Source organism: Carassius carassius, chromosome 37 (genome assembly GCF_963082965.1).
Source record: "Carassius carassius chromosome 37, fCarCar2.1, whole genome shotgun sequence".
Classification (NCBI taxonomy): domain Eukaryota; kingdom Metazoa; phylum Chordata; class Actinopteri; order Cypriniformes; family Cyprinidae; genus Carassius; species Carassius carassius.
In genome coordinates, this window is record NC_081791.1 from 11,660,795 (window position 1) to 11,804,973 (window position 144,179).

The 144,179-nt window shown below is 38.0% G+C and overlaps 4 protein-coding genes and 1 long non-coding RNA gene across 11 annotated transcripts; 1 reads left to right on the plus strand and 4 right to left on the minus strand.

Moving 5' to 3' along the window:
* Positions 1-10,247: 10,247 nt before the first annotated feature.
* Positions 10,248-13,867, minus strand: sox18 (SRY-box transcription factor 18). The gene is made up of 2 exons (XM_059527485.1): positions 13,211-13,867; positions 10,248-12,109 (listed from the first exon to the last, which is right to left on the minus strand). Exons 1-2 carry the CDS (start codon positions 13,593-13,595, stop codon positions 11,175-11,177), a joined length of 1,320 nt encoding a protein of 439 aa, XP_059383468.1. The 5' UTR covers positions 13,596-13,867; the 3' UTR covers positions 10,248-11,174.
* Positions 13,868-29,200: 15,333 nt separating this feature from the next.
* On the minus strand, positions 29,201-42,254 carry LOC132118016 (uncharacterized). 2 transcript variants are annotated; one of them, XR_009425874.1, is made up of 3 exons: positions 42,121-42,254; positions 37,656-37,838; positions 29,201-30,095 (listed from the first exon to the last, which is right to left on the minus strand). It is a non-coding gene; the product is annotated as an uncharacterized LOC132118016 (long non-coding RNA). The 2 variants fall into 2 exon arrangements; XR_009425873.1 differs by having other exon boundaries at positions 29,203-30,046.
* On the plus strand, positions 42,194-48,436 carry tcea2 (transcription elongation factor A (SII), 2). The gene is made up of 10 exons (XM_059527486.1): positions 42,194-42,327; positions 42,783-42,845; positions 43,895-44,000; positions 44,377-44,470; positions 45,041-45,177; positions 45,418-45,482; positions 46,177-46,323; positions 46,398-46,544; positions 46,734-46,805; positions 47,765-48,436. Exons 1-10 carry the CDS (start codon positions 42,259-42,261, stop codon positions 47,771-47,773), a joined length of 909 nt encoding a protein of 302 aa, XP_059383469.1. The 5' UTR covers positions 42,194-42,258; the 3' UTR covers positions 47,774-48,436.
* An 11,913-nt stretch (positions 48,437-60,349) lies between these two features.
* On the minus strand, positions 60,350-103,144 carry rgs19 (regulator of G protein signaling 19). 6 transcript variants are annotated; one of them, XM_059527491.1, is made up of 6 exons: positions 102,986-103,119; positions 95,520-95,630; positions 70,972-71,111; positions 65,241-65,324; positions 64,858-65,092; positions 60,350-61,255 (listed from the first exon to the last, which is right to left on the minus strand). In XM_059527491.1, the coding sequence occupies exons 2-6, from the start codon at positions 95,532-95,534 to the stop codon at positions 61,067-61,069; spliced, it is 663 nt and encodes a 220-aa protein (XP_059383474.1). In that variant the 5' UTR covers positions 95,535-95,630; positions 102,986-103,119; the 3' UTR covers positions 60,350-61,066. The 6 variants fall into 6 exon arrangements, with proteins under 6 accessions (XP_059383474.1, XP_059383475.1, XP_059383473.1 ...); XM_059527492.1 differs by lacking the exon at positions 102,986-103,119 and adding an exon at positions 102,011-102,140; XM_059527490.1 differs by lacking the exon at positions 102,986-103,119 and adding an exon at positions 97,580-97,733.
* An 8,779-nt stretch (positions 103,145-111,923) lies between these two features.
* LOC132118666 (protein LKAAEAR1-like) lies at positions 111,924-115,158 on the minus strand. Its single transcript, XM_059528634.1, has 3 exons — positions 114,783-115,158; positions 112,981-113,103; positions 111,924-111,983 (listed from the first exon to the last, which is right to left on the minus strand). Exons 1-3 carry the CDS (start codon positions 115,056-115,058, stop codon positions 111,924-111,926), a joined length of 459 nt encoding a protein of 152 aa, XP_059384617.1. The 5' UTR covers positions 115,059-115,158.
* Between the last annotated feature and the right edge of the window lie 29,021 nt (positions 115,159-144,179).

The following is a 144,179-nucleotide window of genomic DNA, read 5'->3' on the forward strand; positions in this document are numbered from 1 at the left end:
TGATGTGGCCGTCCTCACTTCATAGTCAGCCATCAGAAGCAGATTCAACACCACAGAGACCAAACCTTCCTAACCTCGCTCTCCACATTACCCATGACCAACGGTGTCTCCAAACAAGCCCTGCACGCTCACAACCACTGAAGTCTGCCAGCCAGGAATATGAGACCTGGAAATGGTCTCATATTCATAGCTTGTTTAGCATTTGGAATAGAACAACTGAAAAAAAGGCTTTTCAGACAATTCTAAATGGTGCATATTTTTTCCAGGGGTGAATAAAACCAAATATTTTCTTGTGGGTTAAACCAGAAAATAAATAGAATTTTGATTCTAGCCCTTATGTTTTTAAAATTGGGAACTAAAACACAAATAGCGCTACCTAGTGTCTGACAGATTTGCATGCGTTCACCTGAGTTGGAAGCATCCCTCTAAGTTTGAGATTTCTATGATTTATGGTCTCTGACGCCCAGAAACGTTCAGTTCTTGGACTCTTAAAATAAAACATAAAATAGGAAATGGTATTGTAGAGGTGGATTCATCGTGCAACTGATCATGACTGTGCATCAAGGTCAGCAAGAAGTGTTTTAAACTGGATTAAAAAAAATGATTTTGCCTTTTATTTATTGAAAGTCAGTGTGTTCCAATGTTGTTTGAATCCAAATTTTTCTGAAAATATATGATGTTGCACGGAAGAAAGTCTTACAGGTTTGTAACTACTTGAAGGTGAGTAAATAATAGCACAATGTTCAATTTTGTCCAAACTGTCCCTTTAAGACAAAAAGACAAGAAAAAAAAGGGAATTCAGGAAAGCACTAACCAAAGTTATGTTTGCTCATACAGCTACATTATCATTTAATTGATTTTTAATATGTCTTAAATGACACCATGTAAATGCACACACAAAAACAGTTTAGAGCGCTACACACCCTTTTCTGCCTCAGATGTTTGTCTCTCTTTCTGTCTCTCTCACCGTCTTGCCAAGCTCCTGTTTCTTTGCATCACCATGAGCACTGTTTCCTGTTTTTCATACAAACTCGTAACTGTCTCTGAGGACCAACAAAGGAACCTCAACAACCTCACACACACACACACACACACACACACACACACACACACACACACACACACACACACACACAAACTAACTCCACTGGGAGGTATGTGAGAATAATAGAGATGGGTCTAGAGGGTTTTATTGACGTCTGAATCATTCATAGATGCTGTGTTGTCAAGGCTTTTCTTCAGGTCAGTAAACACCCAGCAAACCAGCACAGCAACTGTACCCATATCACCACATATTAGAACATTCCTATGTGTTCTTACACCCACTGACGTCTCATTTTACAGCAGCAAACAAATATAGAATATAGTATGTATAGCCTACCAGATATGTACAGTATATGACATCTACACCTATCAAATGCCAAATGTATATTTAGTGGAGCGCTATATATTTATATATAAAGGGCCATCGATATGAAAAGACCAGTAACTGTCAGGCTACATGCAATGTAACTACCAATAAAGCCCAGGCTTACTTCAGTTTTGACACAAACACTTAAAGGGTTAGTTCACCTGAGAATTAAAATTTGTTAATCTTACTCACCCTCGAAGCATCCTAGGTGTATGTGACTTTCCTCTTTCAGAATAATCCCATCAAAGTTATATAAAAAATTGTCATTGCTCTTCCAAGCCTTTCAATGGGGGTAAGCGGTGTTTGTTGTCAACTGTTCAGAAGATGTGAAATAAAGTGTGCGCATCTGTAATAAAACGTCCCTCACACGGCTCCGGGGGGTGAATAAAAGCCCCCTGTAGCGAATCCATGCATTTTTGTGAGATAAATATCCAGATTTCAAACGCCATAAATACTTTTTTTCTCACTTATGCTGACTGTGGGGAACCATAATACTGCATTGAAAATTGCAATGCATTGCTTTATCATTATTCACAACTTATGTAGCTTCATGGGACAGTAAAGTGTCTGTTAGATGAGCATGTCAGAATAATTTTTGCCTAGTGTTTTAATTTGAATTTGGACAGTTTTTCTTCCACCTACCATATTCAGGAAGCAGGCATATTCGGATACAGCTCGTATTGTGGCCATAGAGTCAACAGTGCAGTGATCTATATCAATGCTGTTGATGAAAATTTTGTTTACAAAGTAGTGGGAAATACCTCCTTGAGGTATCATTGATGTTGAGTAATACGTGACCAGGAAAAGGAAAAAAAACATCCTCCAACTGGGAAAAAAAATGGAACAGACTGAGAAATAGGAAATGTTGTGCTGAGGGCTAACAGTATAAGCAGCAGCAGTGAACACTTTTGTTAACATCACACATCTGCCATATGTCAAAGACACCTAATGTCTATAAAGTGATTTTCAGATAACCTGTTGACAAATAAGGTTTGAAGTGTTGTGCAATCTTATTCTCATTCCCTCTCTTTGAAACTGTTTTTGAGTGTGAAATTAAAGTGTGTGAAACAGGAAGAAACTGGAATAACAAAGGAGAGGAAACAAGAGTCATCTGCTTTACGAATGAACACACAAACATTTTAACAGGTGACAATGTGCGAATCCACCAGATGCAGTTAAGATGGTCCTTAAATACTACAACAACCGCACTCATGTAAACATGTCAGTGGACAGTGTGTGTGTTTTAAATCACACCTGTGTTTGTCTATTCAACTCTATGTCTTATATTGTCAGTATTTAAGCAATTATTACACAAGCAGGAGTGCAGTTTTAAATGAATATCAACATTCTGATATTCAGTACAACAGCAGTTGTTTGTTTTTTTTCCACAATGTCTATCAACAAAATTAATATGTAAATGTCTCTGGAAAAATTCACCTTTAAATTTCTTGGGAACAGGATCACTGCAGTGCTGCTTCATGCTCACTCCGTTGCTGGCCACAGAGAGAGAGAGTTGCAGAAGAAGAGAGACCAAGAGAGACCATAAAAAAGGAATAGGAAATGTTTGGCTTTCCATCAGAAACTTAAGCTCTTTTTGAAGTGCCGAATAGCACTGGAGTGGGTGGTTTCTTCAGAGACTCACAAGCGACACATAAGCAACATCTTTCCTCATCTTGTTTTCCTGTCTTTTTTAATTTTGGTTGGAACTTTCCAGACATTTTTTTGGGGTAAATTAAGAGTAAATAAGTGGAATATGCTGACTAACTTTTCATGTGAAAATAAAATCAGAAAATAGAATCGGAAAGCAACAATAAGGAATGCTTTATAGAGCTATATAGCTTCAAACTAGGAGTGTGTGTATTGTGTGTAGATATTCAGAGAGCAAGAAAATTAAAGCTAAAGAAGCTTTTCCTGAAAAAAAATGTTTTTTTCTCCCCCATTTTTAGTAGTTCAGACTCGTAACCATCTTGTTTTGTTCCTTTTTTGCTTGAGAGATTGATTATTTCTATGATTACTTTCTTGTTTCTTTATTTTTCATGTTTATTTATTTCTTTAACTTTCAATAAGATGTTTTATGTTTGTTTAATTTATTTGCTAGATTTTTTATTTTATTTTGATTGCTTCTTTCTTTATTTGGGTCATTGTTTTTTAATGGTTGTTTAATTTGTTTGATTGTCTGTGTGTTTGAGTTGTTGTTTCACTGTTGGTTTGATTATTTTTTCTTTGTTTCTTTGACTTTTTCTGTTTGTTTGTTTGTTTTTGTTTGAGTATTTATTTATTTTTATGTTTGTTTCTTTGACTGTTTCATTGTTTGTTTGACTGATTGCAGTTTCTGTCTTCGACTGCTTGTTTTGTTTGTATTTGTTTAACTTTGAGTATTTGTTTCATTTTTTTGTTTTGTTCGATTGCTTAGGTTTTTTTTCTTTTCTTTTAGTATTTGAGTCTTTATTTCATTGTTTGTTTAACTGATTGCAGTTTCTGTCTTCAATAGTTTGATTGGTTCTGTTTTTTGTTTGACTGAGTATTTGTTTCATTGTTTGATTGCTTCTTTCTTTCTTTTCTTCTGTCATCTACCCTCATTTACCCCCCACCCTCCCCCCACATTTGGCTCTTGGCCACTCCCCACACTTGCGGTCTCGCTGTCTTCTTCTCTCCCAGAGAAAACCACTTAATGCAAACAAAAAAGAGTTTTGTCCTCAGTTTGCAGAGTACTGTCACATCGCTACGGAAACAGCCATTTAACACAGTGAAGATAAATCAGTGAGTAAGTGGTAGTGTCTTTACATCACAGAGACTTGAAAAAAACATCACTCATCAAGGGCATAGAGTTGTTTTTTATAATTACATGGATAGCAAATAACAGGCAGGATGAGAAAGGAATAAAATAACATACAGAGCCTGGGTGGATGTTACACAATGGCCGCATGGCACCAGCGGGTTAAGAGACTGTGGGTCCTGGGAAAAGTATATGAGTTTACTGTATGTGTGTGTGTGTGTATGTGTGTGTGTGTGTGTGTGTTTGTGTGTGATTGACTGTGTCTGAGAGAGTCAACAATTGAAATTACCCTGTCAAAGACCAAGTGGAGACACTGCCCTCGAAACCTCCAAGCCAGGGCAGTGACTAGCCCTTTAGTAGTATGTGCTGAGTGTGTGGGTGAGTGTGCACACACACACACACACACACAGACACACACACACGCACACACTCAAACTCCAAGGGCCAAGTCCTGCTTGACTCTGCAGAGACAGAGACTCACAATGATATGTTTGTAAAAGAGAAAATGGAAACCTGAGAAGGGGAATTGTGTGAAAGGAAAAAATAACCTCGAAACAGAAAAACATCAAAAACACCCAAAACAACCCCCAAAAAAGAACGGCACATTTATGAGGGCTGTTTTAGTCTGCTGGCTCACTCCCCGATCTTTAGCAAGGCGTCACTCGGGGTCAGCAGCCCGTCTCACAGACGCTGCACTGTCAATTATGGCACTGTCATGGAAACTGCAGGAGCCATGGAGAAAATGACCCCTAACAACTCAGAGTAGTGCAGTTTGTCCTGGAATAACACAATGCGCTGCTACTTTAACAATTAAATCACACTGTCGACAACTGCCATGTTTAACTGTTATTTCTTACAATAAAATACTATATTCAGAACGTAACATTGAAATGCAAGCTTAGGTCATTTACTCAAATGACAAATGACTGTTTAAACATAACCATATCATGCAAAATTGTGTAATAATCATGTGAGTAGTTGTTTTGTTCACTTCACATGTCTACACTAGGGCCTATATGTGGCACTTCTGTTCATTGTGCGTAGTATTTAAAAATATAATTTTCAATTAAAAAGTAAGTGTAATGAAAAAATGGTTTAGAAACAAATTTCACTTATAAATTGCTAGTAAATTTCACAATTAATTAAATTAAAGAAATGGGAAATATTACATTGAACATTACATTTTGAAGTGGAAAGACTGAAATAGTATTTTTTTGTAAAAATGTGCTACAATAATCTGTTTTAGTTTTCACACTTTGAAAATTGATTTTTACAGTGTGTGTATATTTTAAGCAAGGTCATGTCAAGGTGAAGTAAAAAATTTAACACAAACTCACACACAGTAGTGGTGTTGCATTCCTGAATAGTTCAATGTTTGTGAACAAATCAGTCAAATGAATGATTCAATGACTCATAAAGACTTGAGAATCAATCAGCATTTTAAGTAAATGATTCAATGAATCACTCACAAATACAGTCACTTGTTCTGTTCTAGAATGACTCAGCAATTTTAATAAATCAGTTAAAGGAAGGATTCTATGACTCACAAAGACAGTCACTTGTTTTGTTATACAGAGCCATGCACAAGACCAAAAACTAAATGCCATTGCTGCAAAAAGGAAATTCATAAAATTAAAAATGAATTAAATTCTTTATGAAAATGTATTAATTTGTTTCCTTGTTGCCACAAATTTTTAATTTCCACCACAATATCATACCATGTGTGGGGATCTGTAGTGTTACATGAATAAAGAGTCAACAAAGAATTGCATTCTGTCTGAAGCAGACAAACACAGACATAACAGTGAAAGTCCCAGTACTGTATCCATGCTGTTTGAACACTGTTCATCCAGTCAGCTTTGGCAACCAGACTGTTATATAAAGACATGCAAGTAAAAGTGACAACAAAATAGCAAAAGCACAATAAATCAACAAATAGCAAAAAAGGAAAAACAAAGGGAACATGCTGAGAACCTAAACACTGTGTACATATACTCAAGATTACTGTAATGCAGGCAAAGATAATTATTGTAATTCTAAAGCACAACACTGCTACATTACAGTTATTTTCTGAACCTGTTTACAGTGAAGTTTCAGAATACAGTCATCATTTAATTGCAATAAATGTACTACTTATGTAAAAAAAAAATTCAGTCCTGTTCAGTGCACAAATATTGTGAATCCACTGGAAGTGAATGTATTAGTGCATTAGTAATAAGCTTAAATTTCAATATACAGCTGATGCATAGGAAGTCTTAGCAGGTTGTTCACACTGTAACTATCGGAACCTGTGTTTGAAGCTCAGAGTAGGATGTCATGTGTCCATTTGGTTGGGTCACAGTTACCGTTCTGTCCGGGGTTTGAACCCACAACCCACGGGTCACACAAACCCAAGGCCACCAAACCCCCAGGCCTGTGCACAGCCATGCTCGTAAATTATGCTGACAGTTCAGGAAAGGGAAAGTCAAAGGAGACTTACGTTCCAGTTCATCAGTAAAGATTGGACACAGAAAGTCAGGAAATAACGACCAGCAGCTTTGTGTTTTCCTTGCTGTTCTGGAATAAAATTCCATTTAAAAAGCCACCTACTCACAGGGATCAAGTTGCAGTGATTTAATGTGAAATTTTATGTAGTATCAATGCTAAAAATGTCAAATATAGTTCTTGCTAGTTACAGGGTTTTTTTTTTTTTGATGTCTATATAATTTTAAGGACCTTAATCAACTATTAAGCAAAAATATTTTAAGTTTGCCAGTTGCTTTAGCTTCTTTTAGAACAAAAAACATAAATAAAAATAAATAAAGAAATAAATATAAGTCTGTTATGCTCAAGGCTGCATTTATTCGATCAAAAACAGAATGTTTCCACAGAAATACTAAGCAGAACAACTGTTTTTAACATTGATAATAATAAGAAATGTTTCTTCAGCCTCAAATCAGCATATGAGAATGATTTCTGAAGCATCGTGTGACACTAAAGACTGGAGTAATGATGCTGAAAATACAGCTTTGCTATCACAGGAATAAATAACATCTTAATATTCAAGTAGAAAACAGTTATTTCAAATTGTAATAATTTGTAACACTGTTCTTACTGTGTTTTTGAACAAGTAAAAAGCATCAGCCTTGCTGAGACATAAGAAACAAGGCAGATTTGAGAGACATATTACATCACACATCTACCAGGTGTAAGCAGGGCCAGTGTGTCCCGTAATAGATGTGCGGTTCCTTTACACATTTACGGGTACACGCATGTTTATTCACGCACTCATATGCGCCACGTCCTGCTGCCTACACAGGAAGGGGAGGTAGAGCAACTTCCTGTCCAAGAGGGAAAGAGCAAGGGTATAGCAGGGGGCCACACGTCCTGTTAAGAAGAAGAAGGGAGGAAAGAAACAGAAAATATACAGATGACATCATGCAGTAGGTTTGTTGGACAGGGTTTTGGGGAGAGTCTGTATTTTGGCCTGATGGAAAAGCTGAAGCAAGTGTGTAAAGAAACACACACACACACACACACACACACACGTGCACTCTTCAGCTGCAATAATAAAACACTAACACAGGTCAAGCTCTTTCGTCTTCTTACTTACTGACACATGAAATCACTAACACTCCCATGCATGCAAATGCATAAATCAAACACAGATACAAAACCATGCTACGTGACAAGAGTGACAACTAAAGTTTTGCATAATATGTTGAATATGTGAGTGATATATGGCATGACTGTTCACTATGGTTGCTAGGGATCTCTCTACAGTATTTCACAGAATTGTCTCACACGATTGCGTTCCCAAAAATCAGGTGTCTTCCTCTGAATGCAACATAACATGACAGAATTTGTTATTGCACATATCGTTATGAGCTTCAGTTGTTTCAGTTGCAGTAACTTCTATTTTTATTATTACCATTTTTATTAATTTTTTTTATTTTTTATTAATGATCGTAAAGTGATGACTTAGTTCTCTTTAACACATGGATTGAAATGGAATTTCATTTCCAAAATTATTTATGCAATATTCCATTTTTGGTATAAGTTAAATTCAAAACTTTGAATGGAAACATAGCTTATGATATTCTGTCTCAAGATATGTGAACACAGCGTAAGCCGTGATGTCTGATTTATGATAAAAAGACTCATTAAGGTTTGTTCAAACCATGGAGGATAACTACAATGATAGGGATATAGTTTTACAAATTTTGTCCACAACTATAATGATAATGACATAAAGGAATGATTTCTTTGGAATCACTGATTAATTTTTTCCCCACTAAAACATTGACAGCCAATCAGAATCATTCCTGCTTTAAAAAGCTTGAACATTTACACTGGCAAACAACAGAACAACAGCACATGGTAATATTAATGTTATTGTGTGTTGGTTTGGAGGCTAATAAAAATCTATAGGGGTGTTTGGATTTATTCATGCACGTTAAAATATTGATTATAATCTTATTTACAGCATTATCTCAATAGGCTGTATATTAACTTTGGGAGAAAACTGGTAGTTCTATCTGAAATCAGACATTTGAGCACCCCCATATAGCCAAATTGGTCATAACACCCCTCGGCCTTGAATATTCGACTGTGAAATTAATAGTCAAATCAAGCTCCTCCTATTGAAGCATCGAATCTTTGACTATTTAGGGTCACCCTAATGTTTTAACTATAATCGATACAGCATAAAAATCCTTTCTCTCTTTTTTTCTGTCTGGAGCTCTAAAATTATCAGCACTATGCAGGTACAAAAACATTGTAAGCACAAGTTGTGGCAAAATGTTCAAAGGCATTGAGAATGCTTTGAACCTCTTTATTTTTAGGCCCAATGTCTTTTCATTGAAAACAAACACAGGTCAGTTGACTGATAAGATACAAAGACTTAAGTCGAAACATTGTTTCAAACTTGAGATTCCTGAAGCCTGCAGAGTTGAGTTTTGATTAATCATCCTTTACAAAAAGTGAAGAGATTTACAGTCAGTTTCATTTGGGTAAAAAAAAAAATCACCAGGGGTGCATTTCGTGAAAACACTGCTCATGACTTCATGAAGCCACAGATGGGCAATAAACCGTAAACTGTGAAAGAAATGGCGAAATACCAGCAACAACCACAAATTTAGCTTTCAAGCCTTCTTTCTGTCTTTCACACAAAATAACACGCAGCTCAAAATAAGCGTCGTTTTGCTGACCTGCACATCGGACTTCAGAATTACTGGACCTGCATGATTGGTCAGTGTTGTTCTTTCCATTTAGGGAGCTGGTCAGGGGTGAAAAAAAGCTCCTCTTTCCTGCAACATCCTTTCCCCTGCAACACACACACACACACACACACACACACAAAGATATTCTACAACACACAGATTCCTGCTATCCCAACATCCCCAGTTTCCCCAGGATCTTCCTCTGTTTTGACATTCCTGCTAATTCTTTGGCTAATTAATTGGCGGGATGAAACTTTACCGCACGGCAGCTGACCTGAACCTAACTGAGCTCACTTAACATCTTGGCTAAAGAACCTGTGGTGTGTCATTCAACAGACATCCGAATATAGTCAGCATGATATGAAGGAAAAGAACACATGAAATGTGTATCATTGGATGTAAAGAATAACACACACTAGGCATCCTGCCTGAAATGTTAATGCTTTGGAAAGACTATTTTCCCTCTTGAAACCCACTCTTATATCAATCTTTTTGTTCTCCAGTACTGAGTGAATCAACATGAGGGAGCATTTCTTTAATCTCAGAGCTGCCTTTTTTTGTATAAAGACATAAGAGAAGACAGTTTCAGTTTTGTTCTCCACAGTCGAAAATGTTTTCTTTTTATCCGTGGTTTTAGGGGAAAAAATTGCTTAAAGAGCCAAACTCATTTTGTGGCTGATCAAAAATCTTGGAGGAGGGAATCAGAGAGACAAGACTGGATTACAACTTAAACATTGCGGCCCTGCTCTCGCTCTCTGTTCTCTCAAAAAGGCAACAACAATTGCAGTCACATCACCATTTTACATAAATCAGGCAAATATGCACCTAATGCAAGTGTAAAGATTTTGACAACTCCCCATTATTTAGTGACAACTTTATTTTGCAAAATATGCATCGATACATTTTGCTGTGTAATACATTTTTTTGTATTTTTTTTTTATTAAAACTGTTTTAAGAAGAAGAAAAAAAGAACACATAGAAAAGCACATGCACTCTGTGGTGTGGGAAAGTGTGTTAGTGAAATACTATGTACAATTGTGTGTTTTCAATTTAATTGCTTTGATTTAATAGCTCTGAGACATTTTTTATTGCGAACTCTTTTTATTTGAAGATAATTATTACCAAAAGGGGGAGAGTTATTACCAACTCAACATGTTCCTCAAATGCTAAGAGGATTACAAAATTTCATGTCCACATGAAATGCCCAATTCAAACATATTCAACCACACAGAAGGGAAGAATGCGAGATAAATTAGTCGCCAATGGCTCAAAATACATAAGATGTCATGAAAAAAAAGAGTATTTGAAAGATATTAAGTGCAGTATAAAAGTCTTGAGTGGTTTTCACATACCCAGTGCAAAACATATTTTTATACAACCTTATATAAAATGTCTATAAAAATAGAAATAAACAAAATAAAAAGCAAATAAAAAGACAAATATATATGCATTGCAAAAATATTCACATTCTTGACTTCCACGTCCCAGTACCCTCATTTGAGACCGTAAGCATACAGTAGCTGGATGGAGTCAGCAAAATTATCGGTTAAATCGGCCACAGTCTCAGAAAGTACAGGTTATCAAGACCAGAAATGACTAGTCATACTGTGAAATGTAATTTAGTGAAGTCTATATGCTGAGAACCATCCTGTATAGAGTTCAGTAACCTCCAGTGATTCATGAAACCGAGCAAGATGATTCCCCGCAACTCAAATAAATCAAACAGATCTGAGACTCAAAAAAGCCATATGTGCACCAGACTTCAGGACTGCGTGGAGAAGCGGTTTTATCCCGTAATGCATGCGCTGTAGTAGACGGCGCTGCTGGCGTCGGACAGGGCTGATATCAAAGCGCTGCTCTCCTCGCAAGTGGCGTTCCTACTCAATCGAGTCCTGTTCACACTCAGGTATTGGTCGAACTCAATCCTGTCCACTTCGCCCCAGAACTCGACCGAGGGTCCAAGCGGGTCCACAGCGTCCAGAGAGGGTGGAGCGACCTGAGCGACTGCCGAGGTCTCGGGCGGTGGAGACAGCTGGCCCAGATGAGAGGTGAAGGCGGGCTGGGACTGACTGCTCCCGTATATCTGACCGTAATAGCCTGCAGGTGTGGGAGTGTGAGGAGCCTTGGAGGATTCAGGGAGGCTCATGTTGGGGTAGAGACTGTTAGGGTTCGTGGACTCCACAACCAGGCATTTCTCCTGCAGCGGGAGGCAGGCCAGTGGAGACTTCTGGTTGAGGTGTGGGTGGGAATGCTGGAGGTTATGGGAGTTGTGATGAGGGTGGTGGCCAGTTTGATGGTTTGGATGTTGGTGGTAGTTTATCCACGAACCCAGACCCACATCTTCCTGCATGTGAGGGGGGAAAAACACAGAATCTCCGCCTCCCTCCTCCAACACGTCCAGCGGTGACATCTCCGGCGTTGGCAGGCCAAAACTCTCCAGCTCCGGAGCTCCGGAGTGGTGGAGGTCTCGGAAGTGTCCCAGAGGAGGCAGTAGATGATGGGCATGGCGATGTTGAGAGTAAGCATCTCCTGGTCCCGGGCCGCCAGCGAGGCCTTGGAGGAGCAAACCCGGTTCCACACGTTTCATCTTCTTGGGCTGTTTTTTGCGGCGAGGACGGTATTTGTAGTTCGGGTGATCCTGGAGGTGCTGCAAACGGAGTCGTTCGGCTTCCTCCACAAACGGACGCTTGTCTAGTGTGCTTAGAGCCTTCCAGGATTGACCTAAAAACATCATCCAATCAGTGTTGTTGTTTCAGGATTCATTGTGCTACTTTTTGCGTTATAGCTGTTTTTGCTTTAGTAGCTTATAAATTATTTTTTTATCATACATAGTTTAGTCACTAATCTAATTTAATCCAGAAACAATGCCAGAGTATTGAGACAGATTCCTCTGATTATTTATAAAAAGTATTTAATTTAGCTCTCTGGAATAAATATACAAATATAATCATGCACAAATGATTTTTAAATGAGCTGTCACAATTTTTACATTTGCAGCAGTGATTGCTTTTGGTGAAAACAGATGTAACACAAGCACGGACAAACGTGTGTGTGACATGAGCAAATCATTATGTGTAACTGGTGCGGGGCACATGGGGTTGGGTTGTAGTATTTGAATTATTAATGGGTCAATGGCTTCAGACAATCGGCAGCTTATGTTTCTGCCACAGCCCTGTTATATTTTTTAAAAATAAGGAGATCAAAATGTGTCCCCGAGAAACAGCCAAACACAAATATTGTACAAGATTTACAAAAAAAAAAAATTACATGACTTCCATGTCATGTGTGCCTAAGGCTTGTTTACTAATCAATAATTATGAGCGTCGTTCAAACTTGACATGAATATAAAATTGAGTTTGTAATAATTTTTAATGGCAATGAATCAGCCTGACTTTAGAAGTAGCAGGGTGTGAATAAGCAAAATGAATATCAATTTAACAATAAACTCCAAAAAATGATCATGTTTAAACGATTCGATTTGGAATTAACTTCATTTTATGGTCATTTACTAAAGATTTAAGTGACAATGTGGCCATGTTTGCTTGTCATTTATAAGTAGTATAATTCTATTCCAATTGTTCGTCTAATAACCTCACATTCACAATCTTTTTAAAAGGTAATTATTATTCTTTATTTTTCTTTATTTTTTATTTTTAATTATTTACTATATGTATTAATTAGGCAATTCTGACACATATATTATATATGTTTTATTAGAATTTTCATATTTTAAACCACTAGTTTTCAAACATGCCACATTGCACATGCACTAGATTGACCCCAGTTTAACCTCCGAGTTGTGATGTATAGTGAGTGTCTTACCCAGCATCTTACTGAGCACGGCGTTATGCAGGTCTGGGTTCTGGAGGGCCAGACGTTTGCGCTCATCTTTAGCCCACACCATGAAGGCATTCATCGGCCTCCTGATCCTCGACTCCCCCCCTGATTTTCCATCGCTGGAGCCCAGGGTCAGAGCTCCAGGGCGGGTTGAGTCCGGACTTCCTGTCCTGGCCTCTGCTCCGGTTCGGGACCCCGTCCGTGTTCCAGAGCCGGGCACCGGAGCCAGCTCTGTGGTCCGGCTGCGGTCAAAACCATGTCCCCGGTCAGGGCCCGGAGTGCTGGAGGAGGCACCCCATGTCCCACGCTCCGCAACCTGGCTGGGCTGAGAACTGGCCTCTTGACAGCAACTAGACTCAGATATATTCATTCCAGCAAGACCACCACGGTTAAAGCACGCTGTTGTCTTTGAATAGAAGCAACACCAGGGCGTCTCTTTACTACTTTAAGCTACTTTAAATACAGACTGACCAGTAACCTAAATGAAACGAATTGTAAAAAGAAAGAAAGAGAGTTAGAAAAGGCTGCACCCTTTGCTTCAGAGAATCATAAAATCCCAAAGATGTTAGTGTTTTGTAACTCCTGCCTCCAGACGTTATATAGTTCTTGTGCTGAGTTTGAAAGTTGTAGTGAGTTTTGATGAACCCATGCTGTAAATATATATGTGGCCTGAGCCAATCAGAGCGTCAGCCCGGACAGGAGCGGCGGGAGGGGTAGCCAGTGGGAGTTGTCCTGCCCCCCTTTACAGCCTTCACAGACAGAGAGATGTAATCTGAGATGGCCATTGTTTTAGGCCTGCTGTACACACACTCATATAGGGCACATACACTAAATCATAACACACTTGCGCACACACAGGAACCCTGATTTTACTGGGGGGCCGGGACCACAAAGAAAGCTGTGCACTTGAGTGTTAACAACTTGTAACAATGAGCGCAAATGTAAAGACATGGCAGTCAACACGAAGTGAAGAAAACACATAAACCCAACATACACACTAATGTAACATAACCATTTTAGATGCATTCAACCTTTGCCCAGAATATACGGCAAAGCCTGCTCTCTGGTTTCTTGGTAGCATGAAATAACTATACTTAAAGTGATTTATAGACAGTTTTCACAGCTAAATATTTGTGGTCAACCCATCATTTATTTAAAAATACACTGTAAAAAGTCAAAACATGCAGTTTTTACCCAAAAAAATTAGTTCTACCGTATGTGACCCTTAAAAATTACTTTAAAAAATGACTTTGTGCAACCCAATATAGTCAGGCTGATTTAGTTATATTAAATATTATATTTGACTTGGATATAACCTGATAATTTAGAAGCATTTTTTTTTTCAGTGGAGATTATTTATATAGGGGTCAGAAGTGTAAAGCCTGTTTTATTAAAACTTTGGACATGAAAAGTTCACAAATCTACGGCTAAAAAGTAACTAAAACTTCAGTTTATCCACTTTATTATTTTAGGAGCTGAGGTTTTATACAGTTTCATATACTGTACTTTATATATTTTTTTAATTTGGATTTTTATAAATGTTTATCTTCTATTTCATTTTGTTTTATTTATTTATTTATTTTTATTTTAATTTTTAACTTTTTTTCTGTACTGTGTACACACACACACACGCACACACACACACACACACACACACACACACACACACACACACTCACACACACACACACACACACACACACACACACACACACACACACACACACACACACACACACACACTATTCCAGTCTGGGTTTGTATGCAAACATTAAGTATTTTTATTGCTCATCTAAACATTATTTGTTATAGTCTAATGAGCTGAAATCACGGCCATGCTCTGGTTGAGAGTGGCATTTAATTCATGGCTGTCTGTGAAAAATGCAGCAAAGGAGGCCAGTAATTAAATAGCTGTGATTACAATGAACTTCATACTTCACAACGAGCTTCATTAACTTCATGCGAGTAATATGGAGAATATAAAAAATTGTTTTGTTTGCAAATGAAGTGAAGCAGAAAGTAGGCCAATCTCCATCACTCCATCACTTGTTACAAATATAGAAGAAACTCTGAACATTGGACGGGTCAGGGAGGGCGACCTCTTAATGAGATGAGATGAGATGTCGGCTTGCCTCTCTCCTTTGAGAAGGGTCAAGGTTAACAACAGTTGAACACAATCGTTTAACCTCATCCAACTCAAGAGGATGTGAAAGTTAAGGACCATCACTCTTAAACTATGTCCATGTGCTTAAAACTACACACAAGTGGATGTGTACGAAGTGTAAAGTTGGCTTTTGATTTACCTTAAAAGAATGTGAAGTAACCACATTTAAACATTCTCAAACGTCCTTGTGAAAACCACAAATTAGTCCTGTGGTTTCTCGTCTCCACACCTATGCAATTCATCCAGTCTTAGGCGGCTGCATCCAGCCAATTTCTCCCCCCATTGAGCAGTACATCAATATCCTCGACTCTATGAATAAATGCAAGGCGAGGCATGAGAGTTCAGGCCGCACAGAATTGCAAAGAGGGAAATGGAGTTTTATGTGTATGTGTAAGTGGATTTAACTCCATTAGTACAGTAGGCAGCTCAGGAACAGGCCACAAAAGGCCACGTGAGGCGTTTTATTGTTTAATCTATGAAGACTTGTCATGGTTTTCTGAAATATAATGGTGCTGGCATTTGTCTTTGGGAAAATGAGAGAGCTATTATGCAGAGAGGGTGATGGGTGTAAAAAGGGAAATGTGCAGCTCTAGTTGATCGTAGCGTAAAATTACTTTCAGGCACTAGGGTTTAGAAAAAAGGGGGATGTAGAGCTATGAAAAAGCAAGGTTTGAATACAGATTTTTTTTAACTTACAGTTGAACTTAAATTTTTAGACACTGAGCACAAAGGTCAAATATGTCCATCAAACACATATATACATAGAAAAACAATGGGAAAGCAGCGCAGTGGAATGCCAAAACAAAAAAGAATTTTAAATCTAGAATGAAATGTACGTCTTTTGATTCAAATCTATTTCCTAAATGCATGCTATTGATATTACTGTGAACAGTTTATCCCTACAAATAATAATAATAGTCCCTGCCCAACAGTTTTTCTTTCTTTAATAATCTGTTTCACTCAGATGTACATCACAAGTCAATAGAGATCTGCTACTTCCATGACATCCCACATTTAAAAGTTTGTGAAGAAAATGTAAAAACATTTATTACAATAGTCTTAAATATGTTTTAAGCAAAGTATATTAATGTTTTACTACACCAATTTACTTTATTATTATTGTTTTGTGTTTTTATTTAATTACTTGCCAGAAAACAGTTCATTTTTATTATTTTGTGTTGGGCATACAACATAAAAAATAGATATATATCTAAATTATTTTTTTCTTTTTATTATATATGTTTTATTGCAAATAACGCACACACACACACACACACACACACATACACACATACATACATATATACAACTTGCAATGAAAATAAAAAGCTGAATTATTTTTCTTTTAATAAATATTTTATATTTATTATATATATATATATATATATATATATATTTGTTTTTATGGTTTTACTTTTAGTTAACTATAACAACCCTAAAGTGAAAAGGTTTAACCTTTATATTCACATTGTGAGATACAGCATGGTGTGTTTGTGACAATTTAAATGTATATAAATAGACACTTACACATACGTGCTTCTGCTGCGTCAGTGATTTACTGGCAAATATTGCATGGGCCATGTGGACGGGAAGGTCTCTCCTTGATGGTGAAAGTTGGCTACGTGACAGTGGTCTTCGCCTGGCTGTCTGCTTCACATTCCCCCCTGGACATTCTCACAGTAAATGTGTTTGCGGCCGCCTCACCGCTCCTCCAGTCCACCTCCTGCCGCCCACCACCTCCAGAAACAGGAAGTCAGGGATGTTCCTGCGGGCCGCCGTGACGGGACCTGATAAGATTGAGAGATACCGTGAGAGAGAGAGAGAGAGAGAGAGAGAGAGAGAATGCTGAGGAAGAGAAAGGACAGCTGACCTTTGACCCACCCGACCCCTTGGGTCCTCTTGTGGAGGTGCACGGTTTGGTGTGGCAGATTGCTGGCCTCCTGCCCGCCGCGAGCGACAGCACTCCCACTTCACTGCTGTCTCTGTGAAAGAACGAGAGACAGGCACCACACCTACACCACAGCGGAAATTTGGCCAAGACTCCAGACTGAGCGGCTAGAGGAGGAGAACTTCACAACACTCTCTCATCTTTTATTTCTCTATTTACTGTACGGGGCGAGGACACACACAGACACAATACCACACAGACACGCACACACACAAATACACATGCGCAGGCATTTTGATGAACAAAGACTGTGTGAGTGTGTGTGTGTGTGTGTGTGTGTGTGTGTGTGTGTGTCTGTGTGTGCTTTGATTATTGATGAATATGTTGATATCATTCCAAATGAGTGTATTTAGGAGTGTGTGTGTGTGTGTTGGAGGTGAAGGTTTTATGAAATATTCATGCCTTGTTCTATTTTCTGCTGCTTGATGAAGGGAAGTTTGTGCTGATGGATGGAAGCAACTATGTTTGGGAATCCCCCATGTTAACAATATTCTCACACACATTGAAAACAATTGATAGCCATACAATAACACATCCACACACATTTAGTCCAGCTAGTCAACTGCTGGTCATTTATAAGTTTTTCTTTATTTATTTACTATCGCTAGGACACATTTCTCAATACCTCAGAATTATTATTTTTTTATTCTTCACAAAGTGAGCACAACAGCAGTCTATGTGGGCTAAGCTGTGGATCATTTATCATTGCTTTGGAACAAAATATATTTGATCACATCTTTCACATTACATGAAATCCTTTCTCATTTAGATACAAAACCCACCAAAACATTGTGCCTACAGCTCAGTCTGCTTATTTACATACTCTTTTAAAACTTATGTTCAAAACACAATACAAAACTTAAGACAGGATTTTGCTAAATTTTTTACAGTAATACTGTACTGAAATATATATGAAATGTAAACAATTGGTGTTAATCAGTTGTTAATCTTTACATTTCATTATAACATCTATACAAAATTGGACAATTTAGGAAAAATGTTGAACTATAATGAAAACATGCACTATGTAACATATATAGCAGTGAAACCAGTAGAGAGCTGCCATTCTTTGTTTAATGCCACCTGTTTTTAGGTGCTTTATAAGTAAAGTTACGTGTGACCAAGTATGGTGACCCATACTCAAAATTTGTGCTCTGCATTTAACCCATCCGAGTGAACACACACAGCAGTAAACACACACACACGGAGCAGTGGGCAGCCATATTGCTGCAGCGCCCAGGGAGAAGTTGGGGGTTTGGTGCTTTACTCAATGGTCTCACATCAGTTGTGGTATTGAGGGTGGAAGAGATGGTCATTCACTCCCCCCACCAACAATCCCTGCCGGACCTGAGACTCGAACCCATAACCTTTGGGTTACAAGTCCCAATCTCTAACAATTAGGCCGCAGCTGCTCCCATTAATGAGTGACAGTGAGTGCTGGGTGACAAGTCGTAGTTTTAGTGCACTTTGAATGTGAAATTAAATGCTGTGCCCAGCTGAAGTTGGTAAAGAGAGTTTTGAAAAAGTAACCTGTAAATATATATTGACAAATGGGTGGTAATTTAGCATACATACATTTAGCATTATGGTATTGAGGTGAGGCAAACTTATCACTATTAGAATCACTATTTCCACAATAACATTGAGCAACAAAACTGTTTTCAGCATTGATAATATAAAGAAACGTAAAATGCAAATCAGCATATAAGAGTGATTTCTGAAGGATCATGTGACACTGAAGACAGGAATGATGCCGAAAATTCAGCTTTCAAATAAATAAATAACATTTTACATAAAAAAGTATATATATATATATATAAAAACATTTATTTTAAATTATAATACTATTTTATAGTAATACTGCTTTTACTGTATTTTCGATCAAATAATAAATTCAGTTTGGTGAGCACAAGATATTACTTTCAAAAACATTAGCAACTGTCTGTTGCAGGTTGTTCAGAGGACAGGGCATTCTCATTTTAGAGTGCATCTGATTGGAAAATAATCTACTGTGCAGAATGAGTCATCAATATTTTTGCATGATTTTTTGTGAAAAACTGTTTTCCTCTAAAGTTATTTTGCCAACTTTTAGGAGCATACCAGCATATGCAGATGACATCAATAAACACTCATCAAAAGTGACACACTATTTTATACTATTTTTACACTTGCTGCAGACATCACATCGCATTTCTCTCTCAGTCTGTCTTCCATATCACATTCCTGTCTGATGATCCCATCTGAGTAATCTGAGGACAAAATTGCTGGAGCGCTCAGTTAGGAAGTGACTAAATTAAGCCTTGTCTGTCAGTGTCTCGCTCTTTCCTTCATGTTTAATAATCCCATACGAGTGTCTTACTGAGATTTGAGGTGTGGTGAAGCGTAGGTCACTTTCCCAGGGTAAACCTCTTCTATCTGCAGCCTGCAGCCACGCTCCATCTCCCCGTTACCTTCCTCTGGCCCTCTGACCGGTCATGTTATGATAGTGACTTGGCTTGAGACAAAGGAAGTGAGAGCTATTTATTTAAATAAATCTTTTTTTTTTTTTTCCTGAAGGAACAGATTGAGGAATCAAAGTCATCTCACACAGATAAACAATGCTAGGCTAGCAAGGCTAATTAGCGCCCGAGTTTGGGTCTAAGAATATCCACTCGCTGACAGTGCAGTTGCGGTGCGGGAAAAGGCAGACGGAAGTGCAGTGTATTCAGCTATGTGGCTGTGTCACAGAGACAGAGAGGATGGAAACGGCTTTGGGAGGAAAAACCATAGACATTATGTATGAGATTAAAACCCTAAACTGTGGGTTCAGACCGCACTAAAATGACAAGATATAAGACCCGTTAAATTTTACAGCTACTAAGTTGCAGTATCCGGTCGACCTGGTGTAGGAAAGAACATGCTAAATTGCACCGTAAGATCTCAAATCTATGTTGTGCATGATGAGTCATCCATATTTTTCCTTTTATTATATATTGTAACCTGATCTCATGAGAAAAAGTAACTTATTTTTAAGAGATAATTTCATATGAATTCAGAAGAAGAATTTATTTTGCAGCTATGTTGCTCAGCATGGTGCAAGAAAGAACATACTAAACGGGTTAATTCAACCATTTTAGATCTTGCAAATTTTTGATTATAGTGATATTAATATTTCTACACATTTAATTTATATATTTTGTCTCAGGATGATAGACATCCATTATGTTCTATAAATATCATAATGCAACAATATAAATTGTAAAATGCAAAAAATGTATGTATTTTGTCATGCATTTTTTATTATTTATTTAACAAAACATCCAATGTTCTTCTACTTCTTATTATTTATTTCAAAATACTTTTTATATTCATGACAAATTTGTATTTTTTAAAAAGGAGTAGTGTTAAAGGGATAGTTCACCCAAAAATGAAAATGTTACGCTTATCTGCTTACTCCCAGGGCATCCAAAATGTAGGTCACTTTGTTTCTTCAGTAGAACACAAACAAAGATTTTTAATACAAACCATAGCAGTCTATCAGTCTTATAATCTAAGTGGATGGGAATCACAGCTAAAACATACAATAAAACTTAAAAAACATAGATAAACAAAACCAAATGAAACCCTGCGGCTCGTGACGATACATTGATGTGTAAAGACACACAAAACGATCAGTCTGTGCAAGAAACTGAACAGTATTTATACAGGTTTTTCCCCCTCTGATTCACGCAATGTCTGAACTGTTCGAACATTCCTGAGCACATCCTCCTGACTGCGTTCTCAAGCAGGCGCATGAGGCGTCTTCTTCTTCTTCTTGCTTTATGGCGAATTGAAGACGCAGACACAGAAGTCCATTACCGCCACCTATCTCTCAGGTGGACCATTGACACTCATAATTAAGATTGTAAATAGAGTGTCAATGGTCCACTTGAGAGATAGGTGGCATTAATACACTTAAGTCTGCGATCCGCCATAAAGCAAAAAGAAGAAGCTGCCTCACGCGCTTGCTGCTGAGAACGTGCTCGGGAGAGTTCTAACAGTTTGGAAAGTACGTGAATCAGAGGTAAAAAAAAAAAATGATATAAATACTGTTCAGTTTCTTGCACAGACTGATCATTTGTGTATTTACATATCAGTGTATCATCACTAGCCGCAGGGTTTAATTTAGTTTTGTTTGTGCATGTTTTTTGTTTTTTATTGTATGTTTTAGCTTTGATTCCCATCCACTTCCATTATAAGACTGACAGACTGCAACAGCTTGTGTTTAAATAAAATGGTTTGTGTTCTACTGAAGAAACAAAGTCAAATGCATCTTGGATTCCCTGGGGGTAAGCAGATAAACATCAAATTTTCATTTTTGGGTGAACTATGCCTTTAATATGGTGTTTAAATTCAAAAGCTGTTCAATAAAAACACTATAATGGTATTGTGCACTTGTTACTTTTAAGATAGGTGTAACCTAATGTTATTCAGTCATATTAAAGGGAAAGTTCACCCCAAAATGAAAATGCTTACGTCATCCCGAGCTAGAAAGACACTCTCTGTGTGTACAATAGTTTACAAAAGCTACAGACTACAATTTATAAAGTTTTAAATATGGATATATATATTTTTTTTAATGTAAATGAATTGATTCATTTCAGGAGGCCTTTTTTAACCCCCTGAGCCATGTGGAGCATTTTTATGATGGATGGATATACTTTATTGGACTACTGAATATCATTATAAAGCTTAGAAGAGCCAGGTAATTTTTTTAACATAACTGATTGTATTCATCTTAAAGAAGAAAGTCATTTACACCTAGGATGACTTGATTGTGTGTAAATCATCGGGTAATTTTCATTTTTGGGTGAACCATCCCTTTAAATAATACTTTTTTACTTTAAGCCTCTTTTGGTTTCCTGTAAAGATGAGTGAGTTTCGTGGCTATTTAGATTTCACACTACATCTACATAAGTATAGTTCTCCTACAGCAACACTGATGTTGCTATATCTCCCACTTTGCCTCGTCCTGAAATCAGAGGGAGGTTTGGTTTTTTTCTATGTTATCTTGTTAACCACAAACTTGCAATTAGTATCGTAATAGTGAATATATACACTAAGAATGTGAACCACACCTTTAAATACTTGACAGCTCCTCACCCCATATGACACTGTCTAAACCTATCAATCATTATTTCAAAGAAATTATTACTATTATTATTAAAACAAATCTGGCAAACATTAGGCCACAGTAAAACTGAGTTCAAGCAGGTAGTCAACCCTGGAAGGATAATTCTCCTGATATTTTGTAGGGTTTTATCACAGTATGCTAGTTATGACAGAAATATGAACAATACACTGATTTTTGGAATAAAGAAGAGGGTGGCACAATTTACGATGTAGTCTCACGATAAGACATGGCTTTGCGAGAAATCTTGCAAAGTTTCACGTATTCCTGCACTACACAACAAATAGATCTGGGACTGTTTTGTCTGCTGTGTTTTTCTATCTTTCATTTTTCATTTCATGCTGTAAACTTTTAAAGTAAAACTCCGGAACCAATCTCCCTTTTCCATCTATATGCGCGGGAGGGCAAAAAACGAGGGAGGCTTGTTTAATTCAATAAGACGAGCTGGTGTGCAGATAACCAGCCTGCTTTTGTAATTCCACTGTGGGAGCGTAAATCAGATGTGGTGATTTCTTAGGTCAATGCTATCAGCGCTGGACACACAGGGACTTGGCCCAAACTCATGAGCACAGCGATTACAGATTGCAACAAAGCAGAGCACCACAGCACGTCAGCTGACCTTCTATCAGCAAAAGAGTTTGTGTGGTCAGGCATGACCTGTAGGTCAAAGAAGGGCTCACCCAAACAAACAGGAGGGGAGGGAACAGAGATTTGTTGCACTTTGCTACTCTTTTGACTTCTAGATTTATTTTGGTAACACTTTACAAAGCACGTTACACACATGATGTAAATGAAATTGCTAACAACAACAAAACAAAACAGGTATTGTGTTACAGTACATGTAACATACAGGAGGGAAAATAAAACAGATTTGTGGCACTTTGCGACTGTTTTGACATCTAGATTAATTCTGGCAATACTTGACATTGTACATGTCTATGCTGCACATCACATGTAAATTGAGTTGGTTATAACAGCAATAAAACTAAAAACAGTGTTACAGGTAGTGTGTTACAGTACATATAAAACATATATTGGAAAAGAAAATAGATTTGCTACACTTTGCCAATGTTTTGGCTTCTAGATAAATTTTGGTATCACATTACTCAAAACATGTTATACATATTACATGAATTCAATTACAATAGCAATAATAACACTTATATATATGTAGCAAATATATATATAGTCGTGGCCTAGTCGTTAGAGAGTTTGACTCCTAACCCTAAGGTTGTGGGTTCGAATCTCAGGCCGGCAGTACCACGACTTAGGTGCCCTTGAGCAAGGCACTGAACCCCCAACTGCCCCCCAGGCACCGCAGCATAAATGGCTGCCTACTGCTCAGGGTGTGTGTTCACTGTGTGTGTGCACTTTGGATGGGTTAAATGCAGAGCACAAATTCTGAGTATGGGTCACCATACTTGGCTGAATGTCACATCAAATGTGTTAAAAGGTTAATGCTCTATTTTTTTGGACATTAACATATACCCTAAGGCAAACCCAACCTTAAAACTACCCGACAGAGTTAACAAAAGCAAAAATGATATAAAAACACATTTGCTGATGCAAATATGCACTGATAAAATGGTTTTGTGGTGTAGTAAATACTAAATAAAAACAAATGTAATTTCTACATTAAATAATTTAGATAAGGCAAGAATTAAAAAAAGAATAAATAAAGTAAATTCTATATTAGTACTCAATTTAAGCTTGTAGGAATTAAAGTTGGAACTCATAAATATATTTTACTTGGAACCGTTTGTTATGTTTACAAGTATTCTTTAAGTAAATATCAAAGTTATGATCTCATATTTCCCATCATGCACTGGGGCATTAAACATGTTACATATTCACTGTTTTCGAGTTGTATTTACACTGTTTTATGGTTGCTTTTGATGTTAGGTTTAGTAACATACTTTTTTGTGACATCTGATCTGAAGTTTATTTTCTACTCAAAGTGACCCATTCATACTCATTGTGTATGGTGTACCAAGTATTGAGGTCTCTGTGTTCATTTACTTAAGTAAATCTACTTATTTATTTTTTTCAATGCATTATTATTATGTTACATTACAAGAGTAACATTTACATTTATTTACATTTACTTAATTTAAAATAATTACCAGCACTGCATAAAAAAAGTCAAATGTATTTGAAAGATGGTTTTACTTAATTATATTAATCACATCAGATTTGTAAGTAAAAAATTACTCAGTAAAATTTAGCAAGTTGAGTTAAGTGTACTCTTTCACTATGTTAATTTTACTCATCTTAGTTAAGTAGATTTACTTAATTTCCACATGTTTGAAATTTACTTAAAAAATATTTGTGCAAAAACTGGCAAAATAAAAATTAGCAAGATTGATAGTAAATTCTTCTTATTTTTTTATTTATTTATTTTTCAGTGTGCTATCCTAACTTCTATGTTGTTTTGAGCTGTTCTGTTAAACCATAATTTCATGGGATTTGCACCGGGGCGCTTTACCCTAGAAGTAAAACTACATATCGTGTGAACAAAAAATGACCATGAATTTAAATGTAAAAGATTGTAAAAATACTACAGTAAAAAATGGTTATATGGTTAACGGTAAGTTTCCCTTCTATATATGGTGAAAAACTGTAATCGACATTACATGTAATTTTATGGTAGTATACCATTTTTGAAAGTGGAAAAAGAACATATAATTTGCAGTTAATAACCGTAAAATGACAATCCCAAAATTCTCTGCATTAAAAATTTGAAGTTTTTTTCTTAATTTATTTTGTACATTAGGGATTTATGTTACATCTAATGTTGTTAAAATAATGTTTCATTATTTCAGGTACATGTATGTTATCATGATGGAGTTTAGTGATTGTGCGAATGACACTGTGTATCTTCTATATACAGTAGGTTAATATTTAAAAGCTGCTTGTTATGGGCTTCAGTTTATCATGTGACTATATTAACAATATTCAAATTAATGAAATTACGGTATTTAAATGTAAATTAAAGTTAGAACTGTAAAAACTAAAATGTTGGCAACATATTTTTAAGGTAAAATTTCTGGTGACCACATCTGGCGGGGTTTTTTTTTTTTTTTTTTTTACCATAAATTTAACTTTGGTAGAAAACTCATGCATATGAATTTGTAAATGTAACAGTATTGTTCAAAAGTATCAGTTTTCAAATTTTGAATCATGGTAAAATAATTCTGAAGTAATTACTGTACATAATATTGTGGAAGGAACTCTGCAAAAATGATGTGTCCATAATCAAAACTCCGGTCCTGTAATTTATAATTTGTGTGAAAAGGAATAGAAGTTTTCAGAGTTTTACTGCCTCTAGTATTCATTTAAAATGGAGACTAAAGATAAATGAAAGTCATATTCATTTTTGTATAACATAACATTTTGCTTTCTTTATCGTTTAAGATTCTTTACATGCAATAGTCAGAACTTCCTTGTGGACAGACATAAGATTTTGCATCGTGGGTCAGTTTTCTCTCAGACGATTGTGGGTTTTTCTGTTGGTGTTATTTTGAGTGCTGTTTATCTTTGGGAAGGGTGAGCTTTGATTTAAGTTCTAGGCTTAATGATATTACATTCTGAAGTGAGACATACTAGACTCTGTGACTTCTAGATAATACTTTGTTAGACTATGTGGTGTCCATGCTATATAATTGTCAATCCCCCAAAATGAGAAAGTAGAGCTGCATTTGGCCGCTGGAAACTCTTCATGTGATGCGGCGGCCATCTTCGAGGGGAGAGTCTACAATGTTTGTATGTTTGCCACAAAACGAGGGGAACTATTCTGTGGTTTGCACAGCTATTTGGAAAATGTTAAGTACGTGAGGGAGGGGATTTCTCAACTTGACTTGGGAGTCTGTGGAAATGAGTGATGAATGGTGCTGAGGATTGGTTCCCTGCAAACTCCTTCATCTTATGAGATAATGTTTGTTGTCTGTGCATTAAAAGAATAACTCATGCAGCACTGAATATTCAGTCATCATTTACACATCCTTGTGTTGATTCAGACCTGTATGACTTTCCTATTATTGAGCACGAAAACTGAATTCTGGACTAATGTTCTGGCTCCTCGTTTTAATATAATGAAAGTGAATGAGGCCTTGAGCTGTCAAGCTCCTTAATGACAAAAGAACCAATATAAACTTAGAAAATGTGCCACACAATTCATATAATATATTTGTAGTCTACTGTAGACATTTCATCACTTTGTGTAACGAACAAAACAAAAGTGAGTTAAAAAAAAATCTGTTTAGCTGATTCTTTCAGCAGAACTGACTCAAAGAATCATTCATTCTAAATCAGACATCACTTGATTTTTCGTCACTCAAGCAGTCTAATATTAAGTTGTTATTCCCTAAAAATTTGATTAAAATCTCAACCTACAACTTTGATGAAGCAGAACAGTTCAGATTCTTTGAACAGAACTGATTCAAAAGAGTCATTCACTAGTCATTCCCAATGTCATTCAATTAGACATTACTTGATCACTTTGTGTGATTAACACATAAGTAAACATTTGAGTCAAAGACTGAAAACTTTAATGATTCAGAAATATTGAGCCGATTTATTCTGAATCAGACGACACTTAAAAATTAGATTTATATCTCAAATCTACAACTTTGATTATTCAGAAAAGTTCTGATTCTTTGAACATTACTAATTCAAAAGAGTCATTCACTATGAAGTGATATCTCTTGATCGCGTTGTGCGTTGAATACACTAACATAAAGTTGTTACTCACCAAAAATTGTAGTCAAAACTGACAGCTTTGACGATTCAGAAAAGTTCAGCTGATTCTTTGAACAGAACTGATTCAAAATAGTCTTCACTTGTTTAGATTCTAAAGAGCTGACAGAGAATACTGCAACTATCCTTTTGTGTTCCACATAAGAAAGAAATTCATACAAGTTTAGGCTAACAAATGATGCAAGAATGTTACACCACTATATAGAATGGTGCAATTTTAAGTAACTGTATTTTTGATATGTGTCGACATACACATAACATATGAGCATATTTTAAGCGTGCATTTGTATACTTAGCGCAGATACCTTTGGTTTGGTAATGGGCAAGCCACATGGCTCCAGAGGGGGTAAACAAAGCGTCTCCCCAACAATTCGTTTTAAATATAGACTTTAACTGGCATAACTAACACTCATGCTGTCATGGAGTAGTGTTAACACAATGACACATGCTCATGAAATTAGGCTTTAAATATAGAGAGGGTACCATCACATAAAACTACTGGTCATGCACTGTTTGGGGACTTTGCTGTGCCGGGCAATGGCTAGTTTGTTTGAAAACGAGACCTCAGGGCAAATAATGTCCAAAGAGGCCACACACACACACATATACACACACAGGTCCATGAAAGCATAGAGACACCACACGCTGCTGAGTCAGCAGTCCAGCGCAGCTGGGGAAAACACACTCGCGTAGTACAACTACTGTTACACTCACAAACAAAATACACATGGCCACCACAGACGAGAGCAGAAACTCAAGCCGCTGTAGATGAGCATGTGGCATGTTCACAGAGGCCATTAGACCGTGGGCATGGCCTCTGTCTGTGTGTGTTTATGTGTGAGCCGGACCTGGCGCCTGGCATGCCTGTTCTCTGGAGAGCGAGGCTGCTCTCGGCCCTGAAAGGGTGGTGGAGGAATGGGGGTGTTTCTGGGAATTGTGCTGAACACTGGTATGGCTGTGAATGTGTGTGTGTGTGTGTGTGTTTGAGAGAGTGAGAGAGAGATGGAAAGAGAGGGGTGGAAGCGGATAACATTTGTTTTTCTGGACAATAAGTGCAGATTTATGCTTTGTATTTAATAGCAACTGCGCTGAAGATGTGTCGTGACCAAACACATTTTTGAAGTGTTTTTTCTCTTTTTTTGAGAGAGAGTTGCATCCAAAAAGTAATTTGTACTGTATTAACTTCATTTTATTTTTTTTGAGTGACGAGACATGTAAAAGTAACATTAATATCACAGCATAGACAAAATATCCAGTTTATTGAAGGAAAAGCAGAAACAATATAAATAGAAAATTATTTTACCGATAAGAATCAAGTAATATATTCCAAACATAATGCACCTTATACATATTTTAATAATAATATTAATTTAAAAAAAAATTATTTAATAATCTATTTTGCTCAACAAAGATGCAATCATTACATGAAAAATATCCAGTAAAAGTTATGTTGTGAAATATTACTGTTAAGGGCAACTGTTTTCTATTTTAATATATATATATTAAAATAGAAAAATATAGAAAAATATAAATGTTCCTTTGATGGCAATTTTCAGCATCGTTATTCTAATTTTCAGTGTCACGTGATCCTTCAAAAATGATTCTAATATGATGATTTGCTGCTCAAGAAACATTTACTATTATTATCAAATGTTAAAAACAGTTAATTAACCCTTAATATTTTTGTGAAAAAAGTTAGATTTTTTCCATGATTCAATGATTTTTTTTTTTAATGAAAGTTAAAAGAACAAGTTAGATTTTTACTGTTAATAGATTTTTATTGCTGTCATTTAAAAAAAAAATGCATCCCTGCTGAATAAAAATGTTAATAAATAATCAATTAATTAATAAGTATTAATTCACTTCTGAATATATGTAAGGTTTGCCCTTTTTAGTACTGTCAAATTATTAAATCGCATAAGAAAATAAAAGTTTTTGTTTACATAATATAGGAGTGCATACTGTGTATATTTGTTATGTATATATAATTACAAACACATGCATGTATATATTTGAGACATTATAAACACATACATATATTATGTAAACAAAATCTTTTATTTTGGATGTGATTTATAGCGATTATTCGTTTGGCAACACTAGTCTTTTTGCATGAAAATAAAAATGACAACACTAGACAAACATGCATTTTTAAAACAAGAACTATTAAGTTTTAAAAAAACGGTCATTCCAGTGTAAAAATAAATAAATAAAAAGGAAAATGCTCAAACAAATCACATTCACTCCCTAGTGCTGAAATTACAGTATAGTGCACTTAAAATAAATGAAAAAATAAAAAAAATATGTAAATGCCTGGACTTTTTGGCATTACATGCATGCACCAGCATAAAAACTCGTATACATACATGCACATACAGAGGACCTGGTACATGTTCGTATGACCTTGACACAGCAAAACACAAACACACAAACAAATATGCACTTAAGCATATACTCAGAACCAATTAAGGGCATGGCTTCTATCCAGCCTGAACACACACACATACACACACACACACACTCCCAGGAGGCCATTCAAAAACAATACCATAGTGACATGCCACAAGTCCTGAAACAATGTGTGCAGGCATGCCGAAATATATAACGGCCACACGTCCTCCACTCACTGACGCATCTGTCCGTTACTCACACAACTCTCCCAGAGACTGACTGAATCAAAGTGCAGTGAGATCACGAGATACATCATCCTGAATATTTCACACAGCGCTGAGAGTTCCCATATGCCGAGATTCCTGCGAGCAGGTCTGTTCACTGGTGAATCCAGAAAGGCTGATGGATGAATCTCTATGGTGATGATCAGCAGTGGGTGGAGATGAATACAAAGAATTAGTGCCTTCAGTTAAGAAAAAATAAAACAGCATGGGGCTGGAAGTGGTTCATAAACAATATGAAAACAATTTATAAAGAGATGGATTACAGGTTTATCTTCTCTGTGACCTTTTAAAGAGCTGAACGTGCCATGGCACCAAAAACAAAATTGATATAGAATATGAACTGTGTTTTTAGAAGAACATTAGTGAATTTGGTAACATGTTCTATGAAGCCAATGTGTACAATGCATGATACGCCTGACAATCTACCCTAAAATCACTTGTTTACTACTCGTTACAGCATTTACAATATATTACAATGCTATTAATAATACAAAAAAATGCATTTCTTGTTTGTTAACAAAAGATCAAATTTGAGAGACTTTTGATATATAAGTCACTTGCAGTCTGTGTACTGCAGAATTAACATATAATGCTACTAATATAAATTTTTTTTTTTAGATTTATTTCATAAGATAATCTTAAGGACATCTAAGTGTACTCAAATGTGCTATTTTGGGACACCATGAATACGACGCATTTTTTAAATACAGAGATAGTATGTTAAAAGCACGTTTTAGGTCATTAACAATATGAGTTATTACAAACCATTATAACTAGCACTAGGCCTAGTGTTTTAAAGTTTAGGTTTAATGTTTTAAGTGTTGTTTGTTTTTGTTTTTTGTTTTCAAATGAAATACCACATCAGAACCACTTTGCATGAAAGAATCAACAAATAATTTGATTAATTTGATTACATTCAATTTTGAACATTCAGTCAATTCAAGTCCTCTTTAAAGCTTGAGACATTCAGTCCACATTTATTACCCTTCTGGAGCGGAGGACTTTTGTGCTCCACAGGAGGATGATGTTCTATGAGTTTGGAAAGACATGTTAGGGAATGTAAACGATGCCAGATTTCTACTTTTGAGTGAACTACTGTGTCTCTTTAAAAGAGCAAGATGATGAAGGCAAGGGGACAGCGAGAGTTACAGGCAGCAGGCAGGGATGCTGACACAACTGGAGTCCTAACTTCGCCAGCGCCTCAGCAGAGGAAATGCGCACGCCTCAGGTTTACTGTCCCCCATTCTTCTGCTGTTCCCAGAGGAGAGAGAAGGAGAGAGAGAGAGAGATCAAAAAAGAAAACAGAACAAAACCATCTAAACAAAAAACAAAAAAGCCATGTGTGAGCGCGATGGCAGACCGGCAGCGGGAGGAAACGTTGAATAGGAAGAGCCGTGAGGTGCGTGTGAGAGTGAGAGGGCTGACGGCTTCCCACACAGCGCCCTGCAGCACAGTAACCCTGCTGAGACCGGCCAAAGGGAAGCACTCAATTCCCCTGACGGAGAGGGTCAAGGCTGGGCAGAGAGGAGGGGGGCATCAAATGAGGTGCTGCTCAAATGCTTCGGCGAGGTAGTAGAGGAGGTGTAGCAGCTCGGCTTGAGAGAGAGAAAGTGCTTCAATAGGACTTGTGGAAAGAACGAAGACTGGAGGGGGAATGAGGGCCGTAGAAAGGAGGTGAAAGATTAAACTTAGAGGATGAGGGTAGTTTTGTTACTAAATTAGGGGCAGCAGGGGGTTTTCTGGAGCAGAAGGTGGGATTTGAGGTCTCGGGAGAGAGTGTAAAGGATGATGAAAAGTGTGTTTTTAAAAGTGGAGATTTTTTAATATATATATATCTGGTTGGATGGTGGCAGGAAAACAGAAGGTTAGTGTGCCAGAGCAATTGTGATCGCTGATGTGTGTGTGATGTGTTTAATGGCTTATTGTGTGGCTGCATTATTGTACTTCCTGTTGAAGGCCAAATGCCTGTCGGGAATCCAAAAGGGAAAACGGTGATGTCATGAAAGCATCTCAAGTGTGGTGCTTAGTAAGGGAAGCATCACGGTTACTACTGCTCATACTTGGAGAAAATGTACTGTTGTAAAGTAAAAAGGTGCAGGAAAAACACAACCAAATACATGTGCCATTATAATGAAGCTAAGATGAACCAGTGCAATGCATTTCTTTACAGCACTCATGATTAGTTGAATTTGCAGTCAAATTTTGCTTAAGCTAACCTTTTCACTACTGAATGATAAATGCAGCTGTAACCGTTTAAAGACATTGAAATTCTGTCATCAGTAAGGCTACTTACTCACTGTCATGCTGTTTCAAACTTGCATGACTTTTTTTTTTCTTCTGTGGAGCAAACAAGAAAATATTAGTTCATGTTATAAAAGTCAATGGGACGTATATATATATATATATATATATATATATATATATACACACAAATATAACAAAACTACTGAAACATGCTAAATATGAAAATTGAATTCAAAAGATTTATAAATGTATCACAGTACACATTACTGAAATAACAATAAGACTTGTGAAATTAGTGAAATTAATAAGACTTGCCATGGATAATATATGTCTTCTGAAGCAGCATAATCACTATATATATATATATATATATATATATATATATATATATATATATATATATATATATAATCACTGTTTATTTATTTACCTTGAAATCAAGCCAAAACATTGCACATAAACAGACTTCATAAATATTCCAATACACCTCAAAAGTCACACTGATGTGCAAGAGCCAATGCCATTCGACAATAATTTACATTTGAGGTTATATTGTTAAGGGTTCTAAAATTGTCAACTACTGTAATTATGAATAGTTTTATATTGTCTATTAATGACATATAGCCTACACTCCATTCAAAAGATTGCAGCTGGTACTGGTTTTTGAAAGCCTTGCATTTATATGATAAAAATAAGCCACAATCAGTAATATTGTGAAATATTATTACAATTTTAAATAGGCCTTACTGTTTTCTATTTTGGTATATTATGACACATCTTCAGTGTCACATGATCCTTCAGAACGATCAGAGCAGAACTGTAATATGTGGGCTCTGCAGATCACCGCTGGCCTCAAATGGCTTTCCCAGCACATCAAGAGCAGGCCTGGGGCTGTTCCTGCAGTCCTACAGACACTGTTTTATGTGTTCTGATACATGTGTTAAAAATCAAGAACATGCACTTTCCTTTCAGACAGAGAGGACCCTTGACAGAGAAGAGGAGAATGCTTCTTTGTCTCTAATAAGATCTTGGATGATGTTCAGTCCCCTTCTCCCTGACTTTTTATGTAACTCATCATTCGCTTCGACCAGGCTCACATGTTTTACAGTATCTCGCTGCCTGAGAGTGAAAAACAGCATGAGAAATGACTATAGACATTAAATATGGCATCGACTGTAGTTTGTTATCATATTGAGGACGGCCAGGGAAAGATACATTTGTTACAAAGGTAAAATGAGAACACGATTCAGCAACCAAAGACTTCGCAGAGAAGAAGAAACACAGCAGTAAGCCGAATAAACACAATTAGCTCTCATTTAGGTCAAGCAGATACACTGCATCTAACATTCGCATTCTGATTTCGTCGGTGCGCGAGATATTTGTCCGTGTATCTTGCCAATCTTGCATCATTCACCCTTAATAAACACATACCAACGTGCTTACAGTAACGCTACAGCACATTTACGATTTTTCCAAGCCCTGGGTTTCTTTCCTCAAACTGTTTGCAATGCTACATAGGCTTTTTGACTTGCACAGGACAGGTTGCACTCACTCGATGTGAAATTTCCTCTGTGATTGTAAAGAGGATGTAGGTTTGGGACTAGAGGTGGTTGGTCAGCATCTGATTTCAATTTGAAAGTGCTTATTGACAGAGTGATCTGTTTAAACTCAGCACACATGAGATGTCACAGCTCTTTCCTTCGCTCTCGTTCTCCCACTCAAACACACAGAGCCCTGTTTCCCTGTGCGCTTTCAACAGAGCTAAACAAATACATACGCTTGAAACTATTAAAATCAATCGAGATTACTGGGAGAAGCTTTTAAATACACCGTATATGTGCACAGTTTATTGGATGTACTCTACAAAACACAATTTGATACATTAATTGCATATTTGCTATATTAATGTTCATATATAACTGTCTTTAATTACATTTGGTAGATATAATTAATTATGTATTAGGTGTAAAGTGAGCACCCTTTGTATAACAAAAACACATTAAGGTTATGATGAGATATTTTGGATACTAAAATACATATTACGCATATTTCTATAACAACAAAACCATATCAGTGTTATCAGTTATCATGTTATATGTTATCAATGTGAGGTATTTTTAGATTATTCGTTATTTTTGATATATTAGGCAAACATAAAGATATCAAAATACATCATAACACTGAAATGATTTTGTTGTTATAAGGGTATGGCTAATTAATGCTTTTTAAATAGAGACTCTTATCTGCCAAATATAAATACAGTTATATAGTAACATTAATGAAGCATATTTACAACAAATAAACTGTGAACTTTATTCCAAGCAAGTATTGCTAATCATAATTCATTACTGTACTCATCTGTTAAGCTGTTTTAAGCTTCTTAAAGCAGCTCATAAAAATCCAGAATTGGAAAAATAAAATAAAACTTGTTAAATGTTGTTTACAAATGTATTTATTTATTGTCAAAATCTAAACTGTCAAAATATTGTATTTCTTTCGTCACACTTTATTTTAAGATCCAATTCTTGTTATTTACAAACCAATTAACTATGAATTTTGCCTCAATAAATTCCTAATTTGCTACTTATTAATAATTAATTAGGTTGTTGTTAAGTTTAGGTATTGGTAAGGATTAGGGATGCAGAATATGTACTTTATAAATACTAATAAACAGGCAATATGGTAATAATATGCATGCTAATAAGCAATAGTGAGAACTGGTCCCTATACTAAAGTGTTACCTTTCTTTCTTCTAAATGTTATACAATTTATTTTAAAAAGCTGACAATTAAGAGGAAAATGCCCAAATTGTTAATAAATATTTTCTTAAAAATATTGTACGAAAAAAGTCCTAAAAGGAGTCCAAATTTGTTGTGAAATGTAATGAAAAAGTGCTGAGAAAATTGTCAACATTATAAAAAAATGATGACAATATGATCTATAATTTCTCATTTAAAATTAGTTTGACCCCATGTCTCGTAATGACAGATTAATGGCCGGCAACAGCCTCACACTGATAAGCCGAGTGAAATAAACACACACCTCAATCAATCAGCACATTTCTAAACCACACAAAAAGACCAAAGTAAGAACCAAAGTGGCACCGCCTGTACCCCTCTAAATAGGGAATGTATGGCAGGAACAGGGCATGTTCAAGTGAGCCGGTCGGGCTGCTTTAACCAGGTCCAGTTATAATCAGAGATGACCTCAGCAGGGTGATGAAGACCGCGTTTCCTGCCCAAGAGGCCTGAGCTGCCCATTTCGGGGACTACCACCCCCGCCCCCCCTTTGAACACATTCCCTCAATGCTGAGGTGGAGTTTCCTCAGCTGGAGAACATGCCACTCTGTCACCTTCACTCATGTATGGAGGCTTCAACCCCTGTATGTGCACACACCGTTCAAACGGGCATTATGGGACATTAACGCTCAGAGCTCTGATTCAGCGTGACACTATTGTTTTCACTGTCGCTTGAAATGCTAAAATCTGTATCGATCTGGTTTAAAAATTAATTGCACAACAGTCAGAACAATGTGTGAATGTAATATTTTCTTTACTTGACGAAGAAATAATTTTTGGATACAGCTACATTTTGTGTATCTTTTATCAGAAAGTTACATCTTGAATGCCGCTAAAACCACTAGCTGTGAATCAAACCTTCTTATAAGTATTGAATGAATTTAAATTGATTTACATGTAAAATTTAGCACCATTTTACCCTTATACAGTGGAATGTGTGAGCGGTGGAATATTAGAGAGTGCCTAATTATTATTCTATTATATATATGGGCATTTTATTCCTTTAATGTGAGAGGACAGTGGAGAGCTGACAGGAAAGCATTGAGAGTGCTGACAGAAATTGCTTAATATTTTCCCCAAGTTTTATTCATCATTTAAAAAAAATATTGGGCTGCCCTTAACATGCTTGAAAGGGCAACAGCTCTTTACCAGGTCAAAGATGACCTTAAGACAATGTAAGGGTTAAAACAAATGTCACTTAGTTTGACATTTTGTTGTCTAATGCAATGGCATTAATGCATTTTTATTTGCGGTTTAGGTGGCAAAATACTTTAGAACTTATGTTACAATGACGCCCTCTGCTGATAAAATTCAATGTCTGTTAAACTTAGATCTGTTCACACAACACACAGTAGGTCAAAATACTAATGTCCTCATTTTGCAAAGATCCACAAAGTAAATGTAAATTTATTTATTTTTTCAATTATGATGTTGAGGCAAGCTTAGTGTGCTAAATGTACTGAAGTCAGTTAATGACAACACATGGCATCTGCAGAACTCAAAATAAGATACTTTGAAGAATGCTGTCAAAGCAGACATGTTTGTCATGTATGGACAGCATTTTAATTTTTGGGTGAACTATCCCTTTTATTAGGATGCTACAAATTTACACAACAACCAGAAATCCTGACTAGAGATTTGGAAAATGAGGATCAACCAAGGAACAATAGTCACTGTTTCACTCAAAATGTATCAATATTAATAGTTAGATGATTTAATTATTTTACTAAGTGCAAAATGTGTTTGATTCCAAAACGTTGCCATTTACCAATGTGTTATTCAAAGCACTTTTCAAGATTTTAATGTTTAAATTATTACATTTTAAAATCCAAGTAAATAAATCAAGGACAATTTAGCATTTTGCAAATATAAATTTACTAAAATATGCTTTTTAGTAAGTATTTTATCTACACTTATTGTACACCTGCTGCTGTTTTTCTTTCATTTTGTAATTGCACAGTTCTGTAAACAAATAGTCTAGTGAGCTCTTTACAAATTGACTTTAAGGTGAACTGTAAACATTCGGTTAAGCCAACCATTGTCAAGGTTAAATTTCTGCTGTAGCTATTTTTTTGTTTTTTTTTGGCTGACGTTTTAAAGGGCAGACTCTTAAATTAAACTTGTAAAAAAATTTTTTAAATGAAATGATATTAAAGGGCCCTGAATCTATTACCAAAACAAAATGTCAAAGATGTTTACAAAATGTTTTTACGAAAATGGTCTGGACAAAAAATATTAGTTAGAATTGTTAGAAATACTGTTTCACATCGTTTGACTGCCTTGCTTCTGCTGTTATTCATATTAACTCCAATTCCCATAACACCCTGCTTCAACACAGAATCTATGAAAAGTTCGACTCATTTCAGAGAATCGATTCTTTTGAGCAGTGTGTTCAAAGAACGGCTTCTAAGAAACGATTCAGTGACCTTTGGACGTGACAACGTAAATTTGTCATCAGGTGATCAATGACATCTCGTTGTGTCCTGTAAAACGTCCCAAACCTTTTATGTTAGTCACAGTGTATAAGTCCTTAACATGTGTTTATTGTAATTTCACGTGCCTAGTTCAGTTTGTTGCTAAACGTGCTAAATCTCCTAAACGTGTTTTTTAATGTTGTTAAAACTACCATCCAAATAACTGCTAAACATTTCGAATACAAAATTCATTTGTAACATTACCACTATTAAGGTAACTTACCTCTCGCACTGTCCGTTCATTTTTCTTATGAGTCGGTGAGTTGCTTGAGAACTGCTCTGTGCTCTTACCGATTCAGTCTGATTCGTGAATGAATCTTTCATACCGGAACAGGATCATTTGATTCTGTGAACAGATTCAACCGAAAAGAATGACTCGCTGGAGATTCGAACATCGCTATAGACCCTTTGCACGTGACGTCACGCTCTACTCGCGCGAATTCTGAACGCCATGACGGACGGCGGAAGAGCTATTCTGTAGACGGACGGCAAGCCAAATGAGTTCGTGTTTGAGTTAGTTCTAGTTGTAAAATGGTTATTTCGTGTTGTGCCGTGGGCTGTGCTAATAGACAGGGTAAAGCCAATATATCTTTTTATCGAATACCATTTGATGGGGAGAGAAGGCAGCGATGGGTTGCTGCTATCAGCCGAAAGGACTGGCAGCCCTCCAAGTACTCCAGGATTTGCAGCGAGCATTTTTTACAAGGTAAGGTTCATGTATTTCCCAGTTACGTTTACTTAATTTGTGTAATACCATATCGCCATCCTTGTCCAGATGGAGACCCAGTCAAATTGTCATTTGTAACATGAGTAACCTAAGTTAGCTATGTAATGAGCAAGTGCCAGCTAGTGTGATAGGGCTGTGCAGTCTAACGTTAACGTTACTGCTACCCATTCACAAAGGTAGCTAACGTTAGCTTAATGTCATTATTAATGTAATTTAGGTTGGCTTTTATAAACGTGTTGAAAGATGTTTTTGTAAAATAAACCAGCCCTCAAACTTTTGACTATGCTGTTGTACTTTATAAAAGGATATTAAATGTATGTAGAATTACACACTGGCAAATCTTACTAATAATTCAATTACATTTTATTTATAGTATCACATCATAAGAAATTAAAAGAAAAACATTACAAATGGAGTAGGTCTAGACCACACTATAATTTACAAAGACCCAACAATTCTAGTAATTCACTTCATGAGTCTGTGGACTGTGTTTTGTCTGACAGCAGTCTATCTGGGCATGTATATGTCTTGGCCAATAACTCAGATAAAATGGCTGACCTATAGAAGGCCCAACATTCTGCACTGCTTCTGTAAAAAAGTCAGCATCAGGCAAAATTCTCTGTATAAAAAAATCGGATGTAGACCACACCATGAAGTCACAAAACTTCCGCTTCGTCACAAACAACTGGGCTTGCACCTGGTAGTGGTATTGATGATCTCTGTTAAGTGCATGTGTACCATCTGTGTTCTCAATGCAGAAATGTTTCTTTTCAGTGGCACTGAGGACTCCGGTGTCTTTGGCACAGTGTGGGCATTTGATTTCCAAAATACCATCGCCACAGCAGGAGCAGGACAGCAAGGCATCTGGAGATGCTCCAAGGTAGGGACGGGAGGTATCAATATGGAGACCGGCATCACGAACACTTAGGTCCTGATGATGTTGTGCAGCGTAAGCCTCATATGTCTCTCTGGCTTTTTGTTCATGTTCACATCCCCATCTGAAAATGAGAAAAATAATGTTATTAAAGGAATAGTTCACTTTAAAATGATAATTTTCATATACTCACCCTCATATTGTTTCAAACCTGTATGAATTTCTTTCTTCTGCTGAACAGAAAGGAAGATATTTAGAAGAATGTCAGTAACCAGACAGTTTCTGGGTCCCATTGACTTCCATAGTAGAAAAAAATATACTATGGAAGTCAATGGGATCCAAAAACTGTCTGGTTACTGATAATCTTCTAAATATCTTCCTTTCTGTTCAGCAGAAGAAAGAAATTCATGCAGGTTTGAAACAACATGAGAGTGAGTATATGATGACAGAATTTTCATTTTAAAGTGAACTATTCCTTTAAGTCATCGTAGCTCTTTGAGTGTCCTTTTCATTGGATTTGTTCTCTCATTTCCCTAAGAACTATAAGTACTATAGATGTCAGTACCCAAAATTGGCCTAATCTTAATAGCACATAATATTCTCTTGTATCTCTTGTATTCTCTTGTTTAAAAAGGTGTAAATTAAATATAACAGGAACCATTTAAAAGGAACATTAGGAATAAATAGGCAAAGGACCTACACCATACACCTGGGATTAAAAATAGATAAGGGCACTCAAAGAGATTGAGGGATGTAATCTGTCATCATGTTTGTAATTTAATGTTGATAATTTGTAATACTGACTATAATAAATATTCCAATGATAAATGCATTTCTTTGTCTTGTTTTTGTTTCTTTGATGTTTTTGTGAGCAGGGGCCCTCTACATTAGAACACAACATGTATTGCATACATTTCCATAGTTGAAACATAAGTTCAAAGAACATCTAATTTCTTTACTCACTTACACTATGGTGAAATTAAAAACAGTAACTGTATGTTTATGTCATTATGTCACACATGCCTGGTTGCAACTGTTGAAAATCTGCATAGGTCAGGGTAACAGATCTGCCTAATTAGGGATTTGGAAGGATTTGTAGGGTCTGTCCTTGCAGCTGACTTGAACCTAGATGCGGTCACCCTACCAGCCCTCATGTCAAACCATAGCCTTGACTTTCCCTGTTGTCGTGTCTCTTCCTCAACTTTTACTGCCTACAACATTGTAAATTATAGAAGATGAAATTAATGACATGACACCTTAAAGCACATTTTAGTCATATGAGATTAAGAGGGATGACTATACCTGCTCTGGTGTGACTTCCATATCATTGAATACCGCATCACATTTTTTCTCAAGGTCCGAGGCAGACAGCTTCCGGTTCTGAGCACTGTATAACTCAGTCAGGGGCTGTGGTAGACCCAGAGACACCACTTTTGGTTGAAACTGTTTACAGTAGTGTGGCAATATGCGTAGGATACCACTCTTCTCTGAAGGGTTTGGAGTTGCATTATCCAGAGCCTTGTAGAATTGTTCTATAGCTGCTGCAGACACACCCACTTTTTTCACAGATGGACAACCTGAATGGCTTTGGTTGTTTACACCACAACGCTTTTTGGCAGGATGTGAGAAATCAATTCCTGATCCCTCTTCGTACAAAGCCTTGCCCGCTTTCAAAGGAGGAAGTCCCCACTGTCTGGGCCCATCAGTGCAGCTTTTGTCTTCCAGATGTTTAACAGCAGAGTCTATTGCGTATAGCAGAGCTGTCACGTGGGAGCACACCTCTCCCAGGCCCGCTTTACATGTACAGTGGCCGCACAAGACTGTCCCATCCTTCTTCAAAGATACCCATGGTTGTAGTTGGGTTTCAGACAGTGACTGACTGTGATGCACCTACAATTACAGAAAGTGGCATAAATACATTATTCTTACATGAATGTTATTGTGATGTTATTATTTACTGCTGCAGTGACACCATAAATGCCCCTTGTGAATACATCTTAATCACTGTGATAGTCAAATCTTAACATAGGCTACAGCGAATATAATCACAGATGAGATGATGGCTAGATGTAAAAATTATGTGTGGCTACTGATCACAGACACTCCGTGGTTTACTGGCTATGATGCACCTACAAATACAGAAAGTGGCATAGATACATTATTTTTACATGAATGTTATTGTGATGTTATTGTTTAATGCTGCAGTAACACAATAAATGCACATTGTGAATACTTTGCTGTGATTAACTGGTAGAATCTTAACATAGGCTACTGCGAATATAATCACAGATAAGAAGATGTCTAGATGTTACAATTATATGTGGTTACTACGGATCACAGACACACCGTGATTTACTGTCTGCATGGATTAACGTGTGATCGATAATTAATGACTGCACTTCCCAGAGCTGGGATGCGTCCAGGCATCCATTAAAAAGCCACGGCCGACCATGTACTCTAAAATCATAGGCTACGTGTTATATAAATATTTATCAAGAAATAACAGACTGCATTCTACATTAGAATTCAACTAAGCCATGTAATAATACAAAATAAACCATAGATCGATGTCTTACCTTTGCCATTATGAGGTACCTCCCCCCGCCGTTAGCGTAGCATCGCGTAGCTGTAACCCAGCCAGCTACGAAGAACTGGTAAGCATCCAGACTTTTAAAAGCTTTGAGATCAGCACCAGTGTATGGGGATACCCCGTTTACCACATAGTGGTACAAATCGTGTGGGCCGAAGTCAGGCAGACTCGGCGATTTAACGAGGTCCGTGAAAACCGAGGGATGAAGAAGGTAAGGGTCTGTATCCAAACCTGCTATCTCCAACTTCTCCAAATATCGCTCTTTGTGAGCACCTACCAGATGCCCTACCTCGACCGATAACGGCACTACAACTTCTTCAATAGAAGAAGCCATGAAGTTTAGTGGTAATGTTAACGTTATCTATTTTAATCTGTTTAAAACTATTCAAATTTCCCGGTCGTCTACTACTGCTCAGCCTGCGCGTCCAGTGATTTTGCCGTCCAGCATGGCGTCGTCACGTGGTCGTGGTCACGTGTTTGCAAAGGGTCTATACAACGTTCTAGAGCGGAGAGAAAGGCAGCAGATTCCTCACATACTGCCACTAAAAGAGACACACACAGAGACTGGCGCATTTTCCCCACATAAATGGAGGCACGGCCATCGGGCGCCATCAAACAGCCCTAAACCTGTAAACATGGTGAAGGACCAAGAAGTGGAGCGCATCGCAAAGAAGCTGGACAAAATGGTGCATAAGAAAAACACTGTAAGTGTGATACATTTGCCATAGCTTCTGAAACACAGGTAGGAGAAAGAACTGCTGATTTCGTTCACGCGTTTGTTTCTGTTTGTCTACATTAAACAAGCACGAGATCTAGGTACTGTGTGTTTGTGTGATTATCACCTGTTTCATCCTCATCCGGACAGCCGCGGGGCTCTTATTGGTCGATCAGCATTCAAAATCGGCTTTTACTTTTATGTTTGAAGCGTTTGTGTACTGTGATGAGCTGGCTGCTGGTCGTTCTCCAAATTTCTCCAGCGCAAACAAAAGACTCATTTAAGCCGACACTTCACACCAGTCAGTCCCAGTTTTGTCCCCAAAACACGGCGTTTATGTGCAGACTGGCTGTTTTTCTATGAACCAACCTACTATAGTTGAAGCCAGTGTTTGAGAAGTGGTTGCATAACTGTCCTTCCTCCTCGTTGTGATTTTATCTTCAGGATGGTGCCATTGACCTGCTTCAGGAGCTGAAGAACATGAAGATGTCTTTGGAGACCCTACAGGTATCTCAGCAGGACCTGAGATGGTGTCTGTGGGCAGAGCATGTGCTGCCTTTGATTACATAACCATGGCGTTCTCTTCCAGTCAGGGAATCCCATGCTGCTGTGCTCATTGGCTGTGTTTGGAGCCAGTGGTTCAATGCACTACTGTGTGTACATACAGTACAGTACAGTTATAACTACCTGCTTTACGTGTATGTCATATGACGGCATTAACTGTAGGATTATTGTTATTAGCTGGATCCGTATTGTTTTAGTATCATTTTGAGATACTATTATAGTTTTATTAATATTTCATATTTTAAAATATTTTGTGTTCTGCTTTAGTTTGAGTTAAAGTTTAAGTAATTTTGTTGTTGTTTTTTTGTCTTTTGTATTAGTTTTTTTTTTATTTGTCTGTATAGCTTTCATTATTTTTTTATTTTTTTTTAGTTCAGTTCAACTGAAAATTAGATTTTTGTTAAAAAAAATTGTAAAAATATATTTCTTTCAGTTAATCTTTAGTTTATTTCAGGTAATGAATGTTTTTTACAGTTTCATTTCAGATGTGGTTAACTAATAACCCTGGAATGGATATATCCAATATGGTTGGAGTTAATGTACAGCTAAACAGGCCCTAAATTAGTCCCTGAGGAGAAATTCAGACACAACAGAGCAGTGATACATGGAAGAAATAAGAGTGCTTTAGGGAAAACACACCCCAGAGCTGTGTTTTATAGTCTTTCCAGATCAGTCCCCAATTTATTGTGAATAAAATCTTAAAGGTTATCATACCTAGTGTACTGCAATTAAATAGCTGAAAATCTTAGGCGGACATTTGCTTGTTCTCTTATTCAATATTGATCTTAGCTTTTCTGAGCATTTTATAGCAGAAGAATGATCAGGTAGTCAAAGCATCATCATTCCTTATTTGATAGTTATCTGTAACACTTGTGTCTTATGTATATAATGAGTTATAATGTATCACAAATTGGATGTTGTGATAGTCCAATGATATATTTAATGTAACGAACATGATCTTCCCCTCTGTTTCGTTGCGTGGCGTGCTGCAGTCCACGCGGATCGGGATGTCAGTGAATGCAGTGCGGAAGCAGAGCTCGGATGAGGAGGTGCAGACACTGGCCAAATCTCTCATCAAGGCCTGGAAGAAACTGCTGGGTACTGCATTCCTATTCACACGCACGCTGCTTAAAAAGATGGGTTTTCACTTATTTTAGAGTAAATTACAGGGACTGAGAAGGAGACTGAAGAATTCCGTGCTGTCAAACAATTAATCGCGTCCAATATAAACGTTTTTGTTCACATAGTATATGTGTGTGTACTGTGTATATATTTATTATGTATATATAAATACAAACACATGCATGTATATCTTTAAGAAATTATTTATTTTGGATGCGATTAACTGCGATGAATCGTTTTCACAGCACTACTGCTGTGTTTGCTTTCCAGCTCTTTCTGTCTTATGATAGTAAACGCAATGAGCATGTGTTCTGATATTAATGCTGGATTGTGTGAATATGCTTTTATGCAGATGGTTCTGAGGGTAAATCGGAGGAGAAGAAAAAAGGAGGATCTCCTCTCCAGTCCTCATCTTCTAAAGACTGTCCTGGATCCAGTGACACCAGGTGTGTGGATTCTAACCATTAAAGTTTGCCTCGAAATTAAAATTCATTCTATATGTTTTCTAAATGCATATTATAGATCTAACTGTGAACAACTCCTACATGCATGTTTTATTTAAAAATTATAATAATATAAAAAAATATATTACAGCCTGCATTAAGCTAATATATATATATATATATATATATATATATATATATATATATATATAGCATACTATTTAATTTAAAGATGCCAAATAAAACCTGCTGCAATGACAATAATATTTATTTGACATTATATTTACAAAATTAGGTAACTATTTGAAAATGAGTCATGAAAAAAATAAAAAACATGACGTAAAAAAATAAATAAACTGACTTCTAGATTCTTTAAATTATTCTAGATTATTTTAAATTAAATTCTTTAAACCTATTATAGTATATTTCACAAATATTTAACAATATTGTTTTTTAAAGTTTGAATAAAAAGTAACGTAACACTCTATTTTTTATGTATTTGTGTGTTTACATTACATGTTATTTTAAGCAGTTCTACAAAACACTGACATATTGGTACCTTTTGTTGTCTAGTAACAAGCCGGAGACACCAAAAACTCCCACCACCCCTGTCACCCCCAAATTCACCACCTTCCCACCTGCACCCGTCACGACGGACAGCGTGCGCACTAAATGCAGAGAGCTGCTGGTGGCGGCCCTGCAGACTGATGGTAAAAGCTGAACCAGTTCAACTGGTTATTAATGCTCTGTAAAAGCTAATAGTACAATTTACAAAATAAGTTAATTTCACTCGAATATGAAATAAAGTTCACTGCAATGCACAATTTAAGGGTAATTAAGGGAACTAAAATGTTAAATTAACTGCTGTTAAATGTCTTTTTGAGATGACTATGGGGGAGATTTGTGGATTAAAAATTTGAGCTGATTTATGCTTTGTGTTTTTCTCTCAGGTGATTACCAGACGATCGGGGTAGACTGTGAACACCTGGCAGCACAGATTGAAGATTATATCCTTCTAATTACCAAAAGCTACATTAGCTAGTGTTATGACGGGATGCTCAACACCGGTCTAGATAGAAAACCTGGAGAAAGCTATACAGTAGCATTCTGATTAAGCTTGAATTTGGTTATTTGAAGGTGCAGGACCAAGTATGTGGTTTGAAATCTGCCTATATATGAAATCTATATATATATAATTTTTTTTTTTTTTTTTTTTTTGGAAATCGCAAAGTGCAATTTGGCCCTGAATTGGTACAGTAATAGAAAGTTAAAAAAAAAAAAGCATTAATTTGAAATAGAAATCTTGCAACAATATAAATGTCTTTACTGTCACTTTCGTATCCTTTTGAATACAAGTACTATGGTAGTATATAAAATGTTGGTGATTCATACTTTTGTCAGAATACAGAAATACTTGGAATAGAGAAAGATGTATTTTGCCTGTACATTGTGTAGTTACCACATCGACCAGTAGAGGCCAATAATAATCAGCCAAACCTTCAACTTTGACCTCAAACAAACAGTGCAATGTTTTGATTGTGCCACAGTATTTACACTTTTCATTTACACCTTTTGGTTACGTTTCCATTCGCCATCTTTCTGCAAAAGGAGAAAATATTGTATTCTTTTTTTTATGCATACTTCATCTTGTAGATCTTAATGTAAAATAATGTGTGCTTTCTTGACTGTACTTCATGACACATATCTACCAGGAGTTCAAGTCCACTGACATGAAGTACAAAACCAGACTGAGGAGTCGCATCTCCAACCTCAAGGACCAGAAAAACCCAGATTTACGCCGGAACGTCCTGTGCGGAAACATCTCTGCAGACCGCATCGCCAGCATGACCGCAGAGGTACGTTCGGGTTTGATTTTGGCCCGTGAAGAATTGCAGCTTCTCTGTGTTTGTGTTAATTGCGTGTTTGGCAGGAGATGGCAAGCGCAGAGCTGAAGGAGATCAGGAAAGCGCTGACCAAGGAGTCCATTCGAGAGCACCAGCTCTCCAAAGTGGGCGGCACTGAGACTGACATGTTCATCTGTGGAAAATGCAAGGGCAAGAACTGCACTTACACTCAGGTATGCTGTTATAGCAGACCAGAAATGTTTATACTTGCCTCCATTATAAAAACAGCTCTCAATCTTCTGTGCTCGGAGCAAATTTGCGCAAGTCTTTGATTCCCTCGCATGTCTGAAAGGAAGTTTGCAAGTGGGCTTAAACTGCGCTGAAGCATGAAACGAACAGGAATGCACAATCTCTCTCCGCAGGTCCAGACACGCAGCGCAGATGAACCCATGACCACCTTCGTGCTGTGCAACGAGTGTGGAAACCGGTGGAAGGTAAGAAACTCTGTGTATCTGGCAGTGCAAAAGCCATCGGTTGGCTTGCTGAAGACAATAAAACTGTCACATCAATTATGCTTGTGCAATGTAGCCACACGGTGGCAGGATTTACTCACTGTAGGCAAACTTCACAGCTGTACTTTACAGTAAAGGTTTACCAGCATAACTAAGGAAATAATCCATTTAATGAGGTTCATTTAAAACAAGCTGAATGCAACAGAACAAGATAAAATACAGAGGAGACCAGGGTTAGTTGGCATAAGATTTATATTGCAGTAGCTGTAAGATAATTTTAAATGTTTATTATTTTAAAGATTTTATTCAAATTTATTAAAAATCTATATATTTTTTTTATCATTAATATTTAAATATTGATAGATTTTATATATGTATGTGTATATATATATATATGTGTGTATATGTATATATAAAAAGTGTATTTTTTGCTATAGCTGTTGATAATACAACAAAATAACACTGGCTTACATTAAAGGAAATGTTGAACTTGTTGAAAAGGGGTATTTAAAAGAATAAATAACACTATATATATATATATATATATATATATATATATATATATATATATTGTAATTACTTTCTAAATTTTTTAGTTCATAACTTTTTGTTTTATCTTTTAAAATAATGTTTACATTTTATGGAAAAGCAAAGTGGCAGACTCCCATCTTGGCATGTTACAAAAAAAAAAAAAATAGCTGAGTAAACCACTGTAAACAATACAAATTCAGTATATATATGTGTGTGTGTGTGTGTATGTATGTATTATATAAATATATAGTGCTATTTTTCCTCCGGTCATTGTTAAGGATGTTTTGATATTTCTATTAGGAGCCAAGCAATTCAATTTTTTCCACTAGTTGTTATTCTTCATTTATAGAAAAAAAAAACATCTTTTAATTACTGTATATTCATTTGTTTTCTGTTTTCTCTTTTCATAGTTTTGTTAAAGACTGAAGTGAGCAGGATTCTTCATATGAAGAGATGACCTGAATTCATAGGAAATGTTTTTTTTTTTCTTTTGAGAAAAAAACAAACCTGGTGTCTTTTTTTATATATATATATATACATACATTCATTTTCATAGCTTTGTAATTTATAATGAGTGTTGCTACTTCAAAAAGCTATTTCTGTATATTTTCTTTCTTTCTTTTTTTACTGGTGTAATATTATTGCCTTTCCCGCACTGCCGATAACTTAGACCTTGTAAGTCAACTGGCTTGTTCAGTCTTGCTTTGCCTTTTGATATAGGGCTTGTGCCTTTTGCTCTATGAGTGCCAAGTAATTGCTGAAATAATTTGTACACATTCATGCATATATTGTTTTTGTTTTATTTTTTTCTGTGAGGGAACATGTGCTTTTCATATGTTTATGCAGTTTTTGCACTTTGCAGATGATTTGTTTAACCAAATCTTGAATGATTGGTTGCTTTTCCAGAGTTTAGAGAGACTTAATGGATTATGGTTAATATTTGAGCCTCCGTGTAGGCCGTAGTTTGATTCTTGTAGAGAACCAGATGAGGAGGAAAAACAGAATGTGGTACATTATTAAAGGTTCATATGTATTGTATGAATAATTGGACCGTTCTGTCTCAGTAAATTTGGCTAAGAATATTTTGTGGTTTGAGTGTGTGTGTTATTGTGTGTGAGTTGGAAACAATCAGTTTAATAAAAAGAAAAAAAAACAACATAGTTTTATAAAAGTGGTTTGTATGACTGTACACCATATTTGGAATCATTCTGAAGACATACGATAGCTTTAGGTGAGGAACAGAACTAAATTTATTCATCACTTTCTTAAAATCTGCTCATTTTCTGTAAAGTCTGGGGTTGGTAAGATTTCAGTTTTAATGTGTTTGAGGTCTCCTTATAAATACAGTAAAAGCAACAATATTGTGAAATATTATTACAATTTAAAATAATTGTTTTCTATGTTAGTATATTTTCAAATGTAATTTATTCCTGTGATGTAAAGCTGAATTTTCAGCACCATTACTCTATCCTTCAGAAATCAATCTAATATGCTGATCATTCTAACATTTCTTATTATCATCAATGTTTTGCTGCATAATATTGTTGTGTAAACCATCATACGTTTTATTTTTGGGATTCTTTAATGAATAGAATGTTCAAAATAACATTTATCTGAAATACCAATCTTTTGTAACATTATAAATGTTTTTACTGTCACATTTGATAGGTAATGCATCTTAGCGGAATGATTATTTATTTTTATTTATTTTTATCTAACTTGTGGTGGGGAGAATAACAGTATTCAAATATGATCCCTGATGACACATCACAACCGGTTTGATGTCAGTGGCAATTGGAACCAGTGATATTTGATGTCATTTAGAATTGTTATATTTTGGTAGCAATGGTGCAATACCACTTTAAATTAAACCACTTCTATGGCGCTTTTCTGTCATTTTGGAAGACCCTCGTCTGCATTCAGAAAACATTTCAGAACATCCTTAAATATATTTCTGTTTCCCACAGAAGAAGAAAAAAATCCACCAATAGTCAAATGAAGATGAGTAAATTAATTTTGAAGTAAGCTATCCTATACAATAACCATCCAAACTAGCATTTGATGCTTGTTTTTATTGTGCTTCAGATGTTTTCCACTAGAGGGAGCAGTCAACCAATACTCAACAGAGAGTGAACAGCTGTGTTCAGTGCCATCATTTGTCTTCTGTATTATATGAACTTGTGTCCTGATCTGATGAGGCTGATGTTTTTAATCCAGTGTTTGATCTCCTTGATCCTGAGGACTTGCACATGAAACTGGTCCTATATTTTGGAAACTCGTATCACAAAGCTAATCTTAATCAAATCTGAGAATAGAACTGACCCTTTGTGACTTGTGTAAGGCACAGCTGGTGAAATATGTCTGGCCTTTGCCTGAGCAGTAATTTTCTCCAAGCTGTCACAACATTTCTTAATTACGGCGACTGAAAATAAAGGCTGTCAGATCTGGTTCTGGTTTGAGGAGATCAGTGAAGGCGCACGTGGACACTTCTAAATAACACCACATTTGGGTTTAGACCTACCAGATCATTAAGAAAACGGAGGACTTTGAACCTGTGATGGGTAAGAGCCGAGGGAACATTGTGGGGATCTCCCAAACAGCTGTCTCCACTGAGTCTCCAGAGAGCCTAAATAGTCCCCAGAATTACAGGGTCAGTAGACATGTGTTTTGATCTGCTGATTTCAAATGAATGGTTGGGTTAATGAAAATAGTGTTTGGAGGAGGTTTCTAAGCCCTTCAAGAAAATAAAACATAATTCATTCATAAGACTTCAGGTGAAGGAGGATTGTAACATGTACACCGTACAAAGTATAACATATATAATTAGTTACCTTAAAGAGATATTTATTCTGTATTCAGCAGAAAGATACCACATTAGTTACTATTTTTTCTGTTTTGCTACAAGAAAAATTAGTTGTTCTAAAGCACAGAAAAAGACTCACGGGTCAAATGATGTCACCGTTCTCGATCTCTATATCCAAATGTAAACATTCTTTCAAGACATACAAAGAGTAGCGTGCAATGTTTTAATAAGGTCACAATGAAACACACTAGCAATTGTTAATTGTGTTTTTTGCTATTCAGACGACATAATGTAAAGGATTTGAGTTAAAGTGGTGAAAACAAAATCTGCCGTCTCTCAAAATGAGGTATTATATAGTCTTTTAGAAAATATAAACACAATTATAGTTATGGTAATAATTATAATAAGCTACTGATTAATTCATTGCATTACACAAAACTTTGTTACGTTACAATGTTCTGTTTGTTAACATTAACTATTAGTAAGCATGAACTAAATATTCTGGGCACACTTTAATGTCCAGTTCTTGCTATTAATTAACTATTTACTATGACTTACTAAACACCTAATTACTGCTTATTAATAGGTAGTTGTTAAATTTAGATATTAGGGATGTAGAATATGGTCATGCAAAACATGTGCTTCATAAGTACTAATAAACAGACACTATGCTAGTAATATGCATGCTAATATGCAACTAGTGAGAATCAGTCCCAAATGTGTTACCAAAATTTTGCAACTTTCAAACAGCTGATTTCGTTATTTTGTGTGTGTGTGTGTGTGTGTGTGTGTGCAGCATATGCATAGGAGTGACAATGAAGCATCTTTTTTATTTATTTTTCTTCTCGGTATTGTGACATACATATAAATGTAATGGATGATCAAAAAAAGAAAAAAGAAATAAATTGTGAATGGAAAACTAATTTCATATAGTGGATACGTTTTTTTGAGGTATCAACCTCAAATTTGGAACACAACTTCTTTAATTGTATGGCTTTGATTTTCTAACATTTAAGAGGAAAACATTTTTGTATTAGGGCTGCACAATTATGACAAAAATCTTAATTGTTGATTATTCCCTTGAAATTGTAATTGCGATTATTAATTACGATTATCACAATTTACATTGAATGATGGTTATACCATTGTTTGAAGCAACTGCACCATATGCAGTATTTTTATATGAAAATAAACAAGCTGAAAACACTAACTGAACAACTTTGTGCTTTTCTATAGTATTAAGTCACTAATGGTTCTTCTTTAACTTCTTTAAAAGGTAAAATATGAATGCTATTATAATGTTATACTAAAATGTAAATAATGGGAAAAACCCTTAAGATAAGTTGTAGAAAAAACAAACAAACATGAGCACGCAGAATAACATTTGACACAATTAATTGCTGCTTTGAACGATTACGTAATTGTAGCATCCGCAATTTTAATCGTGATTAGAAATTTTATTAATTGTGCAGCTCTGTTTTGTATAAATATATATATATATATATATATATATATATATATATATATATATATATATATATATATACTATTTCATATAAAACTTGAAAATGATATTTTGTGCATTTTCTAATAATAGATAATCTGCAACAATCTGCCAAATGTCTTAAAAAAAAAAAGAGCAGAGTTTGTACGGGTGCTTGAATTAAACTAAATATAAATATAAATGTTAAAATGAATGAAAAGTGTTTATTGCAGCATATGTTTAGATCTGCTCACAAAGCATAAATCTTTTTTATGCGTGTTTTTCCAGCGTTGAGCATTATAACAAATCGCATACGTTGAGTGCAGATTAGTTAGCGAAATGCTACAGTTGTGTTCCAATCAAGTGCTCACTGAATGCATTTTGCACTCTCTAGAATACATTCTTTACCTGGGAAACTGTTTTGTGCTGTTCCAAATGTGCCACCTGCTGGCAATTTGCTGTTGTTCAGAACAATGCAGTAATCGCTAATGTGCCAAATCCAAATGATTAACAAAGTAAAGTATGTGTGTTTTAAATTAAGATAATAATACTTTTGTGTGTTGGTGAGGCGCGCAGATGGCACTAGGGACGGGGGGGGACATGACCCCCCCAGATTCATAGTGACCCGACCCCCCCCCCACTGTCTCAATGAAAGGCTCTATTGGTAAACAGAGGATTAATCCGTAGTTTCCACTATGTACAGTAGCCTAAGTAGTGGTGACCCGGCCCGCCGCTCCTTAAACGTGTACTAAACGATTTTTGAAACGCTTTTGACCGCAGTGCAGTGTGTCTGACCGAGTCCCAAAACACACTTGTAGCCAATCAGCGGTAAGGGGCGTGTCTTGTCCTGATAGCGAGAAGAGAGCGCTCAATTTGACTGCACAGGACGCATATTACATTACATTACATTTAGTCATTTAGCAGACACTTTTATTCAAAATTAACATATTAGCAGATCGACTACAGATTGAGAGAGATTGCAGATAAAAAAGAGGGTTTACAATCAGGCAAGAGGTAGGACCCACGTAAATATCGGAGCAGCTTTCCAGCGGTGGAGAGAAACTCAAGCACTGCTGAGGTGTTACTGAAGCCCAGGTTGCTTTGATAGCGCCCTTCAGCTCCTCTGTATTGTTTGTCAGATGTTACTTATCTTTCTCTTCACAATACCCCATAGATTCTCTGTGAGGTTCAGGTCAGGTGAGTTGGCTGGCCAATCAAGCACAGTAATATCATGGTCAGCAAACCACTTGGAAGTAGTTTTGGCACTGTGGGCAGGGGCTAAAGTCCTGCTGGAAGAGCAGATGGAAGATGAAAGTGCTCCCAAAAATCTCCTGGTAGATGGCTGCATTGACCTTGAACTTGATAAAACATAATGGAGCAACACCAGCAGACATCATGCTCCCCAAATCACCTCTGACTTTAGAAACTTCACATTGGGCTTTGGATTCTGTGCCTCTCCAGTCTTCAGACATTGATTTCCAAATGCAATGCTAAATTTACTTTCATCTGAAAAGAGGACTGTGGACCACTGATCAACAGTCCAGTTATTTTTCTCCTTACCCCAGGTGAAATGCTTCTGATGTTTTTTCTGGTTCAAGAGTTGCATGGTTCTAGAAATGTGACAGCTGTAGCTCTTTTCCTGAAGACGTCTGAGTGTAGTGACTCTTGATGCGCTGACCCTAGCTTCAGTCCGCTCCTTGTGACACTCTTCCAAGTTCTTGAATCGGCTTTTCCTGATAATCTTCTCAAGGCTGTGGTCATCCCTGTTGCTTGTGCACCTATTCCTACCACACCTTTTCCTTTTAATCAACTGTCTATGAATATATTTTGATACAGCACTCTGTGAACAGCCAGTCCTTTCAGCAATGACCTTCTGTGGCTTAACCTCCTTGTGGAGGGTGTTGATGATTGTCTTCTGGACAACTGTCAAGTCAATAGTCTTTCCCATAAGTGTGGTTGCATGTTCTGAACTAGCCCAGGAGGTACCCTGTATTTATACTCAAAATTAATCAAACCATTCAAGCTCAAAATAGAATATTAAAATTTTTGAGATACAGAATTTGTTTATTTTCTTAAGCTGTAAGTCGTAACCATCAGAATTTAAACAAAAAAATATTTAAATATTTCAGTTTGTGTGCAATGAATCTAGAATATAAGAAAGTTTGCTTTTTTGAATTAAGTTACAAGACCTTTTCTATGATACTTAAATTTTTTGAGATGCAATTGTACTGTTGTCTATGACTGAGCTGGTGATTTTCTGGACTGATTTTTTTTTTACTGGTGAGCAGCTTGGTCCCCCCCAGTTAAAAAATCCCATCTGCGCCCTTGTGTTGGTGTGTTTTAAATTAAGATAATAACTTATAGCTATTTTGACTAATAACTTTTGTTAAATGTAGTTTAAAGGCTGAATTGTGAGGTTTATCACTATATAAAACTTTATTTGTGAAAATCCGGTTTTGATCTGCAAATCAAATTTTTTTACAGACATTTTACGGTACCAGACATTATGTTACCATAGACATTGCCTTACCCTGCCTTGAAATGTTATTTGAAAAAAATACTGCTGCTACCCTGTAATTTCTTTTTTTTTTTTTTTTTTTTTTTTAAGATTAACAACAACAAAAAAAGGCGACCATATAAGAAGCGCACAGTGGGTTAAGTGGACTAAATGATTGGAGAAGTACATTTGTACAAAGTACAAAAATGGAGAACATAAGTATGCAGATTGTTATGCAGTCACGGAGAGCAAGTTTCTTATGTATTGGTCTATTAAAGGTCTTTGTTTTATTGAGAAGAGCTAATCATCTCAGTCCAGATGAAGAGTCACTCTCGGCTCTTATCAGCGAAATCTCCCGCCAAATTCTTGTTGTAATGGCAGCGTGAACTGAGCCTCATGTTTGACTGCAGGAATGTTTGTGGAACTTGAAAGGGGAGGGAAAATGTCTCTCTGTATTGGTATTTCCGTCTCGCATTTTTAGCCATTTGTTTTTTCCTTCATACATCAAAACTTTATGCAACACAGATGTCTGAACAGTGCTGATACGTGCGTAAAGCTTTTGAACTGTACACTGTTGCTTGTGTAAGTCACCTACACGGCAGAAACAGAGAACCGCCTGACTGCTGCCTGTGTTTGTTTTGGCAATATGACAATATTTCCATACACGTTCAACGGCAACAAGAACGATAAAGCCAGGGAAAATCCCTGAGCATTTTAGGATTCTCACATGCTTTATGTGGTTACAGTAAGTCCTGCTGTTGAAAGAACAGAGTCAACACAACAATAATGAGAATTATCACAGGAAACCTCAGTAGTCCTATCTGAAAATGACTTTTCCTATATGAAAAGTATAACAACTAATAATAAAAAGCCAGTGTGAGGAAAGATAATTCATATTTACAGTATATCAGCTAGAGCTCTTAATACTAAACAAAAGTCCTCAAATGCTGCTTGCATCCCAGTCAACATCCTTGAAGTAAAACCAGATGTGCAGAGGGGGTCAAGTTAAGTGTAAATGTTATTTAGAGAGGCACAATATATCAAATTACCATCCTCTGGACTTTTCACATTTTGTGCACCTTGGGTTAATGTTATTTTATACAATGCTTCTATATGGGTTAGTGATTATATACTAACGTACAACAGGACCAAAAGGAAAATGTGCATTTCACTGCATCCATAGTGTATGATTGCGAAAAAAAAAAAAAAAACTTAGATGGAGTAACACATTTTGTTTTAAGAAATTTTATAAATGTATTAGTTGGCAAGAAGGAGTTTCTACCGCATGCTTAGCGTAAAGATCTCACGTTGTGTCATTCATGTCTACACACTGCCCCCAAAACTTTTGTCCATCATAAAATCATTCGGATGAGGTTCGATTTTGGCATCCTTTGCAAGCATTTTGATAGGAAAGGATGGCGAATACGAAAAAAAAAAAAAAAAAAAAAACGCATACAAAATGAGTCTTATTCAAATTTCGGAGTAATTTCATTACTTCTCTTATTCATACTATATAGAACATTTCAAGATTTCAAACCAGTACTAGACTGTATGTGATTTTGGACATAGTGTATATATACACATCGAAACCATTGAGTAAAGTGTGAAAAGCATTTTTGGAGGCACAGTAAATCTCTTAGCAAGCTGTAAATGAATAATAACACAAACATCTTTATTATTATCATTATAGTCATATCTTCTCTTTAAAAAACATTCAAAAAAATCTGCAACCAAGTCAAAGGTTATGGAATATTACAGACAAGTTCGTGATGAAATCACCTCCGGAAATGTGCTGGCCTGGGGTTAAAAGGGACCTCAAGTCCCAACCACAACCTGAAGAGGGCGTCCTGCTATAGCACCCAAGGGCGAGGGGAGGTTACACAGTAATGGTCACAGACTTCGGGAAACAAACAAAAAAATTGGTCCAGAAATCCATAAATGTACTCTTTTAAAACATAACTTGATTTATTTTAATACAAAATATAATGCTAATGTCAATAAATAAGTGTCCATAAAAGTCCATGAGTCAGGGACCGATCTCACTGCTGTATGTCATGGCACTGCAAATCTTGTGAGAAAATCTCACAGAGTGACTGGTGAGAACGCAAGAAAGAGTGAGGGAGGGAAGATGAGATGGCAAAACATTGATGAGCGTTTGACACACCGAAACCAAAAAATATTGTAACAAAGAGCAGTGTGAGCATCTGGTGACGATGGAAACACAGCAGGTACTGACAGACTCACAAAGCTCCTTAGTTTGAGAATGTTAGAAGGCTAGATTCATTTTGGCACCTTAAAGAAATCTATGTAAACATAAGCAGCTCTAGGTCACAGTCCCCGTCTCCAATCAAACACAAGTTTGTGAAAGTTTGTCTGTTCTGTTTCTGTTGAAAGAGGATGAGGACAATTTTTGGCGAGTGATACAAGAAGTCAAACACTCCTATTATTAACAAAGCTGGCTGCACTGCAAGCGTGTGTTGAGATGCATGATATATCAGTTCCATATTGGTTATCAATATTAGAGAATTTCTATTTAATTGTGCTGCTTTGCTTATTTTTGCAAATACACTCAAAAAATACATAAATACATATATATATATATATATATATATATATATATATATATATATATATATATATATATATATATATATACACAGTACAGACCAAAAGTTTGGAAACATTACTATTTTTAATGTTTTTGAAAGAAGTTTCTTCTGCTCATCAAGCCTGCATTTATTTGATCAAAAATACAGAAAAAATGTAATATTGTGATATATTATTACAATTTAAAATATTTGTTTTTAAATTTATTATACTTTAAATTATCATTTATTTCTGTGATGCAAAGCTGAATTTTTAGGATCATTATCACATGATCCTTTAGAAATCATTCTAATATAATGATTCATTATCAAAGTTGGAACCACTTCTGCTGCTTAATATTTTTTTCAGAACATGTGATACTTTTTTAGGATACTTTGTTGAATAAAAAGTAAAAAAAAGAAGCTATGTTTTTAAAATATATATATTTTGTAATAATATACACTACTGGTCAGTAATTTGGGGTCAGCAATTTTTTTTCTTTCTTTTTTTTAAAATAAAATCAATACTTTTATTCAGCAAGGATGTGTTAAATTGATAAAAAGTAATAGTAAAGAAAATATATTATTAGAATATATATTATTAGAATTTTTTTTTATTTTGAATAAATGCAGTTCTTTTTAACCTTTTATTCATCAAATACATTAGACAGCAGAACTGTTTCCAACACTCATAATAAATCAGAAGATTAGAATGATTTCTAAATGATCTTGAGATAGACTGGATGTTACATGTGACACTGAAGGCTGGAGTAATGATACTGAAAATTCAGCTTTGCATCACAGGAATAAATTATTTTTTTTAAGTATATTCAAATAGAAAACTATTATTTTAAGTTGTAATAATATTTCACAATATTACAGTTTCTTCTGTATTTTTGATCAAATAAATGCAGGCTTGATGAGCAGAAGAAACGTCTTTCAAAAACATTAAAAATAGTAATGTTTCCAAACTTTTGGTCTGTACTATATATATCAGCCGTTTGGATTACACAGTTGTTAAATTAACAAACTTATTGTCATACATATTTGTCAGTCACACAAACTAAACGGGTAAAAAATATAGATATGTCAAAAATAATACAATTTCTGTAAAAGGTTTATATATTTATCATCAGTAAATCCAATTTATTTCAACATTTTAACTAACTGAATATTGCTTATTTCACGACTAGCCATATTTTAACCATGTTCTTACTGTACTTTTTAACTGACTAAAAAAAATCACAATGGACAGATTAATGCTGATTCTAAGTAGTTTTAATACATTAGTTTTTTGTAAATAGATTAAAACAAAATTAATTATAATTAATAATATTAATTGAATTAAACAAACAGTTAATAATAAACAATGGCATGTGTGTATTTATTTATTTATGAGTGAGTGCAGAAATCTTACCTGTTTTGTTTATATATGACTGACTAATATGCATCAAATTAAGATTAAAAGTAAATCTGTTTTAACTGTGTAAAATGCATATTACATATGTTGAATGTATGCAATTCAAATAAATAAATCTTACATTTAAACCTAAATATTTTTGTTTAGTGACATTTCTAATAATAGGAACGTTTAATCTGTGGCATCGCTTTGATTGCAAAGTGTTCACACTGACAGTGATTTTTCAAAGCAAACTGTTACTTTTACTGTGAGTTGAGAATTTGAGTCAACGGGAGCGACAGCTGAGTCGAGTTCAACATTACACAAATAAACTGTAAAGACAGTGGAGCTCATGCGATCAGCTGATACAGTACAGAACAGTGTCCTCTTATTCGCTTCCAGTGTGAACACAAAGTGCACATGAAACGGTGAAATGTCCACCAGCAAGCTTCCCTCTTTAAGTGTGTCTTTAAAGAGCGGGACGGTGTGTTACTGTGTGTATCCCTGTGTAATCGAGTGTTCACTGTCAAAGGCCGCTATGACATTGACATCTCTCTCCCATTGTCTTAAGAAAGTTCACTTAACTTTTATCACACACACACACACACACATGCATCTGGTTTAAGTTAGACTGGTCACATCATGTCGGACATGCTGTTTTTTGCTGTTTTTTTTCTTTTTTGGTACTACAGTACATTAAGTTCCTCTAAATTGGCACTTGACTCACATTTAGAGTTCTTAATTCATTATACATTTATTTTCTGTACGTATATATATATATATATATATATATATATATATATATATATATATATATATTTACAAAGAACCAAATCCGGAAAGTATGCAGTGGATGTGGAGGATTTACCTCATTTCAATGTGAAATGAGAGATCTGAAATTAAGGTTTCTTTGCTCAAACTAAATGAACTGCTTAAGGAAGGAGAACGTTTAGGGAAAGTATGAACAGCAGTTTTTCAGATCAGTGCTGATATAAAAAGACCAGCTCCATAACAGAATTTCTCTATTGTGGACCCACTCACACAGTACTGGTTGGTTTCAGATTCACATTATGAAATATGTCAAATATTTTTTGAGGCATACGTTTCGAGCAGTAGCGCAGCTCACAGTGTTAACATCAGTCCAACCGGTTCTCCAATATTCCTATTATTTTTTAAATCTCGAGCGGGTTCACAGTCTGTTGAAGGCATCTGTAAAGAAAATGAGTTTTTAGCACAAGTGCAGGCGCAACACTGAGCATTAAACATAAATACATGAACTGTACTGGACCAGTGAGTATGCCTGTGTACAGCAGCTCATGGCTTCTTTTTAAGTTTTCTGTACAATACTTTAAAACCTGTGCAATGCTTTTCTTATTTGTTAATGCCAAGATATTCTCTTTAAAACATGTATATTGTGTGAAAAACTGACTTAAGAAAAGTTAAATTTAAATGTATTGTTATCTGCTATTATTGCTGTAACATTTATTACAACAATATAAATCTCGATTAAATTACTGCAATTTTGCCATGACTATTTTTAGAGGCAGAGCAAGTTTTCACAATTAGAAAGACGCAATATTTTCTGTGGAATAACGTGCACTGACCGATAAAGTTAATTATGATTTTATGATGACTAAAGTCATCTGCATTTGCCTAAAGAAAAGTTGGGAACACTGAGAAATAGCTTGCAAAACTGCAGTACCTGAGGCACTAGAGAGACTTGTGATTTTCACATCATACAACCACATACAACACACACACACACACACACACACACACACACACACACACACACACACACACACACACACACACACACACACACACAGTGAGGCCAGAGAGAGATACAGCGCAATTGAGCACTCAGGACTAACAGCTTGCTCGGTATGTCACACATGTTCCAGATTTTCTTTAATATATGTACAAGAAAAACAAATCAAGTCACAGTTTAACAAATCAAAAAAGAAAAATACTCATTTTAAAATTTGAGTGACCAGTCTAATTAAGACCATGGCATTATCTCATATCATGTATGTTTGAGTTGTATAATATCTCTAAAATTGGCAGTCCCCCTCTTGTATTTTTTTTTTTCGTTGTTATAACCGTTGCTTGAAATCAACAGGCCCACACTAATTCTTTACAATCAGAAATCTCAAACAAAACCGTTATGCCCTCTTTTACATAATTTTCTACGTCCCCTGTTTTTGTTTAGTAAATCCTTTGGCTAATTTGATAATGCTTTCAGCTACAAGTATGAGTTTAGTACTCTCATTTTACCATATTTAAATCCATTCCGCAGATTTTCCCTCAAGATCAGTGCAGAAAATCTGGAAAAATCTGTCTGGGCCTGGAAATTGATTTATATTCGAAATAGTGTGTAAATATTTTTGTACCTATTTGTTTAGCACCTTGAAGTGCCATTCCTCTATTTAGCCAATCAGCTCTCGACCCCCGCCTCAAGAAGCCAATCAGAGCACAGAGACAGTGGACAGGTCAAGGGTCAGGAAAGAGGAGCAGTTTGGTCATTCCACTCCAGTGTATGTTATTGCAGAGGCCCTCTCAGCTCTCTTCAACTTAGAGACATCAGGAAATGAAAGTAGCAAAGGAAAAAAAAAAGAAAAAAAGATGGCTGTGAAAATCAGTAGTTGATACTGCTGCTGCCACATACACTTGGAATGATGGTGAGGGGAAAAAAAAGAAGTTTTGAAAAATGAAAACTGCATTTTCAACCCTGTGTCTTCCAGTTTCAGTCTGTGCAGGTTTAGGAGAATCCCTCAAAAATGACAGAGGAAAATGAAGCAAAAAAACAAAAGGTAATCCAACTGTGACGACACAAAAAAGGAGTACTTTCTCCTCTAGTGGTTGTGCAATGGAGAGAGATGGAGGGAAATGGGGAAAAATTGGGTGGCGAGAGTGAGAGAAAGAAAGAGGAGGGAGTCGGGGGTCTATGACTCAGACGAGGAGCGTGACCCCCCCTGCACCAGTGATCTGTAGACGGAGGAGTTGAGGAATCGTGGGTAGGAGTCTCTGTGCATGAGGGTGTAGATCTGCAGCTGTGCATCCTCAAATATGTGAGGGGTGGGATCCTGCAACCTCCTGTTGATCACTTCCCTCACCCGAGAGTCCAGACTCACCTTCAAGACAGAAAGCGAGCAATGAGAATTCTGAGCACCATGGTTAGGATAATATTATTAAAATAAAATGCTTATAAAGGATAGTTTTATAGTCATTTTACAATACTCAAGGTTACGGAGGTCGAATTTTTGGATTTTGGTAGATGTCTTTTTAAAACCTGGGTTAAACAAACTTTTGAAATGGGGTTTAAACCCTGAGTTAAAACCCTTCAAATTCCAAATGTTAGAAACCACGCTTGCCTCATTAAATATTAATGCTCTTTGTACATTTCCAGAAACATTTGCAAGCTGTTTAGTTTCCTCAGCTCAGGAAAACATTAAAAAAAGTTTGAACAGTGACATAAAATGCTTCTACTACTTTTTTTTGACCGATGGATTTCAATGACTTCTCCTGTCATTCAAGATCATTCATGATATTCAAATAAATGTTGCTCTGTAATGACAATGTTAATGTGTTTGGTCTTGGCAGTACAGATCTGCTATGCTGCTGCCACGGCAGAGCAAATACTGAGACCTGGTACTGCCAATACATCCACAGACATGCTATTGTGAGCATGTAAGAAATACTGCTGCTGCACATATATCATATATGAAACAACCCCCATATATAACATACACAAAATCACCTAATTGCAGATCCACACAGGTGGAGCTGGGGAAGGTGGAAGGTTTCTATTATTGCTGTAACTGTTACAGCAAGCACTAGCCGAAGTTTTGAATTTTGGGCAGCAAGCTTATTGGCTGCTGTTTCTTGAGCAGCAAGCAGTACCGCATTTTACAGACTATAAGTCTCACTTTTTTCATAGTTTGGCTGGTCCTGTGACTTATAGTCAGGTGCGACTTTTTATAAAAATGTATTTGACATGAACCAAGAAAAATGAACCAAGAGAAAACTTTACCGTCTACAGCCGCGAGAGGGCACTCTATGCTGCTCAGTGCTCCTGTAGTCTACAATGAAAACATAGAGCGCCCTCTCGCGGCTGTAGACGGTAATGTTTTCTCTTGGTTCTTGGTTCTAAATAAATGCGACTTATAGTCCAGTGCGACTTATACATGTTTTTTACCTCATCATGACGTATTTTTGGACTGATGCGCCTTATACCTCGGTGCGACTTATAGTGCGAAAAATACAGTACATTAGAATGATTTCTGAATGACCATGTGACACTGAAGACGAGTAATTATGCAGAATATTCAGCTTTGCATCACAGGAAAAAATTATATTTTAAAAATATTATTATAAGTTAATAATATTTTACAATATTACTGTTTTTAGTGTATTTTTATCAAATAAATTCAGTCTTGGTGAGCATTAGAGTATAATCTCTTTAAAAATAAATAAATAAATACAAATTCTTACCAATCTCAAATCAAATTTTGATTGCCTCAAAAAGTCTTGGATGTGTTTTGAAATTTCAATCCCATGAACTTCTAAAACTTTTTGAAACCTGTGCACCATGGGCCGAGACTATTACTAAAGGTAACTTCTAATTTTCTTTTGTTAATGACTCTATATAAGGATTCCTTTAATTCACAAACTAGACACTCAAGAGTGTATGAGTACTGGAAATAGGAGCTCAGGTCAACACGAAGCTCTTCCCTCTGAACTCAATGACACCCACTCTCACTCTACGGCCTATTTGTATAACCGCTTTACAGCAGGGATTAATTTATAGCTTCCTTTGTTCAACCTTTGCTCCTTAATTTACTTCTAGAAAGTATGTTTTCCTCAGCTGCTTCTAGAAGGTGGTGGAGTTTGAAGGTGTGAGTTCTGGCTCCAGTGATGAAAAAGCCAAGAGTCACATTCAACATGTCAACACAATGAATTAAACCGCATACCAGCAGCACACATGCGCACAGTGTATGCAATAATAGTCTGTACAATACGTGCACACTCTGCTGTCTCACATCGAAAGGAGACAAAACATAAACAGATCATAACAGAAAGCAGAATCAACTGATGCATATGGTGCTAGATGACTGTATATCAAAATTAAGCTTTAATAAAACATCTTTGTCACACACAAACTCTTAAACATTTACTCGCTCAACATTTAGTGGTGTGAAGTTCAAGCCAAGCATCCAAATAATTTGTTTTTAGATAAGGCCATAGTCGCTTCTCATTGGACTGAATTCAGCCAATCACAGACCTGCGAATAGCCTGAAATCCGCAAAGGAGAAACAAGACAGAAGTGATAAAGAACAGCTACCATTCTTTCCACTGCAGTTACAACTGGACTTTTTATGGTTATTGTATTCAGTGCCTTTCTTTCTTAGAATAGATTTACATACAAACATGCATGAAAATATGTTAATGTCTTTTAAATTACTTTATTATTGCAAGCTACAATGGATGCAAATGAACTGGCTATCTTTTGGGTTCCAGAAGGGATAGAACGCAGATACTTAATACATTATCCAAAAAAAAAAAAAAAGTGTAAATACTGTGCCTGAAGAGCTAGAATTATTAGGGCAGTACCATTGAAGGGACATCTTTGTAGCTTATCTGCCCCTAAAAATGCATTTTAGGGGTAATCGTTACTTTAAGGGTATTGCTCCAGTGGCAAGTTGTAACAGTATATATTTTTTCTGAGGCTAAACAACACTGGAGGCTAAAATATTTCTTATGGTATTCGTGCTGTAATCAGGTTAAAACTGCTTGTTTTCAAACTCGTTTTTAACACAAACTGGGACATATATTTAACCACTATAAATATTATTTTGATTTGATTTCAGAAGTTTCCTGAACCATATGTTCTTTTATAGAAACAAACATTTGGTGAGGGGGGAAAATTAAAAGAAATATCAGTTCAGATTACATTTTTCATGACTTTTTTTATACATGCATTTTAATTCAGACTATTTTACTGAATAAAAATAATGAATATAATTTAATTTTTATTATTATTTAATATTATAATTTTTTTTTCATCTTGTGGACCCTTTTGACATTTGCTAAGACATCCTGGTTGAGAACCACTGCTTTACACATACAGAAATGGGCAAAAAGCACTTTGCCACAGACATAATCACTTCAGACTTTAATCTCTCAAATCTGTTATCCAGTCAGTTACTTTGGACCAACTCTAAACCAAACCAACAGAAAACTTACAAAAAAATTCAAAATCTAAAATCAAGTTGAAAATGTATTTATGAATGCATTCTCTAAATATGTACATACCAGGATGCCTCTCCGGCCAACACAAAGACTTATTATTCCTATTTTCGGTAACAACTTGGCGTGATAACACAAGTACATCACCAGCATATCTGTTTGATATATGTTTTGTCATTTTCAGTGCCATGTGTGATGACAATGACACATCTGCAAAACAGCATTAACCATCCCCTTATGCAAATTGCCATTCATTGGCTGTTTTGCAACATCTATGATTCAGATTGTATGAGAATCTGCTTTTTTATCAAAAGTATATAAACAAGAGACTTAACAGAGCACAACAATTTCAGATGACACATTCTTACAGATGTACAGTATAAACCCTTGACTGTAAAACAGCAAAGACGTTTATACACTGAACCGTTGTGCTACTTTACTCAGTCATTATGTGTGCGTTGATTAGGTTGTGTGTTTATGTGTGTACCTCCTTGGGCGAGAGGATGGAGATGTAGTCTTCGTAGATCAAACGCGTCTTCTCCTCGATGGCACTCTTGTTGATCTCCTTCTTCAGGTCCTCGCAGGCCAGCCAGAAGAGCATGTTCTCCTCACTGTACTCTGTCCGCAGGAACTCACGGAACTTGTTTCGCCCTGCTGGGTTCTTCATCAGCTTATCGAAAGACTGCGCCCACTGTTTAATCTCCTCTATCGTCGGTTTGGGGCTGAGAGAGAGAAAGAGAGAGACATTAGGCACATTCACATACCTAACAAACGTAATAATCCATGATGACGTGGTTGAGAGAGACAGCTCAATCCTCATGTTGAAAACGGTATCTGGGATTGTATGTGAGTTTGCATGTGTGTTCTCACCAAGGTTCACATGGAAAGGACTCCAGCTTTGTCTCCTGAGCTTTCCTCCGCCCACGCTTGTCATCTTCACTCCTAACAGTGAGACTAGAAGGTGGTAAAACGGCATTGAGAAATAACAGCAGTGCCTGAACAAAACAACAAAATCTAGACGCACACAACACACTAACGTTCAACACTCCAGGCCCTTTAACTTCATGTTCAGGTGAATTCATGAGTACTTATTCATTTCATAAATATATATATATATATATATATGTATTTCTAATTTAATGATGAACTCATTTGTTTCTCTAGTCACGCCATATTGTGTGAATTTGTTGGACTACACAAGTCATATAAAATGGTCTGATTCACTAAAACGAACTTGTTCATAAGAGTTTTTTGTTTGGGACTTGGATGGACTACACTGCTTATACTGTAGGATTTTCAATAACAAAAAAAATATTTCTTTTTGGCAATCAGTTGGACTACACTAATTGCACTGCACCGCTTTAAATGACTAAACAGAACTGGTTCATAAGACCCATTCATTCAGGAATTGGTTGGACAATAATGGTCACAGTATGTATGGCTTTGAATCACTAAAAACAACTGGTTCATAAATGAGTCAATCAGGTGGGAATCAGTTAGACAATGCTGGTCGTGCTGTATGATTTTTTTATTTGCTAGAAATAACCAGTTCATATAAGTCATTCATTTGATAATTATTTGGATGCACTAGATCACTATAAGGCGCTAAAAAGTACCTGTTCATAAGAGTCAATTGTATACTATACGTCTTCTAATGAATCACTAAAAAAGAACTGGATTAAGTGATTAATTCAGGAATCAGTTGGATCACACTGATTGAAAGGCTTTGAATTACTCAAAAGAATTGATTTCTGAAATATCTACAGAATGAGCTACATTAATGAAACTTTAAGAGGTCATCAGAGTTTGGACCTCAATGGTCACTGTAAACAGCTATGTGCAGCAGGTATGCTTGAAGAACGAGTGTGAGTGGTTAAGTGTGTGAAAGATGTGTGAGTGTGAATATGGCTCCCATCTCATCCGGGGCTTCTGCATACCTGCCAACCTTGAAGAAATTTCATGAGTAACCCCCCCCCCCCCCCCCCGTGCAAGCACGCGAGAACCTGACAGTCCACCGCCAATGTATGCTCCACCGTTGCACACACCTGTGAGAAACCTATGAGATACCTAACACTATAATACATATTATACACATAATATCCTTTCACCAATTAGGATTTATTAGTAACTCCATAACATATACAAGTAGACAATAAATGTTATACAATTACTGCAATCACTCCGAACATTTTGTACAGGGGGCATAGCCCATGGAAACTTCTTCCACCTGAAAATCTTGTCAGAAATAAAAGTAGACTGAGGACATTCTTTCTAAATAAATACATCAAAACATTAAATAAATGTGCAAAACCAGCAGTTATCAATATCAAAATCAGTTTGCTAAAAACAAACAACAATTTTTTTTTTAATAATTTTCCATGCATAGTGTTTAAACTTTTGCATTGTTTAAGTTGTTAAAGGTTGCAGATTTTGCTTTTTTAAGTAGTGCATCAGTGAAAGTCTCTTTGTAACAAATGCTGCCTTTGGAGGCAATCATGGCTTTTCTTGTCACCAGAGAACTAAACATCTCTGTGCTCATATTAATAGAATATTATTAATGTTGAAAAGAGCGGAGAATATATTTTTTTGTCAGGTTTTTTCGGGGGAATAAATTGAAAGAACAGCATTGTTTGTTACATTTATATTATTTACATCATGCTTTTGAATGGTATAGTATTGTATATTGTTATTGAAACTTCATAATGTTTCACTTGATTATACATTTAGTCAGGAATTATAGTTTGGAAAAAGTCTAAACTAGTAAAATGTTTACACATTATGTGAAAACTAGTACAAGTATATAAATAAATAATAAGAGACTTACTCATGTTTATGATCTCTGCTGAATAAAGTGCTTCATTCTTTTTTTCTGAGGAAATCCAAATCTCAAATACTCAACCAAATCACATTTTGGGGTGAATTATATCTTATTCCTCTCATCGCGAAGCAAACAGTAAAATATAAATAAAAACTTTATTTCACATTAGAATCTGAATAGGGCGTTCAGCGCGAGGGCGAGGTCACAATAGAAGAAAAACGGACATCACATTGTTTTCATATGGATTACTTTATCACAGAATATTTGTTTTTGGCGGAATATTTTGTTTTCACTTGTTTAGTTTATAAGTAGACATGTCAAGCTTTCTATAGATATCTGTCTCATGTCTCTTTGTTGAGTATTCACGGAGTTACAGTTCATTTTAATGACGTGTTTGTAAATGAAGATCAGCGCAGACAGGCTGCAGACAGTACACCTTGTTTGTTATCTTTATTTTATAAGTGCACAAAGTTTTGTTGTTATTATGTCTGTATACAAATAAAAGTAGACCCTTTACAGATTCGATTTTGGTCTTATCTGTACGATCAAAACTGAAAGTGTAATTTAAGTTCTTTTCGGGGTTATCAGGAGAAAATTACTCATAACGCGTAACTTATACGCGTTAACCGACTCAAGAGGGTTGAACAGAACAATTCAAAATGAAAGAAAACAGACTGCTCTCTGCGTATGTAACGTTAATCCGTATGAAATGTGTATTTCTCTGGCGCGTTCACTACTGCAACGATCGCGAGACAGCATCGTCAACTTTATCTTTGCAGTCGACACGACATTGATACAGAAAACACTTGTTTATTAATAATTATATTAATAAAATATTCATAATCATTACTTTTGCCGGTTCTCTGTGACAGCTTTTAGGTGTGTTATTGGCAGCGCCACCCTTACATGTTGGCCTACAAGAACGCGTGAACTGACTGAACTGAGCTCGTCACAGCTGGACTGCTTGTTATGATGTCAAGGTCACTTTTAATATTCATAAATTCAATTAGGCTAAACATAGCCTAACCGTTACCTTTATCTTACGTTAATCAGCACCTGGCCTGTCTAAAAACTTCTAGATTTCAAGCCATTCCACCACTTTTCTAACTGCCAACTAAGCTTGTGGATAGGAGCATAGACAGTAAAAGAATAGGAGGGGCAGGTGGGCGGCGGGTTAACATGCACCGCTCTGATTGGCAGACAGCTTTTCACTCCACTTACACGCTGTGGATCAGCGGCAGAATCAGCGTCATAGGGATGGGCGATACCACATTTTTTCCATGCGATACGATACCAATACTTTTTGTTACAATTTTAACGATACCGATACTGCTTATAATTTTAAAAGTGTATGTGATTTTTCAAAATAATCTTAATTTAATATATATATATATATATATATATATATATATATATATATAAATTTGCAGTTACCATGGCTACAAGAACGATGATTTGTGGCGTTATTGTTAAAACCATGGGTAATTTTTTGCATGCCGTGTTGTGCTGGTGAATGGCACATTGCACTGCGTGCAGCCGCAGACCAATCGGTGTTAACGTCATGCCACCGCGTCCGCGAGACCTTTTCTTTTTATATCATACACACACCTTCCCGATTGGCCTGCATACACTGCTTAAAACATTTAGTTATAAAGAAATTATAAATATAATTAAGTATCGATACTTTGCAGAAAATATCGATACCAAAATATAAGCTTCTGAGTATCGATATATCAATACTGCAGCATTGATGTGCACATCACTACAGTGTCATAGATTGCATAGAAACTGAAATCGGCGAAATGCGAGACGCAACAAAATGCGTACCTAGAGAGCAGCGAATTGTACAAGCGTACTTATGGGTCAAAATGCGTGCAGAGTACGAAATATGCGTACATGTTGGCAGGTCTGCTTCTGGTGAAACGAGAGCAATCTTAACCACATTTACTCAGAGAAGCTCACACACACTCGCACAGCAATTAACGTGTGTGTACATTCACAGAAGCATGTATTCACCTGTACTCACAAACACGTCATATATCAGACTGAAAAACATATCACATCTCATTCACACACACATATAAAAATAACTGTGTTTGAGGGATCTTGATATGACAGTAGGAGGGAGAGCTTCATAACACATTCAGCTTAATGTGGAATATTTCTGAGGGAAACCGAATATTTTTTCCACAGGTATTTGATTGTATCATAAAAAGTAGGCTACGATATTATAGGTTAATGTTATTTTCCTCAAACCAGCAGTAAAGAAAAGATATTACAGTTTTATTAATAATTATGAAAATGTTAATTTTATAGGATGTGGAATGACAAAATGTGTGTTAATGTTGTTAATGTTTCTTTACCATTTTCTTAAAAAAAAAAAGCATAATGTTTTTTATTGTTTATTTGTGCCTTTGTTTTGCATGTGAAATGTACATTTAATTCATCATCACATTAGCCTTCATTAAATACATAAATAATCATTATAAATCAATAAAATTGTGATGAAGCTGAAATGTTCCAGGGCTGAGGGGTGGGACTGAGACCATCTATATAACTTACCAAAAGAACATTTTTTTTGTAGGCAAAAACACAGAAATGAGTTTTAGCACTTCTGGTTGCATCGTCCTGAAGTCAATGGGTTTTTTAAATGGGTTTTTGGTTAAATGCCTGAAATAAGGTCTGTGCTGTGGTGAACTTCATGTTGTTTTGAGACATAAAAATATGTCAGTCTTAAAAAAGGTGATTGCTAACAAGTGGCTAAATGGGACAACAGAGGTTGTCAGGGACATTAAAGGATTATTTCATTACCAGAATAAAGATTTCCTGATAATTTACTCACCCCCATTTCATCCAAGCTGTTCGTGTCTTTCTTTCTTCATTTTTAAATAAATTAAGGATTTGAGGAAAACATTCTAGGATTTTTCTTCATATAGTGGACTTCAGTTTTAATGCATCTTCAAAGGACTCTACACGATCCCAGCTGATGAATAACATTCTGACATTTTCAAAAAAATAAAAAAATAAAATAAAATATATATATATATATATTATTTGTGGTTAAAAAGTACCGATATTTGTTTCTTTACTTTTTTCTTTCCTTCTTTTGTTTTAAGAAAATGACAGATCGTTTCACTAGATAAGACTAAACACTTTTTTTTTTTTGACTGAAGAGAGAGAGATATGAACATCTGATGACAGGGGTGAGTAAATTATCATAGAATTTTTGTTCTGGAAGTGAACTAATTCAAATGTCACCAGGAGAAGAGATAAAGAAGAGATCTACTCACCACACACTTTTTACAGCCTAATTTCATTAACAATTACACTCTTTCAAACTATTCTAACTCAATATTTCAGCGAAAATGGTTTTTAAATATAAACAGAAGAGTTGACGTAAGCTTAGATATGGTGATATCACATAACCATGGTGTAGTTTGTTTATAGCCTACATTTAGCTTTTTACTTCTGATGATTGTATTTAAGCTTCAAAATTCATAAAAGTTGTGTTCATTTAGGTAAATTATCATGATGAACAACACCTTTTGAATCATACATTTTATCATTAATCCAAAAGTCAGTAATCCAGAAGCCAACCAAAAGTTATTGTAGAGAGAACTGAAGTGATGTTAATTCTGGTTGGCCTACAAAATACATCATCACTGCTGCACTCTATGGAGGTGAATATAATCTTGGTGAAGGAATGGATGTGGATTGCAACACTGGCAGTGGTGATGAGTGGAATGTACCATGTGGAGACAGAGACAGGTGAGTGGGTCGTACCATGAGCAGCTACAGCAGCAGCACCAGCAGAAGCAGCAGGTGTTGGGTTTCTTTGTAGGGGAGGGATGCTGGGCACGGCTGGGGGACGTCTCGTTCCGCGTCATCGGAGACTCGCGGTCTGCCGGGACAGGGCCTGTGTACTGATACATATTAGAGTAAATACCCAACCTCACACAAACACACACACACAGGAAATCCTCTACATCTGGTGACTTGAGGTTGGAAATTAACATGCACATGGCCATGAGGTCATAACTGGTCCATCTAAACAACCCCACAAAGTCATAATCCTCTGACAAACAGACAAATATTAGCCTTTCCACTATCAATCCATGCTTAAAACGGGCCAAGACTCAACCTGTCACTTAAAACAGCTGATGAGAATGAAGAATGGAGGCTATCATTGAGCATGTGCCCTCATCCAACCAACAAATTTCATATGTCTGGGCACAGGGCTGGTGAGAGGTGAAAATGAACTGGAGCAGGTAAAAGAGATGCAAGGAACAGAGTGTTAGACCATTGTGATCATAGGATATGGTATTAGCTCAGTTTCTGTCACACAAATGCAAATAAAAACTAACCAGTCTAACCTGAGAGTAACTCATATAAACAAATGTAAAAACCAACCACTATAAGAACGCTTCTTCAATTACTGGATGGGCACTTGCGGTTTATAAACTTTTAGAAAAGAAATTCATAAAACATATTTTTCACTACCATTAGATAAGTCTATCCACAAACACGGTGGTTATTCATTCTGCGCACCAGAGAATAATTTTCTTTTTTTTCTGAAAGAGTTTAACAGCATTCAGTTGCATAAATGAGATTTTATGGTTTGATTGGAGTAAAATTTGGATAATGCCTCACAAGTATTGCATTACAAATGAAGTTAGAGGTTGCATGCAAGAATTTCTATCTAGTTTACCAAGTCAGGTCACGTGGTTCAGTGCTTTAAAAAGTGGAAAGTCTGTGTTTTTTGTAATGTCCATTAGTCATTTATTTCCTATGGTAATTATTTGAAAGAGAATTAAAATGTATTTACTGCAAGAGGCTAGTATTATTCTTAATTTTGTAGAAACTAATGTGATATTTAGGTGTTACTCACTGGATGGGGAAAAAAGTAATTTTTTAAATTGATTTAGTTGTTAATTTAAATTAATTCTTAAATGTATTTATTGAATTTTGTATAATTATATTTATAAAGTGAAACAGAATGAAAAAAAAAGCTTATGTTTGAACAATTTAAACATTTAATTATATTTGACACTAAAATGTTATAAGCATGAGCCCTGTCAGACTGGTCTCAATGTTATTCAGAAAACAGGATACAGGTTTAATTCATTCGAAATACTTACACTGTCAGATATACAAAATAATTATATTCGTATCTCATTCATTTGTATCTCTTGCTCTGGCTACTGTAAATATACCACCAGGGCCGTATACAGATTTCCTAAAAGAATTAGCAGATTTCCTCTCAGACCCATTGGTTACTGTTGATAAAGTGCTAATTTTCGGGAGATTTTAACAATCACGTTCATAATACAAATGATGCATTAGGCCTTGCGTTTACTGACCTAATAAGCTCTTTTGGAGTCAAACAAAACAAAAATGGAGAAATATAACTTGGAATCTTTTTAATTGCATGGAAAAACAGTATGTCTAGCTATAGACAGGCTCTAAAAACTGCCAGGGCCGAGCATATCTGCAAACTCATAGAAAATAACCAAAACAATCCAAGCACAGTGGCTAGATTAAAAAATAACAGGGTGCCACCCAATCTAAATATTCCCTCACAGTTTAATAGTAATGACTTTATGAATTTCTTCACTGATAAAATAGATAACATCAAAAATACAATAGCAAATGTAGATTATACAGCGACTCATATTTCAGCTTCATTCATTGTACCCAAAGGAAAGCTGCAGTGTTTTACAACTAAATAAACTTTTCACTGCCTCTAAACCAACAAAATTTTTATTAGATCCTGTACTCACTAAATTACTTAAAGAGTTGTTACCTGTAGCAGAAGAACTGCTTCTCAAAATTATTAACTCGTCGTTATCTTAAGGTCACATCCTGAAACCATTCAAGCTGGCGGTTATTAAGCCTCTAATTAAGAATCCACAACTAGATCCTAGTGAACTGGCAAATTACAGACCAATTTCAAATCTTCCGTTTATGTCTAAACTTTTTGAAAACCTTGTCTGCTCAATTGTGCTCCTTCCTGAGGAAAAAAAAAAGATCTCTATGAAGATTTTCAGTCAGGTTTCAGGCCCCACCATAGAATAAAAACTGCATTTGTTAAAATTTACAAATGACTTCTTGCGTCAGACCAAGGCTGCATCTCATTGCTAGTTTTACTTGATCTTTCACTATACACTATAGATCATGACATACTCATAGATCAATTACAAAACTATATTGGTATTCAAGGGCAGGCTTTAAGATGGTAAGATCCTACCTGTCCGATCGCTACCACTTTGTTTATTTAAATGGGGAGTCCTTTCATTTATCACCAGTAAAGGATGGAGTGCCACAAGGATCTGTCCTCTGCTATTTTCAATATACATGTTGCCCCTTGGTGATATTATTAGAAAATACGAGATTATGTTATGCTGATGATACTCAACTATATATCTCAACAAGACTAAATGAAACTTCTAAATTGTCTAAGCTAACAGAGTGTGTTAAAAATGTAAAAGATTGGAAGACCAATCATTTTCTCCTATTGGATATTCGTATAAGACAGAAATATTACTTATTGGACCAAAAAACAGTACCCAGAATATTCTTGGATTACAATTTGCAACTAGACGGATGTACTGTTACTTCCTCTACAGTCAAAAATCTAGGTGTTATATTAAACCCTATTCACATGGGATTAGTATTACCTGGTGACCTCTAATCATCTGTAATATTTTCGGAGATTGTCTGTGATCTAAATCTCATGCGAATCGGCTATGTCTGTGATTTGGCCAGAATTTGGCAAGTCGTATATAATTTTTTGAGGTTTTTGTTTCCTGTGCGCCTTTTTATTCATCTTTCGTGTTTGATCATATTTTGGGTTCTGTCATATCGCTATACCATACAATTTGCAGAAAGAGAAAGCTGAAAAGGTTTTGAGGTTAATGTGTTACAAACAAATCAAGCATAAGGCTTGAGATATTATTTTAACCTGGTGAAATGTAAATGACTCCGCACACGAGACTATACTAGTTTCTTTTTTTAAATCCATCTAACTGAACCATAGAATGGGACTCTCAAATCCTTGACATTTGGGAGATAAGTCAGTAAATTCAAGTAAAATCACAGGCTTCGCATATCCCGTGCGAATGCACCACACAAAATTCAGATGTGGAGGGGTAATTTGTTACCTGTTTCTGATGCAGAAAAGCTAGTTCATGCATTCATGAACTCTAGACTGGACTATTGTAATGTTAGGTGGTTGTCCTGCATCCTCAATAAACAAGCTACAGGTAGTAGGCAGTAGGTAGGTGTTGCAGTGCTTCATTCCAAAAGAAGTTAAATAAAAAGCACCCATCCATAAAAAAGAAAGTGTCTCAGATGGTTCCGGAGGTTAACAAAGGCCTTCTGTAGCGAAAAGATGTGTTTTTGTAGGAAAAATATCCATATTCAAAACGTAATAATCACTTGAATCTAGCTTGCACATACTGTTGTAAATAATGTTGAAGCAGTTCCAAGGGAATGACGTATGAAGTCAGCTTTGCGAATTCTCCATTCTGAGTGCCAATCAGATACTTCAAAAGTATCGCGATTCTCAGAAATTAAAAACGTCACGATTCCTAAATTTATTAGTATCGATACTTCAAAGAATGACTGCGTTCCAGATTTGTAAGAGACGTGTAGCACACTTGAAGGAATGAACAAGCGTGTGGTTTGGTTGGGTTCTTTTATTCAGCCAGCGTCATTCGCAACAGCTCCGCACCACACAGTACAACATAGCTCAATCCTTATAGTCTCGTTAAAAACCTCGCGTGAACTAACTTTTCTTTTCTAGGTTTTTCTCTGGCTTACTGCCACCAACTGGACACCCATCACATAGCTATATACTACAAATTGCCATGCATGTACTGAATACTTAACCATTATTAATAAAATAACTGAAATTACAAAAACTATTACATGGAGGGGGGGTCTAGCTTTTAACTCACAATTATCTTATAACAATTATACTATTCTATCAATGTATATTCTAGATTTCCCCACATTCTCCCCTACAAAACAGAATGTAGTCCCGACATTCTCAGAATAAATTACTGGTTATCTACCTGTAGATCATTTCTTTGGTAGGAGTCAGTGATACAACAGTTTTAGTACTCGTGCTATACTGTCACACAACACACAACATGTATCTCCTTTTCAATGCAGTGTGTTTGTAGCAGACATCATTGTGCACCATGATCTTCTACCACCATCGCTGTTTATCAACAGGAATCTGTACTTTCACTGAAGGGATCTAACCTTGCACCATTGAAACAATTTACTAAATGTTTTCTTCTGGAATGTTATGGTAACTATTTTCTCTTTCAAACAAAAATATGAACTCAATCTTATTCTGATCTTAATTTAACATTTTAACTAGAACTAATTACTGTGATTTAATTCAGCAGTTTACCCATCTACGATACTAGGCTGACCTAGAGTGTGGTAAGTAAATTTTTTTTGTTTTCTGTTTCTCAAAGGATATACTCTTTTGCAGGCAGGTTGTGAAGGAGTCTCCCCGTCACTCTCTTCAGGATCATCAGTTTCTCCAGCCTCTTCTCTGGATGATGACACATCATCTTCTCCCCGTCCTGCTCCTTGTTCATGTTCAACCTCTGGTTCTGCATCGTTCAGCATCACTGTGTCTTCTGAATGAGGTTCTGGAGGTTCTCCGATGCTCTGATTCTCCTCTTTGACTGGCACTCCAACCAGGCATTTCCAATCATCCTCACCATCTGAACTATCACAGAATGTTTGATTTTGCTGTGTCAATGTTTTTTCAGTCTTGGCTTTTTTCTTGTTTTCTTTTTCAGGTCTTCCAGGTAAACATTCTCTCTCTGCAGGTAAGTAGTCACACGGTAACAAGAGGTTCCTGTGTAGTATTCTTGTTTTCCCTTTGCCTTGTTCAGGTCGAACTTCATATACCGGACTATCCTGGTACTTCCTCTTGGTGACAACATAAACTTGTTCCTCCCAAAATGATCGAAGCTTCCCAGGTCCACCTTTTTCCTTGAAGTTCCGAACAAGTACTCTGTTCCCAGGGATCAGTTCAGCTCCGTGTATTTTCTTATCGTACAAAGCTTTACCTCTTTCCTTCTCTTTGTGTGACACTCTTGAGGCTAACTTGTAAGCTTCTGTCATTCTCTTTCTCCAGTCCTCAGCATAGTCATGGTACGATGAGCTTTGGTTCTTTGCTGGTACACCGAACATGATATCAATGGGCAGTCTGGGAGTACGGCCGAACAGGAGATAATAGGGAGCAAACCCTGTTGCCTCACTTTTCGTACAGTTGTATGCATTCACAACTTTTGCAAGTGACGTCTTCCAGTCAGCTTTGGCGGTTTCGGGTAAGGTCCTCAGCATTGCTAGCAAAGTTCGATTAAACCGCTCAACTTGACCGTTGCCCTGCGGGTGATACGGTGTCGTGTGGGAGCCTTGCACGCCACTGTACTCTTGCAGCTTTGAGAACAGCTTGTTATCAAACTCCCTACCTTGGTCGTGATGCAGTTTTGTCGGGAACCCAAACTTCAAAACAAAGTCCCCGAACACCTTCTCAGCCGCTGTCTTGGCACTCTTGTTTCTGCATGCATACGCCTGTGCGAATCGCGTGAAGTGGTCCATCACAACTAAAATGTATTCATAACCCCCCTTACTCTTCTCTAGGTGCAGAAAATCAATAGAGACCAGCTCAAATGGATAAGTGGTGGTGATGTTTACCAGAGGAGCTCGGGTCAGTTTGTTTGGACGCTTGCTTCTCAAGCAACTACAAACACGTGTGACATAATGTTCCACTTCCTTTTGCATGTGGGGCCAATAAAACCGATCTCTGATTAAGTTCAGCACCCTTTCTGCTCCCAGGTGGCCCATGTCTTGATGTAACTCCTTATAAACGAGCTCATGGTATATCCTAGGCAATACCAACTGATGACGAGTTGCTGTTTTCCGAAACAAGAGACCATGTTGATCCAGGTATAATTTTGCTCTTTCCCTCATCAGTCCCCGAAGCTCTTTACCCTGACTTCTGTTCACAGGCCGCGGTTTCATTTTTAGGAATGTAACAGCTTCTCTGATTTCAGGGTCTTCCTCTTGGGCTTTTCTCAGTACCTCCTTGGGGATCTCTGCAACTGAAGTGAACAGCTCCTCCTCCTGTTCTCCCGACAACGCAGTTTCACAACCATTTGGACACAACCACGGCCCTCTCTCCTGACTCTGTACTACCGCCGACTGAAATAAGCTGACCATGACTTCAGGGTGCACTTCTTCTGAACAGGTTTTCATGTACTGTTCCATATGCAGTGGCATACGCGACAAGCCATCCGCGTCCCCATTTGACTTTCCTGGGCGGTATTTGATGGTAAATCGAAAGTCAGCAAGTTCCGCTACCTATCTGTACGTTGTGGCATTTAACTTGGCTGTTGACATCACATATGTGAGAGGGTTATTGTCCGTATACACAATGAATGATGGTGCATGATAGACATAGTCCCTGAACCGCTCACATATAGCCCACTTCATGGCCAAGAACTCCAACTTTCCTGAGTGAAGATGGTAGTTTTTCTCAGGGGGGGTTAGGGTTCTTGATCCGTACGCTATCACCACTAACTTGCCTCTTTGCCTTTGATAAAGCACCGCACCAAGGCCTTCCTGTGAAGCGTCGCAATGGAGTACAAAAGGTTCATCCAGATCTGGATATCCCAGCACTGGTGGGTTAGATAAATAATCGATTAACTCACAGAGGGCCTTTTGATGTTCATCTGTCCACGTGACTGGATGTGATGACGCAAGCTGTCCTTGGCGATGTTTCCCTTTTCCTTTCCGCTTCATCTGTACTTTCCCTGTTGGTGTATTTTTTTCGGCGAGCAGCAGATAAAGAGGTGCGGCCTTGCGGGAAAAGTTTTCAATGTATGACCGGTAGTAGGAGAGAAATCCTAACAGCTTTCTCACCTCACCTACTGTCTTAGGGGTCCTTTCTTTCAGTGCTTGGACAGGAGCAACGTCAGCCGGGTCCATCGTGTACCCATCTTTTGTCACCAGCCTCCCTAGGAATCGTACCTGATTTCGGAACACTTCACATTTTCGAGGCGTTAGTTTGACACCATGATTTTGATAACACTGCAGCACTTTTCTAATGTCCCGAAGATGATCATCAAATGTTTTAGAATGAACTAAGTTATCATCCAAATATGGTTGACATACCTCATCACGCAATTCTCTCAGGCACTCCTCCATGCTCCTTTGGAATTCAGCAGGTGCATTTGACAATCCGAAAGGGATCCTCACCCATTCATATAGTCCCCATGGTGTAATGAACGCAGTGAGAGGTCGGCTGGATTCATCTACAAAACCCTGGTGATAGGCTTTGCCTTGATCAAGGACTGAAAACCAGGTGTTACCTGCCAAGCTTTCGAGCATGTCCTGTATGCGGGGAATAGGGTGTCTATCTGGAATGGATTTCTTGTTTAACTCCCGATAGTCACAGCAGAGGCGGAGAGTTCCATCTTTTTTACGCACACAGACTACTGGTGAAGAATATGGTGACTTAGATTTAGTAATCCACCCCTTATTTAACAGATCCTCCAGGTATTCTTTAACCTCTCTGCGAAGTGGCTTCGGGACTGACATGTATGTGTGCTTCACGAATGTGGTATCATGGAGGTGGATTTTTAGCTGGAGAGATGGAATACATCCTACATCGCTGTCATCACGAGCAAAAGCACCACTCTCCTCCCTTAAAAGCTGCTTCACCTTCTGCTGCTGTTCAGGTTTTAGGTGATCAACGCATACAGGAGGGTCCCATAGGTTTTCTTTTTGAACCGTTAACGTTGTATTTGCGTTTTCTGTAGATCGTCTGACTTGTTCACCATCTTTTTGGAACAGGCTTTGGCTGGTGTGTGCAACAGTCGCACATGCAACCTCTTTCTGAGCGGTCACTGGTCTCACCTCGGCAGGGTAGATGGCTTTTACTCGCTGTATATGGCCCAGAACTGCCCGTGGAGGCAGGTCAATGTCATGAGTAGTATCATTGATCACAGAAATACAGATGCGTGAACAGGTCCCTCTCTTAAGGCAAACAATGTTTTCCTCCACCCTCAATCCATCCGGCCAGTTCGCGCACTCATCCGGTACAAAAAGAGCATCTTGATCAGATAGCAAAGGGCCCGTTTTGATGCAACATTTGACAGCTCTAGCCTTTTGGGCAGGAATTTTTGTTACTGACCTTCCTACTTTCACTACTCCATCACTGAACACTTTGTCTTGGCTTCTCACTAAGTTCAGCAAAACCTCTGCTTTCTTGCAGTCGCAGGACAGTGCAGTACTCATAGCTTTGGTCTTTACATTGGTAGGTCGCTCTACACCACTGTTCAACAGGTACTCAATGACATTGTAACCAATGATGGGCTCCTCTGACACTTCATCGTCACCACATACCAATACCGGTACCTCCAGTTCCAACGGTGTGTTTTTGTTTGTTCCCAGCTTGAATGTCACTTCGACCCAGCTTTCAAACGGGATCACTGTTTGATTCACTGCTCGACCGGTGAGGGTTCCAGGGCCTAGGATCTCTTCAAGGCCACGCAGTGTTGTGTGTGGGAGATGTTCTTTTCGCCACTTTTCATTCATGAGACAGACTTGTGAGCCAGTATCCCATAGCGCTTTTGTTGCTACACCATCAAAGAAACAGTTCACCATACATTTTTCTCCGATCAAATTCAATAACTGTGCATTATGTTTGGTGGACAGCTGATTAGTAGTTAGGGATCTGATATGCTGCAGAGGACACTCCTTTCACTTCACTGCTTCCTGAGCTTCCAGCTTCTTAATGCCGTCACACAGGGTGTCATATTGATGTTCTGGCCACAGTGAGGGTGTGGTGTGAGTTGTTACTGCCATACTGCTAGCTGAGTGTCCTCTTTCGGTTCTTCCTGCAGGTGGTCCCCTGCACCCTCTGGAAAGATGTCCACTTTGCCCACATTTAAAGCAATGATCACACTGGTCACCTCTGCCATCATCTTGACATCCACGGCATCCTCGCTTCCTTTCTCTGGGCTGCTTGGAAAGGTAAGTACTCATCGCTTTCCTCATTTCTCCGATCTCCTCTTTCAGCTGTTTAACGACCTCATACAGCTCAGAGTCTTTTTTGTCCATGACTTGTGGAGTTTTCAAAGCTTTTAATTGTGTGCATGTGGACTGTTCTTTACCTCCCACAGCATGACCCATTCTCTCTTGACTTTGACGTCGTTCTACTGGAACCTCACTGACTTTAGTTTCTTTGATGTTGGCATTTTTCTTGAACTTTTGCTGTCGTTCACACTCAAGACTTGCAGCTTCGTTCATAGCTGTGATGAGAACTTCATCTGTGATTGTAGGATCATCAAGGCAGGTTTTTAGCTGATACTTAATGTGATCGTTTGATAACCCTGTTCCTAGTGCGCGCAGGAATCTTCTCTGTATGAGATCAGGGCTGTATGGTTCTTCTCCATCTGGTTCTCGAGCAGCAGCTAAAAGTCTTTCCTTCAACTCAATGGCACGGAATAGGAAGTTTTGTGGTGACTCACGGGTCTCTTGAGTGATGTTTATCAGCCGATGATACAGGTCTGTTGAGCTTTCTTCCTTATAATGGCCTTTAAGAATCGTGCGCAGCTGAGAAAGGGTTAAATCAGTCTTGATCTCCAGCATATCACGCAGGCTCATACCTGGACTCACTGCTCTTATCACCGCATCAATTATTTCAGACTCACTGTGTCCCTTATTCACTCCAGCGTCAATTTGGTGCATCAAGTTGTTGTATGAAAGCTTATCTTTCTGACCACGTTCTCCAATTTGGCCATTAATCTTAAAATCACGCCGATAGTGACTTCAGGAACTGCATAATGATGATTGGAAAACACAGGGGGACTTGACACATCAGGAACTTTCAAACTCAGACGTTGGATTTCGTTTTTTTAACACATTTGTTGACAACTCAAACTGATGCTGCAATTCTGTGTACTGTCTCTTTAAATGCGCGAGCTCCGCCGAATTTCTGTCTGCGTCACTACTGCAATCTTGTACCGCGCGGTCACCGCTTTGCGTCATCTTGCTAGAAAACTCTAACAAATCTAACACATGTTGACGGGCTACATCATCATCTTCCGTCTCTATAACATTCTCTACTGATTCACTTATTAATCTGATCAGCGAGTGCCTTTTGGTTTGTCCCTCCTCCACTGACAGTTTCACATACACACACACCTCGTGCAGCTGATTGAGCCGCAGCCGGAGCAACGCAGCGCTCAGCTGATCTTGCAGTTGCTAAGTGTCCATGCTCAGCGTCTTCGTAGACAACTCCCTCAAAACGGCACCGCGGATCCCATCCTCGTCGCCAGTATTTTGTAGCACACTTGAAGGAATGAACAAGCGTGTGGTTTGGTTGGGTTCTTTTATTCAGCCAGCGTCATTCGCAACAGCTCCGTACCACACAGTACAACATAGCTCAATCCTTATAGTCTCGTTAAAAACCTCGCGTGAACTAACTTTTCTTTTCTAGGTTTTTCTCTGGCTTACTGCCACCAACTGGACACCCATCACATAGCTATATACTACAAATTGCCATGCATGTACTGAATACTTAACCATTATTAATAAAATAACTGAAATTACAAAAACTATTACATGGAGGGGGGGTCTAGCTTTTAACTCACAATTATCTTATAACAATTATACTATTCTATCAATGTATATTCTAGATTTCCCCACAGACGTATTTCATGTTGGTGTGTGCAACGCACGCTTCCTCTGCCTCCCTATGGACGCCTGTGTATTTTTCTCCTCACGCAAGCAGCAAAAAAACACTACAGCGAGATGGCTGCATTAGTGGCTTTACTAGACTGATTTAGCTTTACTAAAATGTGTGCATAATCGCATTAAATTGTTTAAATAAGTTGTTCAGATGAACAAAGCACGAGGTTTTCTTGCATAATTAACATTTTAATTGTTTGGTCAGACAGTTCATATATAATATTCACATTAATCGGGGATTAAATGTGGAGTTATGTTCTGTATGCTAAATATGAAAACGAGCATATCTGCATAGCTCCGCTTTGCGCTTTGTATCTGCTGATTGCTGATCGAGATTTACATGCTTGGCTCACTGACCCTGTATACTCATTCATTTCGTTCATAAACGAGATGTATCAGTACATTCAACTCATTCACGAATGAGAAGATCTCTCGATCTCGTTCAACAAAGCACAAGCTCCGTCACATCTTGAGTAACTCTTTGACAGGATGAAACAGTTCACAGAGCTGTTCACGAGCTGCGCATGCGCTGCTAATAGCGCCGTGTTCGCGCGCTGCTGTGGAGGGAGGAACTTCAGTGAACGAGAAATGAGAAAAGAAATTTTACTTTATTTGCGTGCTGGGGCGGGCCAAATAATTTCATAAAAGCGGGAGTCGGGGCCCGCGGGTTGGAAAAAAACCAGACCCGTGCATCACTAGGCTGCATGTGCAAGCACGAGTGATACTGTGGTAGACATGTTTTTCAAATAACTTTTTCATGTCAGACAAATTAAAAGAGAACATAAATACCAGGTTCCCATTACTTCTCTTTCTTTGTGTGTGTATGTATGTATGTGTATATATGTATGTGTGTGTGTACATAATATATATATATATATATATATATATATATATATATATATATATATATATATATATATATATATATATATATTAGGGCTGGTAATTTAACGCATTAATTAGATTAATTACAGAGAAAAAAATTTAATTCTGATAAATGTGATTTCTCTATGTTTTTACAAACTGAGTGACGAGACAATATGATTTTCTGTGGTAATCGGCAGCATGAAGCAGTATTGAACCTGCAACATTCCTTTAAAGTGGAACAGAGAGTAGGGTGTTGTGCTTAAACTCTCCTCTCCTCCCCCATGTGACCTTCTCAATTCAGAGGTTATGTTTAATTTGCTAAAAGGCCTAAGCCATAATTGTTTTCCAATTTCATTTGGGCCAGGTGTCCTAAATAGAGAGGCCCTGTCCCACTGCATACCGAACATCTCTAATGCCATCACAATAGACACACAAATATATGTGTGTGTATATTGAGGAAGAAAAGGAAAATCACACAGCCTTAAAACTACATGCTTTTGTGTTGTTTAATGACAACTTCAGAGTACATGGTCTTATTTAGATGCATTTTAAATCTAAACTTCTATACACACAGACAGACAACCACCGCACAGTGTCAGAAACCTCCACAGCCTCTGGCAAATCATACAACAAACCCCTGAGTGTCTCTAGAGGGGAATGATCATCTGTCTGCAAGTGAGGAAAAGCTGCTCACTGTAATGAGGAAACACAAGTTAAAGCGGCGAGAGGAAGCATGCACGAGAGTGACAGGGAAGTAGTGCTTTACACCCAAAATGGCAGTACAATGTGGCAGACTGTGTCCTTTTCTTTGTGTGTCTGCCTTTATGGAAGTAACTGGAAGACAGAGCCTTTTATGGAGTTTTAAGTCCGGTCGTCCCATCATGATGGTCACCATGATATGATGCAACTGTCCCATTATTTGAGACATTATGTAAAATGATCCCAGCTACACTGTTTCCAAAATGTGTTTCCAAAATGGCATCTAGTAAAAGGAACCATTTAGTTTCATGCACATTTCTAAAGGTTCCAAAATGGGTTTTTTGCAATGATGCTATTATAGAACAATAATTTTGGGTTCCCCAAAAAACCCTTCACAAAGCATTTCTTTCTCTTTCCTTCTTTTTTGGAAACCGATATTTATGGGCTTTTTTTGCTTTTATTGGATAGGACAGCAGTGCTGTCCGGAAAGCTTAGGGTAGAGAGAAGGGGAAAAGGTCGGCAAAGGACCTTGAGATGGGAATCTTACTTGGGTCACCAACAACAAGACTATCTACACCAACATTTCTTAAAGAACATTGTTTTCTTAGTGTTAAGAAAATTTTAATAATATTATTACAAATAATATATTAATAATATATATAATATATTCCCACTATAAAGGACTTTTTATATCAACCTTTTTCTTCCCATAAGAGCGGCCGCGGCCATTTGTTAGTTCCAAAGGTCTACCTTCTAGTCTCATCAAGATCCAGCTAGTTTTAGCTGTACAAAACAGCTCATTTTGAAGCTTGATATTGAAAATTGGTGTCTCTTACCATATTATTTTAATGTATTATCTTAATTATTAACACACTTGTTTGTAGTACAAACAGTTTTACCATTTACGACACGTTATTCTTCTCATTATTTCCCTATAGAGGCTAATGAACTGGAAGTCTTGCCCATAGGCTTACTTCCGTGTTAAAGAGAAAGGTGAATACTACAATGGTTCCATGAATGTTTCAATAAATTTTTATTTTTTGTCAGTATATAGCAGTCAGAAAGAAGTGTTACGAACAAGTGAATATTTTAAAGAACTTAATAATATTCTGAATAATTCAGTTCTGGCAGACAACTGAAAAATTTGTAATGAATATTTATAATTATAATTTTCAGTGGAAAAGTGGCTAAACAAAACAATTATTTAATGCACCGTTAATTTATTAATCAATGGTGTCTGTGTTGTTTCTATCAGTCCACCGAACAAACCAAGTTTCCAGGCAGCTACAATTAACTTTATCTTCTGTTTTAATTTCTCTCAGCCTTCGATGGGCTGTAAAGTAGGCAGGAGGAGACATCCCCTCAACACCTACTCCCTCGCTGTTTTCCTTTCCTTACTTTCATTTGGTTTTCTGAAAGTTTTCACAACTTCTCTCCTCGTTCCCCCTCGTGCGTGAAATTCTCTCTCTGCAGCCGCCTGAGGTATTTTTAGCTTTTGGCAGACTCCCATTCATCCTCCCCTCTCCAGCCCTCTTTTTCTTTGCTGGAGAGCTATTTTCTACGCCGGTGTCAGTGGTGGCCAGAAATTTTCACAACACACTCCACACTTCACAAATACTGTCTAAGCAAACAAGGGATAAATCCTCCCCCGTACTTCGTTCTCACAGCACGTGGTGTTGTATTTCCCTCCGGAGAGTCTGTCTGTATTAAACGCCTCTCCTGTTTGCTTTTTTAGCATTGCACAATGACAGTCTCAAATGAGGTCTTGTAAACATTTGTGTTTTTGTTTAGTTTGCATCTTTCTCTTTTCATCTTCTTTTGCTCACTTTCCACAACAGACTACACAGGGATATAACATGGATCTACACAACTGCTTTAAGTATCGCAGAATGAATGGCATGTAAACCATAACATGCTTTATGTATTTATGGTCTAAGATATAATTTGTCCAAATATAAAGACACAGATATGTGTGCATTGGAGGCGAAGTGGCAGCTCAATACTTTCTAATTTCGTTAACCCTCCCTTCAATCCTGTTAGGAGGGATTTGGTCAAGTCTTGGCAACCCCAAATACCAACCCAATTGAACCACAGTGAGGGGGTGAAATACACAAAGCAAGAGAAAAAGTGAGTAGATGTGAGACAAGAACGTATGCTTTCTTTCAGATTTCTCTGGAGACACAAATCTCAATGCAGGAATCAAAACATATTCGGTAACTGGATGCCAGCTCTTTTAAGTGGCCATTTGCTCCAACCAGAAATGAGAAACAAGCATAAAAAAGATCCCCGTAGACCTGTAAGAGTGTGGCCCTGTTTACACCTTGTATTGCGGTATGTTTTAGTCAATCAGTTTAGTCACAAGTCAACAAGGTAGACGCCTACCAGTTTCTATCTCTTTTGTCTACGTTTGATATCTTTCCTGATTTCTATGGGCAAGTTTATGTATGGGCTTCTTCTGATCTTTTGATGAAATATTGCAAAATAAAAATATTGTGAATAAAAAAGTTCACACAATTTACATATGAACATGAAGACAATAAAAAAATGAGAAAAGAGAGCAGCAGCTTCAAGTTCTGTTCTGATAGTCACAAAATTACACTGAACGCCTTCGATTTGTGTTAGAATCAGGAATGGTATGGGGCGTGCTGTTGAAGCACGTAAAAAAAGTTTAAGAATTAGGTCCGAAGGACACTACAAATCCAGTTGAATGCATTTTCATTTTCAGAAAGTGGTTTAAAGTAGATAAGTTGACAAACTGTTTCAGACCCCATTTACACCCTGTTGTCCACTTTTGATTGGATTCACAAAAACGCTTCTTAATACAAGGTGTTAACAGGGCCTGTGTGTCAAGGTCAACAAGTATCTTAAAATATGTATGTAACTGTTTAATGACAAGACAAGCTTAATTCAAGTTGCAAAATGTAAAGTAAAAAAACTATCATGCAAAATGTAATGCGGTGCAACTCCAATTAATTTTTTTTATATTTATGTAATAAAAATGCATAATATCTGTAAAAAAAAAAAAAAAAAAACTCCTATGGGGTAATATGATACAGAAATACAACCCACAGGAAATCTATTTCTGCAGATGAGAAATAGAGAAGGGCTAAATGTGTGAGCCAGAGACATGGTGTAAAAGTGATAGAGGCCACTGGGAGTTCCAGTGTCATCAGGGCCCTTGTGAAGCAAGTGGCAGAGTCAGAAACTCTAAGAGTGAGAACCGGAATGGAGGCATGCTGGGACGTGTCTCTCTGGGTGGCGCTGCTCTGGTGCTGGAGGACTGAATAAAGCTCTGCTGTCCATGCCCAGGGGCTTAAAGTAATTAAGAGTTCATTTGAGAATTAATCTGTGTGATTATTCACACACAGATCAGTGCTAGAGGACAGAGCCAGAGAGAGTGGCTTGTTTAAATAATGCCAGGCACTGTGGGCAATTCATGTCGAATGTAGACAATTGAAAACAGGCTCTAAAACACACACATACAGTATGTACACATGATTACACAATGGTTAAAAAGAGAGCTGTAACCACCCTCCCATAACTGGTCTTAAAAACTTGGAAACCAAGACAAATGAATTTATAGTCCAAGTTTATATATTCTTATACGAACAACCTATCATGAACCTAAAGTGGAACCTAAACCAGTTAAATTTGAATCAGGCATAACTGCAAAATTTGTCTTTGTCTTGAATTCTGTTGCATGAATGAAACAGTGCCACACACTCTAACAAGTGGCTATTTAACTAAATCACATAGATGACCACAAATTTTCACAACTGTTAAATAAAATGTGCTTGGATAAATAATTTAGGGGAAAAACGCAACACTTTTGTTTTTGCCCCCATTTTTCATGAGCTGAACTCAAAAGACTTTGATTCTAAGACTTTTTCATTTTTGATTTTTAAACTTTAAATGCCTATAAAGAAAATGAATGGGAAATATACAGATATCCCAAGGCCGCTTAAAAAATTGGGTATTTACTGCCCTGCTTTATGAGGTTTTGAATGGAGGACCTTTAACAGTTTTCAATAAAATGCAATGATTCTTCAAACAGGCACAGACATGTAGTTTACCTACAAAACAAGTGAAAACACACACTCTCTGATACTTAAGATTGGAATCTCACTTTGCCATGAAAATGGTGTTCTTAGTGCTGGCGCTTTATGAGTCATAACTGCCGCACCTCAGGGGGGAATGTGGTATCCAGTACAAGAAAGGTCAAAGGTTAAAGGTACGAGTGCAAATGTTGGACAGCTATATCATTGGTGCCAAAAGCCCTAACACTGCTTCAGAGGAATTCCCTCTCAGCTGATGTTCTCAGCCAGTGGAGAGATATAATAGTAGAAATTAACTAAACTAAACTCAAATAAACTAAACTAAAAAAGTAAGAGGAATTGGTCAAGGCAATATCAGTCTATCACTATACGAAGTTTAAAAATAGGTTCTGTCTAGCATTTGTGCATTTTTTAATGCACAGAAAAGCAACATCAGGCTAAAGCACTTAAATCTCCAGATAAATGGGACCAAGAGCAATACAGAACAGTTCGGTGTCCTGACACCACCCTGCGGAGACTTGGGGTCCAAACTTGGAGCTCTGGTGAAGTTGAATTGGTCACAGATTCTCAAAATGAGGCTTGACAATTAGACTGGGTCTTAATGCAGGACAAAGTTACTTCTTACACACAGAAAAACAGCAGACAATTTCACAGAAGAGAAGAGCATTTGCTAACTCTGATCTTGTTCTAACAGGCTCTGAACTCAAGCTCCCAGTTGAACAAAGAGAACAGGTTTTCATAACTTAACTCTGTATACACAAACACACACACACACACACACACACACACACACACACACACACACACACACAAAAATGTACTTCAGCATAAAAAATTTTGAGCTAAAAGTACATGTACATTCTCTCTTAAACAACTATCATTGTAAAACCAAAAACCCTGTGTGAAATAACAGCCACATAGTATTATCACACATACAGTTTATTTGGTCAACAGATATTTTTAATACCAGAAGCTGCAGTAAGTATTCGCCGGAGTTATGCTGTAGTTTGATGTCCTTGTATGGAGATCCCACTATAAATTTCAGCCCATTTTGTGGAGTCACATGGGAAACTAAGACCTCAACTATAAAAACCATCAAGAGCACCATAATGCTTTGCACTGAACTTGCACACTGGCCATTTAGTTAAAATATTAAATATATATTTAAATATCAATTATATAAAATTATATAAATATGAACTTTTTTTTTTTTTTTAATAATCACTTTTCCATACAGTGTGCCCATCACATGCCCATAAATATGCAAATAAAACGTTAATCCAGGGTTTTCCAAATTTACAGTATGAAACAGTATACAGATTCAGAAGAACCCAGCATTACTTTTAACCAGAGTTTACAGTGACAAGTTTCAAGTGTGAAGAGTCCAAAAGATGGAGAGATAAAGGGACAGGAGAGGAGAGGAAGTGTTGTAACTCTTCAGATGTTGTAAGTGGCACACGGCACTTGAAATCTAATGATTCAGCCGCCACCTCTTCCTCTTTCTAGACGCTCACCTCTCATCAGATCAAACCAGATGTCCTGACAAACAATGAGTCCACAACACCACAACTACATTTATGCTAACATCCGTGCACAATCCAAATGCCCGCTTCATCAGATAACATAGTTCGGTTCAACACAGCTCAATCAGTTTATTAATCTAACACATCCTGTTTAATGTACAGTAGGCTCATGAGGTAGATTTGAAAAATATTGAAAAGAAAATGGGTGTAGGATTTAATAAACAATTTTTAGTGGTTTATGTTGTACACTACCATACCCATTTAGTAAAAAAACAAAAATAGAGTAAAAACAATAACATTTTCAAATATTACAATTTAAAATAACTGATTTCTGTTTCAATATAGGCCTATTTTAAAATGTAATTTATTCCTGTGATGCAAAGCTGAATTTTCAGCATTATTACTCTTCACTGAAACATGATCCTTCAGAAATCATTCTAATATGCTGATTTGCTGCAATAAAGAGCAACTTTGCTGCACAAAAGAGTAACTTTCCGCTATTTACTCAACTTTACATGATGAGAAGCTGAGGTTTATGTCATACTAGTGTTTGCTAATAACATTGACACATGACACTTGAGTGACTTGTGAGATACCATGTGCCACCTCAAAGAGCTGGGATTAAAAAGAAGAAGTGTCCTGTGCCCATGATTGCAGTCCGTAACATGTACAGTACCAGCTTCCTCTGTGAGTCAATACAACAGCCTCTCTCCTGGCAGCTTGTGGGGGATCAAAAGGTCATGACCCCTGAGAAAACAGGGCTAATGTGAACTGTTATTACAGTTACCACAAGACTGAGCTGGTGACTGAATAAAGAGCTTGATTTTTTTAACTTATAAAGTTCTTTATGACTAAAAGGGCCACCAATTCTGAAAAATACTAATGGTATTTCAACTTCCTGCTGGGAAACTCAAATGGGAATTGAGAAACATTGCTGTCAGCCTCTTTCCCCATCAATAGTGGATGATCTCCTCACATGCCATCCAATGATACATTATTTGATACTAGCGATTCTGAACTGTATTAGTCCTGAAGCTTTATGGTGTCTCATATCTGTGCTATATATGAAATCAACATGTGAAGAGAATTGAAATTCTATTTGGCTGGTGAAATTAGAAGTAAACCACTCCATATTTGTTAGTTAAAAGCAAAACAAAGACTTAAGATGTACAAAAAGATTTAGAAAAGCATTAGTGGTCTACGAAAGTAAGAGTTTAAAAGAGGGAGCTGCCTCAGAGAAACAATGAGAAGAGGAAGTGGTTTCATTGAAGAGCAACCGCACCAGAGCAGTGGCCCGCCAAGAACTGACTACGTTTTAGACTTAAATCACTGCAAACACACATCACAGCCATTTAAAGCAACACAGGACTGTATTTGTAGCTTCTCTTTCACTCTGTCACATGATTGAACTATCACATTTGTTTGGAGATTACGGCATGAGGCTGAGCAGAAACGCTCACATTGCAAACTCTCCCAACTATTGATGGGGCAAACTGGATGATATAAGTTAACTTTTCAATATGAAACCCAATTAAAAATGTTTAAGAGTTTCTTTAATGGTTAGCTGGTAGCATGCACATTACTGCTAAGAATGATTTCATTGACCAGAATACAACAGAAGCTTTAACAAGCATTCATGCCATGTCACAATTACTGTAATTACAAGATGACAACCTAAACATTCTACCCTGAGCAGGAGAAATCAACAGATAAAGCTGTTATTAATAAACTTTAAACGTTATTTAGCTCTTTTAGTAGGACATTAGACATTATACAAGTCTTGAGTGTTTTGAATGTTTCTGTATGTTTTCTGTACAAGTTCTAATTATGATTTCTTTTACAAGTCAGAATCTCATAATTATGGTAATATTGACATGACATTAAGGGTATAGTTCACCCAAAAATGAAAATAGCCCTATTAATTACTCACCATTTGACTTTCTTTTTCAGAGGAATGCAATCAGAGTTATATTAAAAATGTCCTGGCTCTTCCAAGCTTTATAATGGCAGAGAATGGTTTTTGAGATTTTGAAGTCCAATAAAGTGCATCCATCCATCATAAAAAGTACTCCAAACAGCTCCCAGGGGTTATTAAAGTCCTTTAAGGGAAAAATATCTATATGTAAAACTTTATAAACCATAATCTCTATGCTCTAAAAATGCTGGTTTATTTTTTTTTATTCCAAATGCAGGGTTCAGCCTGTTGAGTAATTTTATTGGGTTGTTTTTAATTTTTTTTTTTTTTTACCCAGGTGCTGGGTTATTTTTCTGTTTCTAAGCTACTGGGTCATTTATAATGCTGGGTTATTTTTTTATACCCAACTGCTAAGTTGAGCCTGCCTCCAACGAAACAACCCAGCAGCTGAGTTACACTCAGATTGCGGGCTTTTTGAGTCCACTACAGGAGAGAGAGGTTCTCAGTGCTGTCGGCGCCGATTTGGTGCACTTCTTCAGCAAAATAAAGGGGTTGCACTTTATTTTACAGTACGTCTACTTACATGTACTAACAGTGTACCTACCAAAGAAAGTACTGGTAATATAAGGTAACTGCATGGGGTGGGGTAGGGTTAGGTTTAAGGGTAGGTTCAGGTTAAGTACCCAGTTTTTACCTAGTTATTGTAATTATTAATATAAGAACACAGTATGTACATGAGTAACGGAACTGTAAAATAAAGCCCTATCATTAAAGGTTGGTATACATTTTATTTAATTTATAAAGTCTTTGCTGTGCTGTAAATTATATTATTTTTACGCAATGCTAACAAAAAGACTAGGTGTCAGTCGGCTGCGACAGCAGCCATCTGTCGCTTCGCATAATGTAAATGCCTTTTGCTTTGCATAACATAAATTGATTTTATTCATTATATTACAGAACCAGCTTTACTGAAAAATTTGCATTAAATATTGCATGTGATTTATTGTGTAGCCATAGTTATGAGTTAGTCATGGCATCTTTCAGCTCCGACTGAAACATGAGACCGTGGTCTGAAGTTCACACTGGCATGAGAATTAGCACTCTTTCGATAAAAAGTGATTACAGGGAACGGTTGGATACACTTAAATTAAAATGCTTCTTTTAAATGCTATTTTTTATGTCTAAAATGCTCGTTAAAAGAGTTTAAATATATGTAATATTGCAAACTATGCTGTATTCACCCAAATAAATTCAATTTGTATTTTGTCCATGTGTTCTTGCATAATAAATGTTTACCTTTTGATTATTGGTGTTGCCTCTAATAATTCCGTGTGCGATTTTTAATTTCCAGCCCATTTCAAGGAAACAATATAATAATTTTTAAACAATAGTTTGCTTCAAATAAAACAACCAAGCATGTTGGGTAAAAACATTAACACAACCAGCTCGGTCAAAATAACCCAGTGTGTGATCTGTCCAAAAAAATTACACAGAGCTGGGTTGCCAAGTAACCAAAGTTTTCTTGTTTTTAACCCAGCATTTTTTAGAGTGTAGCTTCTGCTAACTGCCCTACATGCATTAATGAGAGTGGTGTTCCAATGAATGACATAGGACATAGGCATAGCACAGGCTCCAGTGACAATATGCTATTCAATTTGGTTTACAGCAAAGTAAAACCAGTCTCCTCTTGGCTTTTATCGAAATCCTGCAACATTTTTCCTTACAAATTCTCATTTTGTACTTCTTCTGATTTGCGACTGGTGCTCTCTCCTCTGCGCTTCTGTGTTCGTCACTTCTCACTGGAGCTTACGCCCATGTAGATTTTGCAGCAGGTTAGAAGTCAGAAGTCATAAAGGAGCTTTCAGTGCAGAAGAAAGTGCAGAAGAAAGATGCTCACACAAATTTCTTGTGTTGACCATCAAAATTTATATCTGTGAGCTGTGCTTAATACATGTCTACACTACTGACAATGGATAATACACCTTTTTTACCTCTGAAATTTCAACAAAGGTTCACTAATGTAACTGCACCAAGCATTTTTACATGCCATTAAAATAGTATACTATTGTGTGAAAAGAAGCATAAAGGTGTGATCACATTAGTAATTTTTTTGCAGGCAAAGAAGGTCCGTTGCCCAGTATTACACTGATTCGTCTGGGAATCCATCTGGGAAATTATTTTGCCTCATGCATCCCTCATAAGAATTTCCAGATCACAGATTCCTATTGAAACGACAGCATTTCTCCAGTGGAATTTCACTGTACAAAGGTAAATGTGCCCTAAACTTAAAATACGAAATAATTAATTTCACAATCTATAGCTTTGTTTATTTAACATTATATGTAACAATTTAAAAGTCATTAATGCCGTATTTTTATTGGTAATTTAGCCATCATTTATCTTAAATCAAATATGCTGGAGGAGGTATGTTGGAAACACTGCGGACCCATTTGTTCATAACAATGGCATCTAGCTGTAGTGGCTAACAGGGTCATGCTAACTCGCTAAACCTTGACCACATGATTCTACTAAGAATACGTCTCAGTATACAGTGTATACTACAGTATGCAAGCATTCTGTTCTATACATAGCCTACAATGTTCATGCATGTTCACCACAGCACACCAACATGGTGACAGAGAATCAATCCTTGTAAGACTGGAACCTGGAGCTTTTTGGAACGCAGCCCAGATCCACTAGGCTACACCACCTCCATTCCTTTTAAAAAAGACATAGCCACTTGTTTTCTAAAATAAGTATCATAACCAACAGGCTTGAGAGCAGAGAGCACCCCCAACATGGCATCAAGCGTGAGAAACCCAGGGATCTCCTGAGGGCAAGAAACTTAACCCAGAAGAGGGGGAGGGAGACAGAGAATGTGCACTGATGTTTGGCTTTCTATATATATATATATATATATAGTCAAACTTTAGTCTATGGAGTGGGGAGGAGCTCTGCAGAAAGATGTGCAACTAAATAAACTGCTGGAGATATGAGTAAGCTGCTCTGTGCTGTTAAAGACAAGAGGAAAACTCCCTTTCACACACACACACACACACACAAATAGAATGAATGTCTGTCTGCTTGTCTGTTTTTAGATCTAAATCTTGCTTTCCTCTAACTTTATCCAGATGCCATGGCAGACTGGCCATGAATCATGTGACTTATCGCTCCCTCCCTCTGCTGACTTCTCCTTTCTGTCTCTCATGCTGTCTCAGCTTCCCAGCAGTCTTTGTCTCTTTGATGAAGATCTCTGGATCTCTCGTTCTCCATCCATCTCTGCTTTTCGGGGAGCGTTAATAAAATAAGACTAGCAAAGAAAGTGTGTGTGTGATTTTAAGGAGTAACACATTTTTGAAAATTACAGGAATTTAGCAAAACATTTAAAATGTGATTTTTACTTTCTAGAGCTTAAAGTAGAACACAAAAATATGTCTTTAGGGATCTAGTAATTAGTAATAAATAGCTTAATTTAGGCTGACTTGTAATAACTTTATGGTAGGTTCTAATAAATTGGTGTGTGTGTGTGTGCAATAGGAAAGGAAAGGAGGCAAAAAGAAAAAGAAGATTAATAAGGAGAGGATAAGAAAGCAGAAGAGACTAGATATGATGTGAGGAGTGGAGAAAAGAGAATGAAGAGAACAAAGGAAAAGAGCGGAGACTACTTCTTTCAAGTATTAAACACAAAAAGCAAAAGAAAACACAAATAATGCTAAACATCAGAGGGATTGCTGATATATGGGTTTAACCAGGACCAGACAGGGTCTGCAAACATGTTTCACATTTTCTGCCATGATTTTGGAGGGAAAACCTCTGGAATGGAGTTGGTAAAGTGCAGTAGACTGAGCTGGGAGTGCTTCAATCCTATAGGTAGCGTTATCAAATTATCCAAACCTTTTAAAGGATTAGTTCACACAAAAATCTAAATTCTGTCATAATTTTATCTCCCTCAGTCAGGTTGTTGTTACCTTGTATGACTTTCCTCTGCAAAACACAAAAGAAGATATTTTAAACACTTTTGGTAACCAAATTTTGCAAAAACCAAAGTTCCACGGAAAGTAATTTTCAAGGTTTGAAAAAACATGAAATAACTGGGAATTTCCAATTCTACTGCAAAAGTAAAGGTTCTTTACTGGTTATCTATGTTTCCATGGAAACTTTCCATTCCACAAAATGTTCTTTATAGCGGAAAAATGTTCTTTAGATTATTAAAATGTTCTTCAAACTAAGAAAAATGGTTCTTTTAAGAACTGTTCACTGAAATATTATTTGGGGAACCCAAATGGTTCTTTTATGGCCTCACTGCGACCCCACTTTTTAAGAGTGCAATTCCACATGGACTTGAATACATCAAACGGTCAGTATCTTATCAGGACAACACAGTAACTAAAATGGACAAAGCACATCAAAACACTCTTCAACCCACTAAACCACCACAAAAACACCGCAAACACAAAGAGCAACGAAAGAAAAAAGGCCAGTTACCAGAATGTCCATCATGGCTTGGCGGAGGGCAGCCTACTAGTCTTAAATTCCTCAATGATGTTAAATGCCTGGACACATGCATGTCATCCCCCCGCAGGCTGCGGACCTCTCCTTCACACACAAATACACACAGCACAGGCCAGAGAGCACAGAAACACACAAACGAGGAAACAGTAAGACACAGACAGACACACAAATAGGGAGAGAGAACGGTGAGGGAGAAAAAGAAAAACAGACTTTATATTAGTCACATCAAGCAAATGCTCACACTTAAATCTATGAGTTTATGTTTTATGAATTAGGCTAATTCATTCAGGCATGTTAAGTTTAATCATCTACTAAAATGAGCATATGGTGAGAGAAAGTGAAACGTAAGGGGGAGATTAAAATAAAAACAATTTTCAACAAAATAATTTAAAGTCAAGTAAACACCCTGGACAGATGGCCAGACCTTCACAGGGATTTTAAAATATAAGTGCATAAAGCACCTTACAAAACACTCAAACTTACAAAAAATATTTCACACTGTCCTAACCAAATATGAAATAATGATGCAACAAGGTTAGACTTGCCTTTCATTGGTCCAAACCCCTCCTCCACATTTACACTAGTGTTCAAAAGTTTAGGGGTGGTAAGATTTTATTGTGGAATATTATTAAAAATTTGAAATAACTGTTTTTTTTTTGAAATAAGTATGTTTTAAAATTGATTTATGTGATGCAAAGCTGAATTTTCAGCATCTTTACTCCAGACTAATAACATGAACATTTCAAATAATATGAACATTTCTTATTAATATCAGTGTATAAGAGTTATACTTAATATGCCTGTGATAGGCCTACTTTTTCAGGATTCTTTGATGAGTAAAAAGTTTGCAAGAACTTTTTTAACATTATAAATGTCTTTACTTTCAATTTTGATCAATTTAATGTGTCCTTTCTGAATATAATTATTCATTTCTTTAAAAAAAAAAAAAACACTCTTACTGACCCCAAACTTACCCTAACCCTAAAAATGCAGCTTCCTCATATTCATTGTGGAAAGACAAAGTACTATCTGCTGGAAGCTCATCTCATCATCTCAGCTTTCCATATAGCTTAATTTGACATACACAAAATAAGGGCTTGGAGTGTTCCTACATTCTCTTGCCAGTAAACTTCCATGATTTTTCAATTACCTTTATGTTTATGGTTACTAGATGAGGAAAGTTAAAAGCGTATTATAAACTGCACTCTCAAAGATGGAAGAACTGAAACATAATTAATGCATTTTCAATGATTTGTTAACGATTCTATTAATTTCCATGAATTTTTCCAAGCCTGGAAATTACACTTCTTAATTCCCTGGTATTTCCAGGACCATGGGAATGCTGGGAATGAACCACAATCTATTCAGTAGGTTGTACCTTAATGTCAAAGGTCACATCTCATTTTCACTACCAATAATGTTTGCTGGACTTTCTATACTTGTAAAACTCTGTTAAAACATATTTTCAATGTTTTGTTGGCTGATCTATGCACACCAAACTACATATTAGCCTTGTTTCCATTCACATTGAATCAAATATGGCACCTAATCCTCTGATCCATACTGTACAGAAAATATCATACAAACTACATGAAAATCAAAGCAGAGTCAAAGTACGTCTAATTCATTTTGAGAACTTAACCAATATCAACATTACTAAATCACCATGCATTGCTTGTCTAAACTTGTCTAAAATGTCAAATAAAGATCTGCCAAGAATCGCCCACAAAACATGATAAAATCAGCCCCAGATGTTCAGCCAGCTGCCACAACCCGGTTTCACCCTCAGATACATACAGATTTGAGCTAAAAGGTCAATCAGTCCATGACCCAATGAACAACTGGCATATGGTCTTATATATGACTGAACATTATACTTTTATTAATATTTATCATGTTTATTTAACGTTCATATTAATATTAATGCATGTAATAGTACTTATACAACCACTACTGGTAATATAATCTTACTTCCCTCAATACTCTCGTTAAAACAAACTATTAATAGCACTATAGATCGGACTGATACTTACATGGTTGCTGGTTTTGTGGGGAAGATAAATATCTCTGGACTGTCAACTAACCTCTACTAGATCTTCTGGTAAGGGGTTTGTGACTACATAGGGAACTAAAAGGCACTGCTGAGTCTGCTATGGCCAAAATCTCCTACTTCCCTTTTGACACTGTGAAGGAGAGAGGAGGAAGGGGAGCTACACATGAAAAGAGGAAACGGTCAACTGAAGACTGGGGAAGAAAAGCGGACATTGGCGAGAACATGCGTAAGAAAAAGCTGAGACGGAAGGCAAAAACATGAGCGCTCAAAGTAGAAGGGAGTGGTCTTTGTTAGCCAGCCTCTCCAAAGACACAATGTGATGTTTCAGGGATGTATATATTATGAATTTGCATTTGGAAATTTGAAAAATTACATAATCAAACTGGCTAGATTAGCACAGAGTTAAGAATGCTTTGGCCTGAAATGAATACTCCGTCATCATTTACGTTGTTCCAAACCTGTATGCTCTTTTCTATGCATTTACATAGAATGGAGAACAGAGCTTTCAAGTTTCAAAAGTAACAAAAAATTCACAATAAACATCTAAAGGGATAATTCACCCAAAAATGAAAATTCTGTCATTAATAGTAAGGGCATTGTTAAAACAGTCCATGTGACATCAGTGGTTCAACCTTTATTTTATGAAGCTACCAGAATACTTTTTGTGTGCAAAGAAAACTAATTTAATGACTTTTTTCAACAATTCGGATTCCATTTAAAAAAATGTTAACTTGTGTTCCAAAGATCGAAGGTCTTGCAGGTTTGAATGACATGAGGGTGAGTAATTAATGACAGACTTTTCCTTTTTTTGTTGAACTAGGCCCTTCCCCTTTAAATCAAAAGTTTTTCATAGGACTCCACTCATGAATTGAGAGAGAGGGGGGGCTCCAGAATACAAGTGACGCATAGTTCCCCCTTAAAATCCATTTTTCTTATACCATTTCTTATACCACCACACTAATCTGTTGGGGACTTGCACTCCAGCCTTTCCCACCAACCAGCAAAACAACAATGGCGCAATAAACTCTTGTTAACACAAGTTGTTTATGTGTACACTGTTGTAAACTGAAGGGTCATGACCCAAATCTGAGTTCTGTTCTGACAGGGTTATGGACAGCAACGATATAAACACTACTAAATGCAAAATAAATGTTTTGTATAACCATACATTTGATTACGGGAATATAATTAGATGTGTTTGTTGCAAAAGCCTCGCATTCATCAAATTTGACAGTGTTTTGGCCCATATTCATTTTTCACTTGCTAAAGTGAAACGTTTGAGTCAAAAGTTGCTTGACATGACCTTATCCTTGAAAACCGTCAAAAAACTGTGCATGATGCCTGTATTTAATAATGAAACAAACAGCATCATGAAAAACAATCTTGGTTGTTGCTGGACAGCATTTGCCCCATTAACAACATTCTGACAATTTAACAACTCAGTCTTTTCCTTTTTATCCATTGATCAATAATAACAGTTTTACAAACAAAGCTTGTCAAAAACATCAATAAAATGCTTTTGCTATAAGTAGTTAACACACACACATATATACACACACATATATGCATATATATATATATATATATATATATATATATATATATATATATATATATATATATATATATATATATACATAATAGCCTATCTACTGTAACAGTCTCCCAATAGAAGCCAATATATATATATATATATATATACATACATTTTCTTCGTCTGAGTTTGCTTACTTGCTCTGCCAAAGCTTAACGTCTATTGTTGGCATACAATATGCCAGAAGTGATTAAAATACAGTATTTTCTAAATATTTTAGTTTTAAAAAAACTAATTCTCTTCGACAAGCAGACTAAATATTTATCTAGTCACAGTTTGTTGTAAGCTAATATGCTAACTGAAGCTCAAAATGTCCACATAGCATTCATTTGTAGATAATATTGCTAAAAACTAAAATGAACACATATCAATGTGATTGAGGATGTATTTTTTATTATTATTTATTATTATATTATTTTTTGAAGTTGAATTAATGTGTCATTGTCATATTTTGTCATGCTTTGTGTATTCTGCATTATTTGTCCCCCCCGTCATGTGCTGGTCCACCCTGTCATCTTAATATTTTACAATAATATTTTTAATAATAATTCAATCATATCTATATAATCCAGTGTGTTCAATAGCTAGGTGTGAGGGCAAGAACATGCAAACAAAAAACTGCATCCAAATATCACAGTTTTCTCCAAATAAGAAAAATTACAACTGCGAATTGTATGAGTTTCTTGTAACTTTTTGAGCATAGACCTGAAAATGACAATTCCAATTTAAATTGTTATAAATTGTGAATGCTTTGGAGCACAGACTTAAGATTGGTCTTATTTAGAAAACAGATTATTGTAGAAGTGAAGAATAAAAAATTTATATTACAAGAAAGTTATGGAAGTTTAAGTTTATGAAAATATAAAATGTAAACATTTTTATATTTATATTTTACATAAAAATATATATATCTTACAAAACAAAAAAATTGAAGTTGTGTTCCAAATTTGAGGTTAATATCTCAATAAATGAGCTTTCAGTGAGATTTTGTTTGGGCATAGAGCCAAGCTTTTCCACTAGATGACCATCAAACCCCATTAGTAAACATAAAAGCGCGTCAAAAATTTAGAATCTATTGTTTTTTTTTCTTTATATTCAAAACACTTTCAGACATTTTTTCATGTTAACTTTTGAACACATGACATGAAAATGAAGGGAGATTTTAACAGATTTTTCATGATTTCATTTGAGCAACACTATTTCAAACTAAAGGTCAGAACTCGCTCTCTGATTCTGATGATATTCTTCTTGCAAATTAATAAATTACAGTTGCTCTGTAAAATATTTCACAAATTAGTCACCAAATATGAAAACTAGTCTTTAAGCTTTCAAACGATATAATGTAAAAGGACATGGTTGCAACTTGAAATTGTGACTCACTTTTGTTTTAAAATGATTTTGCTAAGTGGTGTTCTGATTGAATTAGGGCTTCAGAGGGAGCGACTGGCCCCTTATGAACCCTGCACAACCCTGAAGGCCCTGAATAAGGGAATCATTTATTCAGGATTCTGCTCCAGTGACTGGTCACATTGCTTTTCTATTTTCTCTGGTTTTGTTCACTCAGGAACTGCTGTTGAATAATGCCCATACAGCAGGCAGAATGAGTTTGGTTTTTATCTTGCAATAGGATGTGGTTAAAGATATCTCTCTCTGCAAACCTTACTGGAACTTTTTATATGCAAATTTGCAAAAACAATACACATTTTTAGATCTTTATCACATCATTTTAGTCTTTAAAGGTCAGTAAATGTAACATTAGACTAAATTGACATTTAATTATAATTGGACATTTATTTTCAATCCAGAGATGAACTCAATATCAAAGTATTCAATATGCACGTTTAATAAATAGAAACAGAAAACATCTCAGAGCACGATTTCCTGTCTACATTACACATCCTTGTAAATAAAACGAGTTGGAAGTACTACACCCAATGAAAAAGATAAGTGCAACAATCCCATGTTATCAAAACTTAAGTTTAGTGGCATCCATTCGATAAACTGAAGCCATCAATATGTGCACATTTAAAGGCTGATAAAAATAACTATCCAGCACAGTGTTTCCAGCATTTTTTATGCCAACAGTTTAATTGAATTTGATGATGACTCTTCTTGCATTACACATATTTTTGTCCGATCAATACTGTCTAGAATGAGAATATCCCACCCCCCAAAACAGACTACAACTGTCTGTGAGGTCTACTGACAATTTTACAAATAATAATACATTAAAAATAAATAACTAAATAAAAGACAATGGAATTATCTTACTCAAACTTGTTTTTTTCATCGGAAACACGTCAACACAAGAAAGAATGTAACAGGGTTCTTAAAGTACTACTACTAATAATAATCTCTCGGTCTCAGTGGCTGACTTAAATTTAGTTTAGCTACTTTTCAAGGCTTTAATCTCTGAGCTAACAATCTGGTTTAATTAACTTCAAATGCACTACTAGAAAGACAATGCAAACAATGTTCTCTGTGAACTTAAGAGTGTGACTTTGTGGAACAACTGAAGTAAGCTCACTAAATCTGATTCCTGGTACAGCAGAGATGCTGCAGATATCAAAGCAGCTGAGTTTGACTGGCATGCTCACGTGGAAGCTTACTTGGTGTTTCAAAACATTCAGTCATTATTTTGGCTAAATATAGACCTCGTTGTTGTCGCCACAAATTAGGAAGGATACATGCGTAGCCTACACTATGATACATTTAATTTCGTCGAGTAACAGACGTGCCTATGACGCGGCCAACAAAAAAACCCAGGCATGACTTCTTCAGAGAAAAGTCATCGACTGGACACAAATATCTCTTTACCTCGGGAATTCTCGCTCTGACGTCAGAGCTGCACGAGCGCTGTGTCTCCCCTCCGGTTCCGCAGCGACACGCGCGAACGCGTTCAAAGCGCCGCCACGCGACACCACGGCGGCGAGCACGCGCACACGCGCAATTCATTCACCCGAAGGTCCCGCGCGCGTGTCGCGAACGCGCTTTACTACACAGCCAGCTAAAGGTAAAGAAGAGAATCTTGCGAGACGAACCGAAAACGACACGAGAAAACACACACAAAACGCCGTTCAAGCTTTATTCTCATTTGCTTACATAAAATACGCGGTTAATTTATAGAAACTCATAAGTCAACGGCAGTGACAGATGATAACCTGAGCTTTATCCTTCAGCTTTCACTCTCCGTTGCTCCGAAATAACCCAAACCAACCGAATCAGCCCATACTGCTAAACGGATAGCGATTTAAAACATCGACTGAGGTGAAACCGGAATGTGCTATGCAAATGTTGTTTTATTTGAGATGAAAAATCAAACCCGTAATGCCCGTGACACACACACACATGCACCGGTCTTCCTGTAATAACTGTACACTGAAAACACATCACTCCCGGAGCACGACTGCTGCATATAGGGCTCGCTAAATACATATTACAACAAATGACAACTCAGTTTGGCTTTCCAAACACACATCTATCTCATCCTGATAAAGCGAAGCGAGCAGAGACGCGAAGATAAGCGGCATTCCCTCCTCGACTGCGAATAAGCGCTGTAACGTTATCTCGAAGACATTCAAGCGCTTTATTTCTAGGAAAGCTTCGTTCTCACCAAGCCTCAGAAGTAAGTTCCTGCCCATTAGACTATACAAAAAACATATGCAGCAACAGAAGATTAGGATTTACGGAGGACGACCCTTTCTTCGGGGGGAAAAACGGGAAAGAACCCACCATCCACTGGCGAACTTAACGTTTACGCTGTTGAAAAACGCTAAGGATGACAATACTTACAAACTTAGCATTAAAATGATCTGGAGGGCGATAGCCGTTTCGTTTTCTGAAGCACATCCGTTTGTTTTTTGGCTGTTTTGTGGGTAAAAAACAGTATCTTTTTTTCCTCCAATGTTCCAGCTTGAGAATCGACACCCTTACGGAGGCAGGCAGGGGATGAATTGCGCATGCGCTTATTTAGACAGTTCTACTCAGTCGATTGACGAAGGACTTCCTCAGTGATGGTCATTTCCAACGGATCTTTTCAAGTTAATCTTCCTATAATCATACAGCTGAAATATAGCACACAATGTGTTGATTAAAACAATAAATCAATACTGTTTGTATAAAGAACACTTTTTGTGGGGTTACAAAGCTATTGGGATTTGAGTCATAGAATAAGGCTGACTGGGCCTTGCATTACTTGACTTTTAAACAGCCCATAAATTTGAGAATAATTTCCCTTTTTCTCTCAAATATAGAGAAAATATATATTCTCTCAAATATATATGCGGAAAACCTTAGCATTCGTATACTGTAACTTGTACTCTACTTAAATATGTTTATGATATTTTAACAGGAATAATACTTTACTGACGGAAAATCAGACCTAAGATGTTTTAAATTACACAGAATGTCAATTAACCCAACCATAATTGTTTAATAGATTATAATCATGTTTTTATACAAAACTTGTAAATATCCAGCAGGGGGCGCCAAACACCAAGGAGAACAACGCGTCACAAAAATCCCTCAACAGCATTTCTGCAAGATTTTTGAAGATAGAAATGTTCATTATATATATAATGCAACTCAGCTGTGTTGATATCCAAGTTTGATTACTTTAAATGGTTTGGATCAGTTCCACATGCTTTTACTGATAGAGTACAGCATGGCTATTGTGAAGTAATCTGAAGTGCTGCATCTCTCTTGATAAACTCCACTGTAACTTCAGCAGTTACTGACTATGGGAGGTGGATGAGAGTTACGAGGGGACATCTGTGTGATGGCCACTTGGTGTCAGTAAAGCTCTGCCTCATTTGTAGGGCTGAAACCCCTCCCCTATACACTATTAAGGAGCCCACAGTTTGATTTATCATACGATTAAATGCTTATCCCTCCTAAAAGGACCTACATTGCTGAGCATTTAGTTAGTGGGAGTAATAAGAATGACTTTAAAAAGCATTTGGTAGTTAAATTCCTTTTAGGTATAATTAATGATAGTCTATGTTGTTAAGGCTACAGGCAATTTTCTCTCCCCAACTTTAAGTAGCAGCTCAGCTAATTGTGTTATCTGCTTCCTGTCATCTTCGGCTTCACCCCCATCTTTAATCTAAGAGACACAAAATTGACCAATCTTTCACGCTCCTTCCTTTCTAATTACAATGCTGACATAATGACTTCTAGGCATAATAAGGGGGAATTCAGACTTTGTTTACCTGCCTCCGATGAGGAGAACCAAAATGTTACCTCAGGTTGAACAATATATGGGTGTTAAGGCCATTTACACCAATGACGGTGACTATAATAATAACAATATAGGTTTTTTTTTTTTTTTAAATAATTTTGTGTTTAATTTAAAATAATCCACAACACAACTATAACGATAACGTCACATAGGAATTATAACGTTTTAATTGACAGCCAATGGCAATCTATCCTGCTTTAAAGAGCTTAAGCATTTTAAACAGCAGGAGACAAAACTGCAGTGCTCTTATAATAATAATAATAATAATAATAATAATAATAAAAACATATTATCGTGCATTGTGTGAATGCTAATATAGTTGGTTACCTTTATAGTTAACATTCTTGGCGTGAACATGCTTTAACTATAGTTTTAAAACTGTTCTTAATTTAAGAGAATAGCAGCCCAGCTAACAATTTTGGTTCCCAGAACATCCTGGGAATGTTATTTTTTGGTTATAAAAACAAAAGCTCCAAAAAGCCATTAGGGAACATTCTAGGAAACTCAGTTCTAAAAAAAAACAGAACAGTAATCATCTGAGAACATTAGTGGAATGTTCTGTGTTTGCGGGAGAGTCCACATCACGACTGCAAAGGCAACGACACACAGAGGAACAATATCATTAAAATCATTTTTAGAATAAATTTTTTCATTGACAGCCATTTAGAATCCATCCTGATTTACAGTGTTTGAGCAAGTAAAGTGGCAGACAATAATAACTGCAGTGTGCACTTACAATAAACACTAATAAATACTAATATAGCTATATTTCGTTATTGTTCTTGGTGCAAATGGGCCTTAAAGGGATAGTTCACCCATGATTTGCCCATCCTCAAGCCATCCTAGGTGTAAATTACTTTCTCTTCTTCTTTTAGACAAATACAATCTGAGTTATATATATATAAAATTTACTGGCTCTTCCAAGCTTTATAATGATAGTGAAGTCCAATAACAGTGCATAAATTTCATCATAATAGGTGCTCCACACGGATCTGGGGGTTTATTAAAGGCCTTCTGAACTGAATCTATGTGTTCCATATTTGAAACTTTATAAACCATAATCTTTAGCTTCCGCTAACTGTCATATGTGTGTTCACCAGAGAGTGGTGTTCCAGAATGAACGATCCCTTTAACTATAATGCTAAAAATAGTTTTAACAATGGTTCTAAGAAAAGCAGCCCAGCTAACTATTTAGGTTCCCTTCATAGACGGTTTCATCGGGCGCACGCGCCTGGACCTAAGTTAACTTCCAGTCTGTGTTAAAGAGAGGAAAACCAAGGTCTAGCTCGGACCAAGGAAACAGAACCGGAGCACACAACGTTTAATAATTTATTAATAAAAACTGACTAACGTTTCGACACTCATGCGTCTTCTACAGAGTCAAACAATGAATGGCAACATACAGATTTTATAGCATTGAAGTTCAAATCATTGGCCACAAGCCTAGATGGGTGTGGTACATCAATTAATTAATCATAATTAGGCACTCAGGTGTACACCAGTGTGAATTACAAAAAGCATGAGAGACCCAGTTCCTCATTCAGACCATTAGGTTCCACTGTGTTAAGAGTGAAAATCCAGAACGCCTCTCTTTGTAGTAGGTACTTGACTATATCGCCGCCTCGTTGGGAGGGTAGAATTCATTCAATCCCCCAAAATTTTAAGGACGCATTAGAGCCGTGATTAGCTTGTACATAATGTCTCGCAATTGCATAGTCCATATTACGGTTCCGAATTGCTGCTTTATGTTCTGCAATGCGTAATTTACGGGGGCGTTTCGTCTGACCTACATACACTAAACCACATGGACATTTCAACATATAAATCACAGGGGTGGTATTACAATTAATAAAGGAGTTAATCTTGTATTTTTTACCTGACTGAGGATGGAAAAATTGCTTAGTATCATTTGAGTTAGAGCAATGGGTACAATGTCCACATCTATAAAAACCCACAGGAGGAGCCGGCAACCACGTAGATTTTAGTGAAGGGCTCATGGTCGTGTGAACTAACCTATTTCTCAGTGAGCGCGGACGCTTAAAAGTAATGCGCGGCAATTCTGCACATATTTCTTTAAGAGCTGGATCGCTCTGCAAGATGTGCCAATGTTTCTTAATCACATGCTTTATTTCTCCGCCAATATGAGAGAACTCAGTGGAGAAGCAAAGTCTTTGTCTAGAGACGTGTTTGGTTTTAATCAAGAGATGTGATCGTTGTGTGAGTCGATCTAGCTCGTTCATAAGCTGCGGAGATGTCGTTTTCAGTATAGCCCCTATTACATACTTAGTGTACACTTAATTTTTTTTGCACATAGTCAAGTCAAGTCTGCTTTATCGTCAATTTCCAGATGTACAGTACATACATACAGAGAATCGAAATTGCGTTACTCTCAGACCCCGGTGCATACAGATAACATTAACATTAAAGCCTAAAAATCTAGATCAAATATAAAATGTAGATACAACTACAATAAGGGAATGATGGATCTGGGAGGGGGGTCATAGTTCAGTGGTGCTTGGGCAGAAGAGGGGAGTGGGGGGCAAGTTCGGGAGTGAGTTCAGCTTCCTGACAGCCTGATGGATGAAGCTGTCCTTCAGTCTGCTGGTCCTGGACTGGAGATTCTGCAGTCTCCTCCCTGATGGCAGCAGACTGAAGAAGCTGTGTGACGGGTGGGTGGGATCACCTGCGATGCAGAGGGCTTTTCGAGTGAGACGGGTTCCTCAAATGTCCTGGAGGGAGGGGAGAGATACACCAATGATCTTCTCAGCTGGCGCCATACCACACAGTGATGCAGCTCGTCAGGATGCTCTCAATGGTGCCTCTGTAGAAGGTGTACATGATGGGGGGTGGGGCTCTGGCTCTCCTCAGTTTGCAGAAGAAGTAGAGACGCTGTTGTGGTTTCTTGGCCAGTGCTGCAGTGTTTTCAGTCCAGGAGAGGTCCTCTGTGATGTGCACACCCAGGAACTTGGTGCTGCTCACTCTCTCCACGGTCGCACCGTTGATGGTCAGAGGAACATGCTGAGTGTGCGCTCTCCTGAAGTCAACAACAATCTCCTTCATCTCTCCTTCGTTCAGAGAGAGATTGTTGTCACTGCACCACTTGGCCAGGCGGCTCACCTCGCTCCTGTAGTTTGTCTCATCTTTGTTGCTAATGAGACCCGCCACAGTCGTGTCATCTGCAAACTTAATAAAGAGGTTGGAGTTGTGTGACGGTGTGCAGTCATGGGTCAGCAGAGTGAAGAGGAGAGGGCTCAGCACACATCCCTGGGGGAGCCCAGTGTTCAGTGTGATGGTGCTGGATGTGTTGCTACTGACCCGTACTGCCTGAGGTCTTCCAGTCAGAAAGTACAACAGCCAGTTGCACAGCGAAGTGTTGAGCCCCAGCTGGATCAGTTTGTAAATGAGCTGTTGAGAGATGATTGTGTTGAATGCTGAACTGAAGTCAATGAACAGCATTCTGACATATGAGTCCTTTTTGTCCAGATGTGTGATTGCTGAGTGGACGGCAGTGGCGATGGCATCATCGGTCGACCGGTTGGACCGATATGCAAACTGGAAGGGGTCCAGGGAGGGGGTTAGGGCAGACTTGATGTGGTGCATGACTAGCCGTTCAAAGCACTTCATGAGGATGGGGGGTAAGTGCAACAGGATGGTAGTCATTGAAGCAGGATGGAGATGGCTTCTTCGGAACTGGAATGATGGTGGTAGTTTTGAAACATGTGGGAACAACAGCCTGACTCAGTGAGATGTTGAAAATGTCTGTGAAAGACATCAGTGAGTTCTGCTGCACAGTCTCTCAGTACACGCCCAGGGATGTTGTCAGGACCTAGAGCTTTGTGTGCATTGATCCTGTTGAAGGATCTCCTCACGCTGTCTGGGGTCAGCATCATCACCTGGTCGCCGGGAGGAGGTGGAGTCTTCTGTGCAGTGGTGCTGTTTTGTTGCTCAAAGCGAGCGAAGAAGGTGTTCAGCTCGTTCAGCAGAGAGATGTTGTTGTCACAGGTCCGTAGTGGGGGCTTGTAGTCCGTAATAGTCTGTATCATCATTAATCATAAACTCCACCAGTAGTGAGCAGTGTTTGCTGATCACAACAGTATCACGGCACCACGCATCATTGATGTAAACACAAAGCCCGCCGCCGCGCGTTTTTCCTCCTGCGACGAGAGCACTGTCCACTCGATAGCACGTCAGCTGGTCGAGCTGAATAGCGCAGTCTGGAATGCTGTTGCTGAGCCATGTTTCAGTGAACACAAAAACACAACAGTCTCGTACAGTCCTCTGAGTTGAACGTAGTAGTCGAATGTAGTCCAGTTTATTGTCCAACGAGCGTACGTTAGCCAGTACGATGGTGGGGATAGATTGCTTGTGTGGGTTAGCCGTTAGCCTAGCCCGGATACCTCCGTGCTTACCCATCTTCTGCTTCCTCTCACACCGCTTGTGGCGCCTCCGCTGTGGGCGAGATGCAGTAGTGGGGGTCGGTGATGGTGAAGGCCTCTGTAGCAGACCGAGATCCCGCAGCTGTTCCGCGTGTGTGGAGTTTAACTGTAAAAATGCGGTTCTGCCTACATCGAGCAGAAACTCACGACTGTATGCGCGCTTACAGACAGGTAGACACGATGACGACCTACCTACTTGAAAACACTGCGACTCACAAGACAAAAAACACGAAAACACCGTTCTGTCGGGACAGAGAGAAGCCACTGCGTGTGGACGCGCCGCCATCTTGGTATACCTGTACATAACTGCTCATTGTAATAGACCTGCCATACATTGTCAATTTGTATATTGTAATTCCTTACCTACTTATTTGTATTTTTTGTATTGTTTGTATTTTTTATTATTTTATTGTGTTTTTTGTTCTGTCGCTGTCATTATGTTGCACTGCGGATCTTCTGTCACGAAAACAAATTCCCCGTATGTGTGAACATACCTGGCAATAAAGCTCATTCTGATTCTGATAAAAACAATGACAGCCACTTAGCTATGCTGCTTTAAAGAGCTTGAGCATTTAAAACAGCAGGAGATAAAAAACTGCAGTACTCTTATAATAATAATAATAATAATAATAATTAAAAAAAAAAACACTATTGTGCATTGTGTGAATGCTAATATAGTTGGTTATCTTTATAGTTATCATTCTTGGTGTGAACATGCTTTAACTGTAGTTTTAAAACTGTTATTATTTTAAGGGAATAGAAGCCCAGCTAACAATTTTTGGTTCCCAGAACATCCTGGGAATGTTATTTTTTGTCCATAAAAATAAAATCCCAAAACAGACATTAGGGAACATTCTAGGAAACTCAATTCTAAAAAAAAAAATGAATAAAATAAATAAAAATAAGAAAAACAGATCATGGGAAAAAGCAGCCAGGCAGTAATCATCTGAGAACATTAGTGGAATGTTCTGTGTTTGCTGGGAGAGTCCACATCACTGTAAAGACAACGATACACAGAGGAACAATATAATTAAAATCACTTTACGAATCATTTTTTTCATTGACAGCTATTTATAATCCATCTTGATTTACAGTGTTTGAGCAATTAAAGTGGCAGCCAATAATAACTGCAGTGCGCACTTACAATAAACAGTATTAAATACCAATATAGTTATATTTCGTTATTGTTCTTCGTGTAAATAAGCCTCACAGGGATAGTTCACCCGAAAATTAAATGAACCCCATGATTTGCTCATCCTCAAGCCATCTCAAACTTTCTTCTTCTTTTAGACGAATACAATCTGAGTTAAATAAAAACATTTACTGGTTCAATAAATGTGAATAAATTCATCATAACAGGTGCTCCACATGGGTTAATGAAGGCCTTCTGATGTGAATTGAATGTGTGTTTTTGCACTAAAAAAAAATCCATATTTAAACTTTATAAACCGTAATTTTTTAGCTTCCACTAACTGTCATATATGTGTTCACGAGAGAGTTGCGTTCCAGCGAATGAACGTTCCCTTTAACTATAATGATAAAGATAGTTAATAATCATTCTAAGAATAGCAGCCCAGCTAACTATTTAGTTTCCCTTAATAGAAAACAAAACCAATGGAGAACATAATGAAAAATAACAAAACAGGAACATTAGGGGGACATTTAGTGTTTGCTGGGAGAATCCACAAAATAACTATAATGCTAATGGCACAAACGATAAAAAACTATGACAGTCACTCAGAATCTTTCCTCCTTTAAAGAGCCTGAGCATTAAAGAGTAGCGTCGTTACAGTAAATAATGTTATTGCGTGTCGCTGTGGATGCTAAAAAAGTTATCATTATAGTTATCATTTTTTGTGTGAATGGGCCTATTTATTTATTTTTTTCTAAAATTAAAAGAATAACAAAAAGAGTCCACAACACAACTATAACAAAGGCCTGTTCACACCAAGAAGGATAACTATTAACTCACTTTCTATCATAATGTCAGCAATCTGTAAGGTGATTAAAGGGCAGCTCTATTACTCGGACACTCACACCTTACAAGCTGATCATTAACTCAGAGTCCGAACCTCCCACTGCCAGATTCACCCCCTGATGCTTCACAGACACTTCACACACAAAAAAGCCTTGCTGCCAGCAATCTGTGTTTGACTGCTACTAACATGGCAAGCTGCCCTGCTCTTTACTCTCTCTTCTGTTTGTCAGTCTGGGCTTTTTTTTTTTTACTCTGGAAACCTCTGTGCCTCAGTTGAAGATTTTCATTTTGTCTAGATAGGTTTTTGCTCTCGATCATAATCTGCTGAGATGGGATTACTGAACATCCAGTCTCCACTTTGGCATCCCCCTTTGGCTTCCACATGAAAGAAAAGCAGGTTTGAAGACATAAGAGAAACTATGAAATAAGATCGGAGGTTTAGACCTCTGGTTATTGGAACTGCAGCACAATGGATTTTATATAGAAGTCCTAGTCATCTGATCTGATATTGCTTAAATATGAATGAATATTTCTAAAAATGATCAGAATTAAGGATGCATGATACTGTATACCAGTAATATATCTGTTACCTGTCAAAGTTCTTTCAATATATTTTACATCGAACGCACTGAAAAACTTGAACTAAAAACTTGAATGAAAGTTTGAAATGTTGCCTTAATGCATACTGACATAAGTTGAAGGAGTAATTATTATTTAAACTGAAATAAAAAGCTATGTAGAAATATTGCTACATGCGCGCACACACACACACACACACACACACACACACACACACACAGAGAGAGAGATTAATTTTTCATTATTTATACAAAATAGCATCAAATTTTAATATTGCCCATCTTTCAGTATACAGACAAAATATATATTTGGAAATCAAAACCAGCTAGAAACCCTAAACATAACTGCTTCACTGGTCTGTGGTAAGGTAATATATCTTGAAATTTATAATGCAAACATAGGCATAAAAGGCATTGTATGCATTTGGCATACAAGGCCACAATACTCTGCATTTTCAGTCTCAGATCAGTCAGAAAATATGTTCCTTTTCGTCTTTAGTCATTTACGACTGATGGACAGGCCCTTCTCATCCTCTAGGATCTCCTCAATTCTTCTTCTCTAAAACAGAGCAGAAGAAACAGAAGAAAATGTAAGCAACAGAAGGTGCTAAAAATTTGATGTGAAAAGTTCTTAAAAATGCCCTTCTATTGCTTTTATCCAAAGCAACTAACAAATGAGGAACACTCCTCATATCATTCCAATCCTTTATAGCTTTCTTCCTTCTGAATAGATGATATTTTAAAGAATGGTTTTGTATATACAATGAGAGTAAATGGGGCCCAAAACACTTTCATTTAGCATTATAATAATTAACAAAACAAACGTTATTGAAATCATGTTGTTAACAACCATGAAGCTAAAATAAGATGAAATAAAATAAAATATGAAAATGTAAACTAAATAAAAATCATAAATGTTGCCTTGGAAACATTTATAAATAGCCTATTTTGAACTAATGTCAGTCCCATCACTGTAGGGTCTTGCATGGCAGCAGTTGAACCAAGTATGCTGTTGTTAAACAGATGACACTTGGCACTGCATTGACATTTTCCATCTAAAGGTAACATGACTTTGAAAGGACAGTCAGATAGGACATGACCCCTGTTGTCACGATTTGTATAAATGCTTTTCTTTTTCTTTTTCTTTTTTTAGTTCATTGAAGAACCCTTTAGGGTAAAATAAAGGCTGAGACAAAACAGGAACAGTCACTCCTGCTGAGGGGAGATAATGGTAATGCGTTCCTCCACCTGCTAGAATATGTGGAGATGTGGAAGAGATCCTCTCTCTCTCTTTCTCTCCTCTCTCTGATTCTCATGCTTATTTAAGAGATACCATCAGGACTGTGACGGTCAATGAGAAATCGTCAACTGGGAGCTGTAATGTTATTACGACATTACAGCAGTGGGAAAGGGGAAATGAAGCAAAGATCTGCTCCTCCTTCCATTGTTGAAAAACATTTTAAGTCCTGACTTGGCATTTTCGTGGGAAAACATTTATATTTATAATAAAAGAAAAGAAAAAGGCAACCTATGAGATTTTATGCAAATATATCCACCTGTAATTGGTCCATGCAGTCTGTGTGGTTTATCTTCCTCTCTCTCACAAGGAGTAGCTGCTCCAGGCGTACAGCCCTCTGCGTGTTAGACTGGCATGACATCATTAAGTTAATTTCCTGCTCCTGAACATTTGTGAAAAGAGAGATTAGACTTTTAGGCAAGCTTCAAGGAGGCAAATGCTGTATTGAGATTCGTTTCAAAGAACTGCGTGTGATATATATCATGAACATGTTCACACTTGGGTAACTATAGGGGGTCTTGTGTTTTTGTAATTAAAGGTGCACTTAGTATTATTTAATTTATTCACTGTTAAAGTTTTATCCTAAAGAAATTAATTTAGAAACGTTGAAAATGTGTTTAAAGTCACAGTGAAACTGAAGTAGCAACAGACCTTTTCTTTGATCTGGATATCACAGACTATCGGAAACAAAAAATATGGGGACTTCATTCAGTTCACTGATTGTTCCTGAGAGAAGTCTGTCATTTTTGAAGACGTCATTAAAGGGATAGTTAACCCAAAAATGAAAAATGTACGTTTATCTGCTTACCCCCAGGGCATCCAAGATGTAAGTGAGTTTGTTCCTTCAGTCGAACACATTCCAAGATATTTAGCTCAAACCATTGCAGTCTATCAGTCTTATAATGGAAGTGGATAGGAATCATGGCTAAAGCATACAAAAAAAAAAAAAAACATACTCAAACATAATCAAATTAAAACCCTAAAAAGGCTTGTGGCGATACATTGATACATTGATCTATCTACAGTTGTGTCATTAGGAGTGTCAATGGTCCACTTGAGAGATACTGTAGGTGGTGTTAATGCACTTATAAGTCTGCGATCTGCCGAAGAAGAAGACACCTCATGCACCTGCTGCTGAGAACATGCACAACAGGACATGCTCAGAAGAGTTCTAACAGTTTGGACAATGCGTGAATCAGAAGTAAAAAACTATATAAATACTGTTTAGTTTCTTGCACAGACTGATTGTTTTGTAACTTTTTTTTAGCCATGATTCCCATCATTATAAGACTGATAGACTGCAATGGCAAAATCTTGGTTTGTGTTCTACTGAAGAAAAAAAGTCACCCTACATCTTGGATGCCCTCTGGGTAAGCAAATGAACATCAAATTGTCATTTGTGGGTAACCTATCCCTTTAATGTTAACATTACAAGCAAGGTCAAAATAAAATATGAAATTAAACCTGAACTTGAAGATAATATTAATTAAATAAAAGGCCACTTAAATGTAGAGAATACACTTGCATGACTATGTTTCTTTACACACATTGGTAAAAAAAAAAGTAAAAAAGTGTAATTGTAAAAGTGTAAGTGTAATGTAAAAAAGTAAAGCTATCTTTAAATATTTTATTTTAAATGTACTGAACTACAAACTAATTGTTATAAATATGTAATTACACATATATTTAAATACATGACCTAAAGGTTTCAGTAGAAATTACATTATAGTACATTCAGTCACACTTAAGTAGCTATCTTTTATATTATTTCCATAATAAGTAACCTAGGCCTACTCTTTTTTTTTTTTAAGTATAAAGTGTCATAAAAGTAGCTAACCCAACAAAGCAGTTTTATTTTGCATGTGTATGACCTCATTGGAGTAGAACATTACACTTGCATGTGAAATCAATCAATCAATCAATCAATCAATCAATCATGGCTGACCATATACAACCTTCATACCGATACTGGCCAGGGTAACATAAAGATGTAATTACTGAGGGCACCTTTAAGTGTTTGCACATAATGAAATAAACCATTATTTTGAGGTAATCCCCTGCCTTCAGGTTTTGATAGTGTTGTCTCAGCTGCCTAACACGATTCCTTGCCTCGGCGGCTTTTAATTGTGCTGTGAGTTGATTTTGACGCTCAGCAGCAGCGGTGAGTTTGCAGACTTGGCGAGGTTTTTGATTATTCTGGTGCGTGCACACGCGCTGTCTCGCTGCTGCCATCCAGCTCTGAGCTTCTTTAGATGGCTCGCTGTAGGCTTCATGACGAGCTCTCTGCTGAGGGCACATCTTTACACAAACACTGCTCCGAGATTCCCGTCCTGCCATATTTCACTCCCACAAGTGTGTGCAATCATGACCTGCACAACAAATTATTATTATTTTTTATTTTTAATTACCTTTCCAAGTTGACAAGAACATAACCTAAAGTTTGTTTTATTTTTCATATGCAGATTTTTCATGCACACCAAACTGTTAACGTTTAACATTAATGTTACTAAAAGAATGTTTGTTTATATCTTTGAGAGAATATTAGTCAAAATTCTGAAAATGTTCCCTGTTAGCTGGGTAACGTTAAGCCCAAAACACACTGCACGATTTTCGGCTGTCCCAGACGGAAGATTGGCATCGTGAAACAATTATGGTGGTTTCTGTGATTGTGGCTCCTAATCGGTGGTCCTGCATCGTAAATGAACCCTATGCTATGACGACGCATGTTGCTATAGAAAAATAAACCATCATCAGCATCATTCCAAAAAGTGTAAGTGGCAAATAAGGAAGGCATAAGAGCTTGAGGTAAGTAGTTTTATGTTTTAGCGCCATGTCACGTTGATTTCATGTTGCATTTTTATTGGTTGGTCAGAAACGTGGATCGTAGCAACAAACACAATGTACGATGATCATGCTGTATTTCATGATTATGAAAATGATTGTAGACTATCTTTGGTAGCAAGATCATGACAACGCCCGTCTTTGAACCTTTCTCACTGTATGATGCAGGAGCACCAATTAAGAGCCATGATCACATTGCCATGATTGTTTCACAATGCCATTCTTTGTCAGGGTCAGCCGAAACTCATGCAGTGTGTTTCGGGCTTAAGTTATAAATAAAGCAAACTTTTAATTGTTCTACTTCAAAATGTCACATTTAATTCAATTTGTTACTTGTCGTTTTTTTTTTTTTTAATTATTTATGAAACTTACTAGACATTTTTGAGTGTTTTAAAGTAGGGTGAATCCTCCAGATATTTTTTCAGTGTATACTCTGAAGTGTACTTTCCCTTAAACATGAAAAAAATACTATAGTAATGAATTCATAGTAAACACTATAGTGTTTTTGAACCATACTCATACTATAAAGTACTTAAATTAATTTGTCGTGGTAATTCTATAGTTGCTGTGGTAATAAACGCCTTAAGATGATTCAATAACTGAGATCAATAAAAACCTCATCGGAATATTTAAGCAAACATTTTCAGATGCCTCTCTATGAAAAGCTAATTTCTCTAGCATTATAAACATCTCAGGTCAAAAATAAAACTATACATACATGAAACGTAAAAATAAAATAATAAAAAAATACCTCACAAATCCCAAACGAGTTCATCCCTTCTGTCACCAAGGTTGTAAACATGCTGCTGTTTACTAAAGTCGTCATGGTGACATGATCTTTGTCTTTTAGACAAAATCAATGAACCGGTTCTTTACAATGAAAGTCTAGGTCAGTGAAATGAGTGCAGTATTCGTATCCCATTACACTCTGAAAGGCGTGCTGACATTATTATAATGTTTGGTCATCACTGAATTCTTTAAGGCATCTTGGAACACATATTATGGTATATGAATATGGCAATCATTCAGTACCATGTTATTTTTCAATGCAATTGATTCCACATTGTCAGTGTAATACATTTTGAAGTGATTTTATGGAATGTTTAGAGTTATGAAACAGACAAAGTGAACAATAACTGCATCAAAGCATTACAAAAAAGAAGATATTGCATGTGTGTTAGATACTTGGCTGGTTAATATGTCCCTGTAAAGGGAGGAACTGGCGATTGGCACAAGTCCCAGCTCCTCCTAATGACAGGTGCTGAGACGAAGAGAGAGTCTGTTCGCATCCTGTTCTGCGATGAGTAAACAAATGAAGGCAGGAATTCAAACATACACACACTTCCTAAAAACGAACTTATGTACACACACCTGCACCTCTTTTTTCTCGCATCCCGCTGTTGGCTTATAATTGGTGCACCGCAGGCGTTGCTGGAGGGAAATTGGACTGGCTGATTATGTCACCATACGATTAACATTGATCTCAGAGTGCTGCGTAAAGTTCAGTGTCCTCCATCACTCCGGCTGTTAAAAACAGGAAAAACACTCAGTGGAACTTTATATAGCATTTTACAACTTAGTTTCCATGGCAATACAATGGCCATGGAATATACATGGCCTAAAATGGTAGAAAAAATAAATTTGATTTATTGATGATAAATATATAAACATTGTTTATACACATTATGAAAACATTCTGATTGTATTGTGTAAGTTTCATTATGTGTATCACTTTTAATGTATTAGTTTTATTAGTTTACTATTTTATTTGCATTATGTTTTAAATTGTAAAAACATAACAAAAAAATAAAATAAAATAAAAATAAAATTACATCATTTTTTTATTTATTTTAAAAATGGCACTATTTATTTATATTGCATACTTCATCATTTTATTTTATTTTATTTAAAGAAAAGGAGTCCAAACTTAACTAGAACCCAGAGTATTTGTTTTCCAACCTAATGACACGATCACATGCTTTGTTTGTACAGGAGGAAAAACTGTCCATCTCTTTCAAATCTTCATTTTTGACAAATGTGTTTCTAAGAGCTCCCTCTATTTGGCTCTGAGCCCATAAAGGCTCTGAAAGCTCTTGAAAGCAATGATTCAAAGTCCCTCTGAGGGTGCTTTTATTAATCTTTGGAAACCCACAATACCAAGCTGAAAAAGAAAAAAAAGTTAACTTCCAGTATAAATTGTAGAAATGTTCAGTTGTGTTTGTGTGTGTAGGTTTCCATCAATAATATCTGACACACTCACTCTTTGCTTGTAATTTAGGCTGCTTAGCACTTCAGTATACAGTATCTAATAAACATGTGTGTAAGAGAGAGTGAAAATACTAAATTTCTCTTTAGCAGCAGGACGTTCATTTATGCCCCACTGAGCATGTCTTAGTGGACATCAATCACTATAATTGTCAAATTAACCAGTTAACAACACTGGTGAAATTCAGGGCTGAAGGGGGAATCAGGTCCTGATAATGTGAATTCAAATTTACACATTGCCACTTTTGTGTCCTTACAACCTCTTGGAAAAAATATATAATTTGATGTGTATGTACTGTAGGAGAAGCAGATGACGGCTGTAGAACAAGGCTTTTAATGGGCTGCCTCCAGAGAAGACCATTGACCTTCCAGAGAGAACAGAGATAGGTAATGATCTACTGACTGCAGGATGCAGAAAATATGAAATGGTGTAGGAGGAAGATAAGCATGTTTAGCTTGTTCAGTTGTCTGCCATATTTGAGAGAAGCAGATTTCACTCAAAATGAGGTCTTATTTAATTTTGTTTCCTTAATTACTTCACTCATCTTTCAAGCAGCAGCATGCCAGTAAACTGATGTAAAATGTAAATGTAAAATGTGCAAATTGATCCCCTCAAGGTGAAATGTGACCCTGAAAAGGAGTTCCTACCTCTGAGCTTTTGTAGATGAGAGAAACTGTGTTGATTTTGTAACAGGAAACTCAGCTGATAGAAGCGATGGCTATGCCAAAGTAACTCTGTTCTCTGGCTTATTCCCGCAGGCTGTAGACTCCAAACAACAGGCCTGCCAAAGATGGAAAAAAAGGAGGGTGGAAAAATGGAGTGGACAAGACACAATTAAAGCCGTAGCCAACTGCTTTTTGGCCTTGGCAGTCAAAAGCTAGATGGTGTCCAGTTTTTCTATTTTCATTTGAGGCTGAATGCAAGTGATGATAAATATAAGGACAGACAAGGTCTGCAGTTACTTGACAGAGTGCAGACACACCACATACAATAACTGTCAGCCTTGGGCCTCTCTCTCACTCTTTCGCCCTCTCCACTTTCTCTGATTAGTGGAGACAATGACTCAATCACATCGCTCAAAGTAAGGTCAATTCCTCATGCTTCTGTATTTCTTAGTGCTCAGTAGGCAGGGTATGTTTGGTGAAGAAAATTTCTGTTGATTTTGTTAGCATGATGCTAAGGTGCTCTGAATGGTAGTCAGGGTGTTGCTACAGTTTATGGTTCTGATTGTTTTTTAAAATATTGCTGTGCAGTTTTTTTTTTTATAAAAACAATTTGAAAAAGAGAAAAAAAGAAGAAAAAAGAAGTTCATTTTAAATTAGTACTGTTTCACTCTTTGTTTTAGAGACTGGTTGGAAATCATAAAAACTGTCTCAGGTTACGTATGTAACCATATTTCCCTGAGTAGGGAACGAGACACTGCGTCCTCTAGGGGTCGCTTTGGGGAACACCTCGTCGTGACCCGTGTCTGAAGCATACATTGAAAAAACACCAACTTGTTGGCCGGCGACAGCCTCCGACGTCACTATCGGCGCGATTATAAATAAGCACCGGGAGAGTACGTCATTATCTTCTTTACTCTGAAGCTTGCATCTGAAGCATGGCAGGGAGCTAGAGGACGCAGTGTCTCGTTCCCTACTCAGGGAACTATGGTTACATATGTAACCTGAGACAGTTCCCTTTCGAGGGAACTTCGAACTGTGTCCTCTAGGGTCGCTTTGGGGAGCAGTATACCCACGACGCCATGCTGAGGGGAGTGCAGGCCAGAATCATGGCGAGCACTAAGTACCAACTCTACCATTTCCATGGGAGTTGCCCCTGGGACGTTTAGACGGCTGTCTGTGACAGTACCCCTTACAGCCAAAAGGCCTAAGCTACATACCAAACTTAATTGTTAGGGCCTTGGCCCAGGGTAGAGCTGAAGGCTTGGAATCAGGAAAGATTCCTTTAAAGGGATACGGCTAAGAACCTAGCATTTCTACCAAGTCTTGCCTGTCACACTGGGGCTACCGCTAGCTTATGCATAAGCTTGCTGAAAGAGCTGTCTCAACAGTTCTCTGGAAGCAACACCCTGTTTAGATAGGTATCCGAGGATACATAGGTGGAGTGGCGCCCAAGATGAACGTGGCTTTTACCAACTCAAGAAAGGGCACGAAGCAACCACGCGAAGCCCTTATAGGATTTTAGAAAGAACGCAGAATACTAGCATGCGAACTTACCACAGTGTGGATTTCAGAAAGTGTGTAAAGACTAAGGAGGGGCTCTCGTGGCACTCTGATAGAGCAGCTCATAGATGGAATGTTGCATCTCAAAACAGTATGATTGAGAGTCATCAACTCGATCTATGGAAACAATACTGGAGCTCTCTGGGGAAAAAACAGAGAACTCAGTCTCATATGAGAGGAGAACTCCGAGCTCAGAGTAGCGCGCTCATAGGCGACCCTTTTTTTGGAAAAAAGGGGAGCGCTGCTAAATTACCACGAGAATCACCCAAATAGCCCCTCATGTTGAGGGAAGCGATGCTTGAGGTGTATAAACAAATACACACTAGCTGAATGGAGCCCAAGGAACCAAGGTCTAATCATCTCAAGAAAGGGAACGAAGTGGAGCGCGTAACCCTTATCGTACAAGATTTCAGAAAGTTTGCCGAGTCTTGCGTGCAAACTTACCACTTGTGGATTTTTAGAAAGTGCGGAAATACCGGAACATGAAGCCGGATGGCTGGTGCTGGCGAGTGTTTAGTAAACACTGTAACTGAGCACTGCAAAGGAAACTCACAGAGTTTATTAGTAGACACGTAACCACCAGCAATTAAATACACATAAGTATATACAGAGAGGGTTACATTTACTCACCCACCCTCCTGCGCTGGAGCCCCGCTCAAGGGGTGCCTCCTTTTAGTCTGGACCATCAGTCAGGTGGTTGCTATGAACATAGAACCATAAAAACATTATAGGTCCAGCATAGGATACTTTATTATGCTTGTTATGCGAGAGGTTTACACCTAAAACCCCCTATGTTGTTCGGGCTCAGACTTGGACCTTCGTGGAACGAAGGATCTGAAAGCAGCAGAGTGCGCCTTCGTCTCCCTGAACTTCTCAAATCGCTGTCTCAACGGAAATACCAAAAAGCTCAGAAGGCGAAACCTGAGCATCGAGAAGAAAGCATTTTCTGTCCTCCCGATGTCTGCCAGGTTCATCCACAGATGTCTCTCCGCTGCCACCATGGCCGCCATAGTCCTGCCCATGGTGGAGGCAGCCTGTTGGTAGCACGGAGAGAGTTCCGTGGTGCGGCGCAGCTCAGCTACCTGATCAGAAAAAGGCCCCTGCCTCTATCCAGGTATGATATGCTTGAAGCACCAGCATTGTGTGTAATAAAGCCACAGCCTGACCTGCTACTGCGTATAACTTGCCATTTAAGCGAGATGATTTTCTGAAGGGGCTTAAATGGCAAGGAGGGAGATTAAGAGAGGATGTTTCCCCTGCAGAAAGAAAAAGATTTTCACAGATAAAAATTATTTATAAATTATTTAGAAAAATTTTTGCTCTTTCTACAGGGGGCATTCCCTCATAGCCGCTTTCGCGCATCACCTCGATGTCGGCAGATTACTTTCATGCCAAAACCCATGGATGCGAGAAGAAAATGCCATCTTTTATTTCTTTTTAATCTCTGTATGGAGATCATGAAATAAAATAAAAGGCTCACCGTAGCTGGAGGGTTATGGTCAAAAGGTAATTTTCGCTCAATAACCTCCAACAGCTCTACATACGCAGGGCAGGAGAATTGAGAAGGCTCAGCCTCAGCTTTTTCACCATCCTCAAATATCTCCTGCTTTTCCTGGGTAAAAACCCAGCAGAGCAATAACCTCAGTTTTAGAAAGTGTGAAAGATATAACATCATCCTCCCGAGGGTCTCTCTCTCGTCCGCCACCCTTTTTTTTTTACGAGTGCGAAAGGGAAAGTCCCTCTTTAAACCATTCAGACAGATCCACCTGTATTCTCACGAGCTCATTCTCTTCCACGCCTCAGCGCGGACAGGTTCTGAACCGCGGGAAGCAGATGGCTGCCTTTTTTTCCCCTTTTCTTTCAGAAGAGAGACGAATGAGAGCGGAGCTTTTTCCATTGAAAAAACGCTCACAATGCATGCAGATTGCATCCTCAGAGACATTGCGTGCGTGCTCTTCACCCAAACAAATGACACAAAGATCGCGTGTGGCATCGGGTGTCAAATAATGCCGACATGGATGCACACATCGTCTAAATGCTTGCTAGTTGTCGCCATGATTAACAGAGAAAGATAGCCCTTACCGGTTCTTTCAGATGCACGCTTCAAACAAAACAGTCAGTGAAGATGAAGAAGATAATGACGTGCTCTCCCGGTGCTTGTTTATAGTCGCGCCGGTAGTGATGTCGGAGGCTGTCGCCGGCCAACAAGTTGGTGTTTTTTCAATGTATGCTTCAGACACGGGTCACGACGAGGTGTTCTCCAAAACGACCCATAGAGGATGCAGATCGAAGTTCCCTCGAAAGGGAACTATATTTCATGTTGTCTTTATAATATCACATTTTTTTATCACACTATGTATATTCGTCTCTGTGAAGCTCAAAAGTTTGGGGTCAGTAAGATTTATTTATTTTTTTTTTGAAAGAAAGAAATATTTCCAGACATAAGACATTTGAAAGACATTTGAAAGATTAAAATTTCAAATAGACACTGTTCTTTTGATCTTTCTACTCATCAAAAACTACTTGGAAAATGTTTTCGACATTGATAATAATAAAAAGAAAAACTGTTTCTTAAGAAGCATATCAGAATTATTTCTGAAAGACCATGTAACAATGAAGACTGTAGTAATAATGCTGAAAATTCAGCTTTACAGCACAGCAACAAATTACATTTTAAAATACATTTAAAATTGTGATAATATTCTCAATATTACTATTTTACCCAGCAGGCACACAACATCATAAGATATTGATATTTGGTTAAATTTAGGTTGTGACGTTGGATGACCAAAATTCTATGTCAATTCAATGTCTTATGTCAATGTTAATTTGATGTCCAATACTGACGTCAGCTGATGTTGATATTTGTTGTTTTTAGGTTGTGTTACGTCATATTGGCATCAAATACTGACGTCAACATGATTTTCATTCTCAACCAAATGCAATGTCTGTCCGATGTCATGTACAATGTCAACCTAGCATTATATTGATGTCCTGTGCATGTTGGGTACTATATTTTAATCAAATAAACAAAGCATTTGGGAATAAATAAATAAATAAATACAAAAAATTAAACTTAAATATTGCAAAGACTTACCAACCCAAATGATAGTGTATACTGTAGAATATTATAGGAAAGGTGTTTTCCACAAGATGATAATCAGTTTTGGGATTTGTTGGTGTCTGCAGCAAAAAATATGCAGGATGATTTATCACTGTCTCTGTTTCTTCTCTCTCTATTTATAAAGCTTGATAGCTAGCTTACTATTAAACATGCAGTCAGGGTCAAGTCTCACTTATCTGAGCCTGAGGTATCTTTTTGCATTGTGTCTTAACAGTCACTTCAGCATTTTGCTTGGCTTTGCAGTAATTACAGATGCCCTTTTGAGCAGCTATTGTGGATGTGGATGAATAGATCAGAAAAGTGGGAACATCTGAAAGCAGAAACAAGGGCAGCAATAGCATGTTGTCTCATTGGCACGCAAAGGTATTTTAAGATTGTAATTCAGTTGGAAAAGATGATGCACTGTCCTCTTTCACCCTGGACTGTCTGGACTTCAGAACGCTCTCCATCTGCCAGCTGCTCCTTGTGTATCTTTTAGGTCATCTGTTTATTTTCCTGTGTATGTGCGTGGGTGTGTGTGTGTCAGAGTGATGTGATTAATAGAGTGAGATTATTACACAAAGATTAGAAGCGCTGAGAATGAGTTTCAGGTGCTGTTATCAGTGTGATCCAAGACCAGATGATAAGTTTACAACCTTTCAGACAAATATAAAACAGAGGCCATGTAATTATAGTAGTTATTTGTCTTAAACAGGCTCTATAATGACTGGGTATGCAGTGATAAATTGGCTGTACCCAGCATGTATGAGCAAAGTGCAAATTTTGCTCAGGTGCTTCACTGTGCTGATATTGATGCTATTGTTAGATTGAACAAAGCATTTAATCACCATCTCCCTATGTTGTTGTCCTCCCCATTTTATCCAATGAAAGTTGTAAGCCTGATTGCTTAAAGTACCATTATACTTTGTGCACTATATGCAGTTCACTGCTTTTCAGAGTGTCTTAGATGTCTTTAAGGTCAAATACACACTGCTCAGTTTCAGGAGTGTCAGCCGCATTTACTGTAAATGCAAGAGTGAACACCCTTAAATGATTCTTTGAACACGAGTTGCTCTTAGAACGGTGTCGATTGAACTGATCTATATCACTGCTTATAGAGATCTATCGACCATACTGTGATTACCTGACCACCAGTGGGCAAAGTGCAACAGTCGGGTTGAGAAGTATTGGAAAATCCAGTCTATTTTCTCCATGGGGAATTGATTTTTAACTTAAAACCTTTAAAGGTCCCGTTCTTCGTGATCCCATGTTTTAAACGTTAGTTAGTGTGTAATGTTGTTGTTAGAGTATAAATAATATCTGTAAAATTCTAAAGCTCAAAGTTCAATGCCAAGCGAGATATTTTATTTAACAGAATTCGCCTACAAAAAATGACCCGTTTGGACTACATCCCTCTAGTTCCTGCAGTAATGACGTCACTAAAACAGTTTTTTGACTAACCTCCGCCCACATGAATACACAAACAGGGGGGCGTGGTCTTGTGCTCCGACGGAGAAGAGGAAGAGCTGCGTTTGTGTTTGTCGCCATGTCGTCGAAACGCTGTTTTTTTCATCTCTGAGTCCAATCACCTTTTTTGGCCTTCCCAGGGACGCTGTACTTGGAGATTAATGGTTACAATTTATGTTTAACTCGGTTCCCGAAAATTATAATCCACATTTAAAACTATGTGCAGCACATTTTGCTGAGGACAGCTTGCTGAGGACTGCTTCCTCAATCTCAATCAGTTTAATGCCGGATTCACACAAAGATTATTCCTGAAAGATGGAGCAGTTTCCTCTTTGTCTGGAGAAGGCGTTGTTTATGGACCACAACTGGTAAGTGTATTTTATTATTTAAGTTGGTGCGTTAACAGTTTCTGTAACTTGTTACACAAAGGGGCAACACTGTTTAGCTTTGTTAACTAGATGTTAGGGCTGTGCAAAAAAATCGAATGCGATTTTCATGCGCATCTCATCAGTAAAAACGCTTCTGTGATTATAAGTAAATCTCCAGCACCAGCGTTCTAGCCCAATCGCGTTTACAGGAGGGCCGCGTGCGCAAAGATGCTGTCGAATCACAACACAGGAACCGCTGGCCCAATCAGAATTCATTACGTATTTCTGAAGGAGGGACTTTATAGAAAAAGGAAGTCATCAGCCCGTTTTTATGACAGTGAAAACAGCGGTATACAGATAGGTGAATAGTGTGAAAAATACTGTGTTTTTTTACACGTGAAATATGAACACATGTTATATTGCACACTGTAAACACAATCAAAGCTTCAAAAAAAGCACGAAAAACGGGACCTTTAAAACAGGCCTACTGTGAGCTACAGGGTTGTTATATAAAGCATGTAGGTATTTAAAAAATAAATCTATATTATATAATTACATTTGCCTGAAAGTAATGTAATTATTATAGTAGTTATTTGTCTAAAAAAACATTACCCATTAAGGCAAGACATTGCAGGTGAATAGGGTAAACAAAATAACTAATAGTTATCACCTTACTTAAGTTGATTGATTACATTGATAATTGCAAACATTTTTCTAAATGTTCAAGTTTTCTAAAATGTTATGTTTAAATATGCAAATTAGGCATTATTTAATGAAATATGCGCTAATTTGCATACATTTATTGTACAAAAATCTGAACACTGGATGAAGTCAATTTAATTTTTAGTCAATTTTTTTACATATTAGAGTCAAATGTTTTTACAGAGGGAATTCTGTGTATCTCTTTTTATCATTCCATAATTCAGAAAATACTTTGAACAGCCGGAAAACAATATATTTTCACAATTTTGGGGGAAATAAAATGTTGTATTTAATCAAGAAAATTATATATGAACAAATCCCTCTGTAAAAACCTTCGGAGTATAGACAGGAATACATGTAAACGATTTTTCACAAACTGGATCAGTTCCTCTCGTGAATGAGCAGTTTTGTGAACTGGATCACTCAATTTAATAATATGCAGTGATTAACGAATGGCACATTAGAGCTGAAGATCTTTGCCCGAACCCGACGGAACCCGATGGGACCCGACGGGTTCGGTCGTGTTCGGGCTTAATTTATATCATCTTACGCGGGCTCGGGCCGGGCTCGGGCTTGCGCTCCAGTTTGCGAGGTAAACGAGCGGTCATGTGATGTGTTTCGATTAGTGCGAGAAAGATGTGAAAATGGATGCTGAGTAGGTGTAACGCAGGCTTGCCTCTGGTGATTACATTTTGGTTGCACCAGCAACTAAAGCAAAGTCTGAAGTTTGGAAAAGTTTTGACCATGTTTATAATGAGAATAATGAGTGAATAATGACGTACCATCAATGAGCGCAAGAACGCGCTGAAGACATCTACAGTGGATTCAATCATTTTCCTCCACAAAAACATGTAGGCTTAGCCTAATCTCTCTGAGTAAAGGTTTTTCAAATGATAACTAAATATTCATTGAGTCTTAAATGCATAATGTGGACAGAGTATTTACGCTAATGTTGGCATTATTCTTTTATTAAATATCATCTGCTAGTGCGAAGCAAATCCGGCGGAGCCTTTATCTTAATTTCGTTATTGCCAAATACCCATCTTAATTTAAAATTTATCTTAATTTAATTTGTTAAAAATGACTCGTTTTTATTGGTGCGTTGGTCTATTTATAGGCTAAATTAGCCTATGTCTAGAATGCTGAGATGCTACGATGTCACAGAGGACTTATTTTATTTCTTTATTCCAACTTCCAAGTGATCTAGTCTACGTTAGTTATTAATAAATTATGTTAAAACATGTATAAATGACTCATTATTGACAAAAGGCAAAAGAGTTGTGTGCGTGCGCACATTTAAATAATGTCGGGCTGTAAACGGGTTCGGGCTTTAAAAAAGCTGTCAATCAAAATGTACTTGTCAGGCTCGGGCCGAAACCTGTCGGGCTCGGGTCCTGTCGGGCCTAACTTTTAAGGCCCGATTACAGCTCTATGGCTCATAGTTTCTCTCATGAACTCTTAGCAATGCAGCAAGGAGAACTTGACCTGAAATCAACATTTTACATGGAATATTGATTTAAATCTTGGCCTTTTTGTCGCAGAAACCTATCATATATATGGCTTCAGAATACTTGGATACGGTGCACTTTTGTCATTTTTCAACTTAACAGCCTGTTTGCTAATTTACTTTATAATGAAAATTGACTCAAATATGCAGTTTTGTGTCCCACTGAAAAAAAAAATAGGCCACACACCATTGGATTGACAGGTTGGTGAGCAAATAATACATGAACTGTAATTTTTTATGAACTAAAGATATCTCTAGACGACAGATGTATGTATCTTGCTGTAGGATAGACTGATTTGAATGTGTCACATGCCGCCATCCCTTTCTGATTCAACAGGGAACATTTCAAGGTTATAATCCTTCACTGTCACAATGGATAGAATACAGCTATAGTTCTTCCATAAATAAACAACAAGAGCCATGTTGACTTTGAGCTTTTTTTTCACTTGTGTTTATGTTTTATGATTTTACTCTAAGGATTAAGGGGTCCAGCATTGAGTGCTGGATCACTGTTCAGCTGGCCCTTGGTCCTCCCACGTGTTTACCATGCAAAGCTAGTTGTTTGCTTTTAATGATTTATATTACCTCCAGGCCTTTCGTAAGGCTTCAGGGCCGAAGTATCGATCTGGGGGTGATTTGCTTGTCTGGTTTGTACAACCTTAAGAGTTCCCAGGGGTTGAGGACTGCCCAGTCTTCAGCGGTTCTCAACAAACACATTAGCTCAATGATCCAACCCAATTTATGATCTAGATCAAGAGTGCTCAGCCCAGCTCGTGGAGATCTATATTTACTGAGCCAATGTTTAACCCCACTTCTAATAAACACCCTTTAAAAGCAAACCCAAAGAACTTGTGTTCGATTAGCTAAGGGTCTGAACTATGCAACAAATTTGAATTGCCAACTTGAATAAGAGCAAAATCTGCATGGGGAACTTCTTCGCCTTGATGCAAAACTCACACTAGTGTAGATTTCTATTAAAATGACTGTATATCGCCTGTGAAAATTTGTGAATACCAGTCAATGTTGACGGCACCTTAAACCGTTCATGTATTGGCTCCCTGGAAGAGTATAAGGACCGTTTATGCAGTGCGATCAAAACATTATTCTGTTTGATTGATAATCCCATTCACAGTATGAGATTGAAGTGTGTATATATAAATATTTGGTGAATATTATTGATTGAGAAGAATGCATTGGCTCAATCACTGGTGTTTTATTGGGGAGAACTTTTTGTAAGACCAATGGAAGACTGTGGGAGTGTCTGTGAAAATTATTTACAAATAAACTTTTATTAAGATGGTTTGTGAAACGCAAAAAAAAAAGAAAAAAAAGTAAATTCAGTGTAAAAATGTGCATAAAAAATTTAAAACTATAAACTGTTGCATTCGATTCCGTGGAGAATTACACCACAATTTCCTCTGCTTGTTTCTCGTGAATAATGCTCATTACTTTTGAAAATGACATGCTTTAAAATGTGTTGTTGCACACGGATCAACACAATGAGAAGAGGCCAGTTTGAGGGGAAAGTGACAGCAATGCCTAAAACAAGAGATACGCTAAGCAATCAGACTGCTGATGGATTCATTGTGCCGGAGATCCAGCATTGTGAGTGATAACAGTGTGTGATGTGTGGGTCATTCTGCACTAGAGAAAAAAATGAAATAGCTGAAGTGAAACATTGCCAAGTGGCAGTTTAAAAAGAATACTCATGTGGAGTTCACAGGAGGCAAAGACTACAGCCAGAGAGAGATGCCAATGGCTGGAAAAGCCTAAACAGAGCAAATAGATGCAAAATCTGCCATTTCACAGTTTACCCAAGCAGTTAAATGTGGCTATTTTTGATTTTATGTGTCATACAAAAGCTTGAATGAAAAATGTAAAAGTTGTAGCTATAATTATTGCACGCTGAATAGGCATGGTGGAATTTCTCCATTGAAGATGAGATGGCACCCCATAAACACCAAGCATTTTCTTTGTCAAAACAAAATTGCGATGCATTGCTGGCTTCAGTTGGCACCAATCATCTTTTCATTCTGTCAGTCAGCCATCTGCTTACATTACCATTACCATTTAGCTCTTCCTCACAGCGTTCTTTCCTCCACCTCAACTTAATTCATTCTTTCCATCCATCTGATTTGCAGTTTAGACTTGCAACAAGCTAATTGTCAGTGACAAGCCTTTCCACCTGCACCATGTTTGATTTCACAGCATAGCTTTTTTCTGCTTTCGGTCTTATGCCTCATAAATCTACATGAAAATAATTTATATGGAACATTTATTTTAATCTTTGTGGTTTTAATAAATGATGCTCATGCGAATCATCAAAAATATCAATTTGATTTGTTTCTCTTTTCATAATTTTTTATGATATTACTTAGTTTCTTTTAGGCCAGTAGTTATAACATAAAAAAACAATTACTGTCATATCACAGTGACCATAATTTTAATTCCCTTGCATCTCTAAATTCTCTTGGTTCGAAAATGATCAAACATGTTCTGAATGGCTGTACTTGAGTAATGTCAGAGCATTTTCTCTTTCATTGTGGACTGACAAATTTCCTCTGCCTTAAAACAGGAGTCACATGAGGAGTAAGTTGCCCATGCATGCATATCCATTCTCGCCCATGCTATTCAGAAGTCTGACTGAGTGAACCAGTGAGAGAAGAAAAGTCACCAGTCAAGGTGTTGCTAGGAGACAGTCTATTTATTGGAGCCCTTTGGTCTATATCAGTTTAGTTGTGATAAGTGAGATGCAATAACATCACACATTGTCAAGAGAGCTGGCCAAAACACACGTTCTGTCTTTCATCTTCCACCCTAAAGAGCAAGTGTGCCCTTCACAAATAGAGTTCAATTGGACAGTGTGTGTTTGTGTTTCTGAAAAAGAAAAAAGAAAAACAAAACAGCGACTTTTTAGATATCATTTGGAGTCTTCTTGTAAATGTTTGCTTTAAAGATTGCCACAGACCTTGCAACTCACCTTGCAGCTGTCTGTTTTGGTGCTTTTATACAGTGTCTTATAAATCAGATGACTTCAGCACATTTAAACCACTATAGTGCACTAAAAAGACAATGCTTGCTGTGTTTATGCATTGCTTTTGTTTTTTACATGGCAGTTTTTCATTTTTGTGCATTCTTGTATGTCGATGTACTATACACTCTTATATATATATATATGTATGCAGCGTCATCTTACCAGACTAGTGATGTATTGCCTGCCTCACAAATACTCATGACATTTTATTTTTTGTTTGTAATCCTATTTGTTTTCTTTATTTTACAAAAAACACAATGTTTCGTTTGTGACTGCAAGAATGTCCACCAGGACCTCCACATACAGCATCTTCACCTCCAAGATTGTCTGAGACCAGTCACCTGGACAGCTGCTGCAACAATCTTTTTTCATGACCAAATCATTTCTGCACAAACTGTCAGAAACTGTCTCAGGGAAGCTCATTTGCATGCTCGTCATCCTTATTGGGGTCTCAACCTGACTGCAGTTCATCGCCGTATCTGACTTGATGGTGTCTGGCACTTAGTGGAAAAGTGTTCTCTTCACGGATGAATCCCAGTTTTCACTGTACAGGACAGATGGCAGACAGCGTGTATGGCATTGTGTGGGTGAGCGATTTGCTGATGTCAACGTTGTGGATAAAGTGGCCCATGGTGGCGATGGGGTTATAGTATAGGCAAGTGTATGTTTTGGACAATGAACACAGGTTCTACCAGAAAGACTCGGGAGATAAAACGTACGAAGCATACATTTATTGACAGCTCAGCAAGCATAATTATAAATTTCTTTGGCGGAAGGCCCCTTCCATGGTTCATAATCCGAGGGTATCGAATCTGCATTTCCTGCCTGAAGACGAAGGCAGGGGCGCAGCCGACCCCCCTGGAAGGTAAGGACAGGACCATCCTGGTGGTGGTGGGGAGGGTGGAGGTTGTTATCACGTCGGCATCTGTGAACTCAAACATGTGTAAGTACGATCTTTTATACCAAAGTATAAAGACATGATTGGATAATGACGAAGGTAATTAGTGACGAAGTAATTGAGTCTTCCTGGCAGAACTTAGGCTAAAGCTTTCATTTCTACCAGAAAGACTCGGGAGATAAAACGTACGAAGCATACATTTATTGACAGCTCAGCAAGCATAATTTTAAATTTCTTTGGCGGAAGGCCCCGTCCATGGTTCATAATCCGAGGGTATCGAATCTGCATTTCCTGCCGGAAGACGAAGGCAGGGGCGCAGCCGACCCCCAAAAATAGGTGGATTATGAAACCACCAGACGGGGCCGGCCTTCCCCCCAAAATAAATAGATGAAAGTATACAAACCAGTTGTGAATCCTAAGGTTCCTGGAAGATATAAGGAGAGAGTTAGTGTGATCAATATGATAACGTTAGATTAACCTCATATGCCTATGTTTAAATGAAAAATCTCTGTTTTTAATATATATAAGTTTAATTTCAGACATGTACAGGCCTTGATAGACCATACAGAAATAGCCACGATAGGCAGACACGGACAGGCCTCGATAGACCGTACAGAAAAATAGCCATGATAGCCAGACACGGACAGGCCTCGATAGACCATACAGAAATAGCCACGATAGGCCAGACGCAGACAGCCACGATAGGCAGACACAGACGGGTCTCGATAGACCATACAGAAAATAGCCATGATAGCCAGACACAGACAGGCCTCGATAGACCGTACAGAAATAGCCACGATAGGCCAGACGCAGACAGCCACGATAGGCAGACACAGACAGGTCTCGATAGACCGTACAGAAATGGCCACGATAGGCCAGACGCAGACAGCCACGATAGACAGACACAGACAGGTCTCGATAGACCGTACAGAAATGGCCACGATAGGCCAGACGCAGACAGCCACGATAGGCAGACACAGACAGGTCTCGATAGACCGTACAGAAATAGCCATGATAGCCAGACACAGACAGGCCTCGATAGACCGTACAGAAATAGCCACGATAGGCCAGACGCAGACAGCCACGATAGGCAGACACAGACAGGTCTCGATAGACCGTACAGAAATGGCCACGATAGGCCAGACGCAGACAGCCACGATAGGCAGACACAGACAGGTCTCGATAGACCGTACAGAAATGGCCACGATAGGCCAGACGCAGACAGCCACGATAGGCAGACACAGACAGGCCTCAATAGACCGTACAGAAATAGCCATGATAGCCAGACACAGACAGGCCTCGATAGACCGTACAGAAATAGCCACGATAGGCCAGACGCAGACAGGTCTCGATAGACCGTACAGAAATGGCCACGATAGGCCAGACGCAGACAGCCACGATAGGCAGACACAGACAGGTCTCGATAGACCGTACAGAAATGGCCACGATAGGCCAGACGCAGACAGCCACGATAGGCAGACACAGACAGGTCTCGATAGACCGTACAGAAATGGCCACGATAGGCCAGACGCAGACAGCCACGATAGGCAGACACAGACAGGTCTCGATAGACCGTACAGAAATGGCCACGATAGGCCAGACGCAGACAGCCACGATAGGCAGACACAGACAGGCCTCAATAGACCGTACAGAAATAGCCATGATAGCCAGACACAGACAGGCCTCGATAGACCGTACAGAAATAGCCACGATAGGCCAGACGCAGACAGCCACGATAGGCAGACACAGACAGGTCTCGATAGACCGTACAGAAATGGCCACGATAGGCCAGACGCAGACAGCCACGATAGGCAGACACAGACAGGTCTCGATAGACCGTACAGAAATGGCCACGATAGGCCAGACGCAGACAGCCACGATAGGCAGACACAGACAGGTCTCGATAGACCGTACAGAAATGGCCACGATAGGCCAGACGCAGACAGCCACGATAGGCAGACACAGACAGGCCTCAATAGACCGTACAGAAAAATAGCCACGATAGGCCAGACGCAGACAGCCACGATAGGCAGACACAGACAGGTCTCGATAGACCGTACAGAAATGGCCACGATAGGCCAGACGCAGACAGCCATGATAGGCAGACACAGACAGGCCTCAATAGACCGTACAGAAAAATAGCCACGATAGGCCAGACGCAGACAGCCACGATAGGCAGACACAGACAGGCCTCAATAGACCATACAGATAGTCTTTTTTTTTTTTTTTTTTAAATACAGCTAGTAACACCACCACCAGTAATTGCATGAATTTACCTGATTTCTAACAGGAGAGCTTGCTAAGCTTCGGGAATGGTCAGGTCTGATGTATGATTCGAACACGCAGGAAGACCATCTGCCCATGATCTTAATAGCTGACGTAGAGATTCCTCGTTCAACTGCTGAAGTAGCTGGCCCAATTCTGAATAATGGCTGGTATAGAGAGAGGGGAATAGACTGCAGCTTGAGAACGGCGGTTGAGCGAGTTCTAAAACAGGCCTTGGAACGGGTGCTCCGTTAGGTAAAATAAAGAGCGGTGCATTTTAAGAAGTTCTAAGCCGGATTTTAAGAAATTTCACCATGGCTGAGAAGGGACAGAAATTATTGATTTTGAAATTGTTAAGGTAGCGCCAGAACCTTGCGCATCGGTTTGGAGTGCTTAAGGAAGAGTGTGAAGAATTTAGGTCCGAATCGTAGATCTGAAAAGGAATGCCGCGAGCAGGATCAAATTAATTAGTTTCTAAAGTGAATTCCCCTGGACGCATAACCCGTAGAAGGCAGATAAAACACTAGCCTGGCTCCGCACTCCTACGTACTTCCGCTCAATTTCAATTCCCTTCAGTACTCCAATGAAATGTACGAGAGTCTGGTAGAACCAGGCTAATAAAACACTGCCTTGAGAAGAACATTGAGGTACTTCGAAAGAAGGCCATAGCGGACGGAAGTAATTAATTTTGCAATATGGGCATGGTAATAGGCAGACGTTTGTCTTTGATTTTGTTGGGGGATTTAGCTAACCCCTTAAGTAGTAATGGAACAGAATATTCAGAAATGGCTTTGAAAATTAGGATTATAAAATTTTAGCGTAGAATTGGATGCCGGCAAGGAGTCTGTGAATAGAGAAATTTTAAGATTGCGATTTTTAAAATTAAGCGAGAAGGAGCAAACAGTCAAAATTAGATAGGTAAACAGAAATTTGGAAGGAAAAAACGTTAGGAAGCGGACCATGCAGACGTGTAGGCTTTGAGTGTAGAGGGAGCGACGCCTTTAGAAATGTGATTTCTAGCTGACATAAGCAGTTCGTTTAGTTAGTATTATGTCTACTAACAGAGGGCAGATTGAAGGATCAGGGTTGGCTGAGGGCACAGCTGTCTGAAAGTGTAATGTGAAGGCCGCACCAGCCAAGTAAGACTGAAGTCGATGGTATGAGAGACAGAATGAACCAACACCAGTAGATGCGCGAAATAAACAAGCCTAGATTGCAGCTTAAAGTCCGCATAAAATCGAAATTGACTTAAACTTACTAGCACACATTGCTAATCTTGATGTAACAATTAATCATTGTTTGTCTTCGTAATCTTTATCGAAATCTGAACATTCCACTCTGTAATGCATAGTTTTTCTGATGACGTCAGGTTGACGGCATATGCAGAACCTCCTTAACGCACCCCTCCAGCCGTTAGTTTGCTATGAGTGAGACGGAGACCAGGAGCGCAAACAAACCATGCCCGCTAATTAATAATCGGTTTAAACTGGAGATATGTCACGACACTGAAATAAAGTCAGCAGCAACTCCGTGTCACATGGACTTAAGATGCCTACTGAGCATTGAGCCGAATCTTACCTACGACTCAAATGAAAGGGACCATATACGCATCAGCTTGATAGATCCAGTGTTTATAATAGCGCTAGTCCGAGAGGAAGCCGTGAAAGGATGAGGTGAGAGCAGCGGTTCTCTGCATCTGCAGCCATAGACTCCTGTTCCAGAACGAAGCATCCAGGAATAGACGAAAATGAACAATGACTGAATAAACAAAGATAGCATAGGATTAAAACAACAATCTTAAGTGCTAGACAAAGCATTTTTTTTTTTTTTACAGAAATGTGAACAATCCGTATCAGTATAAAAGATTGTAGCTTTTATACAAGCCTTAAAATGTCTCATTACGAAGGAGTTATTCAAAAAATTGCATGCACTATTGATCAACATCTTAATTATGCAGTGCAAGTATGCTAGATAAACAAGCACGAAACGCCCAGTGCTTTATCTTGAACGTGTGAGTATAAAACCTTGCAGAGAATAAAGTGAATGCCCGAACGCCACAAGTACATAGAACAAAATGATACTTATAATGTTGTAGATTGATGAAGTAATGGAGGCGAGATGCCGAAAGAGACCGGCAGCCTTGATCCTGTCTGCTGTTCCGGAGAGACTTCATTCGTGCAGGTTCACGTGTACGTACGGATGAAATATTTGTTGATTGAGACCAAAATCCTTTCAGGTGTTGAGACCCAAGCAGCACTGACGCGACATCTCGGAAAGCACCGGCGCTGCCAAGACCGGTGTTTTTTTTTTTTTTTTTTTTTTTGCTGCGGGTTGCTATTCCGGTACGGGGTTTGAGGTGACCCCAATAATGTCATACATAGCCCCTAGAATGTGAATTCTTTCGAGAAACCCCTTTTTGAACGCGATTGGCTATTTTTAGTAGTAACTGACGGTTTTGAATAAACCTGGCAACCCTGGAAAGCACGCGAACTCCGCCAATGTTTCACATCCTCTGCCGAAAAAGCCAAGGCTTGTATATCATCCGACACTAATGACCGCAGATAATCGCCGCAACGCGGAGCAAAGCCAGCGATCTCGTGTACATCTTAGAGGAATGTCGAACTCGCTATAGTTTGCAGGACACAAACTTAACTATAGCGAGTAAATCAATAAACGCGACAGCTTGAGCAAGGAACAATCGTGTCGGAATCTGCGGTTGTTATCACGTCGGCATCTGTGAACTCAAACATGTGTAAGTACGATCTTTTATACCAAAGTATAAAGACATGATTGGATAATGAGGAAGGTAATTAGTGACGAAGTAATTGAGTCTTCCTGGCAGAACTTAGGCTAAAGCTTTCATTTCATTTTATTGATGGCATTTTGATTGCACAGAGATATTATCACAAGATCCTGAGGACCATTCTTGTGCCATTCATCCACGACCATCACCTCATGTTGCAGCTTGATAATGCATGTTGCAAGGATCTGTACACAATTCCTGGAAACTGAAAACATACCAGTTCTTGCATGGCCAGAATACTCACCGGACATGTCTCCCATTGATGCTCTGGATTGGAGTATACAACAGCATGTTCCAGTTCCGGCCAATATCCAGCAACTTCGCACAGCCATTGAAGAGGAGTGGACCAACATTCCACAGGCCACAATCAACTCTATGTGAAGGAGAAGTGTTGCACTATGTGAGGCAAATGGTGGTCACCCCAGATACTGACTGGTTTCGGACCCCCCCAGACCCCCAATACAGTAAAACTACACATTTTAGAGTAGACTTTTATTGTGGCCAGCCTAAGGCATGCCTGTGCAATAATCATGCTGTCTAATCAGCATCTTGATATGCCACACCTTTGAGGTGAATGAATTATCTAGGCAAAGGAGAATTGCTCACTAACACAGATTTAGACAGATTTGTGAACAATATTTGAGAGAAATAAGCCTTTTGTGTAAAAAGAAAAAATCTTAGATCTTAGAGTTAAGCTCATGAAAAATGGGGGCAAAAACTAAATTGTTGCATTTATAATTTTGTTCAGTATATATAAACATCTGCATACCAAAAATATCATGTCACACCTAGGTGTAGAGTTTTTTGGCTTTTATTTTGACTGCATTACATCAGACAGAAAAGGTCTCCAACTGAGCTCTTCTGCCATCCTCTGTTGTATTGTCCAGACTAAAATGAGGCGGACAAGATTCAAAATTCAGGTGGGCATAGATGCATAAGTTGCTTGGCTGAGTATTCATGTTTACCAGCCAGAGCTGGGTGATTGAGTTTGATTGGATCTCATGGTGTGGACTGGCACACCCTGGCATCTGTCTCTCTCTTTCCACTCCCTATCCGTCATCTTCAGAATATCTCTCCATCTCAGTCCATACTGCACCTGTGAGGCAGAGATACTGCTCAGTTATGATATTACCATAGTGACAGAGGGAAAACGAAGCGGTAGCCAGTGTCATACCCAAATCACACTCTCACAGGTGTGCACTTTCTCTTTGTATAAAGATAACAGGTGGCAACTTGCTAAACTTTCTTTAGATTCAGCATAACAGTGGGATATGTTTCATATGTTCTGATATTGAGAGTGGACATATGTGCTCATAATGTGGATAATTAATAGGAATGTATTGATTCATCAAGTATTGATTATTATTATTATTATTATTATTATTATTATTTTATTTTTTTTGAGGAGAAACGGAAAAGCCAACAAAAATGTAATTAGTCGATTAGTAAAAAAAAAAAAAAAAATAAATAAATAAATAAAATAATAAAAATAAAACATCTGTTGATGTCTGTGGTGGCCAGATTGTTAACGGCTGGTCCTTGGGTAATTATCCTATAATGAACCTATTATTCATCAACGTTAAATATAGATTATCATTTGAAATTGAAATATGTAAGTAATAGCAACTTTACATGGCTGCTCACTCAAGAGTTTAACCTAGATAAGTGTGCATGAATAGGTATGAAAATTTGGAAACTTTTGCACGCTACAGTGTGGAGGCATGATCATACATTTATATTCCTCATATTAGTTGAAATAACTTAAAATACGCTGTCATTTTTACTCATTCACATAAGAGTATAACATCATTCGAAACTCTCAAGGGTCTACTTTTATTTGTGTACAAATCAATAAAACAGCCTTTAGTAAAATAATAAATAAATAAATAAATAAATAAAAAAGTATGTGCTTTCTGCCATCTAGAACTCTGTGACTTTTTGTGACTCTTGTCACAAAAATAAATGGAAACTCGCAGTGTATAGACTACTTGCCTCACAGACATAAAATATATATCCATCCACCTTTTTCTTTAACATGGAAGTAAGCCTATGGGCAAGATTTCCAGTTCATAGCCTCTATAGGGAAATAATAACAACATGCAAATCATGTAAAACTGTTTGAACTGCAAACCAGTGTGTTCATAATTAAGATGAAATAATATGGTAAGACACACCAGTTTTCAATATCAAGCAGCAAAACAAGCTGTTTTGTACAGCTAAAAATAATGAGGCTGCAAGCTACACCCCAAGGAAATGAAAAATTTGTCCACGCCCACTCTTACAGGAAGAAAAATGTGGATAGAAAGCTTGAAATGTCTACTTTTAAATGAGCCCCTTTGAAAAGCCCACCCTCCTTAGTTACTGATGCTATGTCTGACTAGCCATGCCGCTCTCACACAACACATAATGTTCTCACACAGTAAAAAAATACATTGAGAGCAAAGAGGAAACACACACAGACAGACAAAACAGAACAGGTTACTTCTGGTATGAAACAAAGTCTCAGCTTTAAAATGTTGTAATTTTTTAAGAAATTCTAACAATAAATAACATTTTGTGTCTCTTTAATGTGTCGGGACCGATCACTATTGCACCTCAGTTCAAGTAGCACGTGAACTGATCATCTTTTCATATTTACTTACAAAAATGAACATGAATGGACATCAGAACATATTTATTTCACTCATGGAATGTTGTCAGTACACAAAATTTTCAAGTGTAATTCCACCAAAGGTAATCTACTCTCCTGTCTGGTTTGTTTGTTGGGAAAGATGGTGATTCGGCATTATTATTGGTCAGATCGCTTGTCCATCAAGCTCTTTACGAAGGGTCAATTCAGATAAATAATATTAATAAAAATAAAAAATAAAATGAAAGAAGGAAAATGAACACTGTGTAATCCATATGAAAAGTGCATTTCTCTCTAAAGGCACTCCACTATTCAATGGAGAAGGTGAGTCAGCATCAACTTTATATTTGCAGCCGACACTGACTCAGAAAACACTAGTTAATTTATTACTAGTTTATTATTTATTTACTTTTAATGAATTAAAACATATCTTTGCTATTATTCCCAACATATTCACAGTCATTACTTTTGCCGGCTTTGCAGCAAGCTTTATGCATGCACATAAGCACGGAATAGGCTATATTAAAGGCTCATTATGATTTAGTTTCCTACACCCCAAAATGTAAGTTATTAAATGAATATAAATGTGCACATAGTTGACTACTTGTAGACTACAAAAATCTTTAGTTGTGGGACAACACTAGTGAATTACATGAAAAAAATAAGTTTATATATATATATATATATATATATATATATATATATATATATATATATATATATAATAAAAAAAATAGTAAGATGTGCGCTTCGCGCCCTTCATGCCACTTCCTGCCGAAACGGGTGTGGCCCAACCCTATAAAAGGAGCTCGAAAAGGCTGACTCACCTGATTTTTCATCTCTTCAGCGAAGCTCACGCATCGCTGGATCACGAAGGAAGCAAGCGCCGTCTGATAGGCATCTCAGCGGGACGAGCCACTTCTGAAGCTGCTGGCCTTCGCCGCCTTCCACTGCCGTTCCTGCTGCACTCTCCGGCGCACATATCCTTTCAGTTCTGTTATATCCAACTGTTCTTTATGCGTGTGTGTGTGTTCGCCCTGCGTAAAAGAGCTTGCGTCTTTTTTAAGATGCCTTCCTGCAGCTCGTCAGAGCCCCACTCAGCGAGGGAGACCGGTACGTCATCTGTGTCTCCTGCCTGGGTGAAGATCATGCAGCGCTCGCGCTCGCTGACGGCGGATGCCCTCACTGCGAGCTGTTGCCATGGTGACTCTGAGGACTCGCTTGGCCTTTTTCTCTGAGCCTGCATTCTCCGCTGCGCTGAGGCGCCGTAAAAGCGCCGCTTCCAGCGGATTCCGGAACCGTCTTCAGCTCAACCGAGCTCGCCGGTTCGCCCTGCTTCACCGGCCTCCCCTGCATCGCTTTCCGATGGGCAGCGCCCGCTGTTTGCCGCCACGTCACCCGAGGAGGTCGATCTCAGGGCCGCGTCGGGGGAAGAGGACACGCGCTCTCTGCTAGCTTCGGGCAGTGAGGGCTGGGCGAGCTCCGAGGGTCTCGCGCCTTCTGCTCCGAAGCCCAGCAAACGAGCTGACATAGAGAAAGAGCCGAGGCGAGTGCTCACGCTGGCCGCGACGAGTCTTGGCCTCGAGTGGTCTGCACCAGCGCCCCCCCCTCTCGTTCCCGGCTGGATGGTAGTTTCCTTTCGGATGAGCGTACTTCTCAAAGCCCGCCTCATTTCTTCCTGAGCTTCACGAAGAGGTGGCAAAGGCTTGGAACGCTCCATATTCAGCGCGAACTCGTTCGTCTGGCTCACTAGCATTCTCCACACTGGATGATGCTAAAAAGAGGAACTACCAGTCACTTCCGCCGGTGGAGCAGGCGATAGCGACGCACCTTTGTCCGCCCTCTGCTGGACGGCGGACGAAAGCGGTGTTGCCATCTAAAGCCTGCTGCATGACGTCACCTCTGCTCGCGCGAATCTTTTCTGCTGCTGAGCAGGCTGCGTCTGCACTATACACGATGGCTGCTTCATCAAAGCGCCGGTGTACGAGTTCCGCTGTGGCCGAGCTCTCATCCAAGCGCGCCGCTGTGTCAGTTCCAGGAATTGTGACTGTCTCAGCGTTTTCTGCAACGCGCAAGCCTGCACAATTGCCCGCTTGCCTGCACACAAAAACCGTTATCACGGCTACCCAGATATTTCCCGAAAAAGGTGTAATTTCTGGTGTCCCGGCCACGGCCGATGGTGCTATAAATGTAGTGACGATACCCACTGCTCAGTGCCCATCTCCACATATAAGCACAGCCCTTCACACAGGGCTCGCACCCATAAAAGCGACTCAGGTCAATCGCGCGCACTGCATAGTAAACGTGCCCACTCCTCAGTGCCCACAATCACTATGTCACACGCGTCATGTGGTTTCTGTAAAAACGAAACCCGTGCACGTTCGTCCGGCCGCGGCCGATGGTGCTATAAATGTAGTGACGATGCCCACTCCTCAGTGCCCATCTCCACATGTAAGCACAGCCCTGCACACAGGGCTCGCGCCTATAAGATCGACTCAGATCGGTCACGCGATCCACATAGTAAACGTGCCCACTCCTCAGTGCCCACAAACACTATGTCACACACGGTGCGTGGTTTCTGTAAAAACGAAACCCGTGCACGTATGCTCTGCCCAGGCAGACAGCGAGTCGAAAGCAGTAAATGTGCACACTTGCAGCCCACAGTTACTCGCAGACATCACGAGTCCCACGGGACCCGCTCAGCCCTCCCTCAATCGGTTAAGCGCCGGGACGGGGTCGAGGAGGAGCGATCCACCCGCTGTGATCAGCGAGCTCCCCGCCTCAAATGCCACAGGCGTAACGCCCATGTTACAGCACACCGAAGCGCCGCCGTTGCCCAGTCAACAGAGCGCGCTTCGCATCCAGCCCTTAGCTATTCATGCAGATGCATGGTCAGCGCTTCCAGGGGTTTCGGATTGGGTGCTAGGCATTATAAAGAGAGGATACTCGCTACAGTTTTTTCGACGCCCTTCGCGCTTTTTAGCGCATGTCGAAACCACGGTCAAAACAGAAATAGCACACATACTTCGGGCCGAAATATCAAAACTGTTGAGCAAATGGGCTGTAGAGCCTGTGTCTCAAGTTCAAAGCGAGGGGGGGCTGTACAGCAGATGCTTTCTAGTGCCCAAGAGAGACGGGGGTCTCAGGCCCATACTGGATCTAAGACAGCTGAACAAGGCATTGGTGCACCACAGTTTCAGAATGCTTACGACCAGGAAGCTCCTCGCACATATTCGCAGAGGAGACTGGTTCATGTCAATAGATCTGAAGGACGCGTATTTTTAAATACAGATAGCGTCAAGTCACAGGCGATATTTGAGATTCGCCTTCGAGGGCCAGGCATACCAGTTTACAGTCCTGCCGTTCGGCTTGTCCGTAGCTCCTCGTACGCTTACTCCTCTCAGACTCAGAGGCATGCGAGTGCTGAACTATTTGGACGACTGGCTGATTCTGGCTCAATCACGAGCAGAGCTCGTGGAGCACAGGGCCGTTTTACTCAATCACCTCGAGAAACTCGGTCTCAGTGTCAACTGGACGAAGAGTTCGCTGAACCCCAGTCAGACGATACTGTTTTTGGGTTTAGTTCTGGACTCACGTTCCATGACGGCGCGGCTGTCACCACAGCGCGCATTGGGCATTCAGCGCGCGATGAGTTCTCTCCGCTGCGGCGCGACCGTTTCGCTCAGAGAATGTCAGAGGATGCTGGGTCTCATGGCCTCAGCATCTCCGGTTCTGCAGTTGGGCCTGCTCCGCATGCGCCCCCTGCAGTTCTGGCTGAAAGCGTGGGTACCACACGGAGTGTGGGTATCTGGTCGACTGCGTCTCAAGGTCAAACCCTGGACAGCAAACGACTGGTACCAATCAGGTGTAAACCTGGGGACTTCCTCGAAAGTGAAGATGGTGTCCACGGACGCCTCCACTTCGGGATGGGGAGCGCTGCTCGAGGGCAGACCGTCCTTTGGCCTGTGGTCAGAACGGGAAAAGCTCCAACATATCAACTGTCTGGAAATGCTGGCAGTGGAGAACGCGCTGACGCGCTTTTGTCCCCGAATCAAGGGCCGCCACGTCTTAGTCCGTTCGGACAACGTGTCTGTGGTGTCCTACATAAATTGCCAGGGCGGTTTCGGGTCCCGAAACCTGTACAGGCTGACGGAACGCCTCCTGGTTTGGGCTCAGCGCAACTTGCTCTCGCTGAGGGCAGTTCATGTGCCTGGGCTACAGAATCTGTGTCCAGACAGGCTGTCCAGAAACAACATTCCCACGGGCGAATGGTTTCTACACCCGCAAACAGTCCGGCTGTTGTGGGAGAGATTTGGCAGGGCGGAGGTGGACCTCTTCGCGTCCCACGAAAACGCTCACTGCCCCGCGTTCTTTTCCAAGAACGAAAGCGCGCTGTCACGGAGATGGCCGTGCTGCCCGCTTTATGCTTTCCCTCCCGTCTCCCTCCTTCCGCAGGTGATAGAACGGGTGAGAGAAACGAGATGTTTAATACTGCTTGTAGCACCTTTTTGGAAGAACCAACCATGGTTCCCAGATTTGATGCGGTTAGCAGACATCGCCCCGTGGCCAGTGCCGTTGAGGAGGGACCTCTCGCAGGCCAGGGGCTCGATTTGGCACCCTCAACCGGAGTTGTGGTCCCTCCATGTGTGGGCGCTCAACGGTTACCCGCTGATCTCTCAGTGGGAGTGCTAAATACCATCACTCAGGCTAGAGCTCCGTCGACACAACGGCTGTATGCCTCGAAGTGGTCGGTGTTCTCCAGCTGGTGTACAGCTCGGGGATGTTCACCCCTTAGTTGTGAGGTGGAGGTTCTCTCCTTCCTACAGGAGCTGTTGGATAAGGGCAGAGCCCCATCCACGCTCAAAGTTTATGTGGCGGCCATCGCAGCGTTTTCTGAAACAGCGCTCGGTCAGTCAATAGGAAGGAACGATTTGGTCATCCGCTTCCTTAGAGGAGCTAGGAGGCTGAATCCTCCCAGACCTCCGTCAGTTCCTATATGGGACCTCGCGGCGGTTTTGGAGGCCATGAAGGGTCCCCCTTTTGAGCCTATCCAATCGATTAGCCTCCAGCATCTGTCGTTCAAGACGGTATTCTTGTTGGCTCTTGCTTCAGTGAAGCGTGTGGGTGACCTGCCCCACGCACTCGGTGAGCCAGTCGTGCTTGGAGTTTGGGCCTAATGACTCAAGGGTCATACTCAAACCTAGGCACGGTTATGTGCCAAAGTCCCTCAACACGCCGTTTCGGGCTCAGGTTATTGCCCTGTCTGCCCTGTCGGTGTCAGGAGAGGATGGAGACTCGAGTCTTCTTTGCCCTGTTAGGGTTTTAAGAGCTTATGTGTCTTGCTCCGCTG

Excerpts from the sequence above, each read along its gene's own strand:
- rgs19 (XM_059527487.1), bottom strand. The coding sequence starts at position 102,148 with ATGAATTGCGCGTGTGCGCGTGCTCGCCGCCGTGGTGTCGCGTGGCGG. Across the intron at positions 71,112-102,010 it reads TCAGAGCGAGAATTCCCGAG|TACACAGGCCCTGTCCCGGC; the intron begins GTAAAGAGATAT and ends AATATGTATCAG. Across the intron at positions 65,325-70,971 it reads TGCTGCTGTAGCTGCTCATG|TCTCACTGTTAGGAGTGAAG; the intron begins GTACGACCCACT and ends ACCACCTTCTAG.
- LOC132118666 (XM_059528634.1), bottom strand. The coding sequence starts at position 115,058 with ATGGCAGGACGGGAATCTCGGAGCAGTGTTTGTGTAAAGATGTGCCCT. Across the intron at positions 113,104-114,782 it reads AACACTATCAAAACCTGAAG|GAGCAGGAAATTAACTTAAT; the intron begins GCAGGGGATTAC and ends ACAAATGTTCAG. Across the intron at positions 111,984-112,980 it reads ACTGCATGGACCAATTACAG|AGAAGAAGAATTGAGGAGAT; the intron begins GTGGATATATTT and ends GCTCTGTTTTAG.
- sox18 (XM_059527485.1), bottom strand. The coding sequence starts at position 13,595 with ATGAATATATCTGAGTCTAGTTGCTGTCAAGAGGCCAGTTCTCAGCCC. Across the intron at positions 12,110-13,210 it reads CGTGCTCAGTAAGATGCTGG|GTCAATCCTGGAAGGCTCTA; the intron begins GTAAGACACTCA and ends TGATGTTTTTAG.
- tcea2 (XM_059527486.1), top strand. The coding sequence starts at position 42,259 with ATGGTGAAGGACCAAGAAGTGGAGCGCATCGCAAAGAAGCTGGACAAA. Across the intron at positions 42,846-43,894 it reads TGTCTTTGGAGACCCTACAG|TCCACGCGGATCGGGATGTC; the intron begins GTATCTCAGCAG and ends GGCGTGCTGCAG. Across the intron at positions 44,471-45,040 it reads CCTGGATCCAGTGACACCAG|TAACAAGCCGGAGACACCAA; the intron begins GTGTGTGGATTC and ends TTTGTTGTCTAG.